The 144179-nt window shown below is 44.3% G+C and overlaps 1 long non-coding RNA gene across 1 annotated transcript; it reads left to right on the top strand.

Annotated features, from left to right (window-relative positions):
- The first annotated feature begins 45668 nt into the window (after nt 1-45668).
- Nucleotides 45669-109383, top strand: LOC141166251 (uncharacterized). The gene is made up of 5 exons (XR_012251268.1): nt 45669-45750; nt 55854-55950; nt 75503-75685; nt 91428-91730; nt 109210-109383. It is a non-coding gene; the product is annotated as an uncharacterized lncRNA (long non-coding RNA).
- The last annotated feature ends 34796 nt before the right edge of the window (nt 109384-144179 follow it).

Below are 144179 nucleotides of genomic sequence, written 5' to 3'. Positions count from 1 at the left end.
GCCCCCATAACCATTCACACATCTCCACCTTCCACCTCAGACCAGCAGAGGGAGCCCGTTAGGGATAGATAAATAGGGAAGGTGGAGGCAGGCAGCAGTTAGTCTAGTCAAGAGTCTAGTTGAGTCTGGTTTAGCAGTGAGTCCAGTACAGTCTGAGAAGAGTTACCTCAGAGGACAAAAGCCTGTTCCAGCTCCTGCAATTGCTATCCTGCAGTGGAGCTTATCCAGCCCAAGACTCAGTGTAGCTCAGAGAAGTGAGCTTTAGGTGTGGCGGCGCCATAAGATCGGTGAAGCGCGGCAAGCTTCCGTTAGTGTGTATAGCCTAGTGAGGGCCCGAGTAGGCCGAAGGCGAGTGGAGAGTTAGTACATAGGGGGCAGAGGAGTTTAACTAGCTCACGCCGAAGAATTTACCGGACACCGGGTCCGAAGCTTACCGGGATCTCTATGACCCAGTAAGGCATAACCGGAATCCCTGGAGAACTACAAGTCCCAGGATCGCTAAAGTGCTGATACGTAACAGAGCCGGGAGACACATAGGCCCCGCAAGCTGAGGAGCGTGTACTCCAAGAAAAGGCCCTACCACAAAGTCAGCCAGCGCAGGACAGAGACAAAGTTAGGCCTAGCTCCAGGCAGGTCAGAAACTTACTACGCAGAGGCAAGAAACAGGAGGCCCTAGACCCGCTCATTGGGGAGGATCCTGACATGCACCCTTCACCCTACAGTACTCCGGGATGTGCCTGAATTTCCATCAGTAAAAGGTACTGAAGTGACTATCGTGTCTGTCCCTGTTCTTGCTCTGACCCGGCTGGGTCTCGCCTGTCCTGCATTCCCCTTCCGTACACTGCCCTGAGGCCTAGCTCCACCTGTGGGGAGCTATACCATCGAGCTGCCCTATCATCGGCCTCAGTGGACTGCGCAGCGCTGGTGATTCTCACCAGAAGCCACAGGTGGCGTCACGAACTTTCATAAAAATTAAGAAATCTATTAGCCACCCTTTTAAAAAGAGACCCCAGGGTACAGGCCCGGGAGCCGACCACCGCGACATCCCCAAGGCAAAGGCCCGGGTACCCAGTCATCCCCATCCCCTGGGCTAGTCAGTCTAGTCATGTGCTACTCATTTCTTTGAGGTAAATAGAAACCTCTACATTTTATATATTTACAATAACTTCTGTGAAATCAAACTAGATGGGGTAGTTGTTGCTCTCCACGTGCATCAATATCCCTTGGGTTCTCTTGACCCTGTCTCCAGTTAATCATCTTTCCTTCCTTAAACAACTTTTGGTAGATAGTAACTGCTGCATGCTGCATAATGTGAACACCCCACAGTATTGTGAACCCTATCACATTGCCATAACAATTTAGTCTTTTGTTCAAGTAGCTCAAATCCTTCAAACTTATTCCTTCTTTCCACTCATATACTCTAAGATCTTATTGCCTAACATATCAAAGAGCGGCTGTTCCAGCCCCATTGTCCTCGAGCCGAGGTCTGATGGAGAGTGGCACTTCTGCAAAGACTACAGGAAATGAAATGAGGTGTCTGAATTTGATGTGTATCTGATGCCCCGCATCGATGAACTCATCTGAGGCTTGGGTCAGATAAATACATCACCACCCTGTACTTAACGAAATGATACTGGCAAATCCTTGTAACACGGGTACTTTAGATGCAGTGACACAGAAACACAGAGCAGCCTTAATAAACAGGGGGGGGTTATAAGAACAAGGACAATCTCCACGCAGGGAGCAACAAGGAAAATATGGGGGGTAAAACAAGGAAAATAGCAGGTGAAAGTCTATAACTAACAGTTCACAGTCTGACAAGATGTAGCAGAGCCGAACTAGTTGTAAACGTCAGTTTGTACACTTAGCTGACTCTGGCTCCTCACAAGGCAGTCGCCAGTAGATGCAGGTGATGATTTCTTCAGGCTTCCCCGCCCAAACAATGCTCCTTCTTCTGGCGGCAGCGGGCGGTCTCCGGTTTTACCCGCTGAGCCCCTAGTCCATAACACGGCACCTCACATGCCTCGGCTCCACGGACCCTGCGTCCCTTGTCTCTATAGTCGGGCTTGACTCCTCTGGTCCACTTCACCCGACTCCTGCTCCCAGTACATCAAGCCAGGAGCCTGGACTTTCTCACACTGTTCTCCTGCGCAGGACTCAGCTCTGCTTTCCCGCGCAAAATGTCCTCGTCTATTCCTCTCTCCAGTCACACCAGGAGTCCCTCGGTCACCTGACTTCCCAGCTCTGTCTCTGGACACACCCCCAACTTCCCAGTCACATGACTCCTGTGCTCACAGTCTGTCTCCCCCCTGCAACAGGAGGTACGGCCCCAGCAGTTCCGGATCCCTTGCTCTGAAAGCACTTACACCCTGGTCTTCCTCCTTACATTCTCCTCTCTCAAAGTGCCAAGGAGAACACGGCCTTTTCTACACCTGACGGTTGCTTCCAGTACACCAGAATGCATAGACCGGATCCTAGCCCCTCACAAAAAGTAAGCCGCAGCTTACTTGGATGATATTGTGATCTTCAGCCCAGATTGGGGAAGTCATCTGCAAAAGGTCCAAGCCATACTGGATGCAACTGAGGAAGGCAGGGTTTACCATAAACCCAAAGAAGTGTGCCATGGGGAAAGAGGAGGCAAAAAACTTGGGCTACATAATCAGAAGAGGCGAAATAAAGCCGCAAGTGAATAAGGTGGAGGCAACTCCAAGAAACAGGTTCAGTCGTTTCTGAGAATTGTGGGATACTACTGGAGATTTATCCAAAATTTCACCATGATAGCCGCACCCCTGACTGACCTTCTTAAGGGCACGAAGACGTCGATGGCCAAATGGTCTTCTGAAGCAGAGATGTCGTTCCAAGAGTTGAAACTCGCCCTATGTAAGCAGCAGCCCTGATCACACCTGATTTCAGTAATGCCTCAGGTCGGGCTGGGAGAAGTGTTGTCCCAGGAAGTAAATAGGGAGGAACATCCAATCCTCTATCTAAGTAGGAAATTTTCCTCTTGTCAGAAAAACTATGCCATTGTAGAAAAATAATGCTTGGCCATCAAATGGGCAATTGACACCCTGAGGTACTACCTGTTAGGCTGGAAGTTTAGGCTAGTGTCAGATCATGCGCCCCTGAGATGGATGAGGGAAAAGAAGGAGAAGTATGCCCGGGTAACTAGGTGGTTTCTAGTGCTCCAGGACTTCAGCTTTCATGTGGAACACTGTCCTGGGAAGCTGCATGGTAATGCACATGATCTGTCTAGACTTCTCTGTTTGGTGACTGAAGGTGACAAAAACCCCTGGCTTTAGGCAGAGGGGGAGGATATGTGACTAAGTCACTGGCAAAGTACTGGAGGGGAGATATGTATCACTGAAGCTGTTAGCTTCAGTTATATGGGCCTAGAAAAATGCTCCAGCACACTAACTGCTGAGAGGGGTTAATCGGCCATGTTTAGGGCTAAGTTGATTGAACAGCTGTAGAGCAGGTGGGAGGCTGTTCAACATATCTCCAACCCAGGGTGGAGTCTAGGGGATAAATACACAGGCTTCTAGCTGATTCATTGTGGGGTGTGTCTGGAGTTGGGAGCTCCAGAGCTGGATGTTTGTGTTAAGGAAAGCTGAACCTTTATATGTTGGTTCCTGAGCGGGCGGATCCCTGCAGCAACACGGACTGTGCCATATCTTATGTTCTTGTTTTCTCATTAGGCCAGAAAGGCTGTGTTTATTTTGCTAACCCTGCACTGGTTTATGCCGTATCTTTAATAAACCAGTGAAAGATTTAAAAAGACAGCATTCCTGTGTCTACCTGTCACTCAAGGTGTAGGAAAGACTAAGTGCAACACAAAGGGAATAGGAGAAGCGAGCCCAGACACTATGGAAATGGGTAGTGGAGACCTCCTAGGCTAATCTGATGTCACCCTATCTCCCCTAACGTTCCTATATTGGTTCCTCACCAATTGCCGCACAGGAACCTAAACCCTGTATTTCCCTAGCGCTTGTCTCTGGATAGGGAAGGGGGGGATGCACACTTGTTAGTCACCACTAACAACTAAAGACAACAAGGAAGACAAACACGGGGGAAAGTAACTTAGCTTGAGCCGACTTCAGAGAGATTACACCAAACGTCCTCCTAGGCAGCAGAGAGGAAGTAAGAAACTGCAATAGCTCCAAGCCTTCACAAGTGAGCATGTGAATATCACCAGCACCTCCCTGTAGCAAACAGAAAGTATTTAAACTCCCAGGCCTGGATGTCAATTAGCAGGAGGGAGGTAGCCACTGGGTCCTAGAGTGATACAGATCTAAGAAGGCGTCTGTAATGACAAACGAAGAGATCTTCTGCAACCAACTGCAAGGAGACTGTCATATCTGATACACCCGTGACACTACCTCTATGTGCAGCCGAGTGATTTGATCTACCACAGCGGTCACATATATAATTTTTACAATTTTTTTCTCTTTTTTAGTGTCTAATAGGATCACTAAGGGCGAGCTGACATCGAGCGGGCGTGCCATATCGTTTTCTATGGTACCAACCTCCGCAGCTAGGTAGGGATACTATTAGGCCATAAATTAGGGTCAGTATCCCAGGTGTCCGTTTCTGTGACCTATCATATCTGACAAACTAGACACTACTTTTTTCCTGTTCTTATTGAACAATTTCCTTGTTGCTCACTATTTATGTGATGTCATATATGTGAGCTCAGAGCCGGCTCCAGGTGTTTGTGGGCCCTGGGTGAAAGAGTCTCAGTGGGCCCCTTTAACACATACCACGATTCATGATGCACAGATACAGCAGAGAAATATATATATATAGTACAAGGCCAAAGATTTCACTTCTTACATTACGTGAGCGATATCTATTGTAAATTCCACAATAGATCAGAAACCGGCGAATCGCTCCATATAGAACACTGGCCCCCATATAACGCTCCGTAAAGGATACTGGCCCCCATATAATGCTTCATACAGGATACTGACCCCCATATAACTCTCCATACAGAATACTGGCCCCCATATAATGTTCCATGCAGGCTGTTCCCCCTACATAATACCCCACGCAGGCTGTTCCCCCCACATAATGTCCCATGCAGGCTGCTCCCCCCACATAATGCCCCATGCAGGCTGTTCCCCCCACATAATGCCCCATGCAGGCTGTTCCCCCCACATAATGCCCCATGGAGGCTGTTCCCCCATATAATGCCCCATGCAGGATGTCACCCCCCGTTATAATTCCCCATGCTGGATGTCACCCCTGCCCCCTTATAATGCCCTATGAAGGATGTCACCCCCATCCCCTTATAATGCCCCATGCAGAATATCACCCCCACCCCCTTATAATACCCCATGCAGGATGTCACTCCCAACCCCTTATAATGCCCCATGTAGGATGTCAACCCCACCCCTTTATAATGTCCCATGCAGGATGTCACCCCCACCCCCTTATAATGCCCCATGCAGGATGTCACTTCCCCCATATAATGCCCCATGCTGGATGTCACCCCCCCTTATAATGCTCCATGCAGGATGTCACACACCCCCTTATAATGCCCCATGCAGGATGTCACCCCCCCTTATAATGCCCCATGCAGGATGTCACCCCCAGCCCCTTATAATGCGCCATGCAGTATGTCACCCCCACCTCCTTATAATGCCCCATGCAGAATGTCATTTCCCCCCATATAATGCCCCATGCAGGATGTCACCCCCCCTTATAATGCCCCATGCAGGATGTCACACACTCACACACACTCTTATAATGCCCCATGCAGGATGTCATCCCCATTATAATGCCCCATGCAGGATATCACCCCCTTATAATGCTACATGCAGGATGTCACCCCCACCCCCTTATAATGCCCCATGCAGGATTTCACTCCCACCCCCATATAATGTCCCATGCAGGATGTCACCCCCACCCCCCTTATAATGCCCCATGCAGGATGTCACTTCCCCCATATAATGCCCCATGCAGGATGTCACCCCCCCTTATAATGCTCCATGCAGAATGTCACACACCCCCTTATAATGCCCCATGCAGGATGTCACAGCCCCCTTATAATGCCCCATGCAGGATGTTACCCCCCCTTCTAACGCCTCATGCAGGATGTCACTTCCCTCCTCCCCCCTTATAATGTCCCATGCAGGATGTCACCCCCCCCCCACCTCCCTTATAATGCATTATAAATTATTTTTTTTGCAGGAATTTGACCATAAAAGCCCTAATCATATCTCTTCTGAACAGTTGATATTGAGATGTATCTGCTACTTGATGTCTGTGCATTATTTAGAAGGCCCATTATTTGAGGTACTGGCAATTCACTTTTTTTGAGGCTGGTAACTCTGATGAACTTATTCTTTGCAGCAGAGGTAATTATTGGTCTTCCTTTTCTGGGATGGTCCTCAAAATAGCGAGTTTCATGATAGCAATTGATGGTTTTCCTGACTGTACTTGAGAATAATTGAAGTTTCTAGATTGACCTTGATGTCTTTGATGCAACGAAGAACTGTTGTTTCTCTTTACTAAGTTGAGTGGCTCTTGGCATATTCTGACTTAGCACGGTTGAAAAATAGTGCACGTCACTGTTTGAAACTGTGTACCAACACTGCCTGTGCAAAATATACTTGATGGTCCCAAACACTTTCTGAAGACCGGTGATTCCACAAATGAATTCTTGAGAAGGCATATCTGTTCATTAGAAGCCATTCCAGGTGGCTATCTGATGAAACTGCTTAACAAAAAGGTAAAGAGCATGTAAAACTGACATTGTACTAAAAAAAGGGGGTACTTTGAGGAATCTAAGGTTTAACACATATTCTGGTTTGTTTTACCTATGTTTCTTTACTCCTTTTTTCATATGCATGTAAGGAAGTAGAAGTTAGCATTGCCCACATTCTCCCTTGAAGATATGTACAATAAAATGATGTAATGCATTATGGTGTTTGAAATGTTTAATGATTCATATTGTTAGTGACAGAGTTGTGTTCTGCCCAGCTCTGGGTAGTTGACAGGAATAGTTAGAGTTAATAGAGGGACTAGCCCAGGGGGGAGGAGCTAAGTGAGAGCACAACAGAGAATTTTTGGGTAGAATGTTTGTGAAGTCACGGGGTCTTCGGTGGGCATGATACTATTCAGACAACACAGGGTGAGGGTAAAACAGTGTGGCAATATTTTATTGAACCACCAAACAGACAATAAACACATAAAACAGTCCCAGTAAATAGCCAAGATGGTGCAAAAATACAGTCTCATCCTTCCGCTGGGTTGCCGGGAATAGAGCAGCTGCAACTTCGGGACTTCCAAGGCCAACTACCTCAACCAGTGCCCCCCCCCCACACTTTTGGCAGGCCCCTACAGAGAGGAGGTAGCGGCAATCTTAGGAAGCTAACTGGCCTTTGAGGTACAAGGCCAGGAGACACGAGGGTCCCACCCTGGCTTCTCAAAGAGTTTCCATGGGGCCAGATGATCGGCTGGTCCCAATCTGGCTTCTCCGAATGTCTCCATGGTTTCCAGGCGACCGGCGGGTCCCACCTGGCAACCCCAAACAACATATCCATGGGACCAGGTGACCTCATTGTCCCAACCTGGTTTCCCCAAATATATCCATGGGTTCTCTGCTCTATCCTTCCAGCCAGGGCCATGTACCCTTAAGCTGGATCCTGGAGAATCCAAATCTGTGTCTCTCTGGATGGAGCCATGCTGCCAAACTAATGTCCTTAAGAGGCTCTCTGATTCTCTTTGCAGCAGGATAGAAAACTCTTTTTATATTTTCATATGTGGCTAAGGTCATCATTCACAGGTCAGAGGGAAAGATGCAGGGCTCAGATCTCATTGTTTGAGCATTTAATCAATTTGCATAGTAAGTATGCCCCTGTTCTTGTAAATCAACAACTAGCTGACTTAGTACAATATGTAATTAGCATATTAACAAACATTATTGTTTCCAGACCAATAGAAGTCAACATTCAAGTTTATACAAATACTAGTATGTCCTTCTTGACCAGCCAAAGAAAAACACATACATTCAAAAATCAATACAAACACAATAGTGTATTTCTCTTGGCCTAACAAATATTGACGTCTGGCTAATTACAATTAGAAGCTGTGTTGTCACAATGTTAGACAGGGATGAGCCTGCAGCAGTAGCAGACCTTAGGTCTGACTGAGATACAGAACCGCATGCAGTGGGTGTCCTGTGGCAAGAGAGAGACGATCGAGCCAATACCAAGATCCTACAGAGAAGTGAATCACAGTGCAGAGTTGGTCCAGAGTGAAAGAGAAGGGAGTAAGACGTATCAGGGCCTGGGGCGAAAAGCCTAGCGGGACAGACTTGCATGTCAGTTGGGTAACAGGATGAAGAAGAAAGGATAAGCGAGACAAAGAGAGGAAATGCCACATGTGGTGATCAAGATTTTTCAACAAACCGTAGAGGCCATATTGGCATAGAAAACTCCCCTAAGGGGAGAAGGATGCGGAACCGCGGGTGCAAGTATAGGACTCTTGCTTGCTGAATTTTAGTGCTGTTATTGGGGATGAGCAGGCTCCCTGGATAGTGTGCTGGGCTGTGTTGAGGCAGAAGAGCTAAGTAAAGTAGAAAGCGAGTGACTCCAGGAAAAGGAGGAAGAAGTGTGTGACAATGTTCCATGTAATAAGAGAAACATCCATGAAAATGAATGCCTACTATCTGCTGTACATAGTTCCTTAAACTTATTGTTCAGTAAAAATAAGTTTATTTATGAACTAAGGCGTCTCGCATTGAAGTCTGCAACGCCTGTTCCTGGCCAGCCAAAAACAATGGTACCATGAGGTCTGCAAGGGGGTATCACCATCACAGATAAAGTCTACACACCCAGCCAGGACCCCCATTTTTATGTAGGGTTCTTGGGCGTGAAGCACGAATACCTCGTCCTCGGCTACCGTCCTGCACCACGTTACATGCTCTCTTTTGTGGTTTTGCTGCCTTTAGTTTAAATCTACAATGTGATGTGCACATTCCAATAAGAACTCGCAAAGTCATTGCCTTTACGGGTATGTCCATAATTTTTACCGGTACTATAAACATGAGTAACATGTGGCAATCAAAAAGTTAACAGAACAAGGAGTGGTTTACAGGCTGGCAATAGGACCCCTCATATACAGTCTGCCCCTCCTCTCTGCTGTTCAGAGCTTTGCCCTGGGGGCTGGAAACAGCTGGAATGAGGTAATGTAAGGAATGTAACCAAGATAAACTCTTTCAATGCCAGCTTGATCCAGTCATCGCTACAGGCTAAAGAGCCTAGAGTCATTCAACAATTATATGTTTAACAGTGCTATTATTTCATAGTTAATCATATTAATCTTGTTATGCAACGATGGTTATAAAAAAAAGGGTAATTCTTTAAATCCAAGTTTTAACCAACATAAACCAACAAAAGTATTTCATGTTTATCCCAGCCAGCAAAATCACTCTTTAATTATCCTTGTTAAATTGTGCCTGGAAAGCAGTTCGTTAAGAGAACAGTGCGTGCAGCTCTTACAACCACCGCAACTGTTAAACTAGGAGATGTCCATTACACTGTTTAGGATTCCTTCCAGCTGTACAGAGGAATGATGGATGAAATAGAAAATGCACAAAATTCACATTACAGTAAACAGACTGAAACATACATTTTATGCATTGATTAAGAAATGTGAATATAAGAGCTGGTTGCCATCTTCAGGCATATGATGAAACTGGTGTAACACAGTTAATGATTAGTGTTGAGCGAACATGCTCGACACTGCTCGGTACTCGCCCGAGCATCACGCTACTCGGGATGTTCGGCAAGCACCGAGCATTTCCGGGTTACTCGGGCGGGAGCTCGGGTCTCCGCCCTGCATGTTTGGCACTCTTTACAGAGCCAATGAACATGCAGGGATTGCCAGCCAGTCACTGTAATGCCGCAGCCATGTTGTTTGTGGGCATTACAGTGATTGGCTGGCCGCACAGCTTCACCTCGAGTATTTAAAACCGGGCACCGCCATCTTGGACACAGTCGCTCCGGATCAGACAGTGTAGGGACAGCGCTGCTGATTTAGGGAGAGATATATCCTGCAAAATAGTTAGTGTAGGGTCTGTAAAGGCTGCCAGATCAAACAAAAAGTCCTTCTCAGGACTAATATCCATCCCAGGTATATCAGGCAGGCAGGCAGGCAGGCTGTATAGGAGACGCAGTGGTTATACCAGCAAACGCTGCATTACAGTCCTGTGTGCTGCTCCTGTTGCTGAAATTGCTGGACTTAGATCCAGGTCCTGGGGGCCAGGAAAAATCCTTTTTTTTAATCTAAATCCTCTTTTTTTTTTCCTCCTTCACAATGTACAAATACCCATCTTATTAACCTTTTGGTGTCCCCCCCCCCCCCAAAAAAAAAAAAAAGTGTGCCTCTGATTTTTCAGACACAAATATATCTGTTGAAAATAGTCTGGTGTAGGCCAGAGAAATAGAAGTGTGGTTTTGCAGTTCTATGGGCCATTTGTATCTAAAAAAAACAGTTTGAGTGTGTCGCTCACTGTTCAGCCGCAAATATATATATATTTTAAAAAGCCTGGTATACACCAGTAAATTATTACTGTGGTTTTGATGTTCCACGGTAAAACATCTCTATTATCCTGTTTTTGGCATTTTTTGCTGTATAAAAATAATAATAGTGTCTCCCTGATTTTTCAGACACAAATATATCTGTTGAAAATAGTCTGGTGTAGGCCAGAGAGACAGAAGTGTGCTTTTGCTGTTCCACAGTAAAAAATCTCTATTATCCTGCTTTTTGTATTTTTTGCTGTAAAAAAAAAAAAAATAGTGTCTCCCTGATTTTTCAGACACAAATATATCTGTTGAAAATAGTCTGATGTAGGCCCGAGAAATACAAGTGTGGTTTTGCAGTTCCACGGTACAAACCTCTGTATTATCCACTTTTGGGCCATTTGTATCTAAAAAAAACCGTTTGAGTGTGTCGCTCACTTTTCAGCCGCAAATATATATATATTTTAAAAAGCCTGGTATACACCAGTAAATTATTACTGTGGTTTTGATGTTCCACGGTAAAACATCTCTATTATCCTGTTTTTGGCATTTTTTGCTGTATAAAAATAATAATAGTGTCTCCCTGATTTTTCAGACACAAATATATCTGTTGAAAATAGTCTGGTGTAGGCCAGAGAGACAGAAGTGTGCTTTTGCTGTTCCACGGTAAAAAATCTCTATTATCCTGCTTTTTGCATTTTTTGCTGTAAAAAAAAAAAAAAATAGTGTCTCCCTGATTTTTCAGACACAAATATATCTGTTGAAAATAGTCTGGTGTAGGCCCGAGAAATACAAGTGTGGTTTTGCAGTTCCACGGTACAAACCTCTGTATTATCCACTTTTGGGCCATTTGTATCTAAAAAAAACAGTTTGAGTGTGTCGCTCACTGTTCAGCTGCAAATATATATATATTTTAAAAAGCCTGGTATACACCAGTAAATTATTACTGTGGTTTTGCTGTTCCACGGTAAAAAATCTCTATTATTCAGGTTTTGGTAGTTTTTTCCGTAAAGAAAAACAGTAGTGTCTCCTGACTGTTGTGACACAAAAATATATCTGTTGAAAATAGTCTTGTGTAGGCCCGACATCCCAGTGTGGTTTCGCAGTTCCACGGGTCAAATTGCTGTACTATCCAGTTTTGGGCCTTTGGTATCTAAAAAAAAAGCAGTTTGAGTGTGTCACTCACTGTTCAGCCGCAAATATCTCTATTTAAAAAGGTGTGGTATACCCCAGTAAACAATAACTGTGGTTTTCCTCTTCCACGGTTCTAATCTACTCTTTATTACCCTTTTTCCATTGATAGTGCAAGTGTAAGCTATTTTACTTCATTTACAATGGGCAAGGCGCGTGGCAAGGGACGTGGAAGTGGACGTTCTGGTGATGGTTCGTGCAGAGGACGGGGCCGTGGCCAAGGTGAAAATGTGCCACAACCAACAGCCACATCTTCTCGCTCCCACTTCTTGACCGAATTACTAGGGAAGCACAGAACAACACCAGTATTGAGAACTGATCAGTGTGAACAGGTTATTAATTGGATAGCAGACAATACTTCCAGTTACCTGGGCACCACCACCTCCGGTCTGTCTTCCACACGGTCAACTCTTAGTAGCCGTGAGTCTCGACCGCATACTCCTCCTCACCCTGATGCTCCTTCCTCCCACCATGCCGAGTGTCGTCAGACAGCAAGTGATCCCACACTTGGACACTCTGAAGAGCTGTTCACTGGTCCATTTCCATATTTGGGCCCCTCGCCTGATACGCTTGAAGTGGTGGAAGAGGAGATCCCATGTTGCGATGCCCAAATATTTGAACAGCCACGGCCACAGGAAGTCGACGTTGGCAATCTGTCACAAGAGGTGGACGATGACGAGACACAATTGCCAGGAAGTGAGGAGGAGGATCGTGGTGCACAAGTGGAAGAGGAGGAGGTGGTGGATGATCTAGTAACTGACCCAACGTGGAAGGAGGACATGCAGAGTGAGGCCAGCAGCACACAGGGGGAGGGAGGCAGAGTACCCCAACGGGCAGGAAGAAGCAGTGTGGTGGCCGCAGACAGAAGGCAGGCGACCGTTCCCCGTAACACCAACACGAGGGACGTTGCCAGTACAAGCGGTAGGTCTTCCAGAGTCTGGAATTTTTTTAAAGACTCTGCTGATAACCCCAAAAAGGCCATATGTTCCACCTGCCATGCCAGCATCAGCAGGGGTGACAAAACTACCAGCCTGACCACCACCAGCATGATCAGGCACATGGCAGCAAAGCACCCGACTTTGTGGGGCGAAACCCAGGGTCCACGACCAGTGTCAGTGGGTGTCATCACTGCTTCTTCCACTGTTGTGCGTGCAATAGAACCCCCTGTTGTGTGTGCAAGGCAATCCCCTGTCCATACTGCATGTAAAGATGCCCCCTCCTCTCAGTCTTCACTTGTTATGGCAGTTTCTCAAGAAACAGCATCAACGTCCACGTCCACGTCCCACCGCAGCGTTCAATTGTCCATATCCCAGACCTTTGATCGAAAGCGGAAATTCGCAGCTAACGCCCCACAGGCCACAGTCTTAAATTCGCACATTTCACGACTGCTTGCATTGGAAATGCTGCCTTTTAGGCTGGTGGAGACGGAATCCTTTCCGCAATCTTATGGCGGTGGCCGTCCCTCGGTACTCGGTCCCCAGCCGACACTATTTTGCCCGGTGTGCCATCCCCGCACTACACAAGCACGTGTCCCAAAGCATCTGCCGTGCCCTCAACAATGCAGTTACTGGGAGAGTCCACCTGACAACGGACACGTGGACAAGTGCTTGTGGCCAGGGACGGTACATCTCTCTGACGGCACACTGGGTAAACATAGTGGAAGCCGGGACCCAGTCGGACCTTGGGACGGAACACATCCTCCCCACACCGAGGATTGCGGGCCCTATGTCAGTCAGAGTTGCCCCCACAGTGTACAGCTCCTGCGCATCCTCCTCCTCCTCCTCATGTTCAGCCTCCATCTCAGATATCACCACATCAGTTACAAGCTGGAAGCATTGCAGTACTGCCTAAGCCAAGCAGCAACAGGCTGTGCTGAAACTCATAAGCTTAGGTGATAAACCTCACACTGCTTGTGAGTTGTGGACAGCTGTGAAAGAGCAGGCAGATCTGTGGCTGAGACCGCTGAACCTACATCCCGGCATGGTCGTGTGTGACAATGGCCGTAACCTGGTGGCGGCTCTGAGGCGAGGTGAGATCACACACGTACCATGCCTGGCTCATGTGCTTAACCTCGTGGTTCAGCGGTTTCTTAAATCGTACCCCGAGTTGCCAGATCTGCTCGTGAAAGTACGCCGCCTGTCAGCTCATTTTCGCAAGTCGGCTACAGCTTCCGCCGCCCTTGCTGTGTTGCAGCAGCGTTTGCAGCTTCCGGCACACCGACTGGTGTGTGATGTCCCCACACGTTGGAACTCTACCCTCCACATGTTGCAAAGGATTTGTGAGCGGAAGAGAGCAGTTGTGGAGTACCAGCTGCAACAAGGCCGTCGATATTCAGGTCAGACTCCACACATAAGACCTCAGGAGTGGACCTGGATGTCTGACATATGTACCATCCTGACAAACTTTGAGGAGGCCACCAAGATGGTGAGTGGCGATGACGCCATCATTAGTGTCAGAATCCCACTTGTCTGTCTTTTGCAATGCTCTCTGCAGAGAATTAAAGAGGAGGCATTGCAGCCAGAGTATGATGAGATGGATCAAGAAGCCGTAGCGGGCGATTACACACAGCCCAACCTCATCTCATCCCAAAGTGCATTGGGGGACAATGGGGGAGAGGAGGAAGAGGAGGAGGAAGAACAGGAGCTGCTATCATGCGTTGTAGACGGTAGTACCTGTACAAGTGTCATACCGTCGGTTCAGCGTGGGTGGCCTGAGGACAGGGGGGAGGAGGAAGAGGAGGAGGAGGAGGAGAGCATGGTCAGTCGTCATCTTGGTGAGGACACGGAAATCTTGCCCGTTACCAGTCTGGCACGCATGGCTGACTTTATGTTATGCTGCCTTAACCGTGACCCTCGCGTTGTCAAAATGTTGGGTGACAGTCATTACTGGTTGGTGACACTTGTAGACCCCCGCTACAAGGAGAACTTTCACTCTCTTATTCCTGAGGTGGAGAGGTCTACAAAAATGGGGCAATACCAGAAGGCCCTTGCTGCAGAACTGTTAAAAAAATTCCCATCTGAACACGCTAGCGGCAGAGGTCACAGTTCGTTGCCCAACCAAAGCGTACAGGCGAGAGAGATGCAACTCCAATCCAGCAGAGGCAGGGGAACACTGTCAACGTTCTGGGAAAGTTTTCTGACACCAGCCCAGCTTACAGGCCCTGAGGCGCGGGGTACTCTCACAAGGAGTGGAAAGTTTCAAAAGATGGTGAGGGAGTACCTTGCCGATCGTACGAGCGTACTCCGTGATTCCTCTGTGCCTTTTAATTATTGGGTATCCAAGCTGGACACTTGGAATGAACTCGCTCTGTATGCCTTGGAGGTCCTGGCCTGCCCTGCCGCTAGCGTGTTATCGGAGCGTGTTTTTAGTGCCGCTGGGGGAATTATAACTGATAAGCGCACTCGCCTGTCAACTGACAATGCTGACAAGCTGACCCTTATCAAAATGAACAAGGGCTGGATTGGGCCAGACTTCTCATCACCACCAAATGACAGCAGAGTAACATAAAGTCAAATCCACTGTGTTATTACGGGAGGTGTATTCACATGCACCGCTTCACACCCACACATGGGTATACGCTTCCTCGTTTCAGCTGTTTAATCTTCTTCTCCTTATCCTCAGCCTCCACCACCACTATACCACCAGGGTGCCAGCATTGCAAGTTCCTCCGTCCTAATTTTTGGCAGCTTTTGCTGGGAAAGCATAAGCAAATACCATGGTACACCCACTCCCCAATAATGGGACTTATGTTTGTAATATGCTGTACTGCATGGCTCTTGTAAGGGGCATTGCAAGTTGCTCCGTCCTAATTTTTGGCAGCTTTTGCTTGCAAGGCATAAGCAAATACTATGGGACACCCACTCCCCAATAATGGGACTTATGTTTGTAATATGCTGTACTGCATGTGACGCGCCCCCTGGGCCGTGTGTACACGTGTGTGGGATACCCGGTGCCGGGTCTCTGGGGTCTGTAGTCTCCGTGGCGGTGACCCGGTCCCGTGGCTCAGGCTGGTCAAACCAGTGGCAGTCTTTCTTAGGTTTTGAGGTTAATTGTCCAACTGCGCCACCCGTGGATTGCGGTCAGGGAGTACCACCGCTGCGAGGCAGACCGCTGAGGCTGGTGTTGTGTGCGCAGCATAGAATGGGATAACTCCCCTCGGGAGGAGTATAGCCTCAGGGAAGTGAGTGTGGATGATGGGGGTGATGGTGCACGAGCGCAGCAGGAACGACTCAGAGTCTTTGCAGTGCAGTTCAGGGTCTTTACTGATGATTATAAGGTAGACCCTCCCGGGAGTACTGGCTAGCATAAGAGGCCTGGTCAGTCTGTGAGCAAGCAGGAGTTCCCCTGGCCAGGTGGAGTTGTAGGCCTCCCCGTCTGTCTGCACTCTTCCTGGCTACCTTGCTGTAAGCGGGTAGAAGTAGCCCACGTCCCTGAGTGTACCGTGTAGTGCTCACCTGTATGGCTGGTGACTTGGGGCCTTCTGTTAGCCTCCGCTCCACGACGGCGGTGCTGGTCCCTTGCTTGTGACTGAGCCTCCGGGCTTCTATCGCCAGAGGACCTGAAATCCCCTGCCGGCTGGTTTCTGCTGCTGGATATATAAGTCCTCACAGCTTCGGACTCCTGTGTCCGGTTCCTATTGTCTTCTGCCAGGGCGATCTCTGCTCAGCTTCCAGCCCCTGGTCTTTAGCTCCTAGCTCCTACAGAGCTCCTTGCTGTTACTTTCCCTTGCTCTCACTCTGACTCTGACTGTTCTCTGACTCACTCAACCCCGCCCCAGATCCAGTTTATAAGGGCAGAATTCTCCCCTCCCAGGACTGGGGCAGGAGGATGTTGCATGTTTAAGGGATCCTGACCAGGAAACCTCCCACTTGCTCTCCGACGTAATATCTCTATTACTGTGGTGACCAGACCCCTGGGGTGCCACACATGGCTCTTGTAAGGGGCATTGCAGTTCCTCATAATTTTTGGAAAGCCTTCCATTCACTGCTTAGGCCAACAGTGCACGGGAGACCCAGTTGCTATAAATCGAAAAAAAGGTTTAGTTAACGCCCTCTGACCTCCATGTCATTTCCAAGGGGCATTGGAGTGGCTCAAAATTTTTGGTAGGCATTGCATTCACTGTATGCCTTATAACTGTGTAGCCGAACCGCTCCTTTTGGTACAGAAACATATCCTACAAGACATATCTGGTTGACTGGCCTGATATTGATGTGAATGGTCCCTGTTCCTCCTGCTCTTTCTCCTTTGCCATCACCTCATCCATCATTCATCACCTGAAGCTTTGTTTTAACGGGAGTCATAGAACTGGGATAGTAGCAGGAAAACATCCAGCAATCCTCGAAGGAGGTAGAATATGCGCCAAAACGCTGATCACCTCAGGCCTAGCTGCTACTACATACATGCGCTTGCATTCCAAGGAACAGAAAGCTAAGGAGGTGGATGGCCTCATGATCATGAATAATTTACTCGTTGTGTAGGAGGCCGACCACTGCTGCTGTCTACCTTCTGAACTTTGTGTTGAAGCCTGATTGACCCAGGACCCGCAATCCTCTATGTCTGGAGGACGTGTTGCATCCCAGTGTCCAACTGTGTCCCAGCTTCCACAATATTAACCCAGTGTGAAGGCGTCAGTGAGATGGACCATTCCTGGCCACATTCTCTTGTCCACGTGTTTGTGGTTAGGCTGTCCTTCCCACTAAATGCACTGGGGAGGGCACAGGTAATGTTTTGGTATGCGCGCTTGTGTATAAGGCGCACCGGGACAAATAGGGGCGGCTGGGGACCGTTTATGGACACCCGGCCACCCCCACGCGGCTGGGGACTGTGTGTGGGCACCCGGCCGCGGGGCGGCTGGTGACTGAGTATGGACACCCGGCCGCCCCCTGGTGTCTATGAACTCATAACGACCTGTTAAATAATGATGGCAGGTCAGTTTTAGTAATCTGTGAACGTGGTAAAAAAAGGACCCAAAAAACAACTGTGGAATTGCATTTTTTTTGCAGTTTCACTGCACTTGGAATTTTTTTCCCATTTTCCAGCACACGATATGGTAAAACCAGTGATGATGTTTAAAAGTACAACTCGTCCCGCAAAAAATAAGCCCTCACATGGCCATATTGAACGAAAATTAAAAAAGTTCTGGCTCTGGGAAGAAGGGGAGCAAAAAAGGAAAACACAAAAACAGAAAGACCCATGGTCGTTAAGGGGTTAACATATTTCACAGGAAAGCACTTTCACTTTCGTTTTTGAACGTTTTATTGTGAGCCTGTAAAAGTGGCTTAATACCTCTGACCACGTTGTTGACAGCAGTGACCTGGGGGTCAGAAATGCTTCCAGGGGCGATCCCCATGCTGTCCCCATGTCATTTGAGCACTGTCACTATCGTTTTGGGCACTTTTTAGGCTTTCTACAGACTGCCGGGGGAGCCGCCACAAAAATGTTCGGGTCTCCCATAGACTAACATTGGGCTCGTTGCTCGGGTCGAGCACCCGAGTATCACAGTGAGCTCGGCCCGAGCTTCGAGCACCCGAGCATTTTAGTGCTCGCTCAACACTATTAATGATGAATCAATGTAATATATATGACACAATTAGAAAGTTCTCAGAAAAAAGAGATCACAACTGATGTTACTGTAGAATATATCACAGCATCAACAATGTAGTGTGATTCATAACTGAGTATATATAGAGCGTACTAGCCCACTTTCCCAAAATATCCAAAATAAGAGACCTCTTATATTCGCTGTTAAGAGTTAGAGAGTCATACGCTGTTCTCACTGATTCATAGAAGTAACGTAACATACTATACGTGTGATTGCTTCAGCTAATACTCTATAAATGTATTTCTATGGAAAGTAAGGATAAAATACAAGCTTGAAGGTAAGGTTTAGATAGAGGCGTATTTGGGGGGGTAGACTAGGCATTTGCTCTGGGAAGGGAACAGCAAGCAGGGGGGCTGTTGGGCCGCCTAACACCGCGGTATGTCGTGATCCCAGGTGGTGGTGTGGCACCCTGCTATTACAGGTACCACAGGACCCAAAAGGGTGCATGGACGGACTTCTCCACAAGAGGCCCTCATTACATAACAGACACCTCCACCCTTCCACCTCATACCACCAGAGGGAGCCTGTTAGGGATATATATACTGGAGGGTGCAGTTAGGTAGTCGGAGAGTGTGCTGACACTTTAGTTCAGTGAAGGAGCAGCACGTCTGCTGCTGTGTTGAGGGCCCCGAGTGTGGCCGAGGCAAGGAGAGAGAAGAGAGGAGTTAAGGGGGCAGAGGAGCGTATGAAGCTCACCCCAGGACACAAGCCGGACACCTGGTCCGCGCCTACAGGGTCCTCTACACCCAGTAGGGACAACCGGCATATCAGGAGGATTCCAGATCCCTGGTCAACCTGAAGCTACCATCATTTTACAGAACTAGGAACCACGAAGGCCCCAGCGTCCAGGGATAGTGGTAGCCAAAGAAAAGTTCTACTACAAGCAGACAGGTGAGAGAGTGAAACAGCATAAAAGCTAGGCCTAGTTCCAGGCTGGCCAGAAGCTTTAGAGAAAGGAAGAAATGGACCAGGAGGCCTACAACCCGCTCACTGGGGAGAGTCCAGAAGTGCACCCTCCTAATAGGTACCCTGGACCATACCTGCCGTTACACCAGTAAAGGTACTGAAGCGAATCCCCTGTGTGCGTGTCCGTCATTCCCCCTGACCCGACCGGGGCCACCTCTCACCTGCATCCCTTCCATCAACTCTGACCCGGGGGCCCGTTATGCCTGTGGGGAGTAGAAACATCCCAGCTGCCATCCCATCACCCCCGGAGGTCTGCAGCAGCGTCGGTACTCATTACCGGGAACCACAGGTGGTGTCACGAGACAAAAACTGTTAACAAACCCACTTTAAAAGAGTGATCCCAGGGTACGGGCCCGGAAGCCGACTGCCGTGACATCCCACAGAAGGTCAAGGCCCGGGTACCGAGTTTCCCCCATATCCTCCTGGGCGTGTCAGTGGCATTTTGCTCCACCAGAAGTGGGATTCATCCATTCTCTACATTTGCTGTCAAACTAGCAAAGTGTCTTTTAGGCACGAGTAAAATTGAAGCTCTTACAATGCCTGCACTTCTGGGTCAGGTCAATGTTGGCATCAAGATCAGGTGCTGATCACGCTGCTAACGTTAATCCAGCAATGCAGAGGAGTTGGACGACGTAAGGTTAGCGCTCCAATGAAGCTTAAGAAACAAGAGTATGATGGGAAGTCTGAGACAGTATGGGTTGAAAAGTGTGAGAGGACAGTATGGGGGGCTTGTGAGGAGACAGTATGGGGAAGCAAAGTGCAAGGGAACAGTAAGGAGGGGAAGTGTGATGGGACAGTATGGGAGAGAAAAGTGTGATTAAACAGTATGGGGGAAAAAAAGTGTAAGGAAACAATACGGGGGAATAGTGTGAGGGGACAATATGGGGGAAATAGTGTGAGGGGACAGTATATGTGAAGTATGAAGGGACAGTGTGAGGGATTTAGTATTGTGAGGACAGTATTGAGGAGAAATATGTGAAGGGACTGTATGAAGGTAAGAGTATAAGGGTATAGTATGGGGGAATATAGTGAGGGGACAGAATGGAGGGGAGTGTGATGGGACATGTTGAGACACGAGGGTGAGTGCTCTCATCCGCTGGCCCGGCTATCTTTAGAAAGACTGCATGGACCAGGGCTCATCCGACTGAATGCCCCCGCTCTCCTTTCCCGTAGGCAGAATACTACTCAGACAACACAGGGTGAGGGTAAAATAGTGTAACAATACTTTATTGAAACTTCATCAGACAATAACACATAGTACAGTCCCAGAAAATACACAAGATGGTGCAAATTACAGAGTCGCACCCTTCCACTGGCTCACCGGGATTAGAGCAGCTGCGACTCCGGGGCTTCCAGGGCCAACTACCCCAACCAGTGGCACCCCGCTTTTGGCGGGTACCCACAGAGAGGAGCTAGTGGCAAGCTTAGGAAGCTGACAGTTAATTGAGGAACATGGCCAGGTGACCTGATTATCCCAACCTGGGTGCTCCAAACATCTCCATGGGCTCAGTGATGGGCAGTGGATGAAATCTGTATTCCTCTGGTTGGAGTCTTGGTGCCTTGCTGCCCTTCTGTAAAATCTCCTAGCAGAAGGATAGAGGTCCCTTTTGGCTGTTAGCAACAGATCCCAGTATTTCTTTACCATTGTTAAGGACATACTGGAAGTTATAGGTTCATGTGATACAGTTGTATATAGAGCTGACTTGATATTACAAATGATTGCTGTATTAAGCTTGGCGATGTATTCATGTACTGATAATGTTTCTGGTGATGTATTTCTGTAATTTTGGTTGTTTTGGTCATGTATTTATGTACTGCTAATGGTTCCCGTGATGAATTCATGTACTGATGAGGATTCTGGTGATATTGCCTTCCTGTACTGATTGTGCTTCTGGTGATGTATTCCTGTACTGTTGGTGGTTATGATGCTATATTTCTGTACTGTTGGTGATTCTGGTGATATTTTTATGCACTGTTAGTGCTAGTGATCCTGTACACACGTATACAAGCATAATTTGTCAGATATGGCATTGTGATATATGGCATCAATTATAAAATTAAGTAGTGTTGCATGCCACATCCTAACAGTGTGCAATATACTCATTGTTAGATTTGACTCTGCATGCCAATATGCATTTTTCTTACTTATGATCATGTGCCAACAAGCTTCCCTTCCTGTTTCTCTCAATGAACTACAAAATGGTCTACAAAAAAAATAAAAAAAGTTATGGAACCTGGAACATGACAATGAAAAAAATGCAAAATTAGACCTGGTCCTTAAAGGGCTTGATCAGTACTAAGATAACCCCACCTTAAATACTATATGCCCCCTTGTAATATAAAAACACCTTATACGCACCTCCCGCATTGAAGCCATTCCAACTTCACCATCGCTGAGCCTCCCGAGGCTCGCATTACATTATGTCACATAAGCCCTGCAGCTGATCAGTGACCACTCATGGGCTGCAATGCTTAAACCTCCCATGGCTGTCCAAGGTTCATCTGAAGGAAGTGGGAGTACAGCAGATCAACAGTGGCCGCTGATTGGCTGAACGGTTAAAGTGGCATAATAGTGTCATGCAAGCCTCAGGAGGCTGTCGACACTGGTACAGGAGGTGAGTATATGGTATTTTTATTTTATATTAGAGAATATAGTATTTAAAAGAGGGTTGTATGAGTAGTGGACAACCCATTTAAGGGTTAAACTAAAGGTACAATTAAATTGTGGGACATCTGAATGCTCAGTCAATACTGTATAAAGATAATACATCCCGGTGTAACAGGCCAGATTAACCGCCCGCCCAGAATATACCCAGGGTTAAAGTGGCCTAGGCCAGATTATACCCCGGGTATATTCTGGCCTAGGCCAAACTATACCCCGGGGTATAAATTGGCCTAGGCCAGATTATACCCCTCTGGGTCAGAATATACCCCAGCTGCTATAGATCAGATTTTTCAGGCTTTTGAGAACCATTGAGTGATATACTCAGTAACGGGACCCCAGGCAGAGCACGGGGCCCCAGGCAGCACACGGGGGGGGGGGCAGAGACAGCGCACGGGGCCCCTGACAGCCCACAGGGGGGCAGAGAGTGCGCAAGGGGGGGGAAGAGCCAGCGCGCAAAGGGGGGGGGGAGACAGCACGCAGAGCCCCTGTGCGGTCTCTTCCCCTCTGTACGCTGTCTCTGCCCCCCTGTGCACTGTCTGGGACCCCCTGTGCACTGTTTGGGACCCCCTTTGCGATGTCTGGGGCCCCGTTCTTGAGTATATCACTCAATCCTGTGTGATGTCTGGGGCCCCTGTGCGATGTCTGAGGCCCCTGTGTGATATCTGGGGCCCCTGTGTGCTGTTTGGGACACTCTGTGTGATGTCTGGGGCCCCGTTCATGAGTTTATCACTCAATCCTGTGCGATGTCTGGGGCCCCTGTGCGCTGTCTGGGGCCCCGTTCTTGAGTATATCACTCAATCCTGTGCGATGTCTGGGGCCCCTGTGCGATGTGTGATGTCTGGGGCACCTGTGTGATGTCTGTGGCCACGTTCTTTAGTATATTAAAGATTAAAGTATATTAACGTATATTAAAAATCAGATTTTTCATGTTTATGAGCACCATTGAGTGATATACTCAAGAATTACATAATTTTTCAACATTTTATTGTTTAAAACTCTAAACACACAGACTTTTTTTTACTTCAACCAGAAAACCTTCATAAAAAACTTGACTGTTCAGGATATAATAAAAGTCATAATATTCTGAAACTTCAACTTATAAAGGTACCTTTATATGGGGCGATTATTGGTTCATTATAAACATAACATTATAAACGTTCAAAGGTATACACTGATAACATTAAAATGATTACTAAACACTGATAACAACATTAAAATGATCACGCTTGTTTTCAAGATAAAGTGCATGTTCTGTTGTTGACTGCAGATTGAAGCTTGCGGGATAGGTCAACCAATCCATGGTGTCACCGACTTTTGTGTGGTTGACGATGTCACAACTCAACAGATTTGCTGTGGCCATGATTTCTGCATCAGTTGCCCAGACTCCATCACGAGAGATGCCAGAGGTGTTCACATATTCATTCACATCTTGATTAAAGTAGCCCTGTCGTTTTTTGGACAAGTCAGTTTTCATGTGGTGGATGACTTTAGCTCTGAAAAGGGAGTAGTTGTCCTCTGTTCCTGTCAGGATATAGCTGATGGCCCGAAAGTAGCAGTTCCCATCACCTTTGGTTTTATATGTACGCCGTGGTTGTCCAAGATCTCTTGTGCATCCAAAGTACACAACTCTATTAAACGTAAGGTCAAGAGTGGTGGTAAGATACTTCCTTCCTGAACTTGGTAGTGGGTTGAAAGTCTTGCTTTGCTTGTGTTTCTATGTGGCAGAATCACTGGGACAGTCATCAGGGAAATGGGGTGGTAGAGAAGTCTCTTCATCCTGGTAAATCTTAAGGTTGCTGGCATGGTAAGTGTTGCTTAGTATCTTGGCAGTCTTATTGTTCTTAAGTTTTACTCGTCCCTTGGTTAAGGATTCCACAACTAAGTAGGGTCCAACCCAGCGTGGTTCCATCTTTGAACCCATCCGATGAATACGACATTGATTCTTGATATAAACAATGGTGCCAGCAGTGATTTCTTTGTTGCTGTTGTGTCGGCGATCAAAGGCACACTTTTGGTGTACCTGAGCAGAATGGATGTTGGTACTTACAGTGGAGTGGATCCTGTTATGAATGGTTGTGAGTGTATTTAGCACATCAGGGTTGGCATTATCTGAAAGAGACATGACATTCACAGTGTCATTTGCTGATGGATTGAGGTCAATAGGAAGCTTAGCCTTTTGTCCATACATGACCTCAAATGGAGTGCACTTGGTTGAAGCATGCACAGATGTGTGACAGGCAAACAAAAACACCAGGGATGAACTGGTCCCAGTTGGTTCCTTTGTCATTGACAAGTTTGCTAAGAGATTCTTTGAGTGTTCGATTGTCACGTTCTCGCTGGCCATTTGTTTGTGGGTGGTAGGCAGATGAAATGCGGTGATCTGTTTGAAAATGATCCATCAGGTTGTAGATGATCGAGTTCACAAACTCTCTTCCCTGGTCGCTAATCAAAGTGTCCATACAGCCTAAGCGGCAAATAATGGTGTACAAAAATTTTGCTACTGACATGGTACTCTTGTCTGGAACAGTTGTTGCTTCAGTCCACTTGGAGAAATGATCAGTGACAGCAACTATATATTTGTTGCTGTTTGATGTTTCCTGAAGAGGACCGATCATATCAATCCCAACTAAGCACCATACTTTTCCAGGCACTGGTATACTGTTGAGTGGTGGAGCTTCTTTGCTGATTTTGGGACTTGTGACAAAACATTTTTGACAGTCTTTGACATGTTGGTGAACATTGTTCTTCATTCCCTTCCAGTAATGACGGTCAGAAATTTTGGCAAATGTTTTATGTCTGCCAAAATGGCCACCAGAAGTTGGGTTGTCGTGACAGGCCTTCAGGATATTTGGCAGTCGGCTTTTAGTGAGAACCTCCTTTTTTCCATAGCAAATAATCCCTTTCTCTGCTCGATATGGCTTAGATGTTTGTCTAAACTGGGATTGGCATTTGAACGTTTCTCTGGAGGTAGATCGTAGATCCACTAGGGGTGCTTTTGTTCTGTTGCAGTGTAGAATCTCAAAAGCTGATCATACAGTTGGTCTTCCATTGTTGTCAAAATTGGAAAACTTATTTTTTTGTTGGAGGTGTTCCAAGTTCACTTTATATACCTTATCAGGATAGAATAGGAACTTACACTGGAAAAGTTTAAGTGCATATCATAGAGAGCAGGGAGAAACACACATAACAAGTTACAACACATAACATTAACTATGCACTGATGGAACTGCACCATCTACTGTCAGTTCAATGTAATGCCTCCAACACATGCGGTAAGTCTAGTCCACCTCTTCCCATGCACTAGATTGGCAGCTGATTTTCCACAGGGAAAAAATCAGCAGCCAATCTGCATCAAAATCCGCATCCCAATGATGTGGATTTTTTGTGCAGAATCACAGCAGATTTCTCCATGTCACGTGGAAGAGGGAAATCTGCTGCAGACTGCATCAAAATCTGACAACAGCCGCATGAAATGGTATATGGTTTGTGTATGTGCATCTATATATATTGTAGCACTACAGCAGCAAAAACACGCTAATATTCTGCCCTAGAGGAGCATAGACCATGGGTATATTATAGCTTAGGCCAAACTATACCCCAGGGTATACATTGGCCTAGGCCAGATTATACTCCTCCGGGCCAGAATATACCCCTGCTGCTGTAGATCAGATTTTTCATGCTTATGAGAGCCATTGAGTGATATACTCAAGAACGGGGCCTCAGACGTTGCACAGGGGCCCTAGACATCGCACAGGATTGAGTGACATACTCAAGAACGGGGCCCCAGACATCGCACAGGGGGTCCCAGATAGCGCACAGGGGGGCAGAGAAAGCTCACAGGGGCACTGCGCACTGTCTCTCCCCCCCCCACTTGCGCACTGGCTCTCCCCCCCCTTGTGCACTGACTGGGGCCCCATTATTAAGTATATCACTCAATGGTTCTCAAAAGCGTGAAAAATCTGATCTACAGCAGCTGGGATATATTCTGACCCGGAGGGGTATAATCTGGCCTAGGTCAATTTATACCCCGAGGTATAGTTTGGCCTAGGCCATAATATACCCGGGGTATATTCTAGCCCAGAGGGGTATAATCTGGCCTAGGCCACTTTAACCCCGGGTATATTCTGGGCGAGGGAGTTAATCTGGCCTGTTACACCGGAAGTGAAAACTTTAAGTAATTAATCTAAGTATGATAGTTTAATGCACCACAAGCGTCTTTTAAAGGATCACAGTTTGTCTTTTCAGTCATGTTGTAGCAATCTGGGTAACCTTCAGTAATGTATCCATACAGTGAATAAAATTATATGCTACAAATTCCTAGAAAAATGATTTTAATGTGAGCAACATAAACATGAGATATGAAATATCATTTAAATATGTGCTGTAATCTCCATTCTGAAACAAGTAAGCAAAATTTTGCAGTTGAAGGGTACTCTTTCTTCCTATTTTTCTTTCTTATTATTTTTTTCAGGATTAGAAAAAAAATTACATTTAATAAAGGACACAAACGTTTGGGCATCCAGTGGCATCCTGATGCTATTGACTTTTAATATACAGTACTATGCATAATTTATAGACAGGTGTGGAAAGAATTATGCAAAGTAAGAATGTAAATATTTCATTTTATCAATTAGCAAAATGCAAAGTGAATGAAAAAAAAGAGAAATCTAAATCAAATCAATTTTGGTGTGACCACCCTTTGCCTTGAAAACAGCACCAAACCATAAATTCTTCTGGGTACATTTGCGGACAGTTTTTGAAGAAACTCGGTAGATAGGTGTGAAGACCCGGGGTCTACCATGGGCATGATACTACTCAGACAACACAGGGTGAAAGTAAAACTGTGTGGAAATACTTTATTGAACCACCAGACAATAAACATATAGAGCAGCCCAGTAAATAAATACCCAAGATGGTGCAAAATTACACAGTCTCACCCTTCCGTTGGCCAGCTGGGAATAGAGCTACTGCGACTTTGGGACTTCCAGGGTCAACTACCTCAACCAGTGGCACCCCGCTTTGGGTGAACACCCACAGAGAGGCGGTAGCGGCAAGCTTAGGAAGCTGACAGTCCATTTATGTACAAAGCCAGGAGACCCAAGGATCCCACCCTGCTTCTCCGAGTGTATCCATGGGACCAGGTGACAAGAGGCTTTCCCAAATGTCTCCATGGGACGAGGTGACCGGATGGTCCCAACCTAGCGTTTCAGAACATATCCATGGGACCAGGTGACCGGATGGTCCCAACCTAGCGTTTCAGAACATATCCATGGGACCAGGTGACCGGAGGGTCACAATCCTGGTTTCCCCAAATGTCTCCATAGGGTCAATGATGGTCAATGGAGCAGATCTGTATCCTTCCAGCCAGAGCCATGTTCCCTTAGGCTGGCATCCTGTAGAATCCAAATCTGTGTCCCTCTGGATGGAGCCATGCTGCCAAGCTGCTGTCCTGAAGGGTCTCTCTGATTCTCCTTGCAGCAGGATAGAAATCCCTTTTTATATTTAGAACTGTGGCTCAGGTCATCATTCACAGGTCAAGCGGAAAGGGGCAGGGGCTCATGTCTCATTGTTTGAGCATTTAATCAATTTGCATAGTTTGTATCCCCCTGCTCTGTAAATCAACAACTACAGTTGAAACCAGAAGTTTACATACACTATATAAAAAGACACATATGCATGTTTTTCTCAATATCTGACATTAAGTCAGAATAAACCTTTCCCGTTTTAGGTCAATTAGGATTACCATAATTTTTAATATTTGCCAAATGGCAGAATAATGAGAGAATGTTTTAAGGCATTTTTATTACTTACTGCAAAGTCAAAAATTGACATATATTTCATTTGTATTTGGTACCATTGCCCTTAAACTGAATGACTTAGGTCAAACATTTGGGATTTCCTTCCACAAGCTTCTCACAATAGTTGGTTGGAATTTGAGCCCATTCCTCCTGACAAAACTGGTGCAACTGATCCATGTTTGTAGGTCGCCTTGCTCGCACCTGCCTTTTCAGCTTTGCCCATAAATTTTCAATAGGATTGAGATCAGGGCTTTGTGATGGCCACTCCAAAACATTGACTTTGTTATCCTTAAGCCACTTTGTTATGATTTTGGCAGTATACTTCGGGTCATTGTCCATTTGGAAGACCCATTTTCGCCCAAGCTTTAACTTCCTGGCTGATGTCTACAGATGTTGCTTCAGTATTGCCACATAATCTTCTTTTCTCATGATGCCATCTATTTTGTGAAGTGCACCAGTCCCTCCTGCAGCAAAACAACCCCACAACATGATGCTGCCACCCCCGTGTTTCATAGTTGGGATGATGTTTTTAGGCTTCCAAGCTTCTCCCTTTTTCCTCCCAACAAATATTAAAAATTATGGTAATCCTAATTGACTTAAAACGGGAAGTTTTTTTCTGATTTCATGTCAGCTATTGAGAAAAACATGCATACTGTATATGTCTTTTTATATAGTGTATGTAAACTTCTGGTTTCAACTGTAAGAGAATTTTAGAGGTAGGCCTCATACACATCCTGGAAAAATTGAGAGTGAGGGCTGCCTGATGACCCTATAAATATTTTGAGTGAAGGCTGCCTGATGACCCTATAAATATTTTGAGTGCGGGCCATCTGATGATCCCATAAAGATTTTGAGTGAGAGACGCCTGATGACTAGAGATGAGCGTTGTTCTACTCGAACTGTTCGCCAATCTCAAATTCGAGCAGTTTTGGGCGGTGTTCGAGCCGTTCGGCGAACACGAACAATTTGAGAAAAATTCGGCTGTTCGAGGTTATGTTCGATAACTGTTCGTGCACCAAAATCATAAGTGGATTTTTTCTCAGTAATGATGAAAATTAATGTTAATACGCAGTTTGAGTGTACAGCGGGGTGGGGGGAGGGGCAGGGGATGGATCTCTGCAGGAACAATGAAGATCTCCATTTTTTTTCCTCTTTCCCGCATTTGCAGTGGGGAGGTGCAATCTGTCAGCCTATCAGCAGCGCACACACGGAGCGAAGTGCTTTTTTTCACACAAGCAAGGGCATGTGTCATTGGCAGTGTATGTCACATGTCCTTGCCCTATAAGACCAAGCCATTTTCCCCGTCGCCACCATTTTCTCACTGCTGCAGCTGCGTGTTAGACGGCACCGCTGTTGCTGTGTGCGCTATACCTTGTTAATTTCAAGCCAATTTTCGCACAAATATACAGATAGCTTGGGAGTAGGGAATAGTTGTGATTGCAGTCCTTTTAAGGACTAGGTTACAGCATTTCCTACGACTTTTATCAGGGAGGTCTGTGCTCTTAAATAGATAGATTGTGGGAGTAAAGACTAATTGTAATTGGAGTCCTTTTCAGGACTAGGTTACATCAGTTCCTATCAGTTTTTGCCAGGCAGGTCTGTGCCAGTGCTGTGCAAGTTTTTTTCACAGCATTTGGCTGAATCTAGCAAAGCTAATCCTTTTTGGCCTATTGCAGAGTGTGTTAGTCAGTGGAGTAGCCTGTGTTGCAAGATATACCACCTGTGTATAGAATACCAATTTATTTACTGCACCTAGTGAAGTAAAATCTTTTGGGCATAGCATCATTCTATTAGTCCATCTATACTGACCTCCATAAGGTTGCAAACTGAATATAATTTTTTTCTGCATCTAGCTCTGAAAAAATATTTGGCCTTCTAGCAGTGTGTCGGACTTTCTCTATTAGTCCATCTATACTGACCTCCATCAGGTTGCAAATTAAAAATAATTTTTATCTGCATCTACAGTACCTCTGAAAAAATATTTGGGCTTCTAGCTGTGTGTGGGACTTGTTGTATTAGTCCATCTATACTGACCTCCATCAGGTTGCAAACTGAATATATTTTTTTCTGCATCTACCTCTGAAAAAATATTGGGCTTCTAGCTGTGTGTGGGACTTGTTGTATTAGTCCATCTATACTGACCTCCATCAGGTTGCAAACTGAATATATTTTTTTCTGCATCTACCTCTGAAAAAATATTGGGCTTCTAGCTGTGTGTGGGACTTGTTGTATTAGTCCATCTATACTGACCTCCATCAGGTTGCAAACTGAATATATTTTTTTCTGCATCTACCTCTGAAAAAATATTGGGCTTCTAGCTGTGTGTGGGACTTGTTGTATTAGTCCATCTATACTGACCTCCATCAGGTTGCAAACTGAATATATTTTTTTCTGCATCTACCTCTGAAAAAATATTGGGCTTCTAGCTGTGTGTGGGACTTGTTGTATTAGTCCATCTATACTGACCTCCATCAGGTTGCAAACTGAATATTTTTTTTTCTGCATCTACCTCTGAAAAAATATTGGGCTTCTAGCTGTGTGTGGGACTTGTTGTATTAGTCCATCTATACTGACCTCCATCAGGTTGCAAACTGAATATATTTTTTTCTGCATCTACCTCTGAAAAAATATTGGGCTTCTAGCTGTGTATGGGTCTTGTTCTATTAATCCATCTATACAGACCTCCATCAGGTTGCAAACTGAATATAATTTTTTTCTGCATCTAGCTCTGAAAAAATATTTGGCCTTCTAGCAGTGTGTCGGACTTTCTCTATTAGTCCATCTATACTGACCTCCATCAGGTTACAAATTAAAAATAATTTTTATCTGCATCTACAGTACCTCTGAAAAAATATTTGGGCTTCTAGCTGTGTGTGGGACTTGTTGTATTAGTCCATCTATACTGACCTCCATCAGGTTGCAAACTGAATATATTTTTTTCTGCATCTACCTCTGAAAAAATATTGGGCTTCTAGCTGTGTGTGGGACTTGTTGTATTAGTCCATCTATACTGACCTCCATCAGGTTGCAAATTGAATATAATTTTTTTCTGCATCTAACCCAGCCAATAGTTTTGGCCTAATACCACAGTTTGGCCACTCAGCTCTGCTCGGTTACCATCCATTGTTTTTTTGTGCAAACAACTCCAGAGTTGTGAATTAGTTAACCACCAAAATGAGTGGAAAAAGGCCTGCTGCTGGTGGAAAGGGGAATAGGCGTGTTGGGAAGGGGAAAAAAGGTTGTGTCCGTGGGGTAGGTGTTAAAGCAACAGTAACATCTGCAGAAGAAAGACCATCTTCCAGCCAAACTAAAATGTCTACTTCTTTTAGCGGACAATGTGATAAGATCCCTTTCTTACGGCCACGCCAATCGCTACAAATTCCAGATGAGGCACAAAAACAGCCGGTGCTTCAACGGATATCAAGTGCTCCTTTAAGTGGGCTCTCCTCCACATCAACTTCAACATCACAAATACTCCAGTCCTCAAAGGTGTCACCCCAATCGCACTTGCTTCCTCACAGCTCCCAAATCTCCAGCTGCCCGTCTGAGTATGAGGTAGAACAGATGGTTGAGTCTGCAGAGCTGTTTACTCATACTATAGCCTGGGAATCAGAGGTCGACTCCAGCGCTTCTGTGAATCCAGACGAGGAAATGATCTGCACTGATGCCCAGACTCTTTATGAGTCGGATCCAGGACCAGACGCAGAAGGTTCTGACCATAATGTAGACCCTCATTCCCAAACTGTAACTCCTGTTGGTGGAGACAATGAGGAAGACGATGATAAGACTCAAATACCTGATTGGAGCGACAACTTTCGTTTTTTGTCAGGGCAGGAACAGGTTGGCTCTGAGGACGACGGGTGTGATAACGCACAGGGTGATGATGATGAGGTTGGAGATCCCACTTACTGTCAACCCACAGTCAGCCAAGAGATGAGGTCAGCAGAGGAGGTGGAGGAAGATGCTAGTGACGACGAAGTCAGGTTGCGCCTTCCTGGACAGAGACGTAGTACTGGAAGCACGTCAACAACTGCATCCTCAAACACAACTCTGCCTCTCACCACAAGTCGTGGTGGCTCTTCAGGTCGCATGGGTGCTAAGCCTTGCATAGCCTGGGCATTTTTTCAGATCGATAAAGATGACCCAACTCGTGTTATCTGTAACATTTGTCAGCAAAGTAGAGGCCAAAAAATACATAGTTTGAGTACTTCATGCATGAACCGGCACATGGACATGAAGCATAAGTTGCAGTGGGAAGCTCAGTGTGCTACAATGCGGCCTAGCCGGCCGGGCCAACCACCGTCTGCCATATCTTGTGCATCCGCGGCCTCTTCATCCTCTGTGACTGGGGGGACAGCAGTCACACCTGTTTTGGGGCGCAGACCTGCCACCTCTTTACCCGCAACAGCCAGCGTGATTGGCAGGTCATCATTTTCTTTGGAGGTGGGAACACCAGCTGGTGTTGAGCGCTGTCCGACATCGATAGCACCACCTTTGGATCAAGGCAACCTAACATGTCCGCCTGCATCTTCCTCACAGACCGTCAGTTTGCCGGGGACACCCTTATCAACCCCGTCTAAGCACAATAGCCAGCCCTCGGTCCCTCAGATGTGGACAAGTAAAAGACCATTTCCTCCTAGCCATGAGAAAGCTAAGAGGTTGAATTTCACCATCTGCAAGCTCTTGGCTACAGAAATGCTGCCTTTCCGCCTGGTGGACACAGAGGATTTTCGAGACCTTATGTCCGTCGCAGTGCCCCAGTACCAGATGCCCAGTCGGCACTACTTCTCAAAGAAAGGTGTGCCTGCGCTCCACCAGCATGTCGCACACAACATCACCGCTTCTTTGAGAAACTCTGTGTGTGACAGGGTGCATTTCACCACAGACACTTGGACGAGTAGGCATGGACAGGGGCGTTACATGTCGCTGACTGGGCACTGGGTAACTATGGTGACAGCAGGACAAGGGGCTGCTGTCCAAGTCTTGCCGTCCCCACGAGTTGTGCGTCAATCCTCTTTATGTCAAAGTTCCTCCACTGCTTCTGCCTCCTCAACCTCCTCTCGGTCTTCCACCTGCACCCAAAGCCTGTCTGGTCATGCCACAAGCTTTCTAACTGCGCAGAAGGGATCCTGCACACCTCCTTACTATGCTGGCAGTAGGGCTCAACGTCATCAGGCGGTTTTTACATTGAAATGTCTGGGAAATGTGAGTCACACAGCTGAGGAGTTGTGGTCAGCTCTGGAGAACCAATTTCATGAATGGTTGTCTCCACTGGACCTGAAACCAGGGAAGGCCGTGTGCGACAATGCTGCAAACCTGGGTGCGGCCCTTCGCCGGGGCAATGTCACACACGTGCCTTGTATGGCTCACGTGTTGAACCTGGTTGTCCAGCAATTTTTAGCCCACTATCCCAGACTAGATGGCCTTCTGCAGAGGGCACGGTCGCTGTGTGCTCACTTCCGCCGTTCGCATCCCGCAGCTCAGCGACTTACATCTCTACAGAAGTCGTTGGGCCTGCCACTTCACCGGCTAAAATGCGATGTGCCTACCCGGTGGAATTCAACTCTGCACATGTTGCAGCGACTGTGGCAGCACCGACAAGCCCTGGTGCAATACGTTCTGACGTATAGCCTGGGCCAACGAGATTCAGAGGTGGGGCAAATCACGCTGGAGGAGTGGTCTCAGATCAGGGACCTATGCACCCTTCTGCACAGTTTTGAAATGGCGACGAAGATGTTTAGTGCTGACGATGCCATTATCAGCATGACTATTCCGGTGATTTACATGCTGGAGCACATGTTAAACAGAATTCGGAGTCAGGTGGTGGCACAAGAGGAGGTGGAGGAAGTAGAGGAGGAGGAGTTGTATGCGGAAGGGCTAACATCTGCAAGGTCCAGACGGTCGGCAGCACCAAGGCGGCAGGCATGTGAGGGTGGGGGAGATGGTTTTACCAGGGCGCATGGTAGCAGCCAAACTAGTGAGGAAGGTGCAGGAGCCCAGGAAGAAGTGGAGGACGAACTGATGGAAGACTCATCAGATGAGGGAGACCTTGATCACATTTCTGTTGTGCGAGGTTGGGGGGAGAGGACAGAGGAAGGAAGCATGATTGTTACCTCGCCACCAACACAACAGGGACTTGGTGCTCCTGGATGCGCAACACTCATGAGTGCCTTCTTGCTGCACTACCTGTAACATGACCCTCGAATTGTGAGAATTAGAAATAATCCTGACTACTGGGTTGCCACACTGTTAGATCCCCGGTACAAAAGTAAATTTGCAGAAATTATTCCTGCCATAGAAAGGGATGCACGCATGCAGGAGTATCAGCAGAGACTGTTGCAGAATCTTACATGTGCTTTTCCACAAAATACCAGTGGTGCACGTAGTGAATCTCACAGTTCCAACTTGCCAACCGTGGGACCGTCAAGTGTTCAGCACTCAAACCGTAACAGAACCACAGTATCTGCTGGTAACATCAATTTTGCGGAATCATTTCACCACTTTTTTAGCCCATCCTTTGCAAGGCCACAGGAGACAAGAAGTCTGACACATAGTCAACGCCTAGAGACGATGGTACAGGAGTCTCTCCAAGTAAACATTGAAGCCACGACTGTGTCACTGGACCCTTGCTCTTTTTGGGCTTCCAATCTGGATAAATGGCCGGAGCTAGCCACTTACACCTTGGAGATCTTGTCATGCCCCGCAGCCAGCGTTCTGTCTGAACGTGTGTTCAGCGCTGCTGGTGGTGTGCTGACAGATAAGCGCACGCGGCTCTCCACTGATAATGTAGACAGACTCACGTTCATAAAGATGAACAAATCATGGATCCGAAACGACTTTTCTACCCCTGTGTCATCCTGGGGAGAGTAAAAGCTTGATGATTGGTTAAAATCACCCTACCAACCGTTTTAAGCTTTCAAATTACTAATCATGTTTATCTGTATCTTGACTGGAAAATAATTTGGGCTTTGTAGCAGTGTGCAGCACTGATCCTATTAGGCCATCTATAATAAGCTTCACCAGATTTAAAATTAAAAATAATTTTTAGCTGCATCTAGCCCGGAAAATAATTTTGGGGCTCCGAGATGCGCAAGACACATAAGTGCCTTCTTGCTGCACTACCTGCAGCATGACCCTCATATTGTCAGAATTCGAAGTAATCATGACTACTGGGTTGCCACACTCTTAGATCCCCCAAACTTTTCGATCAACCTTTTCATTTTAATAAAGACCAAAAAAATGGTCATTTTTGAAATTATAAGCATTAGCAGGTTGTTAGAAACTGAAATCAAACAGTTTTCAACTCAAAACTTTATTCTAGGTGATGTTACATTTTCACATAGGACCCCTTGTTCGAAAGGAGCTTCTGAACTCTCTCGTCCATTGAATTTGTCAGGTTTTGGATGGTTTCTGCTTCAATTGTTTTGCATGAGGACAGAATACCCTCCCAGAGCTGTTGCTTAGATGTGAACTGCCTCCCGCCATCATAGACACTCCTTTTAATGATGCTCCAAAGGTTCTGGATGGGGTAGAGGTCAGGGGAGCATGGGGGTCACACCATAAGTTTGTCCCCTTTTATGCCCATATCAGCCAGAGATGCAGATGTTTTATGTGCAGCATGAGATGGTGCATTATCATGCAGAAAAATGATCTTGCTGTGAAATACACAGTTCTTCTTCTTGAACCATGGCAGGAAGTGCTGTTTGAGAAAATCCACATACATTATGGAGTTCATCTTTAGCGCCTTCAGGGATCCTAAAGGGGCCGACAATCTCTCTCCCCATGATTCCAGCCCAAAACATTACTCCACCTCCTCCTTGTTGGCGCTGTAGCCGTGTTTGCGTGGGGTGTCCATCAACCAGCCATCCTCCACTCCATCCATCTGGACCATCGAGCGCTGCACGGCACTCATCCGTGAACAAAACTGTTTTGAAATCAGTCTTCATGTAATGTTTGGCCCACTGGAGCCGTTTCTGCTTGTGTGAAGTGGATAGAGGAGGTCGACAGGATGGCGTATGCACAGCTGCAAACCTCTGAAGGACCCTGCATCTTGTTGTTCGGGGGACGTTGGAGGCACAAGCAGCTTCAAAAACTTGTCTGCTGCTATGACAAGGCTTTTTTGCCGCTGCTCTTTCAACCTGACGTAATTGCCTGTAGGAAAGAGTCCTCAATTTGCCCTTATCAGCACGCACATGTGTGTACTGTGAATCAGCTACATACTTCTTGATTGCCAAGACACTTCATCCTGATCATCGCACAATGTTGATTGTAGTCATGCCTTGACCTAAACACTCCACAATTTGTTGCTTCTCAGCAGCCGACACATCCTTTTTCTTTCCCATTTTGGCAGAAAATGTAGGCTGCTTAATAATGTGAGACAACCTTCTTAAGTAGTCTTGCCTTTCATTGGACACACCTGCCAAACTAATTAGCACAGGTGTCTGCAATTGCTTACAGTGATATAAAGAGCCCTGACACACATCACCATCAATGAGTTTAACTGACAAACAAACAAATTCTTCCCTTATCACTCCTAAACACTTTTTGCATAATAATTTGGAACGCAGTGTACATGTGCTTTTCCACAAAACACCAGCGGTTCACGTAGTGAATCTTACAGTTCTAACTTGCCAACCGTGGTCTGTATGGAGTTGTTCAATAAAGGGCCCAAAATTAAGATAACATAGATGGGAGAGGTCTCTATGAATAGGAATTCCTAAGTATTTGATACCCTGTGAGGGCCAGGCAAAGGGAAAGTTGGACTGGATGGAATCCTATATGGATTTGGGGAGGGAGACATCGAGGGCCTCAGACTTCGCTGCATTGATTTTAAAATTTGACCATGTAACAAAGTGATCTATTTCAGCCATAACAGCATGGATGGATATATGTGATTGAGTGATATATACTAGGACATCATCAGCAAATAGAGAGCACTTGTACTCGGTGCCTCCCACCTCAATCCACCTAATATTGGGGTTATGGCGAATTGATGAGAGCAGGTGCTCCGTCACTAGGATGTATAAGAGAGGGGACAGAGGACATCCCTGCCTTGTCCCATTGGTGATTGTGAAAGGTGATGAAAATGTTCTGACGCACCCCCTGGGCCTTGGGACACCCGGAGCCGGACCCTTTTTGGTGGATGCTGGTGGTTGTAGTCTTCGTGGCGGCGACCCGGTTCCGTGGCTCAGGGCGGTCAAACCAGTGGCGGAACTATTTATGTGGTTTTGATGTTTAAATGTACGACTACGCCACCCGTGGATTGCGGTCAGAGTGAACCGCCGCTACAGGGCAGACCGCTGAGGCTGGTGTTGTGGGTGCAGCAGAGCGTAGCATAACTCCCCACGGGAGGAGTATAGCCTCAGGGCAGTGTATGCGGAGGATGGGGGTGATGGTGCAGGGCAGCAGCAGTAACGACACGGAGTCAGTGATGCAGTTCAGGGCCTTTACTCACAGTTCTTATTATCCAGACCACGTCTGCAGGTAACGGCTGCCCACGTCGTACTGTGCTCACCAGGTGAGGGGCTCAGACAACTCCCAGATAACTTTGGAGCACTTCACAGGACCCCCTTTGTGTGTCCTTTGTCTGGCCTTTCTTACCAACACTTCTGTCCGGCTGCCTCGGGCCTCCTCTTGGTAAACTTGGCGCCAGTTTCCCTGACCCTATGTGGTGCCTTCCTAGCGGGTGTAGCGAGGGGCTGCGCCACATAAAATGTCAGAGCCTCCGGTTTCTAGCTGAGGGTCGTTTCCTGCCTCCACTAGTTCGGGGACCGGTCTCCTCCTTTGGCCTGACCCCTACACGCAGGTGGATTCGGGCGTGCGGTGGCGACTCGCCCGTCCGCACCCCTGGAATCCCTTCATTCCTTGTTCCTGGAGCCTTCTCCGCTCTTCCTTCCTTCTCCCTCTTCCAGGCCTGGGCCTCTGTTACTAGGCCCGCCTCCGGAGCAGAGCTCATGCAGAGCCCCTGCTCCCTGCCACTTCTGCTCAGACTTCTCTGCACTGAACTAAGATGGTGCCCACCTTTTATACTCCCTTCTCAATGCACCCAGGAACTGCTTCCTCCCTGCTCCTGCACTACAGGGTTCCCCTTCCTCAGTGTTCCCTCCCCCCACTCCAGCTAGGGACAGGGACTGTCGTGCCCATCTCAGGGGCATATTGGTCGCCCTGCCCCACGGCAATGTGGTGTAATGCATGCAGGTGTCGGGTCCTGATCCACACTCCATCCTTACCCGAGAGTGAGATATCACACCTCTGGGTGAGGTGCAATACGTCTGTAGCAACCGAGCCCTCAGGGTGCTACAGTTCCATTTATCTTCAGCCTAGGTGACGTATTGTGATACAGGGCCGTGATTTTGGCTATAAAAGGGTCCCCTAGACCCCTACCCCAAGCTTTTTAAGAGAATCATATATGGCGTGCCAGGAGACTCTATGGAATGCTTTCTCAGCATCCAACGAGAGTATCTAATTACAAATTTTTAACTGCATCTAGCCCAGGAAATACTTTGTGCCTAGTAGCAGTGTCTGCTAGTCAGCGGATTATCCCGGCTGTTAAGCAAGCTACACCACCTGTAGTTTAGACACTTAATTTTTTCAAAGGAAATGCTTCGGGACCATGGGATACTTAGTGAAGAGAATCAGGAGGCACCCCAAGGCATAGGGGCTGGGACTGGCAGTAGGATGCCTTGCGGTGGACAGCCGAGCTCGATCCTTATAAAAGCTTTTTAACTGCAGCAGCTTTAGTGGACGCTACTGGAGCTGGAATTACGCGGCTGCTGGCATGAGACTTGCCCTCCAATAGATCCTTGTAAATGGATTTAAAGTGTATTCATTCAAATTAGAGAGACAATTTAAATTAAAAAGCTTAGAGCTGCCTCCACCACAGGGGGGCTCGCTCGACCCACCAGCGGACAGGCACCAGTATTGGGAGAGGGGGGCTGGCCATCAGGGTTCACCGCGGCTCTGGCACAAACCCGGCGACACGGAGGTGGCACGGGCAGGAGCGGACTGGCCGTGTCGGCTTCTCACTTTTTGGATTTTAGAAGGGCATGACATGCCTATATCTGTGTCTCCCCCTCCTTTTACTCCTCCACCTCTTTTATTTTCGCATGACTATATGTACTTGTCACTTTTCCATGTGTTAGTTATGTCTTCTGAGCAGTTTGTCAGCTTTTGGACACATTTGAAGGTGTTTTCTATGTGTTTCTATGTGTTTTTGTTTGCCTGCCATTGGTTTTAACGGTGTTCGAAGGTGTTCGACGAACAGTTCGGCGAACACACGGGTGTTCGACGAACCGAACTCGAACACTACGGGGGTGGCTCAACACTACTGATGACACTATATTTGAATTGGCTTTATGTTCTGCTGCTGCAATCCAGTGGGGTTGAGATGTCTAGGCCAATCCATTCCTTGTTCATTTTAATTCTGTCTGTCAACATTTTCAATTTCATGACGCGATGTGGCCGGCCAATCAGTAATGCCAGTATCCAACATGGCTTTGGCATTACCATGTATGTAAGGCAAGGCTTTGCTAAAGATCACATGGGCAAGTTAGAAGGCAATTGTAACAATATTTTTTAATGAATAAGACCAAAATAGAGTTTTTTGTTTAAATTAAATGCTTTATGTTTGGAATATTCCAAACATTGCATTACAGCATAAAAACCTCATACCATCTATAAGACATGATGGTGGTAATATCTTGGTTTGGGACTATTTTGCTGCATGTGGGCAAGGACGATTGCCATTACAATTAACTCTGACTTACGTATACCAGCAAATTCTACAGAAAAATGTCAGGATATTGGTTCAAGAGCTGAATCTTAAGAGAACGTGGATCATGCAGCAAGACAACTACCTAAAGCACACAAGTGGTTCCACAAAAAAGTGGTTTTGGAAGGGCCCAGTCAAAGTCCTGACTTTAATCCTATAGAAATGTTATGCAAGGACCTGAAGCGAGAAGTTCATTGGAGAAAACCAACCAACATAACAGAGTTGAAGCTGTTTTGTATGTAGTATAGGGTTTCAGATCTCTGATGACCCTTGGTTACGCACAGTCACAGGATTTTTATATCAAAACAGCATAAAGTTTATTGTCCATCATAAACTTTACAGCTCCAAAACTAAAAAAGCTTTTCTCCAGTACAAGTGAATAACATAAACAGTCCCATATTCAGGCACAATGAAACAAGGTCCATGTAGCAGCCTCACCAATCTCAATATTTCAGGCTGCAGCAGCTCCAGCAGTTTAAACGTGTTCACCAGACAAACACACAACTATTTATCCCCAACTCAACCTCCACACAGCTGAACAAACCCAGCTGCTGTAATTAGGCCTACAAGCCCCTGGCTGGATTATGGGAACAACCTTTTTCACCCACACTCTTTTGGTTGCTCCTAAACCCTGGACCTAAAATCCAGTCAAATTAAAACTATCTCAGTAACCTAGTGTTACTGGTACAGACTTTATATTACCAAGGCAATCCACCTCGGTGACACATATCTGCCATGCAGGACCTTACCTCCTGCTTACTTACAGTAGGAATGAGCTAAAATTCCACCAAGATGGTGTGTAGGACTAATCAACAATTACTGAAAACTTTTAGAGTCAGTTCTTGCTACAAAAGAGGGTCACACCAGATTCTGAAAGCAAAGGTTCGTATACTTTTGGCAATCAAAGAAATGTGATATTGGATAGTTTCCCCCACTTAAAAATTATGAAGTCTAATATTTCTGGTTCATTTATATGATTTTTATCTTTTTATCTACTTTTAGAAATTGTGTGAAAATCTGATTTAGTTTTAAATCAAATGTATGCAAAAATATGGAAAATTCTGAAAGGTTCACAAACTTTCAAGCATCACTGAATTTTATCAATGCATTTATAGTAATCTCTTAAGGGCAATTATAAAGTTGTTCAAAATCACATTACTGAACACAAAACCACAGCAGGACAGGTTGTGTGAGTAGCTAAAATGCTCCTATATTCTCTGACCATTAGCTGCATATGAGGGGAGACAGGAGGGAATGTGTGTATATCAAAGCTGAGAAAACATCTCAGCTGAAGCACAGGCAGCTAGGTCAGAAGCTGTGAGAAGGGATGGGACAACATTAGAAGCAGGCTGTGGGAGATGCTGTTTGGAAAGTGTATGCCCTTAGAAATATCTTAGAAGATATCGCCCATCTCATCCCATCCATCCTCCTCATTTCTCATAACTTCCAAGCTAGCTGACTGTGCTTCAGCAGAGATATTATTTTAGATTTGATATACACACATTCCATTTATTTATAAACATATATTATTTGATATATTTTTATTTATTTTCCAGAGAACCCCTTTAACATTACTCTGGATTCAGGAAAAGAATTGATTAAACAACATTGGACCACTGGTGAAACTAAGCTATAACTAAGTCCTAATTGGTTATGTGGAAATAGAAAAAAAATCAAAAAGCATTTTTATTATGTAAGACATAATTTGTGCAGCTTGAAATGCGTCGGCATGTATTGTTAGCTAGACTATCTTTTTATTCCTTCATTTCTACATGACTCATTATAGTTTAATGTAAATAATGAAAAGGGTACTTTACTGTTACTGCTTTTTCAAGATTAGAAAAAGAAGTACCTTTTTAAAAAGATGGAAAAATCAGTGTGAGCCTGGCCTAGTCATAGCCTTTACTCACCTTTACCCTGTCTGAAAGCTTTATGTAACCGGCTTGTAAAAACACTGCTGTGTTGCAATTGAAAATAGGCTTCAGTACCCTTGTGTGCCCACTAGGTGGCTCACGCTCAGATTCGGTGTCTGTTGCTGCAGCTGAATAATTCTGTATTACCACATTTCTCTAGCAGAACAATTCTAATATGTAAATATATTATCTCTGAGCACAAGTCCTATATATATATATTACTGGCAGCACAGAATATCCACATATAGCAAATAGGTGAGACAGCAAATCAGAGCAATGTGATTTATTAGGGGACTTCAACTATCCTGATATAAATTGAATTTCTGCATTTCTTGCAAAGGAAACACGTTTTTGAAATAATAAAGGAAAATTGCCTTTTACAACTGGTGCAGGTCCCAACAAGGTGGGCACTTTTAGGCCTAATTATAGCCAATAGGTCAGACAGAGTATTACATGTATGGATTGGGGGACACTTGAGTAATAGTGATCACAATATAATACGTTTTTTACTTATACTTTAATAAGATGTTTAGTATTGGGGTTACAAAAACTGTAAGCTTCAGAAAGACTAATTTCCCAAATATGTATGGAAAAAGTTAGAAATAGCCTCTCTGGCTAAATGGAGCTGTAACAGGTGCAATAAATGGCAAAAAAAAGTTTTTTGAGGACCTAAAGCAAGAAGGTTGTGACAAGGCATTAAATAATTGTACAAAAAAAATCAAGGCAGCAAAGATTCTAAGATTGAGACAGAGAGACTATTTACTGAAGAAAGTAAAAATACTCCAAAAATCTTCAACTACATGAACAAGAAGAGACTCAAAAATTTTAGTGTTGGCCCCCTAAAATATCTGGGTGAAATGGTAGAGGAGAATGAGGCATAGGCCAATCTACTGAACACCTTCTTCTCTACAGTATTTATACAAGAAAATCCCATGGCAGATAATTACATGATCAGTGATGCCATAAATTCTCCAACAAATGTTACCTGCTTAACCCAGTAGAAAAACACTAAATTAAACAAATCAATGGGTGGCATACCAAGTACTTTTTCAAAGGCATTCGATAAGGTGCCACATAAAGGGTTAGGAAAAGGGTGGGTAAGCTCACCAATTTCTATAAAAGGCTAAATCACTCCAGGAATCCACGCACCAACCGGTCAGAGCAACTCCAATAGCAATGGAAAAAAAGGTAAAAAAAAGTCCAGCAAAGAGAGATTCACTCAGAGCCATAAAACTTCACATTTATTGAAAACAATTTAAAAATGCCATTGTTAGAGTACTAAGCACACTAAAGAAATTAGCACACGCACGCGTGGATCATGGACCCATTGTGCCATGGGACCGGGCTTACCAAGAAGGGTTGTAGCTAAACGGCTACCTGGTGTTCGCTAGAGCTCCTGATGTCACGTTAAACTTGGGCTGCAGGTAGCCACCGGGTACCACTCCTAGGTTGGTTCCTGGTACTGCAGCTGCTGACCTCAGGGGTCAGGATAGCAGACATGGACTAACTGGCGGGACTTAAATTGGACACTGTTCAAACAACACAAGTTCTGGATTATCGGGCAGAACCAATACCTCCCAACTTTTGAAGAACAGAAAGAGGGACAAATTATGGCCACACCCCAATCCACGCCCATTTACCATTATCTTTCTACACTGGCAGAAGGAGTTGTCAGAGGAGTGCTGGTAGTGAGGGAAATTCAGCAGACAGCCGAGACTGCAGGTTGTAGACCCAAATACGGGACTGTCTGCTGTATCCGGGACAGTTGGGAGTAGAGATGAGTGGATGGATTCACAGGTCTCTGGCCCAGCGTCCAAGTCAGTGCTACCTGGCAGCTGGATGGGAGGCCAGGAATTTCTTATCTTTCAGGGCAGCGCGACGTCATCTGTGCGTCCTGCTCATCTCTTGTTGGGACATGTAGATTATTTTTTCTTCCTCATTCACAGTCGGAGCCACCAGAACTTTCTCATCACTATGTAGCTTCACTATACGACATCCGGCTTTTTTGTATCTGTAAGGCCGTGTTCAAACGTTGCAGAAATACTGTGTTCTTCGTTTTCTGAATAAAGAGAACATTTCATCTCACCCCTGAAAACTAATCCCAGTCTGGCATGGAGCACGGAGTCCTCGCTGCTGCACAGTGCCTGGGTCAATGAGGAAGTGAAGATGGATCCAGCTCAACACACCGGGCAATTAATTAAAATTCAACAATCTTTATTGGCAAATCCTTTTAAAAATTTGTAGAAAAGACAAAAAATGGACATCTCAGACGACAAAGCATATATTATGGGGTAGTGTGTATAAAAAATTCCATACGCGTTTCGAGTGAAAAACTCTTGAACACTGGCTGTGAAAAGAATATTCTGAACTGGACTTAAGTATACTAACAAATAATCATGGATACAAAAAACACATGAAAACAATCAAGAAAATACCAATCACAGAGAAGACTAGACTGAATATATGAAAAGAAAAAGATGGAAACAAAACAAAAAATGTACCCTGGAAAAACTGAATGAGAAATATGTAATGTAATACATGTGAACAACTATGTGTGTATACATGTATACATTTGAGAAAGTCCTAGAGAAAACTTGTACAAGTAAGAGTAAAAAATATCCTTTCTTTGTTTTCTGCAGATGTCAGCACCAAACTCCACAATAACAATCTATCCCCCTTATTTGATGCATTTCTGGTGCAGATGTGAAGCCGCATTTTTAAGGTGCTTTTTATGGTACAGAAAAGCTTTGATTTTGCACTTAATGAAGTATCTGCATTTTTTTTAGGCTCCACATAGAAGCATCTGAAGACGCTGCTGAACTCTGCAGTAATGATGAGCGAGCGTGTGTTGTTAACCCTTTCAGCAAGCACGCTCGGGTGCTCGCCGAGTATTTTCGGCGTGCTCAGCATGTGTGTTAGTGCCGCCACGGTTGCATGTGTCACGGCATCCTGCATGTGTCGCAGCTGTCTAACAGCCGCGACACATGCAGCCACGGTGGCTCAAACATAGATGCCGAGCACGCCGAAAATACTCTGCGAACACCCGAGCGCGCTTGTCCAAAGGGTTAACAATACACACTCGCTCATCACTACTGAGGTTTTGGAGCATTTCTCTCTATAGGCTTCTTCTGAAAAAAACGCATGGAGAAAAAAAAACGCTGCTGCATTTTTAAATGCAGAATCAAAGCTTTTCTGTACTGTTAAAAAGCGTTAAAAACTCTGCTTCATATTTTCCCAAAAATCTCATCAAATAAGCGGGAAAACGCTTAAAAGAAACGCAGAAAACACACAATAATCAGAGAATATTGTTACTACGTTGTCTGATGCGGACATCTGCAGAAAAAAAGCAGCAGAAAGAAAGCAGAATTTACGCTACGTGTGAACATGGCCTCAGCATTACAGTTTTATTACATTTTTTATGGGTTTAATAAAGAAAAAATATAAATTACACCATTTTTTTTTACGCCATTTACCGATTCCCATAAATAATCTGATCACTGTGTTCTGCGGGTCGTTGCGATTACAGGGACACCAAATATATCCATGTTATTGGCTGATTTGTGATGTTCATTATTTTTTACAAAACGCATTAAAAATGACAATATTTTTTTCATTATCAAATGTTTTTCTGTATTATTTTTTAGCAATTTTATAGGCTTAAAAATCTCTTATTCTCCATTTAGAATAAAAATACATAGAAATACACTGCTGTGTACTATGTATCAGTGTATTTCTAGCCTAGGCAGATCCTGCAGGGCAGATCCTGCAGGGCAGATCAAAGAATTTTAGCTATGATATCACTAGAGCTTGTGGTTCTGCAGGTTAAGTGTCTGTCAGTAATGTTTTAAGGTTGTTGGTTCAAGACCTGGAACTCACAAAAAAATAAAAAAATTGTAATTGCTCACAAACTTACTACTTTTATTTATAGATTCAAAAAAATATTTTTCTTCTGCTCAGTATACAGGCACCATAAAAATACATTGCTATACACAATGTATTTCTATGTAGATGTATACTCTGCTTCTTGATTCATTGACTGCATTTTAGAGTCAAGATAACTAAATCCTCCTACGTTTACCATGGGAGCTGTAGTTCAGTGGTTAGTTCAAAGCCCAGGGACATGCGATCACAGGAGAGAGAAGAGGTGAGTAATATATTTTAGTTTATTCACTGACCAGTGAGTGGCCCCCGCATCCCCCCCGAGGAGGAGGAGGAGGAGGAGGAGCAGCAGCAGCGACATCTGAGAGGAGAAGTGAGTATAAATAGAACCCGGGAGAACAGCTGAACCATGACGGGACGCGGGACTGAGTCCTGAAGCAGGTCAGTCCCACAGAATATGGGACGGTTGGGAGCTATGATACTGACACGGAGTCATAGGTAGGGCTGGGTTCGGACTCTGTTCAGAAAACACAGGTTCTAGGTCATTGGGCAGAACAGACACTGACATCGAGTCACAGGCAGGGATGGATTCCGATACTGGAACAGGCTTCGACAGTAGGGTGATCAATGAGTGATCAATGAGTGGAACAGGCTGCCACGAGAGGTGGTGAGTTCCCCTTCAATGGACGTCTTCAAACAGAGGCTGGACAGACATCTGTCTGAGATGATTTAGTGCATCCTGCTTTGAGCAGGGCGTTGGACCAGGTGACCCAGGAGGTCCCTTCCAACTCTACCATTCTATGATTCTATGATTCTAGTACAGACTCTGGAATGCTCACCAGAAGAGACACTGGTGGTGGTGCTGGTTCAGGTGCCGCAGGTGCGGCTTCAGGCATAGGTACTACCAGAGTGGTGTCAGGCGTCAGGTACCGCAGATGCAGCTTCAGGTACCACCAGGAGCTGTGTGTCATGGTTCAGGAACCACTGATGAGGCTTCGGGAACAGGGACCGCTGATGCAGTTTCAGGCTCAGGCCCTGGCCACACATGAACCAGGGGCAATCACTGTTCTCACAGAATAAGTTCAGGAACAGGTTACATAAATAGGTTCGAGGGACCTGACAACTAACTGGGCAAGGACAAACTCAAACTAAGACTAACAAGGGCGTTGGACAGACACCTCCTTACAGGAGAGTGTGCCTTAAATACTAGATGCTTCCCAGCTATTGTGGGGGGGCATATTCAGAGTGCACGCTTTGTCCCTTTAAGGCTGCTTGCCCACTATGCGGTTTTGCCACGAAATTTCCGCAGCAAAAACGCTTAAAAACGCTTGGTAATACGTACCCCATGGTCCCCAATGATAATCCGCATGTGCTGTGCACATGTGGATATTAAGCGATTCAATATGCGGATGGTACCCAGGTCTGGAGAAGAGTAGACTCTCATCCAGACCCGGGTACCATAGTACCTGTAAAAAAAAAAGAATTTTAAATTAAAAAAATACATTATACTCACCTTCTGATGGTCCCCAGTCTCCATAGTGATGCGTCCTGGCTCCCCGGCAGCTCGCGATGGTCTAAAAGTACCTTCCCTCACGTCATTTAGTCATGAGACGGGTCACGCGACTGCTGACTTCGGCGGTCGCGTGACCTGTCACATGACTAAATGACGTCATGGAAGGTCCTTTTAGACCATCGCGAGCCGCCGGGGAGACCGGAGAAGGAGACCGGGGGGCCATCAGAAGGTAAGTATAATATTTTTTTTTATTTTTTACCATTTTGATTCTTTTTTTTAACTAACTTGGTCACACTATATAAAATCCATGCCGGTTGCATGGATTTATATAGTGTGACCAAGTTGTCATGCACTTTTCCAAGTGATGCTAAAATCGCTTGAAAAGTGCTTGATAACCCTCATGCAGAAATGCATGCAAAAACGCTTGACAAACGCTTCTACCTGGCAGGAAAAACGCATGTAAAATCCCCATGCGTTTTTCCTGCCAGGGAGATGCGAAAAAAATCTGCAGCTTTTCTGCATCGTGGGCACTTAGCCTAAGAGACGTGGAGCGTGCACGGCGCTGGCAGATCTGCGCGCCATGCACAGGAGCAGGGACGCCAGCATAGCGTTACAGAATTAGTGGACTTACACTTTTCAACATATAGCCTTAGTCATGGAATTACCATGGTGCTACTATAACTAATACTATACATTGAAACATGTAGGTCCACTGCTTCTTTAGTGTGTTTAGTACTCTAATGATGGAGTTTTTTAATCGTTTTCAATAAATGTGAGGTTTTATGGCTCTGAAAAAATCTCTCTATGCTGGACTTCTTTACTTTTTGTCCCTCGTAAAAGGTTGGTACATGAGAGCAATAGGGCAAGGGGAAAATATGTGTAACTGAGTTAACAACTAGCTCAGTGATAGGAAGCAGAGGGTGGAACCTCTGATTAAAGGGGTTGTCCAGTCAAAAGTGATAAGTCTGCAGTCACTCTGTGTGACGGAGGGTATGTATGTGTTATACATACCTCTGGCCAGTGGCATCGCTCTCCATATACTTATATTGAGAGAGGCTTTCTAGTCGAAGACGTCCACTGGCTGTCTCCGTCACTAGACGGGGCGTGGCCTCGCTCTATACAAGTGTATGGAGCGAGGCAACGCCGACTGGCCGGTGGTATGTATAACTTATACATACCCTCCGTTACCGGGTCTGAAACCGTTGAATCCCCAAAGCGCACAGTGCATGAGCTGGAGGGAAGTCTGCAGTCACACACAGTTAAAGGGAAGGTGCCATAAAAAAATTTCAACAATTGAAAAAATTTAAAATATTAATGTTTTAATTAAAAAAAATTACCATTTGTTTTAAATGAAGTAAAATATGAAAAATAATTTAAAAATGTTTGCTATTTTCCACTTTTAAACACTAGAGGGAGCAGCTGCAGAAATTTGCCATGAAAACATAGTGTAGTGTTAGCTCACATTACGACTGCAGTAAATGTGGGCTGAATTTTCTTACATACAGTACAGACCAAAAGTTTGGACACGCCTTCTCATTTAAAGATTTTTCTGTATTTTCATGACTTTGAAAATTGTACATTCACCTATGAATTAACACATGTGGAATTATATACTTAACAAAAAAGTGTGAAACAACTGAAAATATGTCTTATATTCTAGGTTCTTCAAAGTAGCCACATTTTGCTTTGATGACTGCTTTGCACACTCTTGGCATTCTCTTGATGAGCTTCAAGAGGTAGTCACCGGAAATGGTTTTCACTTCACAGGTGTGCCCTGTCAGGTTTAATAAGTGGGATTTCTTGCCTTATAAATGGGGTTGGGACCATCAGTTGTGTTATGCAGAAGTTTGGTGGATACACAGCCGATAGTCCTACTGAATAGACTGTTAGAATTTGTATTATGGCAAGAAAAAAGCAGCTAAGTAAAGAAAAATGAGTGGCCATCATTACTTTAAGAAATGAAGGTCAGTCAGTGCGAAAAATTGGGCAAACTTTGAAAGTGTCCTCAAGTGCAGTTGCAAAAACCATCAAACGCTACAAAGAAACTGGCTCACATGAGTACCGCCCCAGGAAAGGAAGACTAAGAGTCACCTCTGCTTCTGAGGATAAGTTTATCCGAGTCACCAGCCTCAGAAATCGCAGGTTAACAGCAGCTCAGATTAGAGACCAGGTCAATGCCACACAGAGTTCTAGCAGCAGACACATCTCTTCAACAACTGTTAAGAGGAGACTTTGTGCAGCAGGCCTTCATGGTAAAATAGCTGCTAGGAAACCACTGCTAAGGACAGGCAACAAGCAGAAGAGACTTGTTTGGGCTAAAGAACACAAGGAATGGACATTAGACCTGTGGAAATCTGTGCTTTGGTCTGATGAGTCCAAATTTGAAATCTTTGGTTCCAACCACCGTGTCTTTGTGCGACGCAGAAAAGGTGAACGGATGGACTCTACATGCCTGGTTCCCACCGTGAAGCATGGAGGAGGAGGTGTGATGGTGTGGGGGTGCTTTGCTAGTGACACTGTTGGGGATTTATTCAAAATTGGAGGCATGCTGAACCAGCATGGCTACCACAGCATCTTGCAGCGGCATGCTATTCCATCCGGTTTGCGTTTAGTTGGACCATCATTTATTTTTCAACAGGACAATGACCCCAAACACACCTCCAGGCTGTGTAAGGGCTATTTGACCAAGAAGGAGAGTGATGGGGTGCTACGCCAGATGACCTGGCCTCCACAGTCACCAGACCTGAACCCAATCGAGATGGTTTGGGGTGAGCTGGACCGCAGAGTGAAGGCAAAGGGGCCAACAAGTGCTAAGCATCTCTGGGTACTCCTTCAAGATTGTTGGAAGACCATTTCCGGTGACTACCTCTTGAAGCTCATCAAGAGAATGCCAAGAGTGTGCAAAGCAGTCATCAAAGCAAAAGGTGGCTACTTTGAAGAACTTAGAATATAAGACATATTTTCAGTTGTTTCACACTTTTTTGTTAAGTATATAATTCCACATGTGTTAATTCATAGTTTTGATCCCTTCAGTGTGAATGTACAATTTTCATAGTCATGAAAATACAGAAAAATCTTTAAATGAGAAGGTGTGTCCAAACTTTTGGTCTGTACTGTATGTGCGATGTTACTCCTCCCCTACCCTTCTGAGCATTTGACAAAGGATAAGATAGGATTTAGTTTAGGATCACAAAGCGGAGCCGTTTTGTTGGTGACTGCAAAGTGATACTGAGAAGTACAGTGTCACCGAGGACGGCTAGCAGCACCGCTTCTATCAGTTCATGCTGCTCACTGTATCATAAGCTGGGGTTTGATAGTGGAGTGTATCATATGGTGCGATTATATATGCTTAGAGTTACATACGCTGGTATTAGGTACATGACTCAGTCTAGTGTATCACATGATGGGAATAGATATAGGGCTCAGTGGAGTGTATCACACAGGATGGGATTAGATACGCAGTATCTAATGTATATATTGTGTGACTCCGCTCCATCCACTTCTATGCAAGCAGTGGTGTAATGTGTGACCCTGCTCTGTCCACTTCTATGAGAACATTGGTGTAATGTGTGACCTCGCTATTTCTACGTCTATGGGAGCAGTAGAGTAATGTGTGACCCCCACTCCTTCCACTATATTGCTACTCCGTTAGAAGTAGACAGAGCAGGGTCACACGTTACATTACTGCTCCTATAGAAGTGGACAGAGCAGGGTCACACATTAGACCACTGCTCCCATAGAAGTGGACAGAGCAGGGTCACACATTACATCACTGCTCCCATAGAAGTGGACATAACACACATTGCACCATTTCTCCCATAGAAGTGGACAGAACAGTATCACACATTACACTACTCTTAGAAATGTGTGCCCCAGCTCTGTCTACTTCTATGGGAGAAGTGGTGTAATGTGTGACACTGCTCCGTCCAGTTCTATGGGAGCAGTGGTATAATGTGTGATACCACTCCATCCACTCATATGGGAGCAGTGGTGTAATGCGTGACACCACTTCATCCACTTCTATAAGAGCAGTGGTGTAATGTGTGACACTGCTCCATCCACTTCTATAAGAGCAGTGGTGTAATGTGTGACACCACTCCATCGACTTTTATGGGAGCAATGGTGTAATCTGTGACCCCACTCTGTCCATTACATTGCTACTCCCATAGAAGTGAACAGAGTACTACTTCCTGAGAAATGTGTGACCCCGCTCTGTCTACTTCTATGGGAGCAGTGGTGTAATTTAATGGGCATTAGATACACGGCTCTGGGGGAGTATTACAATGATGGGCATAAGATACACGGATCTGGGGCGTATTTTCATGATGGGCATTAGATACATGGCTCTGGGGGGATATCACCAGGGGCGTACTTAGAAATCATGGGGCCCCATAGCAAAAGTTCTTATTGCCCCCCACCCTAAAAAAATTAATATTCAGCGGGGTCACAGAGGAACATCTCTCATAAATTTGCAGCCCTTACAAAGTGGGCCACATATTGCCTTACATATAGTACAATGGGTCCCAAATAGTGCAGAATACAGTATAATGGCCCCATGTAGTGCACCATACAGTATAATGGCCCAACATAGTGCACCATACAGTATAATGGCCCCATATAGTGCTCAATACAGTATAATGACCCAACATAGTGCACCATACAATGTAATGTGCCCCACATAGTTGACCATACAAAATAATGTGCACTACATAGGACACAATGCAGTATAATGTGCCCCACATAGTACACCATACAGTATAATGGCCCCACATAGTACACCATACAGTATAATGGCCCCACATAGTACACCATACAGTATAATGGCCCCACATAGTACACCATACAGTAAAATGGGTCCCACATAGTACACCACACAGTATAATGGCCCCATATAGGGCTCAATACATTATAATGGTCCCCACATAGTGCTCAATACACTATAATAGCCCCACATAGTCACCATGATGGGCATTAGATACACGTCTCTGCTATGTCAATTCATAGCAGAGCTGAGTCAGTGTGTTCAGAGCACAGCAGTGTGATGATTTCTCTGCTGTGCCCTGAACACGGCAGTGAGCGGTGATCTGCAGCCTTGTATTGTACTACTGATGTCAGGCTGCGATCACTGCTCCCCGCTGCCGATACCCACCCCATGACTACCTTTCCCCACATCACGTCATCACTCCCAACCGGGCAGCTCCTGTTACCGCTCGGCTACTACTGAGCACTAAGTGGTGACAGACGGAAAGTGTAGCCCGCAGTATATGCTGTGGGCTTCACAAAAATGGTGCCGATCTCCTCCCACAGCTGTGACTTGGACAGCCCAACAGACATGCCCAGGTCACAGCAGGAGGCAGCCACAGTGTAGGAGATGCGTTCAGTCAGTGATTGCAGACTCCTATGTACAGGGGCTGCCGTTTTTGAGGTATTAAGTGTCGTTACACATCAGCAAATACAAATGGCAGCCCCCAGCAACTGCAGAAACAAAATATAAAAAAAAACTGTTAAAACAGTGAATTTAATTTTGTATTAAAAATAATTGATTATATAATCAATAATTATTAATACAAAAATAATTGTGGCACCTTCCCTTTAACAGTGAGGTACCACAGGGGTCAGTACGGGGCCCTCTCCTTTTTAATACATTTATTAATGACTTTGCATAGTACATACAAAGTAGAATATCAACATTTGCAGATGATACTAAGCTTTGAAAGAAAATCAACACAGAGGAGGATGATTTCATATTTACAGAGTAATTTATGGAAGCTAGAGGCTTGGGCGACAAAAAATCGAAAGCTTTGGGGCGACCTTATTACAATGTACAATATATATGAATAGACTATACAAAGATTTTTCTAATGGTCTCTTTACACTTAGATCTGCAGTGATGACAAAAGGGCCCCCTCCACACAAAGTAAATAAGGTTTAATCACGACTATAAATGGCAATTCTTTACTGTAAAAGCAGTGAGACTATGGAACTCTCTGCCACACCATGTTGTAATGATTCATTCACTAAAAAAATAATTTAGATCCTTGATGCCTTTCTTGAAAATATAAATTCATGGTATATGGGTAATGGATTCTGTTATGGGAGATTGATCCAGGAAAGTAGAAAAACGCAGAGCAGAAGGAGTTTAGGTTATAATAAAAATATAAATCTTTATTAAATACATACCATAAACTCAATTAGTACAGTAAGTAGACAATAGACATGTGCATTAGTATGAGGATGCAGGGGTAAATAGGGCATCTACAAAGCCGGGAGGACAGGTAAAGCAGAGAACAGGCCAAGTACGAATAGTACTGATGGATAGATAGTCCAGGGAACCCTGTAGTTCGCCAGACTCAGTTTTCAATAAACCAAAAGAGAACCTGAACATCAGGTCTCAGTAGTGTACAGGCCATAAGTACTGGACATAATCTATTGCTTACCTGGCTGAGGATAGGTGCCGCAAAAAGAGAGCGGTAATGAAATACCTAGCTTCCCAATGCGCGTTTTGCATGAACTGTAAGAAGCTTTCTCAAGGGAAGATCCAATTTTTCACCTAATACAGGGTAATTGTCATCTATCTCATGGGGTTTTTGCCTTCCTTTGGATCAACATCTTAGGTTATAGGGTGAACTCGATGAACTTGTCTATTCTTTCAACCTTAAAACTATATAAATTAAAAGCAAAGCCACAGAAAAAGGAATTAAAATTCTCCCAAAAAATCAAGAATTAACTTAACATAACCCTGCCATTCTGTAGACCGCTTTAAGTCTGTGGTCTATAGAATGGTAGGGTGATGCCTTGGCCAAGGCAGAGACAATACAGTGCAATCACGTCATTGTGCCGGGATTCTGACACCCTGTGCGTCCGCTGGCGCGATGACATCGTGTTGGTCCGCCCAAACTTTGCCGGTGGACTTATCAGTATCCCGGATTCAGTGAGTATATGATGTTTTCTGTTTTAAAACCTATGGTGTGACTGTGGGGGCATCATAAGGTATGGGAGACCAGCATACAGAGTGGGGGCTACTGTGGGAACCCTCGTGTCATGTGGATTTTACTGTAAGAGACACTGTTACAGTGTGGGAGCCCTCATACAGTGTGGGGGCTACTGTGTGGGGGCTCTTCATACAGTGTAGGGACTGCTGTGGGGGCCCCATAAAGTGTGGGGTCCATTATACAGCATGGGAGCTACTGTGGGGCCATTATACAGTTTGGGGCCATCATAAAGTGTGTAGACTACTGTGGGGTCCATTATGCAGCGTGGAAGCTAATGTGGGGGCCATCGTACAGTTTAAGGCCTACCGTGGGGGCCATCATATAGTGTGAAGACTACTGTGGTGGCCATCATATAGTGTTGGGGCCGTTATACAGTGTGGGGGCTACTGTGGGGGGGGCATCATAATGTGTGGGACTACTGTGGGGGCCATTATACAGTGTGGGAGCTAATGTGAGGGCCATTATATAATTTGGGGGCTACTGTGGGGGCAATCATAAAGTGTGTAGGCTACTGTGGGAGACCCTCATACAGTGTGGGAGCCTTGATAAAGTGTGGGGACTACTGTGGAGGGCCCTCATAAAGTGTGGGGACTGCTATGGGAGCTATTATACAATGTGGGAGCCATTATACAGTGTGGGGGCTACAGTGAGGGCCATTATACAGTGTGGGGAATACTGTGGGGACCAATATTCAGTGTGGATGCTACTGTGAAGACCATTAAATAGTATGGTGCTACTGTGGGGGCGATTATACAGTGTGGTGCCATTATACAGTATGGGTGCTACTGTGAGGGCCATTATTCAGTGTGGAGGCTATCATACAGTGTGGGGACTACTATGAGGGTCATTATACTGTTTTTTGGGGAGCAGTGAGGACATCATGCTATGTTACTATGTATAGGGGAGCAGTGGGGGTATCAATGTGTATAGGGGAGCTGTGGGCCCATCATACTGTGCATAGGACATCTATAGGAATATCGAGCTGTCTATAGGGAAGCTTTAGGATTGTTATACTGTGCATAGGGGAGCTGTGGGGGCATTAGACTGTGTACAGGGGAGCTGTTGGTCCATTATACTGTGTATAGAGGAGCTGTTGGCCCATTATACTGTGTATAGGGGAGCTGTGGACTCATTATACTGTGTATAGGGGAGCTGTGGCGCATCATACTGAATGTAGGGGAGCTGTACATGGGGACTTAGGGAACATTATTAAATATTAAGTTGAAACTTAAGCAGCATTATTGTTATAGGGAATCTCAGAGTATTGTGACCGTCAAAGGTGCACATGTGGCATTATTACTTTCAAGTGTAAAAATGTGGACACTGTTTTTTAGGGCACTTGCACAGGGTGTTAATGTATTCTAGGGGGCAATTTTACCATTTAGAGGGCACATTTTACTTAGCAATGAGCACAGAGGCGGGCATTATTATGTGGGTCAGTAAGAGAAGCACTGTTATTGTGCCAAACAGGAGGTGCAGTAACAGAGCCATATATGGCAGCAGCAGCTGAGCATTGGGATAACAGTAGGTGTTAGAACTCTCCTGTTAGGTTTTTTGTATTTTGCTGGTCACATGACCTTTTTTGCCTATTTAATCCTGCTCCGCCCTCCTGGCCTTGCTGGACTTCTTTGTAATTTCTACTCTTAAGTTAGCCTGGTGCTTAGTTACCTTTATCAGTCAGTTTAGCTAGGTCTTCGGACCTTTATGTTCTATGTTGTGTGTTTGTCTTTTACTGCTACAATTTCTGCTAGGAGGTGTCCAACTTTATCCCAGTCCCTAGTTCTTGTAGGGATCCCTCCCTTGCATCTATAGGTCTTCGTACAGACTAGCCGAGGACTTTAGCGGGTCTGATCGCAGGATCAGGTTCCCCGTTACATCGTAGGGATCTAGCTTAGTTCTACTGTAGGGACAGATCTCCTTTCTTTCCTTAGTGCTTGTAGCAGATCATAACAGTAGGATGAGGAGTTTGTGTAGGGTGGGAATAGGTGGGGACGGTGCTGAAAATGTGAGAAGTCAAATGTGTGTTGTAATTTTTGCAGATGAGTCCTGGCTGGAAGAAGTTGTCATGTCGGTCTGGGCCAGATGGAAAATATGTGTAAAGTGAACTACTGTACTTCATAAAAAAGAACGTCAGCTGTAAGTCATCGTCTGTAACTGTACTGTAATCTCTTACATGTTCTGCAGGACTGGTATCTGCCACTATATGGTCACTATATGGCGGTAACATCACTGTGCCACCATAGTTATAACCAGGGTTACTGGTTAGGGGCCCACTGAGATGTTTTGTCCCCCATCATCCCCGAGCTGAATCCTAAGCTACGCCTCTGATTGAAGCAATGTTTTTTTACAAATACAGAACAATATCTTTTTGTCTTTTAATGCAGCAGACTGACATTTTTGCTAAAACTGATTTTATTATCAACATATACTCTGAAATCGTTCTCTATTATAAGTTCATCCAAAATAGATCCATTCAGAGTATAAAGAGGATTAGAGGGTTTTTTTCCCTCAAAGAATAGAACCTTGAACCCTTGGCTATGCATCTGATGATATGTGTTTCATCTACTGTACCTTTTCCTGTCCTCAACATTTCCCATTTCCTGGTGTTACATCAAAAGAACTTGAGCAGCACATCTTGAAACCCCATTCTGCTTTGGTATCTTTGCCTGGGAGAGACCGTGCTGATGCAGTAAAAGTGCATTGTGTCTTGGCACTGTGCTCAGTCTTTCCATGGTTTATGACCTGTGAATTGAAACTGCCTTTAAGAACCTCACTTATATAGCAGAGTTTAACTGTTCCTCAGCCAATTTTAAGCCTCCCACACAGCTGTTTCTGTTGCAGTTAATGTGTTTAAACCTACATATGAAAATGATGATCATTATCACATATTTGGTATATTTGGCTACTAATACACCTGACTATAATTCTACAAATTCCCATACTTTCTATAAGTTTAACAAGAAGGATTGATGTAGTTTTGATAGTTAGAGGTGGGTGCACCGAATATTGATTAGATTTACATTTCTCTTGTTTATTTATTTAGCATTTTGTTAATTGATAAAAATAATCTGTTAATTGATAAAATAAATCTCTTCGGCCCCTGCTGCTTGCCGCCCTTGGTCCGGTCCTATTCTTTGCACCGCCCATGCACTGTATCTCTGGCCTCTTCACTATAGGCCAGGACATCTGGCTGTGACCAGGCCTTGGAGGTTACTTACCATGCATCGTAAGGTAGCGCCTGGAAGTCCTGGACAGTGAGCAGCAGGGCAGCCATAGGGGTACGTTTTGGTTAAAAATAAAACTAATACCTCTCCAGTCGCTCCCTGTCCTGTCTTCTTATTTCCCCCATTACATGTTGCATCTCTAGCCTCTTCACTTTAGACCAAGACTTCCAGCTATGCCCAGGTCCTGGAGGTCACTGCCTGTATTCACTCTATTTTTGAAAACATTCTTACTTTACTTTGTTGCAAGTAGGATTCTGTAACGATGGCGTCCCTGCATGCTTCCCCATCCTCCCCCCGGCAGGGACGTTGACATTCTTAATGCCATGGCCGCTCGGCGGCTTCTCCAGCTCCCGCCGCAGCTCCCAGGTCTCAGTTCCTGCACACGTCGTGCAAGTCTCTTGACGATGGGGTTAGGGTGCTCGCACTCCCCGCTTCTCAAAGGGGCAGTGCACGTTTTCAGGAAAAGTCCCCAGCCTATAGCTGGGAGGCATTAGGTATTTAAGGCACCCTCCCTTGTATGGACATGCCTGAGCAACTTTAGTATAGTGTGTATTAGCCCACTAGTCCATTGTTAGGTCCTTGTTACTGAACCCGTCCTGCTAACCAGTATCCAAACCCGTACAGTCTGTAAACGAACCTGCACCAATACCAGAACTTGCTCCATCAGAACAACACCACTGTTCATAGTGCCAGTAATCCAGATCCTGTCCTGCCTGCTACCCCAAGTCCGTACCTGTATTCCTGACCCTTGGGGGTCAACTGCTGCAGTAGTGGGGACTGCTCTTGAGTGGTACCTGGCGGCTACCTGCAGCTCAAGCCTAACCTCACAATCAGAGGCCGCTTAGTTAGCCCCTCCAGGGTAAGCCCGGCCCTTGGCATAGTGGGTCTATACCCACCAGTGTGACAGATTCTTATTTTTCATTATCCTAGAGATGGTACCTTAATTTGCTTTTCTTGAAGTGTGTGTTCTTTGCCAAGATTCAAATTCTAGCAAGGCAGACAGAAAATTTAGCAGTGAGCCACTGTAAACGCTGCACTGCTAAGTATAGGAGAATTTTCTATGACTAAAGATCTATCAGGTTCTGCTCAGGGACCCTTTTCACCTGGGAAATAGATTGAAATTAATCAACTTTCTATTTTACTACAGAAACTAGATTCTTATCCGTACAGTACAGACCAAAAGTTTGGACACACCTTCTCATTTAAAGATTTTTCTGTATTTTCATGATTTTGAAAATTGTACATTCACACTGAAGGCATCAAAACTATGAATTAACAGATGTGGAATTGTATACTTAACAAAAAAGTGTGAAACAACTGAAAATATGTCTTATATTCTAGGTTCTTCAAAGTAGCCACCTTTTGCTTTGATGACTTCTTTGCACACTCTTGGCATTCTCTTGATGAGCTTCAAGAGGTAGTCACCGGAAATGGTTTTCACTTCACAGGTGTGCCCTGTCAGGTTTAATAAGTGGGATTTCTTGCCTTATAAATGGGGTTGGGACCATCAGTTGTGTTGTGCAGAAGTCAGGTGGATACACACCTGATAGTCCTACTGAATAGACTGTTAGAATTTGTATTATGGCAAGAAAAAAGCAGCTAAGTAAAGAAAAACGAGTGGCCATCATTACTTTAAAAAACGAAGGTCAGTCAGTCCGAAAAATTGGGCAAACTTTGAATGTGTCCCCAAGTGCAGTTGCAAAAACCATCAAGCGCTATAAAGAAACTGGCTCACATGAGGACCGCTCCAGGAAAGGAAGACCAAGAGACACCTCTGCTTCTGAGGATAAGTTTATCCGAGTCACCAGCCTCAGAAATCGCAGGTTAACAGCAGCTCAGATTAGAGACCAGGTCAATGCCACACAGAGTTCTAGCAGCAGACACATCTCTACAACAACTGTTAAGAGGAGACTTTGTGCAGCAGGCCTTCATAGTAAAATAGCTGCTAGGAAACCACTGCTAAGGACAGGCAACAAGCAGAAGAGACTTATTTGGGCTAAAGAACACAAGGAATGGACACTAGACCAGTGGAAATCTGTGCTTTGGTCTGATGAGTCCAAATTTGAGATCTTTGGTTCCAACCACCGTGTCTTTGTGCGACGCAGAAAAGGTGAACGGATGGACTCTACATGTTTGGTTCCTACCGTGAAGCATGGAGGAGGAGGTGTGATGGTGTGGGGGTGCTTTGCTGGTGACACTGTTTTGGATTTATTGAAAATTGAAGGCATACTGAACCAGTATGGCTACCACACCATCTTGCATGCTATTCCATCCGGTTTGCGTTTAGTTGGACCATCATTTATTTTTCAACAGGACAATGACCCCAAACACACCTCCAGGCTGTGTAAGGGCTATTTGACCAAGAAGGAGAGTGATGGGGTGCTACGCCAGATGACCTGGCCTCCACAGTCACCAGACCTGAACCCAATCGAGATGGTTTGGGGTGAGCTGGACTGCAGAGTGAAGGCAAAAGGGCCAACAAGTGCTAAGCATCTCTGGGAGCTCCTTCAAGATTGTTGGAAGACCATTTCTGGTGACTACCTCTTGAAGCTCATCAAGAGAATGCCAAGAGTGTCTAAAGCAGTCATCAAAGCAAAAGGTGGCTACTTTGAAGAACCTAGAATATAAGACGTATTTTCAGTTGTTTCACACTTTATTGTTAAGTATATAATTCCACATGTGTTAATTCATAGTTTTGATGCCTTCAGTGTGACTGTACAATTTTCAAAGTCATGAAAATACAGAAAAAAATTTAAATGAGAAGGTGTGTCCAAACTTTTGGTCTGTACTGTATATCATATAAAGAATGCATATTATTTTTCCTTTTGATACAATTTGAAACTTTAAAATATCCATATTGAGATGATTTTTGTGATAATTACATTAGAAACTACTCAAGCATAAAGAACTGTGTGACAAAAGAGTTGGGAGATATGCATCACCACCAGTCTGTTAAACTCAGGGGTGGACATATTACAGGGGAAATTATTAAAAACTTGTGTTTCAGAATTGTGACAAAAAAGTTGAAACTTTCCCATAAAAACTGCTACTTTTTTTCCCAGTTTTTAAGGCTGTGTGCCCACGATGCAGAAATGAAGCAGAAAATTTCTGCAGCATTTCTGCATCTCCCTGGCAGAAAAAACGCATGCAGATTGTGCATGCGTTTTTCCTGCAGAATACATGCGGATTCACATGCGTATCCACATGCGTTAACGCATGTGTTTCCGCATGCGGACTGACAAGCACTTTCCAGGCGATAGCATCACTTGGAAAGTGCTTGACAACTAGGTCACACTGTATAAATCCATGCAAACAGCATGGATTTATACAGTGTGACTGTAAAAATAAAAAAAATAAAGCTATACTCACCCCCGATTCCCCGGCGTGTGCTGCAGCGCTCGTCCTGGCTTCTTCCGGGTTGCTGGCACATCGCGAGACAGCCTGCGGTCACATGACCGCGATGTCATCTCAGGTCCTGGAAGGAGAAGTGCTGCCGGCAAGCAGAGAGAAGCCGCCGGACAGGTGAATATAAACTTTATTTTTTATTTTATTCTTTTTTTACAGGTACAATGGTACCCAGGTCTGGATGAGAGTCTTCTCTCCTCCAGAACTGGGTACCATCCGCACATAGAGATGCAGAAAATCCGCTTGTACAAATGCGGATATTATGCGTCTCAATGCAAGTCAATGGCGGCGCTTCCGCTGTTCTTCCGCAAAATTAATGAACATGCTGCGGATTTATTTGCACTGCAGAAACACTGCGGAAAAATTTCAGCATGTGCAATGACATTGCGGAATGCCATTGGGGACCATGGGGTGCGGATTACCATGCATTTTTGATGCGTTTCCGCTGCGGAAATTCCGCAGCATAACCGCATGAAAAACGCATCGTGTGCATGCAGCCTAAGGAAGCAGTAATGACATAAATCCCTTCAGTGACCCAAAAAACTAATTACATTAAAGTGCAAATATACATTTGACTTTCTGCACCATTTGATTTTTTATGAAATGCTGGTTCCTTGTGTTTTTTTCAGTGTTTTTTTTCAAATCTGCAACATGTTAATTCTTTCAGCTGATTTTTGAGTGCTTTTTCACCCATTCCAATTAATAGTTTAGAAACGCAACTAAAAATGCAATGAAAACACTATTAAAAATGCATCAATAAAACATGAAAAACTCACATAATATATGCTGCATTTGAAACATACCTTTACTCTAAATACATGTTACCAGCAGATCCTTTTTTTATAATTAACTCTTACTTAGGCCAAGATCAGACAAGCGTATGTAAAATTTTCGTTTTTCATGCAAAAATGTTTGCTATTTTTCATCCTATGTCAATTTTTTACATCTGTATGACATCCTGACATTCGTTTTTACACATCAGCAATTAAAACATTTTGCAAGACCAAACAAATCCAGTTTATTATGTTAATAATTTCAATGGTCCAGTTAAAAATGAATGCCATATGGATGGTTTCCTTATAGAATCTGTGTTTTTTATGCACTCATTGAGTTTAGTGAGCGAGTCTGATCTGAAGAATAGATCAGAGTATTGCATGCTGAGATTCTTGTAGCGAACTGAGTCACTTGAACCACCATATTCACTTGCATTGTTCAGTATGCTGTCCATGTGCGGTCCACTTGGTATAAAGATAGCATATGGACGGAAAATAAGCTCACCTGTAACAGACCTTACTCTGAGCTGGAGCTGCTTACATGAGTATTCATGATAGTACCAGATATTCCCATTCTTACTACATGGGAAGACAGGTGTAAAGAAAAAGCGATTGGCTATGTTGCCTTTTGACATGTTGTTCAGTGGGGAGGGTTAAAACTTTTACCAGCCTCATGGTCCTCATTAGTGACGAAGACATGGTGCCCCATAAATTTACTTGCCAAAAAAGTCTTCAAACCAGTGGCTCTTACGATGCCATTCTACATATCCAATTAATGGCCTATTGCTGCTAGTCCGGCTTCTGTAGTTGGAGCTGATTTAGACAGGCTTAGCATCCGGAAGATAAAATTATCTGTAAGCTGTTTGGTAGCAGCTGACAGAGGAATATAAAGCAATTTTGTGAAATGTCAACTAAAATCTAGATTTGACTGGCAGTCGTTGGTCACCCTTTGGCCATCATGCCTTCATGCTCCCCTTATGGTTGAATTATTAGTCTGCACCAGCTACTTATTGTCACGTAATTTTATCCAGGGAATGAAAAATAGAAAACGTCAATTCAACCACCAAACATGCAATGAATACACTATTAAAAAAATAAAATGTTTCCATGTTTACTAATGAAGGTTTTAATTTATTAAACCAGAGTAGGAATAGCAATAATGTAAATGTAATATAAAAGAGAAGTAATGGCTGTAAAATCCCCTAGCGGTCTCTACTTCCTGTTGTAGCGATTATGTCACAGGTACATGTGACTGCTGCAGCCAATCACTAGCCACAGCAATGATTCGTTACACCTGCTGAAAAATGGGAACTGTATAAATCATCTTTGCATAAAACATTGGTACAAAAGAATATAAGAAACTTTGTAATATGAGAGAAATCCTCTTGTTTCCCCACTTATAAGACACTTCTTCCACTCACAGCTGCAATCCGAACTTATCATCCACTCTGAATAAACGCTCAATTTTGTTATGCTCAGACAAGACAGACTGCCAGCTCATTGTGATGTCATATGATACAGTCCATTATACTCTATGCATTGGCAGACACGAACGGAAGAGGGCCACTGTACAAGAACAAAAGAACGATATATGTACCCTTTGCAGCTCAAAATCTCATCAATTCCACCTGCTTTGGAGGAGGGATGAGTATTGAGGAGCAGAGTAGAGTGAGAAAACAGGCATAGGGAGATACAGAAAGATCCTGCTGAGCTTTCCAACAAGTCTTTTACCTCGCCCCAAAGCTAAATTCATATATACACAATTTCCTCCACCCTGCTGTTGCTTGTCTTGGTGTTCTATAAAAGGAATGAAGGGCAGGTGTCGATCCCTTTGTGCTACGTATGGGAGACATAATAGCAGCTAGTCACCTGCCACCAACTCAGCATAAATTTCAAATTGGAGATAGAGCCTGCCGAAGAAACGTCTGGTGACAATGCAGGATATAGGACATATAAGGGCTAGAAACAGTGTTCGTCATGTACAAAGCCAGGACAGTTTATTCAGAAAAGTTACCTAAAAGTACAGTTACTTTTTAATGTTGTGGTGTATGACCACCAAAAACATGAGATTCTCAACAGACCTTACCAAATTTATCTGTAACTATTAATGATCCATTGATAAATATGTCATAATTCTCAACACAGACTCATACTGTACAACATAATAGAGGATGCTAATTTCTGAGTGAGGTTCAATTTTACAGAATGAATTCAGTGTTTTAAAGAGAAAACTCATTCTGATATATGGCATGTGGTGGTGTAAGCTGCAATTTGTATTTTTAATGTGAAAAATGCACCATGGTGATATGCATGACACCAGTGAAATGCAGTGACATAAAAAAGACAAAAAAGTTTTATTATCTGGAAGGAAATGCACTTGACCTAAAGATTTTGCTGTGAATTGCACAGTATTGCAGTGGGATATTAAGTAAAATGTATGCATAAGCAATTTAAACCTTGTACATGCGGTGTTACTTTCAATAATCTGAATTAATAACAGCAGTGTTGCACATTTTATGAGAAAGCAAAACCTTAGCATGTGAAACATCTCCCTGCATCTATCTGTACAATAGTTCAGTAGATCACCTTCCTGCAAAGCGTTAAATGACAATTTGATTAATTAGTGCATACCAATGTACAGTTTTATCACATTATACATCTAGAATGATTCATTTCTCTGAGCAAGGTTATAGAACACAGAACCATCCTGAATATGTAGATATGTCGGAATCAAGCCGGCCAAGGACATCTTTCACGGGACAAATGCCAACAATGTAGAACGTACAGTACATTTAGGCAACTCTTGCATTCAAAGTGAATGTACATTAGTGACTGGAGCATGCATTTGCTAGTAAAACAGACAAAGTGGCAATTCATCAAAGCTTTTACACAAAAAATTGGCGTAAAATGCTTTTTAAAGCCACCAAATGTGTGTGAAGCGCGGATTTCCACAAAACTTTAACGACTTTTTGCATTTCCATTCCAGCTTGGCATAGCTGGGAAGGACAGTGCGTGGCAATGCCCACCTATCAAATTCTGCAAAAGTGCCAATGTTTTTTATGCCAGGAATGCTACTCCAGTCTCTGACTAGAATATAATTTCTGCCAAAGTGCAATAGAGGCACTCGCCACTGAGAAGATACTCCGAATTCATTAAGTGGCATATGCCTCTTCCTGAATTCCATGCATCATACTCCAGCGAGCCCTTCCTTAAGATTGCCAGTAAGTACGACCAAAAGTTTGGACACACCTTCTCATTTAAAGATTTTTCTGTATTTTCATGACTATGAAAATTGTACATTCACACTGAAGGCATCAAAACTAAGGATTAACACTTGTGGAATTATATACTTAACAAAAAAGTGTGAAACAACTGAAAATATGTCTTATATTCTAGGTTCTTCAAAGTAGCCACCTTTTGCTTTGATGACTGCTTTGCACACTCTTGGCATTCTCTTGATGAGATTCAAGTGTTAGTCACCAGAAATGGTCTTCCAGCAATCTTGAAGGAGTTCCCAGAGATGCTTAGCACTTGTTGGCCCTTTTGCCTTCACTCTGTGGTCCAGCTCACCCCAAACCATCTCGATTGGGTTCAGGTCTGGTGAATGTGGAGGCCAGGTCATCTGGCGTAGCACCCCATCACTCTCCTTCTTGGTCAAATAGCCCTTACACAGCCTGGAGGTGTGTTTGGGGTCATTGTCCTGTTGAAAAATAAATGATGGTCCAACTAAACGCAAACCGGATGGAATAGCATGCCGCTGCAAGATGCTGTGGTAGCCATGCTGGTTCAGTATGCCTTCAATTTTGAATAAATCCCCAACAGTGTCACCAGCAAAGCACCCCCACACCATCACACCTCCTCCTCCATGCTTCATGCTGAGAACCAGGCATGTAGAGTCCACCCGTTCACCTTTTCTGCGTCGCAAAAAGACACGGTGGTTGGAACCAAAGATCTCAAATTTGGACTCATCAGACCAAAGCACAGATTTACACTGGTCTAATGTTCATTCCTTGTGTTCTTTAGCCCAAACAAGTCTCTTCTGCTTGTTGCCTGTCCTTAGCAGTGGTTTCCTAGCAGCTATTTTACTATGAAGGCCTGCTGCACAAAGTCTCCTCTTAACAGTTGTTGAAGAGATGTGTCTGCTGCTAGAACTCTGTGTGGCATTGACCTGGTCTCTAATTTGAGCTGCTGTTAACCTGCAATTTCTGAGGCTGGTGACTCGGATAAACTTATCGTCAGAAGCAGAGGTGACTCTTGGTCTTCCTTTCCTGGGGCAGTCCTCATATGAGCCAGTTTCTTTGTAGCGCTTGATGGTTTTTGCAACTGCACTTGGGGACACTTTCAAAGTTTTCCCAATTTTTCGGACTGACTGATCTTCATTTCTTAAAGTAATGATGGCCACTTGTTTTTCTTTACTTAGCTGCTTTTTTCTTGCCATAATACAAATTCTAACAGTCTATTCAGTAGGACTATCAGCTGTGTATCCACCAGACTTCTGCACAACACAACTGATGGTCCCAACCCCATTTATAAGGCAAGAAATCCCACTTATTAAACCTGACAGGGCACACCTGTGAAGTGAAAACCATTTCCGGTGACTACCACTTGAAGCTCATCAAGAGAATGCCAAGAGTGTGCAAAGCAGTCATCAAAGCAGAAGGTGGCTACTTTGAAGAACCTAGAATATAAGACATATTTTCAGTTGTTTCACACTTTTTTGTTAAGTATATAATTCCACATGTGTTAATTCATAGTTTTGATGCCTTCAGTGTGAATGTACAATTTTCATAGTCATGAAAATACAGAAAAATCTTTAAATGAGAAGGTGTGTCCAAACTTTTGGTCTGTACTGTAATGCCAGTCCTAATGAATTGACCCCCCCAAAAATCTCTTTTTGTACTTGTTCATAACCCCTTCACGACTGGGCGATTTTTTGGTTTTGTACTTTTGTTTTTTCCCCTCTTCTTCAAAGAGCCATAACTTTTTTATTTTTCTGTTGACATATCTGTAAGTGCTTGTGTTTTGTCCTACAAGTTGTTTTTTTAAATGTTGCACTGGAAAATAGGAGAAAAATTCCAAGTGCGGTGATTTATATTTTGATAGATCGGTCATTTACTGACCCAGAGATACTAAATATAATTATTTTTTAATTTCTTTATTTTAAAAGGGTAAAACAAGGGGTGATTGTAATTTTTTTTCTTTTACTTTCTTTTTTAACTTAAAGTTTTAGTCTTTTTCGGGGACTTGAACTTACAGTGGTCTATTCTATAAATTGCAATATCATAGTATTGCATTATATAGATAAAATTACAGTCTCCTATGAAGCACAGCCTGAGCCTAAGTTCACAAAACTGCCAACATAGCAGTTTTGGGGACCTTCTGCAGGTTCCTGGCTGCCATGGTAACCCACTGGCACCCTACAATCGCATCATGGGAAGCTGATGGGCAGAAGGAATGGCACTACTCTCAGACAACCCACCTGAAATGCCACTGAGAGATCTTAATGATGGCATTAATGGGTGAACAACAGCAATCAGATCTTAGCTCCAATCGCTACTGTTACAGCAATATGCTGGCTGTGTAGTACTGCCAGGAACTGCTGGGTATGATGCGGTCTCAGCTCCAGAGCCAGCTCCATACACAGGCATCCAACATATAACAGACCAGTACCTCTTAGATCGGTAAGAGGTTATTGACACTAGAAGACACACATGACCAACGAACAAATATCTTATTATTATACAGGGTGATTCTCTTGCTACTTTACCCAAATAAATTGCAGTAACTTCTAAAAGAGACTGTTGACCGTGCTGAAATTTGGACTGTACTTTCTGCACTTTCGTTCATGAGAAGTGAGAGTGCAATGAACATAAGCGACAATGATGAGAAACATATTTGCACCGAGTGGTCCCGCTGACTTGTCGCCCAGCCGGTCGTCTACACTTCGAGATAGACATGCTGCACGCCTTTCTGCGCGTCGGTAGTTGTGGTGTGGTGCTTGTATTTCACTCCTGCCAAATTCCTTCTTCATTTATTAACAATGTACAGATACAGTATGGAGGAGTGTGTTTTCATTGTGAAAACTTATTGGAAAACTATGCCCTTAAAGAGGTGCCAAAGTGAGTTTCTAAAGTAGTTTTGGAGGTCGAAATCCACCTTCCAAACCGTGTATTCTATGTAAAAATGCAAGAGCGCGATGGGGTCTTATCCAATTAATAAATGTAACAGAAGTATTAAAAACTGCTCACCTAGTAGGGTTGTGTGGGACAACACCTATAAAGCCTGGACTCCAAATGCTGCAGCTTTCTATGGATATGTCAGAGATAGATGCTGGGAAAGGAAGTTGATTCTGCGCTTTCTGGAGTCACGACAAACCATTAGTATGGATAGAAATGTAGGTTTATTGTCTACGCGTTTCAGAGTCCACCGACTCCTTCCTCAGGACAACCATACAACCGGGGTGTAAGTACTTTCAGAGCAAGGGATCCGGAACTGCCGGGGCCGTGCCTCTGGTTGCAGGAGGAAGACAGACTGCAAGCACAGGAGTCAGGTGACTGGGAAGCTAGGGGCGTGTCCAGAGTGAGAGCTGGGAGGTCAGGTGACCCGGAGACTGGTGGCGTGGGTAGAGAGAGGAAGAGATGAGGACGTTTGCGTGGGAAAGCGGAGCTGGGTCCTGCTCAGCAGAGCAGTGAGAGAGGGTCCAGGCTCCTGGCTCCAGGACTGGGAGCAAGAGCCGAGTGCAGTGGACCGGAGGAGTCAAGCCGACTAGAGAAGAGAAGCAGGGTCGGTGGAGCCGGGCACGTGAGGTGCCATGTTATGGACTAGGGGCTCAGCGGGTAAAACCGGAGACCACCCACTGCCGCCAGAAGACGGAGCATTGTTTGGGCAGGGAAGCCTGAAGAAATCAACACTGGCCTCAGCTGGCAACTGCCTTGTGGAGGAAAAGAATCAGCTAAGTGTAAAAACTGTCGTTTACAACCGGTTCGACTCTGCTATATCTAGTTAAACTGTGAACTGTCAGTTAAAGACTTTTACCTGCCACTTTCCTTGTTTTCCCCCATATTTTCCCCTGTTACTCTCTGCGTGGAGATTGACCCTGTTATTATAAACTTCCCCTGTTTATTAACCCTGTATTGGCTGCTCTGTGTTTCTGTGTCGCTGCATCTAAAGTACCCGTGTTACATTTGGCGTAGTCGGCAGGATGCAGTTGTTAGACACAGACACCACAGAGAAGTCCATCCTGGGAGCCCCTAAATCTAGCTTGCCGCTGGGGGCCATGCTCAGCAATCTCCCAAAGTTCACCGGGGACAATATGATGCTGTGGGACTGGATTGAGAGAGTTAGGAGTATGTTACGTATGCATCCGATGACCCCAGCTATGCAAGCCGAAATAGCCTTACTGGCCATGGATGGCGAGGCTCGACAATCCGTGATGTACTGCCCTCCCCATGACCGGGATACTGTAGAAAAAGTGGTGCGGATACTGGAGGAGATGCATGGGGATCCCACCAATGTAGGAGAGCTGAGGATACGGCTGTTTCACCAAGTGCAGCAGGAAGGGGAGACTATGATGCAGTATGTTAATGCCTTACAGAGGGTGCATGCCTATATCACTAGAAAAGACGACATGGGGAATTTGGGAATGGGCCCCCCTGACGTGATCTTAAGGGACCAGTTTGTGGCAGGCCTCAGGGATGTGCAGCTGAAGCAGGCCTTGCGGGAGCGCCTGCGCGCCAACCCACGTATGACTTTTCTAGAAGTGGGGGTGGAGGCATGTGTGAGAGAGCAGAAGATGGGGGTGATGGCCCTGGCAGGGATGGTCCGGAGTAACGAGGTACGAACCCCGCCTGCAGCTGAACCGGAATGGGCTCGAGAGATGCAAAAGGAGATACAGGAGATGCGGGATGAATGGTCCAGTCTCAAGAAGACTCCTGCCCCGACACCAGAGATACCCAGATAGATTGCTCCAGTTATGGAAAGAATTGAATTCAGGACCCACCCTGCAGGAGAGTTCCGTAGGGGAGTGAGGCAGCCCTACACAGACAGAGACACGACCTGCTGGAAGTGTGAAGGCGCATGACATTACGCCAGGGGCTGTGCTAGCCGAGGGCGGCCCCTGTCGTGGCAGCCATTAAACTAGCGGGCTCTGTGTTTGGGGGACACAGCCCGAAGCCTGAGGAAGGGGAAAGAAAAAGAGGAAGTCCCAAGGACCTGGTTTCCACCAGCCCGACTGTCTGGGCCGAAATAAGCGGTCGGGCTGTTCACTGCCTGATTGACACGGCATCCCAGGTGACTACAATGACAGAATCCTACTTCCAACAGCGATTTCCAGAGATAGCGCGGCCTGAATGGGGACCAGTAATTAGACTGACGGCAGCTAATCAATTACCCATCCCAGTCGCAGGGGTGGTGTGGATGAAGATCTGAGTGTGTGGAAAAGATGTGGGAAAAAAAGGAGTCGGACTGGTCGCAGGGGGAACTGGAAGTGGACCCCCGGTGACCCTCGGAATGAATGTGCTGAAAGAGATCAGGCAAATCCTGATTAGTGAGCCGAAGGAGATTCCTCTAGACCAGTGGGACCCGCGAACCCCCCAAAGGAGGGTCTTTCAACAACTAATCCAAGCTGCCCAGGCTCAGGAGACGTCGAGTGAAGGGAAGATCCTGGGGAAAATAATAGTGCCAGCAGCTACGGTGATCACCTTACCACCCGGACAAACTGTACTCATGTTATCCTCACGGGCCTGCACACCTCTTGAGGGGGTCGAAGTTCAGATACAACCAACATCGATATACAAAGTACTCCCCGTACTCTTGGTGGCTCAGGCACTGGCCACCGTTCGGGGTGGCAATGTTATAGTGCGGTGTGTTAATCTGGGCGAGGATGATCTCACACTCCCTCCCAGGGCGGAAATAGCCCAGATTCTGGGAATGCCAGAGAAGTTGGTGCGACCTGATGTGGTACAGCTGTCCGCTGTACAGGAGACCCCTGGACTCTGGTGGTCACCGTGCCGCCGGAATCCCACCGGGCTAGTGCGAAGGGGGGATGAAGAATCCTAGATCGAATGCGGGCTGAATTGACGGGACTTATACCTCGACAGGTACAGCTGGTTGAAGAGGTGCTGGAGCAGTACCAGGAAGTTTTTGCTCGCCATGAGGATGATTTTGGTTGCACCGAAGCCATTACCCACGAGATTCCCATGGGGAGCGCTGCCCCAGTGCGGGACAGGTACCGGCAGATACCTCCCCAGATGTATAAAGAGGTTAAGGAGATGCTAGCTCATATGTTACAGAATGGTGTGATACGGGAGAGTCAGAGTCCATGGGCAGCCCCGATTGTCCTGGTCCAGAAGAAAGATGGGACCCTACGGTTCTGTGTGGACTATAGACGACTGAATGCCTGTACAGTACGGGACTCTTACCCACTACCCCGAATCGAAGAGTCCCTGTCGGCCTTAGGGAAGGCAAGATACTTCTCCTCCTTGGATCTGGCCAGTGGGTACTGGCAGGTGCCCGTGGCCGAACATGACCGTGCGAAGATGGCGTTCATATTACCCATGGGACTGTTCGAGTTCAATCGGATGCCCTTCGGCCTGACTAACGCCCCCGAGACATTCCAGTGTCTGATGGAGAGGTGCCTGGGCGATTTAAACTTCGAGGCGACACTGATTTACCTTGACGACATAATTGTCTATGCCGCCACCTTCGAGGAGTACCTCCAGCGACTGGAGCAAGTACTGAGTCGCCTACAGAGTCATGGCCTAAAGGTGAAGCCCCAGAAGTGCCACCTGTTCCGCAAGCAGATCGACTATCTCGGTCATACTGTGTCCGGTGAAGGAGTCAGGCCCACCCAGGAAAAGGTGGCCGCCGTACAGGAGTGGCCTACCCCGAAGACAGTGAAGGACATTCGGGCTTTCCTGGGACTTGCCGGGTACTACCGAAGATTCCTGAAGAACTTCACCCGCATAGCCAACCCATTGCTGGAGCTACTTAAGGGAGTGTCGGCGGGCTCCAAGAATCAGGCGATTCGGTGGGGAAGCGGCCAGGAAGAGGCCTTCTGTGCCCTAAAAATGGCCCTGACCGAGGCCCCAATACTTGCCTATGCGGATTTCTCCCAACCCTTCATACTCCACACTGATGGGAGCCTACATGGTCTGGGAGCCGTGTTACTTCCAAGTACAGGAGGGGAAAGAGCGTGTGATTGCGTACGCCAGCCGCTCACTTCACGACTGAGAGGAACCCGGATAATTATAGCTCTTTCAAATTAGAGTTGCTGGCTCTGGTTTGGGCAATGACCGAGAAGTTTGCAGAGTATTTGTCTGCGTTCGAAGTACTGGTGAGAACAGATAACAACCCGCTGGCCCACCTGGAGAATGCGAAATTGGGGGCCCTGAAGCAGCGGTGGGTGGCCCGCATGGCCAGGTACCGGTATAAGACCGAATACCGGCCTAAGGCAGAGAATACTCATGCCGACGCCCTCTCCAGAGTGACATATGAATGGCCTGATCATGACCGCGATGAAGATTTGGAGGCGGATGAGACCCCTAGATTCCGAAGTTTCGTGGGACCGCTGGCCGCGGCGCAGGGACAGATCGGAGAGACGTCGGAAGAACAAGTGCTAGGACGGCCAAGAGATGACTGGATCCGACTTCAACAGACTGACAGAGAAGTTGCTCAATTACATCAATGGGTGGCTTTGCGGCAAGTTCCCAGTCGAGAAGAGAGGAGTACCTTGTCCCCGGGAGCACTGAAGATGCTGGGACAATGGGAGAGACTGTGTTTGTGAGACGGGCTGCTGTACCGACAGGTGCAGCTACTGCGAGAGTTCGGGACCACCTGGCAAGTGGTGATCCCAGAGAAGTTGGTCGGAGTAGTGGCTAAAGTGGCTCATGAACGAGGGGCTCACTTTGGACCAGAGAAGACGTTCCAATGGTTGCAGAGGCTGGTGTATAATCCCCGACTGCGAGCAACAATAGAAGACACTTGTCGAAGATGTCAGAGCTGTGAGCTGGTTAAGCCCCCGGAGCAGCGCCATACAAACTATTGTGACTTCTGCCCCCTTGGAGGTGCTGATGATCGACTATTTGGCTGTTGGACCGGCGCATCTCGGGTATGAACATTGCCTGGTAATGACAGACCACTTCACAAAGTTTGCGGTAGTGACCCCGACCAGAGACCAGACCGCCGAGTCCGCTCCGCCGGCCATCTGCCGAGACTTCAATCGGGTGTACGGCTGCCCAAAGAGGATTCATTCCTATCAAGGCGCCTGCTTCCAAGGCTGGGTGATGGAAGAGCAGCACCGGTTGTACAAGATTGAGAAGTCACGGACTACTCCTTACCACCCTCAAGGAAATGGGGCCTGTGAACGCTTTAATCGGACACTGATCCAAATTCTCCTCATGTTGGAGGAAGATCGGAAGGTATGGTGGCCTGAGTTTGTGGCCCAAGCTGGTGTGGGTCTAAAACAACCGAGTGAACAGTTTGACGGGGTTCAGTCCTTATACCTTGCTGTTCGGGCGAAAGGGGCGGTAGATTACTGAGTTAGAGCTGGACCCCAAGGAGGACTACCCACGGACGGGGGTGTCTTCCTGGGTCCGGGAACATAGGCATCGACTGTAGACCCTCTGACGGTTGGAACAGCAAAAGTTTCAGGAGCTCAAACATCATGAGACATTGCCTCTTCGAGGGATAGCTCTGAGGCCCGGGGAGCAGGTGTTGGTTCGGGACAGGCGGCCCCGGAGCAAATTGAGTAGGTGATGGGAACTGACCCCACACCGAGTGAAGCGCAGGATTAGCGCTGAAGGACCTGTGTATGAAGTTCAACCCGAGGGGACTGAAGGAGCCCCTACCAGAGTGGTTCATCATAATATGCTGCGACCCTGTCTGTCTAAAGATGACGAGGATGGAGAATAATCACCTGCTTCTAGAGGGAGTCCTGTCACAGTTGCCCCAAGCCACGATGTGGACGAAGAAGAGTTGTTGATTTTACCTCCGAGCCCCAGCACTCGATTACGTGCAGTCCCCAGTGCAGGCGGCGAGGGAACAACATCGGTTGAAGCCACCAGGCAGGCGGAGATTGGAAATCCGAGTGACCCTGCACCCCCCATCGGTCAGACTGAGTTACGCCGGTCAGAACGGACAACAGCAGGAGTGCCTGCTCACTGTTACGAACAAGATCAATTCATATGGTACCGTATCGTCCAGGAAGTCCAAGAATGTGAACGTTTGATGAAGGAACTCTCGCCCGTGGAATGGCGAGTTAAAGGAGAGCGGGAGTGTAAGGGGGAAGACCGGGGTGTAAGTACTTTCAGAGCAAGGGATCCGGAACTGCCGGGGCCGTGCCTCTGATTGCAGGAGGAAGACAGACTGCGAGCACAGGAGTCAGGTGACTGGGAAGCTAGGGGCGTGTCCAGAGTGAGAGCTGGGAGGTCAGGTGAACGGGAGACTGGTGGCGTGGTTAGTGAGAGGAAGAGACAAGGACGTTTACGTGGGAAAGCGGAGCTGGGTCCTGCTCAGTAGAGCAGTGTGAGAGGGTCCAGGCTCCTGGTACCAGGACTGGGAGCAAGAGTCGAGTACAGTGGACCAGAGGAGTCAAGCCGACTAGAGAAGAGATGCAGAGTCGGTGGAGCCGGGCACGTGAGGTGCCGTGTTATGGACTAGGGGCTCAGTGGGTAAAACCGGAGACCGCCCGCTGCCGCCAGAAGACGGAGCATTGTTTGGGTGGGGAAGCCTGAAGAAATCAACACCGGCCTCAGCTGGCAACTGCCTTGTGGAGGAAAAGAATCAGCTAAGTGTAAAAACTGTCGTTTACAACCGGTTCGACTCTGCTATATCTAGTTAAACTGTGAACTGTCAGTTAAAGACTTTTACCTGCCACTTTCCTTGTTTTCCCCCATATTTTCCCCTGTTACTCTCTGCGTGGAGATTGACCCTGTTATTATAAACTACCCCTGTTTATTAACCCTGTATTGGCTGCTCTGTGTTTCTGTTTCGCTGCATCTAAAGTACCGTTGTTACGGTTGTCCTGAGGAAGGAGTCGGTGGACTCTGAAACGCGTAGACAATAAACCTACATTTTTATCCATACTAATGGTTTGTCGTGACTCCAGAGAGCGCAGAAACAACTTCCTTTCCCAGCATCTATCTCAAACCGTGTATTCTGTCATTGATGAATAAGCTGGAACATAAAGGAACATTACTGGATGGCATGATGGAGGACATCCAAAATTGTCTGAGGATATGAAATAGCGACTTCTAACATTTCCACGAAAATCGTTGCATAGGCTTTCCCAGAAGACAGGCATATCTTATTCTACATGGCAACAAGCGGCCAAGAAAGGTCTGTTTGCTCGTACAGAGTCACTGGCATTGAGGAATTTAAAAGGCCTGATCAAGAGAAAGGAATTTCGTTATTACCGTATTTTTTCTTTTGGGGTAATTTGAATGGTCGGGTGCACAGTAACAAGCCATGAACATTACAGGCACTCCGAGAGAATATAGCGAGAGAAATTCAGGCTGCGACCCCAGATGTCCTGCGGAATACATTCAACAATATGGAATGGCACATGCAGGCGTGCTTGGATGCGTAAGGTGGATATTTTCAACACCTGCTTTAAAACATCAGTTTCTTATCAACCAAGGTATGTACAGTTCAAATTTAAGTACGTTAGATCGTCTCTTTTAGATGTTACAGAAATTTTTCTGGGTAAAGTATCGAGTTAATCACCCTGTAGTATACTGCCATGGTCAAAACTTTTGAGGCTGAAACATGTATTGATTTCCACAAAGTTTGCTGCTTTGCAGTGTTTTTAGATCTTTAACTCAGATGTTCTATGGTTACTGAAGTACAACTCTAAGCATTTCATACACTGAACAAAAATATAAATGCAACACTTCTGTTTTGGCTCCTATTTTTCATGAGCTGAACTCAAAGGCTTTTTCTATGTACACAAAAAGGTCTTTTTCTCTCATATATTGTTCACAAATTTGTCTAAATCTGTGTTAGTGAGCACTTCTCCTTTGCCGAGATAACCCATGCACCTCACTGGTGTGGCATATCAAGATGCTGATTAGACAGCATGATCATTGCACAGACGTGCCATAAGCTTTCAACAATAAATGGCCAGTCTAAAATGTGCAGTTTCACATCGCACAGCACAGTGCCACAGATGTCACAGGTTTGGAGTGAGCGTGCAATTGTCATGCTGACTGCAGGAATGTCCACCAGGGCTGTTGCCCATGAATTGAATGTTCATTTCTCTACCATAATCCGTCTCCATTGGTGTTTCAGAATATTTGGCAGTACATCCAACCGACCTCATAACCGCAGACTATGTGTAACCACACCAGCCAAGAACTTCAATATACAGAATCTTCACCTCCAACATCGCCTGAGACCAGCCACCCGGACAGCTGCTGCAACAATCGGTTTGCATGAAAGAATTTCTGCGCAAACTGACAGAAACCATCTCAGGTAAGCTCATTTGCATGCTCGTCATCCTCATCGGGGTCTCCACCTGACTGCAATTCATCGCCGTAACCAACTTGAGTGGGCAAATGCTCACATTCAATGGCGTCTGGCACGTTGGAGAGGTGTTCTATTCAAGGATGAATCTCAGTTTTCACTGTACAGGGCACATGGAAGACTGCGTGTATGGCATTGTGTGGGTGAGCGGTTTACTGATGTAAATGTGTGAATCGAGTGGCCCATGGTGGCGGAGGGGTTATGGTATGGGCAGGCATATGTTATGGACAATGAACACAGTTGCATTTTATTGATGACATTTTGAATGCACAGAGATACCTTGACGAGATCCTGAGGCCCATTGTTACGCCATTCATCCACGACCATCACCTCATGTCGCACCATGATAATGCACGGCCCCATGTTGCAAGGATCTGTTCACAATTCCTGGAAGCTCAAAATATACTCACCGGACATGTCACCCACTGAACATGTTTGGGATGCTCCGGATTGGCGTATACGACAGCGTGTTCAAGTTCCTGCCATTATCCAGCAACTTCGCACAGCCATTGAAGAGGAGTGGACTGACATTCCATAGGCTATAATCAACACCCTGATCAGCTCTATGTGAAGAAGATGTGTTGCACTGTGTGAGGCAAATGATGGTCACCCCAGATACTGACTGGTTGTCTGCCCCCTCCCCCTCTCCAATCCGGATCTCCATAATACTGTACAACTGCACATTTTAGAGTGGCCTTTTATTGTGGCCAGCCTCAGGCATAACTGTGTAATAATCATGCTATCTAAACAGCATCTGGATAAATCACCCCTGTGAGGTGGTTGGATTATCTCGACAGGAGAAATGCTCACTAACACAGATTTAGACAAATTTGTGAAAAATATTTGAGAGAAAAAGACGTTTTGTGTACATAAAAATCTAAGACTTTTTCTGAGTTCAGTTCATGAAAAATGGGAGCAAAAACAAAAGTATTGCATTTATATTTTTCTTCGGGGTATGTTTTTAAGCTTTTAATTGACAAATATGTTAAATACTGCTAATACTTAACATTAATATCAATTATTGTGATGTTTTATTGAAAAAAATTGAAGAAGACTTTCAATAGCAAGCCTGAAGCTGGATTAGGAAGTGACAGTTCTGGGATCCTTGACCTGGCTGGAACACCTATGATGTCCTGGGAAGTGGAGCAAACAAAAAGAAGAGCGCAGCTGCTGCACAGATGGAGTCAGGAGCTCAGGAGGGTACAGCTGCGGGTTTGTCGGGACCTTGAGACAATGTCAAAGTGGGGTTGAGACATCGTCTATGCCGGACCTGGAAGGTTAGAGAACAAAGACAAGGCTTTCCAGCCCAGGGAATGGTTACTGCAAAAATGGGCTATGGTCAGTTAGAAGATAGTGTGGGCACAACGGGTCTACTAGAGTTGATGTGCAAGGCCGAAGTAGAGGTGTTGTGATGAACGAGCTTGGAGAATCTAGAGACAGCACATATGTAATAATGTTCAGCAAAAGATTTTGCTTTGGAATGCGTGTGGGGGTTATATACACCCCTGAACAGAGAAGGCTCTATGCCAAAAAGCAAACAACTCTTTTCTGGGATTTAGACATAGATATGTTTCGGTGGCTGGGTTTGTTCAGTTTCTTAGGCACATGGAATAAGTAGGGTGGGGAGGGTTCTGTGTAGACATGCTACATGATAGATTTAGAGCATAAAATGGGAACTGAGAAGACAAAATGGATCCTGATTTCCCTCAATAATGTGTTATGGAAGATCCAAGTCATCTTCATCTTTGCCATATATTTGAAATGTTTCTGGCAAGTAATGTGCTGCCACATGTAGCACACAAGTTGACATAACATGTTTACTTTTTGTAATGCCGAAGATGTGTTTGCATAGATGACTTGGATCCTTCATGATGTTCTCAATGAGTACAGACCATTGCTGCTGAGTACCCATGTCCAGGGTTGCCAACATCCTAAAAAAAAAATTCTGGACAACTGGACTCAAATTCATGGACGGCTTAAAATTTTTACCGACATTTGACACTCCCCCTAAACACCACGCCTCCTAAAGACCATTCCCCCTAAAGACCACACACCCTAAAAACCACGCCCTAAAATGATCAGAATAGGAGCCAGAGGAGATACTTAGAATTACATTACAGGACAAGAGAAGTGGTACTGTGCAGTGAAAAGATAATAATGGGAAAGACAATAATGGGACATAAAACACACTACGCTTGCGCCGTATTTGATCACATTTGGTGCGTTTTTTTTTAATTCCGTGTAATTCTTCCAAAAATGTAGAATGCTCTGTAAGTGAGAGGTCTGTTTTTTCAGATGTTTTCCCATAGCTTTCTCTTTAGGAAAAACGACTTCCCCCCAAAAAATGCAAGTTAAAAACTCCATTAAAAAATGCTTATAAAACAAAAAAAACTATATGTGAAGAAACCACAAACATTATAACTCACTATACTGGACTATTGTAGGGTATTATATGTACCATCACATAAATGGACAGATCTGCCAATCAGGAGTTTGAGAAGATGGGTGATAATTACTGTGTGAATGGTTTCAGCACTATTGATGGCTGCCCAGCGGACAGAAGGAACAGGGGACATTTTAAGGCTGATCACGATTAGTCTATGGTCTTACAACCGTTCGTGCTGGGCAAAGCCGGGCACAAGACATTGCAAATCTGACATGCGTTATTGTGTGCGAAGCAGGTGGCATAATGTAACTGCTATGGCATTTGGCGTAGAAGTCTTGCCCAGAGCAGACACTCTGATTGGCACACATCATAGGCTATGGTCAGACAAAAGTTGCCATGTACCATAGGGCATCAATGGTATGGATACTGTATTGGCATTAAAAAGTTGCAGGACCGAAAGAAACAAGATGAGACTGAACCACAGGCTGAGAATGACGGGCAGCTCCGAGAAAAAAGAGCAAACACTGCTGCAAGTCTGCCATCTCTGCCCACAAGCCAGGCATTGTATGCCCAGCATACCTCCTACCTGCCGGGCTGCATCCTGCATCAGTGGTGCCCTGCACGGGGATAACGACCATCCTTCCCTGGGCCCAGCGCCCTCTCTATGTGCTATCACTGAAGCAGGCAAAATGACGTGTCCTCTCCCCCTGGACGTTCATAAGAAGCGAGCCTCAAGTAGCGATGCCCAGGCGCACAACTCTGCCAGCTCTCCCCCTGCCTCTTTACTTACACGCTGCCCTCATTCTAGGCAAGACAATGCCAGGAATAAGGAGGATACGATACAATGAATGAGGAATGTGGTGGTTCAAAATCTGCACTGCCTGAGGTTCAAAAGTACGATCACACACAGAGGTGAAGCATGAATGCGGTTTATGGTTTCAGCGCGTTTCAAGGTTTTCAACCTCTTCATCAGAGCCAAACTACAATGATCATTGTGGTTTGGCCCGGATGAAAAGGTTTGGAAACCTTTAAACGCATTTAACACATGTGTTAATTCATAGTTTTGATGCCTTCAGTGTGAATGTACAATTTTCATAGTCATGAAAATACAGAAAAATCTTTAAATGAGGTGTGTCCAAACTTTTGGTCTGTACTGTACATCAAGTTTATGCAATGACTCATTATTCACAGTGTTGACCCTTATTTTTCAAAATCACTGCAGTTTGTCTTGGCATGCTAGATATCAGTTTCTGGGCCAAATTCTGACTGATATCTTATTCTACAGCATGGGAGGAGTACAGTGGCAGTGATTCAGCTAGTTTCAGTGTGGTGCGAGCAAGCTCTAAAGCAAAGAGCCTGCCAGTAACATGAGCTCCTTACCCAGGTAACAGACCATGTTGAGGTTGCAGAGTGACTGGTAACCTAGGCAAAGAGCTGTACACTATAAATGTAAAAATTCCTTTAATCTTGAGTATTAAGATGATTTTTAAGACAAAGTAAATTGCAAAGTTGATAGTTTTTACAAGCACTTTGCAATTTTAACTACACAAGACCTTGAAATAACCACTTTAAATGCTGCTGTCATAGATTGACAGTGGAACTTAAGCGGTTAATAGCAATGGTTTGAGCTCAGCTGTTAGAGGTAGATGTTGGCTGCGTAACTGCCCGGTTTGATGAGGGCTCAGCTCCTGAACTTGCATCATACATAGTGTACATGACATTGGACGTACCAGTACCAGGAAGGAGTTAAAAATATAAGATAGGACATTTGCCGTGACTCACCCATCCACATTTGGAATTCTCTTCACGAACCTGACCTCTGGCTGTGGTATTCACAATGAAAGGACAATATTTCATGGAAAATCTGGCATTGGGAATATTAACTTTCTTGCTTTATTGTGGTATATAACATAAAATCCATCATGCTACACACTTTAAATAATAATTAACAATAATTACAGCAGTTTTTATCCTCAATATCGGACATTTTGCAAAACAGTGATTAAAAAGAACCTATAAATTATAAGAAAAACATAAAAAGTGGCAATAAGTAACATTATAAGACTTTCTACATTTACAGAGCATGTCCGATGATTTCCCTCAGTATTAGAGAGATGCAGATTTCACCTTCATTTTACCACAGTGGAAGCAAAATGCGGTGAGATATACCAACTGAGACAGGGGAGCTCATTTTATACATGATCTACATGTCAAAGTGGAGCCTTGTGCTCAGATATGGTACAATTTGTCTTGTTTCTCCACTTTGTTGGGGAAGAATGAATAAATAGAAGAATAAATGGGCTAATTTATTAATCTATTTTAATCATAAATTCACCAAAAGAGAATCACAAACATGGGGAATGAATTAATCAATGTATCCCTAAGAGCAGCGAATCGGAAAACGCAAATCAGGCAAATATTTTCTTCACCTCCAATCAGAAGATTGAAATATCAGTATTGCAGTTTAATGCTCAGTATTGTTATTTATCAGCCATGTAACAAGATGGCCATCTGTATTATGCCACTCAGATGAAAGAGGATACAGCTGCATTTTAAAGGGTTAATCTGAAAAAAGGAGGACATAGCTGAATCTAAATGGTTAGCTTGCAAGAGGTGGACATAGTTGCTTTTAAGGCCATGACCCCACTATCAGTATTTGGTCAGTATTCGGTCAGTATTTTTTCTGAGGAGTGGGAGCCAAAACCAGGTGATGAACAATCAGAGAAAAGGTATAATAGAAACAAGTCACCAATTCTGCATTTATCCCCCACTCCTGGTTTTGGCGCCCACTCCTGAGAAAAAATACTGACCAAATACTGAAAGTGGGGCAGTGGCTTAAAGGGTTAATCTGCAAAAGAAGAAATCATCTGTCTCAAAGGGGTTTATCTGAATCATTTACTTTATACTGTACACAGGCCGGCATCCACACTCACAAAACACGGAGAAGAAACTGACAGGATTTACCTTAGTTGCTGTTTTGTAACTTCCCTCTCCTCCTCCATAAGACAAAGGCATCCATCTTACATCTGTTCTTACATAACTACATACAGAATGATATATCCAAAAAATACTTTGGCACAGAAAATTGCAATTCAAAAGGGTATATTAAATTTATTCAAAGATCCATAAAGTCACAGATAATAGAAAGACAATGTTTCGGCTGTGCAAAGCCTTTCTCTAGGTACAGTGGTGTGAAAAAGTGTTTGCCCCCTTCCTGATTTCATATTCTTTTGCATGTTTGTCACACTTAAATGTTTCAGATCACAAAACAAATTGAAATATTAGACAAAGATAACACAAGTAAACACAAAATGCAGTTTTTAAATGAAGGGCTTTATTATTAAAGGAAAAAGAAATCCAAACCTAAAGGACCCTCTGTGAAAAAATGTTTGCCCCCCTAAACCTAATAACTGGTTAGGCCACTATTAGCAGCAGCAACTGCAATCAAGCATTTGCGATAACTGGAAATGAGTCTTTTACAACGCTCTGGAGGAATTTTGGCCTACTCATCTTTGAAAAATTGTTGTAATTCAGCCACATTGGAGGGTTTCCAAGCATGACCCGCCTTTTTAGGGTCACGCCACAACATCTCAATCGGATTAAGGTCAGGGCTTTGACTAGGCCACTCCAAAGTCTTAATTTTTTTTTCTTAAGCCATTCAGAGATGGACTTGCTGGTGTGTTTTGCTTAATTGTCCTGCTGCATAACCCAAGTGCGCTTCAGCTTGAAGTCACAAACAGATGGCTGGACATTCTCCTTCAGGATTTTTTGGTAGACATTTACCACAGCAAGTCTTCCAGGTACTGAAACAACAAAACAGCCCCAGACCATCACACTACCACCACCATATTTTACTGTTGGTATGATGTTCCTTTTCTGAAATGCTGTGTTACATATGACGTGCCCCCTGGGCCATGGGGTACCCGGATCCGGGCCTGTAGACGCTGGGGGTTGTAGTCACCGTGGCGGCGACCCGGTCCGTGACCCAGGTCGATCAAACCAAGGGTAGTCTATGTGTAAAGGTGTTTAATGCCCGACTACGCCACCTGTGGAATGTGGTCAATAGGAACCTCCGCTTCAGAACAATCCTCTGAAGCTGGTGGTATAGCAGCTAAGGTAGTGTAACTCCCCACAGGAAGAGTGTAGCTCCAGGGCAGCGTGTATAGATGATGGTGGTTATGGTGCAGGTAGTCAGTAATAACACGGAGTCAGATAGTGCAGTCCCAGGGTCTTTACTCACGATTATAACAGTTACAGTTACCAGTGCAAGACCCACGGCGTCCTGTGTTCACGCAGTGAGGGGTTCAGCCGACCCTCAGGTAACTCCGGAGCATTTTACAGGACCCCCTTCTGTGTGTCCTCTCTCTGGCCTGCTCCCTGCACTTCACACCCAGTGGCACTTCTATCCGGTATTCTCGGGCCTTGGCGAGCGACGTGTGTTCCGTCCCCTGGGTCCTATGCAGCTACCTTCTTAGTGTACTGGTGTGGACTTGTGGCCTGCGGTACTTGAAGTGCTGCAGCTTCCGGTTTCCTAGTTGGGCCTTGTAGCTCCATGCTAGTTGAGGGACCGGTTCCCTTTTTCTGGCCTGACCCCTCTACTTTCTAGTAGGGGCGGGCGTACGGGTGGCTTGCTGCATGGCCCGTACCCCTGGGGTCCCTTCTGTTCCTGGAGCCTTCCTGCTCCCACTCCCCTCAGGCTCAGGCCTCCTGACTAGGCCCGCCTGTGGAGCAGAGCTCATACAGAGCCCCTGCTCCCAGTCTTCACCTCAGTCCGTCTGGACTGGAACTCTCTGTCGGGACTCCCTTGATCTAAGATGGCTCCCATACTTATACTCCTACTCCAGTGCTCCCAGGATCTACGTCCTCCACCCATCCACTACATAGTTCCCCCTTTCTAAGTGGTTCCTCCCCACTCCAGCCAGGGATCAGGGACTGTGCTCTCCCGTAGGAGCAATCTCGCCCTGTCCCTTGGAAATGTGGTGTAGTGGATATAAGTGTTAGGGTCCTGAGCCATACTTCTTCCTTACCTGAGAGTGAGGTACCACATGTCTGGATGAGATGCAATAACTCTGCGGCGACCGAACCCTCAGGGGCGCCACACATATACTCCAGATGTAACGGGACATACATCTTCCAAAATTTCAACCTTTGTCTCGTCAGTCCAAAGAGTGTTCTCCCAAAAGTCTTGGCGATCATCAAATTGTTTTCTGGCAAAACTGAGACAAGTCTTTATGCTCTTTTTGCTCAGGAGTGGTTTTCATTTTGGAACTCTGCCATGCATGCCATTTTTGCCCAGTCTCTTTCTTATGATGGAGTCAAGAACACTGACATTATCTGAGGCAAGTGAGGCCTACAGTTCGTTGGATGTTGCTGTGGCGTCTTTTGCGACCTCTTGGATGAGTCGTCACTGCTCTCTTGGGGTAATTTTGGTCATCAGGCCACTCCTGGGAAGGTTCACCACTGTTCCATGTTTTTACCATTTGTGGATAATGGTTCTCACTGTGGTTTGCTGTAGTCTCAAAGCTTTAGAAATGGCTTTATAACTTTTTCCAGACTGATAGATCTCAATTACTTTGTTTCTCATTTGTTCCTGAATATCTTTGGATCACAACATGATGTCTAGCTTTTGAGGATCTTTTGTTCTACTTCACTTTGTTAGGCACGTCCTATTTAAGTGACTTCTCGATCGAGAACCGGTGTGGCAGTAATCAGGCCTGTGTGTGGCTAGGGAAATTAAACTCAGCTTCCTAAAGATGTGATAAACCACATTTAATTTATAATTTAAGGAAGGGGGGGGGGGCAATCACTTTTTCACATTTCCTTTAATAATAAACACCTTCATTTAAAAAAACTGCATTTTGTGTTTTTATCTTTGTCTAATATTTAATTTTGTTTTGTGATCTGAAACATTTAAGTGTGACAAACTTGCAAAAGAATAAGAAATCAGAAACACTTTTTCACACCACTGTATATCTGTGTGATATAAAGAAAAAGTATGATGTCACATGTATATAAAAAAAGCAAAATTAAATAATTAGTGCCAATGATTTCTAAGAATCAGCAAAATAAGAAATCATCAATCGGGACATAAATCGATCCAGAAGATTATCCTTGTAGTGGAATCATGTGACAGGGTCATAGCTAATAGATATAGTGGGTATCAAGCTTATAATACATGATCCAAATTTAAGGTAAAGGAAGTAAAAATCAGCATAAAAATCAAAGCAATTAAGTTAGACAGAGACAGTCATATTACTAAGCAGGGTATATGGAGGAGGATAATGATTAATAACTGTTGTTAATATTGGGCATGTGGAACAGGATCAAACTTCAAGATATAGGAGGTAGGACGCAGTTAATATAAATAGAAGTAATTGTGTTAGGAATGGAGGTTGTATCCTCCTCACAATAGCACATCACATCAACCCAAGAGCAGGTAGAAGGTATGGCTTAAAAAATAAAAAGATAAAGGAATTGGAATTGTGGACATGTGCAACACTAAAAACATAGGCAATTTGCATTTTACTCACCAATTTAAACAACAAATGGATTTGGTCAACACTAGTGTTGAGCGAGTATGTTCTGTCCGAGTACGCTCGGGCCGAGCTCCGAGTATTTACAGCTGCTCGGTGATATGGTTAAATCGCTCCCGTGTTCATGATTTGCAACTGTTTGGCAGCTTTATTACATGTGAAGAATGTGTAAGAAATAGACATTCCTCCCATGTAATAAAACTGTCAAACAGTTGCAAATCATGCACAAGGGAGCGATTCAACCATATCACCGAGCAGCTATAAATACTCGGTGCTCGGCCCGAGCGTACTCGGCGAAAGGGTTAATAGAACATACTCGCTTAACACTAGTCAACACGTAACATTTATGAGCTCTTCAATGATGATATAATTATGGTAAAAACAAACACCATAATTGGGAGAAGGACCTTAAACTTACAACTACTATTGAACAATGGAAATACAGTCTTAGTCTTACCTATTCATCTAATCTTTGTTCGAACTTACATGAATGCCATTTTAAAATCATTACAAGATGGTATCTAACTCCCAATAGATTATCCAAAGCCTATAAAGATCAATCCCCTCTGTGTTGGCTCAGTTGCGGGCTTAAAGTGGGTGTGCGTCACATTTTTTGGAACTGTCCAATTCTAGATAATATGTGGAAAGATACTTCCTTATTGATTTATAGAATCACTCGCCAAAAAATTATAATCACCCCAAATCTCGCACTTCAATCTTTAGGCACAGAGTTCATTCCAAAAAATTTGAGACATCTAATCATACACATTTTTTAGTTGTCAAAAATGTAATCGCGTCTAATTGGAGAACTTCCACTATCCCTTCAATCTAAAGAAATTATAAAGTATCCCTACACAAGGTATACGAATATATTAATGCCAAAATAAACAACTCTTTACACAAATATTATAATAAATGGAACTTTTGGAATAAACAATTTCCCCTCCAATAGGAATTCTGACACAACTGTTATATATATTGTTTGACTATATTATCTTTGTTAATTATACTACTAGAACTGTTAATTTAAATATTTTTTTCTATATTTTGAATATACAATTATTTTAATGTTATTTTAATGGTTTATTATTCAGCTTTGTTTAAAAGTTACTATCGCAAGACGTTATCTAATTAAGCTACTGTACTAGATTACTTTGTTTTAAATGCATAAGCTAAATTTCTTCCTTTCCCATGTTCCTTTCTTTTATGTATCACTGTAGTAAATAGTAGTTATGTTTATGTTTTGTTCACTTTGAAAAATTCAATAAAGATATTAAAAAAAAAAAGATAAAAAGATTAGAATCAAACAGCACTATAAATATAAGAGAGAGAATGTTGAGAGAACATATACCTGTGGAAATGGAAAGTCAGGGATCCGTGATAATATTCCCGTGGTGCAATGGAGATTTTGTGGATCTGAGGGAAGCGGCCTTTATGGCATGTTGGTGGGACCGCCCACATAGGTGAAAACACCGAAGTCCCCAAAAAAATGAAGTGTGCATGCGCCGGTAAAGCAATCATGTGATCAGGATAACATGGGCAGAAGCGCCGAATTCATAGTATATAGCGCATGAATAGCGCATACGCCACCATGCAGTGACGGAAAAGACTGAAAATAGCGATGTGTCTCTATGTGGGGGATGGATAATGGATCTAGGTAAAAAGTTTGATGCGCAAACAAAAGGGAGAACAGTCAGTCTTAGCAAAGATGGAGGGGGAAATCTTTGGGGGAAACATAAGTCGGAAATAAAGGGAAAAGTAAAAAGAATAAAGAATGAGAAAAAATGAAAAAGAAAATAAAAATGTAAAAAAATAAGAGAAAATGAGCGAAAATAAGAAAAAAATTTGAAAAATAAGAAAAATATAGAAAAAATAAGGAATACCAGAAAAAAAAATAACCAAAGTAGTTAGGAAAATCATGCTACAATACCCAAAGCCAGCTATATCTACCTGATAATGGTTAGGACATCTGAAAAAAAGGAAAGACAATAATTAATCAATGCAGACAGAGACAATGAAACTCAGAACTCAACTTCGCATTCCCTAGTAAAACCACATGGGGCCAGAGTTTTGAGGGTATGAATCCAGAAGGCCTCCCATTCTTTTAATTTCTTAATGCGGTCACCACCCCATCGGGCTAGTGGTACTTGCTTTATAATCTGGAATCTTAACTATGAAATTAAGTGACCCATAGTGATGAAATGGGCCAGAATGGGTAGAAGGGTGCGACTGCATCGAATAGTCGACTTGTATTGGGAAATGTGGTCTTGGATATGTTGGGTGGTCTCACCAAGATATCCGAGACTTCAAGGACACTTAATGAGATACACTGCGAATGAGGACTTGCAGGTAAAAAATCCTTTTACACTGAACCGTTTACTTGACCTAGGGTGGGTAAAGGGAACGCCTTTGATTGTATGGGACCACTGAAGACAACTTAAACAGGGGAAAGTGCCATTTTGTTGTATGGCCAATGTCCCCTATGTCAGTCGAAAGAAAGGAGAGACTATATCAGCTCTAACCAGCTGATCTTTAATGTTTCTTGGTCTCTTATTACATAAAAGGGGTTTGGGCTGAAATTCAGAAATATCGGGGTAAGCCTTTTTCAGAATATTCCAATGTTTGACAATACACTGATTAATTTTACCTATGAAGGGGTGATAGGTACTAACGAAGGCTATTCTGTTGGTATTGTCAGATCGGTATTTTTTGGATAGTTCAGTCGTGTAATATGTGCTGGATAGCCACGCACTCAAAACTTTTTTTGTTTCCATTTCTTGATGTCTCTTAATGCAATTGGTTTTGTCAGATACAATGCGGTCAATGCGGCAATGCTGTGATATGGGAAGAGACTGTTTAATATGGCGCGGATGGCAACTCTTATAATGCAGTAGACTATTTTTATTGGTAGGTTTAACATATAAATCTATGTCTAATTGACTCCCTGTCTAAATAGACACTTGAGTGTCTAAAAAATGGATTGTCTGATGATGGTAGTTAAGGGTAAATGTTAGACCTGGTACACAGGAGTTAATACCATTGAAAAATTCCACTACAGTATCGCAAAAACCATGCCAGATGACAAAAATGTCATCTATGCAACGCTTTCAATAGATAAAATGAATATGATGGTACACAAATGACTCTTCTAAGTTTGCCATAAATATATTGGGATAAGGAGGTGCCACATTTGTACCCATTGATGTCTCTGGTTTTTGGAGAAAAAATTCATCTTCAAACATAAAAAATTTTCAGTCAGAATTAAGGTCAATAAGTCTATACAAAATTTAGATTGGTTTTGTGTCAATGAAGTATTTTGGCTCAAGAAACCGGAAACTGACTGAATACCTGTGGAATGTTCGATGCTGGCATAAAGACTATTCACATCTAATGTGACTAAAAGACAGTCGGGGAATATTGCCGAGAGATTTAAGAGACTGTAGAAAGTGTGTTGTATCTTTTAGGTAGGATGTGATTTTAGGGATTAGAGGAGTTAAGATCTTTTCCAAAGTCATAGCCAATAGGGAAAGTATGGAACTAGTGGAAGCTACAATGAGTTGTTCTGGTGGTTCCCTCAAATTTTTGTGAATTTTGGGCAAAGTAAAAAAACTGAAATAACGGGATTAGACTTAACCAGAAATTCTGCAAGTTTGGAATCAATTACGCCAGTGTCTTTGTAATGTTTATCCAGATCTTTGATAAGACGTGCTATCTCAAAAATTTGGTTATTGGTGATACATAGATAAGTGGTGTAATTGTTCAGTTGAGAATAAATTTCGGATGTACAGTATGTTTTATCCATCACCACGATGGCACCCCCTTTATCCGCTGGTTTAATAATTATATTTTTATACTCCCTGAAGTATATACAGTTGTGTTCAAAAGTTTACATACCGTGGCAGAATTTTTCCTTTCTTGGCCTTGTTTCAGAGAATATGAATGATAACAAAAAACTTTTTCTCCACTCATTGTAATTGGTTGGTTGAACCATTTATTGTCAAACTACTGTGTTTTCTCTTTTTAACTCTTAATGACAATCAAAAACATCCAAATGACCCTGATCAAAAGTTCACATACCCTGGTGATTAATGCCATTTATTGCCCCCTCTAACATCAATGACAGCTTCAAGTCTTTTGTGGTAGTTGTGGATGAGGTTCTTTATTTTCTCAGATGCTAAAGCTGCCCATTCTTCTTGGCAAAAAGCCTCCAGTTCCTGTAAATTCCTGGACTGTCTAGCATGAACTGCGCTCTTGAGATCTCCCCAGAGTGGCTCAATGATATTGAGGTGAGGAGACTGAGATGGCCACTCCAGAACCTTCACTTTGTTCTGCTGTAGCCAATGACAGGTTGACATGGCCTTGTGTTTTGGATCGTTGTCATGTTGGAACGTCCAAGTATGTCCCATGCTCAGCTTCTGGGCTGGTGAGTGCAAATTTGCCTCCAGTATTTGCTAATAACATGCTGCATTCATCTTTCCTTCAACTTTTACCAAGTTTCCTGTGCCTGTAGCTCACACATCCCCAAAACATCAGCGATCCAGCTCCATGCTTTACTGTGGGAATGGTGTTCCTTTCATCATAGGCCTTGTTGACCTCTTTCCAAATATAACGTTTATGGTTGTGGCCAAAAAGTAAAATTTTGGTCTCATCACTCCAAATTACCTTGTTCCAGAAGTTTTGAGGCTTCTCTCTGTGATGTTTGGCCTACTGTAGGCGAGAGAATTTGTGGCATTTGCGCAGTAATGGCTTTCTTCTGGCGACTCGACCATGCAGCCCATTTTTCTTCAAGTGCCTCCTTACTGTGCATCTTGAAACAGCCACACCGCTAGTTTTCAGAGAGTCCTGAATTTCAGCTGATGTTATTTGTGGGTTTTTCTTTGCATCCCAAACAATTCTCCTGGCAGTTGTGGCCAAAATTTTTATTGGTCTACCTGACCATGGTTTGGTTTTTACAGAGCCCCTGATTTTCCATTTGTTAATCACAGTTTGAACTCTGCTGACTGGCATTATCACTTCCTTGGATATTTTTTTTGCATCCCTTTCCTGTGTTATACAGTTCAACTACCTTTTCCTGTAGATCCGTTGACAATTCTTTTGCTTTTCCCATGACTCACAATCCAGAAACATCAGTGGCTGGATGAAAGATGCAAGATTCTGTCTGGATCACAGAAACTCACTCAGCTTTTATGCACACACACTTATTACATGCAAACAGGTCACAGATGAGGATGTTACCTTTAGCAGCCATTCAAACCCATTTGTGTCAAATTCTGTGCATGTTATCAGGCCAAAATCAGCAGGGTATGTGAACATTTGATCAGGGTCATTGGATGTTTTTGGTTGTCATTAAGATTTAAAAAGAGAAAACACAGTAATTTGACTTTGAGGTGGGTGATAGTTGCTAGGAATTCGTAGGTCAAGATTTTGCAAGATGAATGTCTCCATTATAAGAGGTCCGGTGTCTATGTCAGCATGATGTAAAATAACTGCACAGATTTCATCTATGTTTCCATTTTGCATACTTCCAGTGGCTTCCCACACAGTAGTAACTACAAGCTCAAAAGTCTGACACAGCTGTCAAAATATCAAGACAGTGGAGAGCTTGGCTTCAGCCAACTTCAGTCTCTGAGCTATGATTTTTTTTAGTATTTGTAATTATATGCTGTATATGTTAGATTTCAGAAAGGCAGATTTTAAGCGACTCTGAAAGAGAATAGGAGGGATCCAATGGCTGGATGTCCTTAAGGACAAAAATGTCCAGGAAGGATGGGAAATTTTTAAAAATGAGATTCTCAAAGCACAATTGTTAACAATCCCGAAAAGTAGGAAGAATGGGAAGCATTTAAGGAAACCAGGATGGATGAACACAGAACTTAAACACATGCTAAAAAGAAAGAAAGATATGTTTATCAAATGGAAAGAGGGAGGCATATCTAAAGAAGATTATAATGCAATTGAACAGGTAGGAGGCGCTATTAGGCTGGTCACTTAGCAGCGGCGAATTAAGGAACACAAACAACTATGTGTCAGTGGGTAGGGGTAGCAATACAGACAGTTATAATTCACACTTGTGTAGTGAAACTGACTCAAGGTTTTAGTTATAAAATTAGTCTTTATTAGGGTATTTATAAATAAAAGGTTAAAAGATTTATAACCTTTTTATACCTACTTTTTATATACTATCTTTTAACCTTTTATTTATAAATACCCTAATAAAGACTAATTTTAATACCTACTTTTTATATACTATCTTTTAACCTTTTATTTATAAACACCCTAATAAAGACTAATTTTAATACCTACTTTTTATATACTATCTTTTAACCTTTTATTTATAAATACCCTAATAAAGACTAATTTTAACTGAATCCCTACTCCTAAGAAAAAACATTTTATATATAAATTTTATATACCTACTTTTTATATACTATCTTTTAACCTTTTATTTATAAATACCCTAATAAAGACTAATTTTATAACTAAAACCTTGAGTCAGTTTCACTACACAAGTGCGAATTATAACTGTTTGTAAGATTATAATGTAGTCTGCAGATCCTGCAGGGCACGTATCAGGTTAGCTAAAGCTGACAATGAATTAAGGCTTGCAAGAGATGTCAAAAGCAATAAAAAAGGATTTTGGGGGTATGTCAAAAGTAAAAGAAAAGTCAAAGATGCTATAGGATTTTTACAGGATGAAAATGGTGAAATGGTAAGAAAGGATGTTGAGAAGGCCAAACTTTTTAATTCCTATTTTGCATCTGTTTTCTCTCAGAAAGAAAATGTAATATCAACTGATCTTCACTGTCCTATTAAAGGAATAGAAGAATCCAAGTTATCTGTAAACAGAGAGATTGTGAGGGAATATTTAGCTAACATAAATGAGTTCAAGTCTCCAGGTCCAGATGAATTACACCCCAGAGTACTGAAGGAGATCGTAGAAGAAATTTTAGAACCACTCTCCATAATCTTTGAAAATTCTTGGAGAACAGGAGAAGTCCCAGAAGACTGGAGAAGAGCAAATGTTGTTCCTATCTTCAAAAAGGGGAAGAAGGTGGACCCAGGGAACTATAGGCCGGTGAGTCTGACTTCTATACCAGGAAAGATCTTTGAACAAATTATTAAACAACATGTATGTAAGTACCTGGATAAGAATGAAGTGATTAACCAGAGTCAGCATGGTTTTGTAACTAACAAGTCATGTCAGACTAACTTAATTTCCTTCTATGACAGAATCACTGACTGGGTGGATCAGGGAAATGCTGTAGATATAGTATATCTTGACTTCAGCAAAGCATTTGACAAAGTATCTCACATCATCCTTATTGAAAAAATTACCAAGTATGAAATGGACAAGGCAACTTGGATTCATAACTGGCTTAGTGATCGGACTCAAAGAGTGGTCGTAAATGGCTTCACATCCAGTTGGATGAATGTCTCAAGTGGGGTACCACAGGGCTCTGTCCTGGTACCTGTATTGTTCAACATCGTTATCAATGATTTAGATGAAGGAATTGAGGGTAAACTGATTAAATTTGCTGATGACACAAAGCAAGGAGGGATAGCTAATACTAGAGAAGAGAGAGAGAGGATTCAAAAAGACCTAAATAAACTGGAGCAGTGGGCAGTAACTAACAGAATGTTTTTTAACAGGGAAAAATTCAAAGTACTACATCTGGGCAATAAAAATGAAAAAAGCATATACAAAATGGGAGGAATAGAGCTAAGCAACAGTACATGTGAAAAAGACTTAGGTATACTAAGGTATAGGTATACTAATAGATCATAGACTGAACATGAGTCAACAGTGTGATGCAGCAGCAAAAAAGGCAAATACAATTCTGGGATGTATTAACAGAAGCATACAGTCTAGATCACGTGAAGTCATTATTGGTCTTTACTCCTCTTTGGTCAGACCTCATCTGGAATACTGTGTACAGTTTTGGGCACCACATTTTAAAAAAGACATCGACAAACTGGAGCAAGGTCAGAGAAGAGCGACCAGAATGGTGACCGGTCTGCAAACCATGTCCTATGAGGAACGGTTACAGGATTTGGGAATGTTTAGCTTGCAAAAAAGAAGACTGAGAGGAGACTTAATAGCTGTCTACAAATATCTCAAGGGCTGTCACATTGTAGACGGATCATCTTTATTCTCACTTGCACAAGGAAAGACTAGAAGCAATGGGATGAAACTGAATGGGAGGAGGCACAGATTAGATATTAGAAAAAACTTTTTGACAGTGAGGGTGATCAATGAGTGGAACAGGCTGCCACGAGAGGTGGTGAGTTCCCCTTCAATGGACGTCTTCAAACAGAGGCTGGACAGATATCTGTCTGAGATGATCTAGTGAATCCTGCTTTGAGCAGGGGGTTGGACCAGATGACCCAGGAGATCCCCTCCAACTCTACCATTCTATGATTCTATGATTCTATGTGAGAAAAAAATATATTTTGATCTCCTTTAACCTCTTGAAGTGCTCCATAAGATAATAAGTTTCCTTTAAGTGCTGAGATATATTTTTGTTTATTTTCTATGTTTAGTGTTTCTTTAAAGCCTATGTTAGCTGCTATCACCTGTACAAATTGTACCCAACCGTACATGCAAATCTTCTCTATGTCATCAATGCATCTCTCCACTCTGGCTTAAAGAGTGCTTCACAAGAGGTGGACTTTGCTCTTCTCTGATGTCTCTGTGCTGTAATATTGAATATACAATGGGTTGTCATTATTTGACAACCCTTGTAATGACTTCCTGATTTTGATGATTATGAAGAATTTCACATAAGGACATCGAAATCACAATTGCTAACAGAATTACATTCACACATAGTGAATATGTTAGCATCCAATGGGCATATACAATAGTTCTGATAACAAATATTTTTCTTTGTGTCTGCAGATCCAGAGGTGATAATGAATATGCCACTTTTTTTTATCATTGTTGTTAACAATTTAATAAGAATGACGGCAGAATGTTGCGTAACTTAAATAAGAAGACATGTATATATCTTGGTAGCTTGCCTACTATTGTATTCTAGCATGAAAAAATATTTGTAACTTGTTTATCAGACTAAAGAAACACTAGAGCTCCAGGGAAATTCCATTATGATTTATATTTTGTTTCTTAGTACTTCTGGGAGAATGTTTTAAGGATGTTTTTGCCAACCTTTCAGAATAGGAGATGGAAAATCTGCAGCTTAAAGGGAATCTGTCACCACATTTGACCTATCTAAACTATTATTATGGGCATACAGGTTATAGACTACTGAAATAAGTCCTCCCTGTATGCCTCATATCAGATGCCTTGTTGAGAAATCATCTTTTGTCACTTTATATAAATGACCTCTTCCAGGCTCTGGGGAGGATGTGGTCTGTAAGATAACTCTGCCTCTAGAGCTTTTTTTACATGAAGGGGGAGTTACCAGTGTGATATGTAATGGTTACCAGGGTTACCAGTGTGATATGTAATGGTTACCAGTGATGTGTAATGGTTACCAGTGTTACCAGTATGATGGGTAATGGCTGCTCTCTGCTCTCCTGATCTCACTGCAGAGCTGTGTGTGATTATACCTGACACATCTGCAGGCTCCTCTCAGCTCCAGCTTTCAGCTCACAGGCAGTGTTGCAATATTGTTACAATACAGCAGAGCTAAGAGTGAAGCAAAAAAAGTGTTTGCAAGAAGACAAATTTCATTTCTCCTATCTGTGTTAGTTACTTGTCTCACACTGGTAACTCTCCCTTCATGTAACATAAGCGCTGGAGGCAGATTCTTATGCAGATCAGTGTCCTTCTGATAGACTGGAAGGGGTCATTTATATAAAAGTGATAAAAGATGATTTATCAGCAACAAAGCATCTGAAATGAGACATAAGGGTAGGACTTTTTCAGCTGTCTATAGCCTGTATGCACATATTAATAGTTTAGATAGGTCAAATGTGGTGACAAATTCCCTTTAAGCATTTTATCACCTCTGTGTTGAAGAATATAACCACACCATATTTCCTCAACTCATTTGAACAGAGATGTTGCTTAAACCCCCATGTATAAGGCACCATCTGACTCCTTTATGCCTATCTAAATCATACTACCTATAGGCGTTAACTTACCTACACTTCCTGCTGGGAATCTGATTTTGACGCCACTTTGTATGATACAGATTGGACTCAGATTTGGTCCTCAACCATGAGATAACAAAACCTGTGCAGTAAATGGCACAGGTCCAGTTTCTAACCCTTTAAAGCCAAGTACCTACTAGCATTAAAAACTGTGACAGAGGATAGTGAGATCCTAGTGGAAAGAAGCAGAGAAATGACCAAAAGATAGAGTGATTAATTGGAGACGGGTCCTGGGAGAGGTCGCCTAGCAGTACGCCCAAAGTTTATAACTTGGAGGGGTAACGGGCCAAGACAAAACAGAGTACGTGAGACGAAAAGAGTGCCCCAGGCTGGAATTCCAGAGTGTTAGTAGCAAACAAGTCAAGTACTGGCCATACTAGCAACATATTGTTACACGCATGCCGCTAGGTTCAGATAGGGGCAAGACAGGTTACATGAATTCTTTGGAGTCCTGGGGGAACCGTTACTCAGGGCGACCATAGACCATGTGCTGCAGCTTCTCTCAAGCACACAGGGGTATTAACCCTCAGGGACAGACACGTACAGTACAGACCAAAAGTTTGGACACACCTTCTCATTTAAAGATTTTTCTGTATTTTCATGACTATGAAAATTGTACATTCACACTGAAGGCATCAAAACTATGAATTAACACATGTGGAATTATATACTTAACAAAAAAGTGTGAAACAACTGAAAATATGTCATATTCTAGGTTCTTCAAAGTAGCCACCTTCTGCTTTGATGACTGCTTTGCACACTCTTGGCATTCTCTTGATGAGCTTCAAGAGGTAGTCACCGGAAATGTTTTTCACTTCACAGGTATGCCCTGTCAGGTTTAATAAGTGGGATTTCTTGCCTTATAAATGGGGTTGGGACCATGAGTTGTGTTGTGCAGAAGTCTGGTGGATACACAGCTGATAGTCCTACTGAATAGACTGTTAGAATTTGTATTATGGCCATACATACGAGTGGCCATCAATACTTTAAGAAATGAAGGTCAATCAGTGCGAAAAATTGGGAAAACTTTGAAAGTGTCCCCAAGTGCAGTTGCAAAAACCATCAAGCGCTACAAAGAAACTGGCTCACATGAGGACCTCCCCAGGAAAGGAAGACCAAGAGTCACCTCTGCTTCTGAGGATAAGTTTAGCAGCAGACACATCTCTTCAACAACTGTTAAGAGGAGACTTTGTGCAGCAGGCCTTCATGGTAAAATAGCTGCTAGGAAATCACTGCTAAGGACAGGCAACAAGCAGAAGAGACTTGTTTGGGCTAAAGAACGCAAGGAATGGACATTAGACCAGTGGAAATATGTGCTTTGGTCTGATGAGTCCAAATTTGAGATCTTTGGTTCCAACCACCATGTCTTTGTGCGACGCAGAAAAGGTGAACGGATGGACTCTACATGCCTGGTTCCCACCGTGAAGCATGGAGGAGGAGGTGTGATGGTGTGGGGGTGCTTTGCTGGTGACACTGTTGGGGATTTATTCAAAATGGAAGGCATAGTGAACCTGCATGGCTACCACAGCATCTTGCAGCAGCATGCTATTCCATCCGGTTTGCGTTTAGTTGGACCTTCATTTATTTTTCAACATGACAATGACCCCAAACACACCTCCAGGCTGTGTAAGGGCTATTTGACCAAGAAGGAGAGTGATGGGGTGCTACACCAGATGACCTGGCCTCCACAGTCACCAAACCTGAACCCAATCGAGATGGTTTGGGGTGAGCTGGACCGCAGAGTGAAGGCAAAAGGGCCAACAAGTGCTAAGCATCTCTGGGAACTCCTTCAAGATTGTTGGAAGACCATTTCCGGTGACTACCTCTTGAAGCTCATCAAGAGAATGCCAAGAGTGTGCAAAGCAGTCATCAAAGCAAGAGGTGGCTACTTTGAAGTACCTAGAATATAAGACATATTTTCAGTTGTTTCACACTTTTTTGTTAAGTATATAATTCCACATGTGTTAATTCATAGTTTTGATGCCTTCAGTGTGAATGTACAATTTTCATAGTCATGAAAATACAGAAAAATCTGTAAATGAGAAGGTGTGTCCAAGCTTTTGGTCTGTACTGTAGGTTGTTTCACTTGCTGACCAGACACACTTGACAAGAGTCCTCATAAACAGTAGAACAGTAGCATTTAAAAAGAAGCCGCACAGCCAGGGCAAGTTAAGTCTTATGAGCAACAGGCACCAGTGACAAACAGTACAGTTTCCTTAGCAGCACAGCAGTTCACAGTCTTCCCAGTAGTACAGGACAGCACAGTTCTAATGAAAGGCACATTAATGAACACAGCATTCTTTACAACACAGTGAGATGGAGGAGGGGGGAGGGTTTGCTGAGGGAGATGATTCCTGTGACACCATTTCTTAGAGTCCTTATCTTTCTGCTTGACAATACTCTGCACTGCTAGTTCAGGAACACTACCTGACCTGTGCTTAGCTTCACTCCTGACTTGAATCCTTTTTACTTGCAGGGGCACTTCTGTCAGATGCAGAACACACACACCACCTTTCCCTTCAGCTCCAGCCAGACAGTAAACAACTTCCCCACAATCCCCCTGGGGCTCTGCTAAAACACTCCCCTTCTCCTGTGAATGTGTTAATCCCTCTAGTTGCTGGATGCTTCTGGAGCACAACACTTCCTGTCTCATGAGCTTGTGTTACTTCTAATAGTTGCTGAATACTTTTAAAGCAACAGCACTACTTCTGCATGTCACACTCTGCAACAGCACTACTTCTGCATGTCACACTCTTCCCTCCTTTTTGAATGTCGTCCTCGACATTCATCTTAATTGGTCAATCTGACCAATTTTGAGACAGTGGTGAAAGTTGAGTAACTTTATATTGGCATTGTCAAATTGGTATAATGTTCATAAACATTGATAGCAACCTATTCTTACAACCTTTTTCTTGTAGGACGCCAGGAAGAAATCAACAATTAACACAATTAAAACAATCAGCATCTCTTCAGCTGGAGCTTTTCGTACGTCTTCAACCAGCTCTCTCTATCTATGCTTCAACAGTTCTTTGTTTCTACAAAGTCTTTTAAGAAAAGTCAAAGCATGAAAACAAGTCTTTCCAGTAGGTAACATCTTCCATACTGCCTCTCGGTGGTGAATACCACTCAAGTGGGCTTACCTGGTCCGCAGGCAGAGATACCCGTTTCCAGTCGACAGTTCTTGGCATTTGACTCGGTTCACCAAGTGTCTCATACGTCAGCATCACAGGCCTCCTCACTTCTCGAGTCGACATCCTCCTGGTGGGTTGTTCCTCAGATACCACGGATTCTTCGGTCACAGGAGTTTCTTCTGCCGCACTCATTTCCCGTGCTTCCTCAGATGCTCTTGAAGATGCCTCTGTAAGTTCCTGTACTTCTCCTGAGTCGCTTGTTTCCGCACTGTCTGGTAATTCCGCTCCTCCTGAGTATCGATCGGTCTCTTCAGGGGCCGGTGCTCGATCATCAGATTTGAATTGGACTTCATCTGTACTCCTTGGCACGAACTCTGGAGCCTCAGGACTTAGTTCACTCTCCTGAGGATGGTACATCCCTCTCCTTGCCGGTCCAAGAAATACAACATTGTGTTCTTCTCCATCGGAAATTTCAAGGTCACTATCCACCTCCGGAGCTTCAGTCTGTGATGGTCCCTTAGTCGATCTCAGACGATGTCGGTCTACTTCTGGGAAGTCTTGTTGTGGTGGGAGATAATCACAGGGTAGTAGTAAATTCCGATGGACTATTCTGGTTTTCTTGTCTCCCGTTTCAAATCGGATTTCATACACTGGGCTGTCATCAGCTTTCCTCCTTACGACCACATACACCTTGTCTTCCCAGTATGAACAAAGTTTTCCTGGACTGCCTTTCTCACGTACGTTCTTGACTAGCACCCTGCTTCCCGGTGCCAATTCTGCTTCACAACATTTTCATAACATTTTCGATAATAGTACTCCTTACTCTTGCTCTGTCCTTGCGTAACCACTTTGGACGCTATGTTGTATGCTTCTGACATTCCTTCCTTTCATTTCCAAAAGTACTCCGGATACGTTCTGTAAGTCTCTGACACCAGAGTATCGAACATGATGTCGATTGGTAGCCTTTGCGATTGTCCATACAATAGGAAAATGGGTGAGTAACCCATGGCATCGGTCTTTTACTGTTATAGGCATGTACCACTTTTGACAGAGAACTCTTCCAGTCTTTCTTCTCATCAGCTGTTAAAGTGCGCAACATCGACAGTAATGTCTTGTTAAAATGCTCCACTTGTCCATTACCCTCTGGGTGATAGGGCGTTGTGTGGGATCTCTGAATTCTACAGTACTTTCCTAGCTTGGCAAAGAGCTGGTTCTCAAATTCTCTTCCTTGGTCATGGTGTAACCTCGTAGGGAACCCAAACCTCAAAGCAAAATCATTGAAGATATTCTCTGCCGCTGTTCGACCTGATTTATTGGTGGTGGCATGTGCTTGAGCAAATCGTGTGAAATGGTCCATCACCACCAAGATGTATTCGAAACCACCCTTGCACGTCTCAAGATGTAGAAAGTCTATTGAGACCATCTCAAACGGACATGTAGTTTGGATGTTGCCCATAGGTGCCTGGGTTGATGTGTTCGGACGTTTATCTTTCAGACACCCACACTCCCTGGTCACGTACCTCTCAATATCTCTCTGCATGTACGGCTAGAAGAAACGTTCACGGATCAAGTTGGTTGTCCTTTCCACTCCCAGGTGTCCCATGTTTTCATGGAGTTCTTTGAAGACCAACCTACAGAATACTCTGGGTAGTACCAACTGCCAGTTTTGTCCTCCTTTACGATACCGGATACCATCTTCACTGAGGTAGAGCGTCGTCCATTCTTTAATTAAAACAGATACTGCTGGTGACTCATTGTCTCTCTCTCATTTACTTGGAAACCGATTTTGGTCCACATAAAGTAGTATTCTACCAATTATCTGATCTTCCCCTTGTGCTCTACAGATTTTCCCTTTTGGTAGTTGTTGAATAGACTGGAGGTGATCTTGTTCTCTCGCTTTTATGGTGGTTTCCACCGTGAACGGACACCACAATGGTGTGTCATCCTCCTGATAAGCTTGTACTGCTTGGGTAGTGCTCTCAATTGCATCCAGACTGACTTCCTCCGAGCATTCTTGCATGAACTCCTCAGGTTCTAGTGGCATTCTTGACAATACGTCAGCATCCGCATTGCATTTTCCTGGCCTGTACTTGATGCTGAAATTGAAGTCAGCTAGTTCAGCGACCCATCTCTGACCTGTTCAATTCAGCTTGGCTGTAGTAAGGACATAGGTCAAAGGGTTGTTGTCAGTGTATACCTCAAACTCTTTGCTGTAGTAGAGATAATCTCTAAATCTTTCACAGCCAATTTCAGTGCCAGGAACTCCAATTTTCTGGAATATAGATGGTAATTCTTCTCGGTATCTGTCAATGTTCTAGAACAGTAACTGATAACTCTCAATTTTCCATCTTGGTGCTGATACAGGGCAGCTCCCAGTCCAACTTGAGAAGTGTCACAATGAAGAACAAATGGTAAATTGAAATCAGGATATCCCAAGATGGGTGGTTTTACCAGGTAGTCTACTAGTTCTTCCAATACCTCCTGGTGGTCTTCTGTCTAGAGAATGGGCTGTTGGGACGAAACGGCGTTGTTTCTTTTAAGCCCGGTCCTACCCGTGCGTGTTCTTCTTTTTTTCTGTGGGTGTGGTCGTCTGTCACCCCCCCCAAGAGGATGTATAGTGGGGCGGTAATCCTAGAAAGTTCCAAATGTAAGTACGATAGTAGGAGAGGAATTCTAATATCAGCCTCAACTCCCCGACTGTAGAGGGCCGCTTGTCTTTTACGGCCAATACCGGAACGATTTCTGCTGGGTCCATGGTATATCCTTTTCCGGACACAATTTTCCCTAGAAATCGGACTTTCCTTTTGAACAGTTCACACTTCTTTGGGGTCAACTTAACTCCGTGTTGTTGATACCATTGTAATACGGTCCTCACGTGTTCAACATACTCCCGGAAGGTTTTGCTGTGTACCACATTGTCATCCAAGTACGGCTGGCAGATATCGTCCCTCAATCCTTCTAAACATGTCTCCATGCTCCTTTGGAATTCTGCTGGAGCTTAACTGAGCCCAAACGGTATGTGGATCCACTCATATAATCTCCACGGTGTGATGAATGTTGTCAAGGGTCTACTGGACTCTTCGACAAACCCTTGGTGGTATGCCTTACCCTGACTGAGGACAGAGAACCAAGTACTTCCTGATAGGCTATCCAGCATATCTTGGATCTTTGGTATTGGGAGCCGATCAGGTACTGACTTTCTTTTTAGTACCCGGTAATCACAGCAGAGTCTCAACTTACCGTCCTTCTTCCTAACACAAACAATAGGAGAGGAATAAGACTTCGACTTTTGAACCCAACCTCTGTTGATTAGGTCTTGTAAATACTCTTTCACTTCACCGTGTAATGGTTTCGGCACAGACATGTAACTTCTTGTTACTGGGGTCGTGTCTTTCAAATTGATTTTCAACTGCAACAATGGGATATAGCCTATATCAAAGTCATCTTTGGAGAATGCATGACACTCTTCTCTCAGCATCTGTTTTGCTACCGCTCGATCTTCAGCACACAAGTGTTCCAGGGGTACTGGGGGATCCCAGGACTCCGAGGTGGGTCGTGCAGTTTCTTCCACTGGGCAACTCCTGTTCCGTGGTGGGGAGACTGAATTCACTGTAGACCCCTGGGCAGGTCGCACACTGGCTGGATATACCGTTTTAACGGTTTCAATGTGACCTAACAGTGTCTTTGGATCTAGTCTAGTTTCGTGTTTCGTAGTATTCATCACCGGTACTGTCACTTGAACAAACCAACCAGTAGGAATCGTAAGCACAGTCTCACCTTGAACTAGGCCTTCCGGAAGTTCTAAGGAGACTTTTGACACGAACAGTCTTTTCTTCCCGGTTCTATCTGGACTTCACACCTCACCCCCACCATTTGGTTTGCAGGGATGATGGTTGGTCGCCAGCCTACCTTGACTTCTTTTAGGTCCATTGTATTCTGTGCTTTCTTTACTCCATGAATCACATTTTCCGCCACGGCGTTGGGTATGGCAAGTGATGTGGCAATTGCATCCCTCACCAGCGTCCCTGACTTGTGTTTCGTGATGACCTCACTAATTACATTATAACCCAGGATAGGATCCTCTGCCATGTTCTGATCACTGGTCACGAGAAAAGGTACCAAAAGCTCAATGGTGTTGCTGTTCTTCGTGGCCCTCAGTTGGAAAGTCACTTCTACCCAGCCTATGAAAGGGATTTCTGTCTGGTGGACAGCTTTGCCGTGGAGTTCCACTGGTCCTAAGAGTTCTTTTAGCGACCCAAGGCAGTTATGTGGCAGGTAGCGCCTTCTCCATTCTTCATTTAAAATGCTCGCTTGGGCTCCTGTGTCCCACAGTGCTTTTACCAGGAGTCCATCTAGTTGGCACTGTATAAAGCACCTTTCATCGATTTAGGCTGATGAGGCTATAATTTACTGACTGAGGAATCCTCCTCCCAGGAGTACATCATTTGACCTCTGCACTGGGCATTAAGTAACTGATGCCCCTATCTCTCTTGCAGCTGTTGTAGATGGGAACACACTTGGGGATAGTACTGATGCAGCCGTTTTACCTCATACGCTGTTCTGGGGTTTGGTGAGATTTGGATTTGCTTCTGGGGCCTCCTCCGTGTCGTAGTTACCAGTCGCCCCGCACTGGTAACCTCCTGTCTTTTAACCCAAATGACCGTGACCATTGGCATTCTTTGGCATAATGTCCTTCCTCACCAAATCTTAGACAGTGGACACACACCGTATTCTGATTTGATGAACGGCACGCTTCACAAGCCAGGTATCTTCTGTTTTGGAACCCACTCCTGGGTCTGAGGGATACAAGTTCTGGCCTGGAACGAATCAACTTTTTCACCTCAATCAACTCGGCTCGTAGAGCTCCTATTACTTCCTCCCAGTCAGCACTGGCGTTTCTCTCTTTTGTTGGTGATTTAAGGTTCCCTCTCAGAGGCGGCACTGGAGGGTCTCCATGATGATCTTTGGACTGGCCACTGGGGGTCTCCAACTTCAGCTGACTCATTTTGGTGATTTTAGGAGCAGAGCCTTTCTTTAACTTCTGTTTGCTCTCTGACTCCAAACTAGCTGCCTCATTCATTTTCTCAATTAGGACTTCGTCCAGAATGCCAGCATCTTCTAGGTATTGTTTCAGCTGCAACTTGATGTCTTTGCTGATTAACCCCGTTCCCAATGATCTCAAGAACTTCTTCCGGTCTAGTCCAGCATCAAACTTCTCTTCCGTTTCAACATCAATGGATGCAAACAACAGTCTATCCTTCAGTTCAATTGGTTTGAACAAGAAACTTTGGGGTGATTCATTATTTTTCTGTGAGAGGTTAATGAGTCGGTGAACAATTCTGAAGTACTCTCTTCTTTATAGTGCCCTTTTAAAATCATCTTTAGCTGTTGCAAGGTCAGTTGACTCTTCATTTCTAGCATACTACGGAGGTTCAGTCCTGGGCTGATCGCTTTCACCACCCCCTCAACGATCTCATCTGGCTGGTAGCCTTTCTGTAAGGCTGCATTGATCTGGTGCAACAAGTTCATATAAGACAGTCTCTCTTTCTGTTCACACTCTCCAGTCTGTCCCAGGATCTTGAATTCTTTTCTTATGGTGATTTGTGGTGTTAGAGAGGATTGTCTCCCTGATTTATCTAACCCGAGCAGGTTAAGGGTCCTGTCTGAGTCTGTCACCCGTTCAGAGGTTTTGTTCAATTCCTGCAGGGCTGTTGTTAGGGCTTTGAATTGTTCTTTCAATTCCAGTAGTTCAGTCTGTGGACGGAGATTCCCGCTTTTGAGAATTGGTGCTCCATCATCCACTTTCAACCTGGTTAGAAACTGTTAGTTCCTGGAGGAATGTCCCCATGATTTCTTCAGCTTCTTTCTCCCCCAGCTCATCCATTTTTGCATTAATGGCAGCTAACAGTTGCCTGCGGTTGTGTGCTTTAGAAATCTGTTCTTCTGACATCTTTATATGTTCTGCTACTGTTCTCAATTCTTCACACGTTAATTGAAGAAGCAGCTCACCAATTCTGTCCATTTGTATTTCCACATCCATTGCTGCTAGTGAGTTTTCTTTAGGGCTGGTCCCCTTTAACTGGTGTAGCAGAGTTGAGTTGAGATGCTGAGCTTCTCCCTCTACACGCTAATTCCCGCTAAGGACTCCCGGTATGGGCCACCAATGTTATACGCACTCCACTATGTTCAGATAAGGGCAAGACAGGTTACATGAATTCTTTGGAATCCTCGGGGAACCGTTTCTCAGGGCGACCATAGACCATGTGCTGCAGCTTCTCTCAGGCACAGACACGTAGGTTGTTTCACTTGCTGACCAGACACACTTGACAAAAGTCCTCCTAAAAGGTAGAACAGTAGCATTTAATAAGAAGCCACACAGCCAGGGCAAGTTAAGTCTTATGAGCAACAGGCTCCAGTGACAAACCGTAGTTTCCTTAGCAGCACTGCAGTTCACAGTCTTCCCAGTAGTACAGGACAGCACAGTTCTAATGCAAAGGCATATTAATGAACACAGCATTCTTTACAGCACAGTGAGATGGAGGAGGGTTTGCTGAGGGAGATCATCCCTGTGACACCATTTCTTACAGTTCTTATCTTTCTGCTTGACAATACTCTGCACTGCTAGTTCAGGAACACTACCTGACCTGTGCTTAGCTTCACTCCTGACTTGAATCCTTTTCACTTGCAGGGGCAATTCTGTCAGATGCAGAACACACACACCACCTTTCTCTTCGGCTCCAGCCAGACAGTATACAACTTCCCCACAATCCCCCTGGGGTTCTGCTAAAACACTCCCCTTCTCCCGTGACTGTGTTAACCCCTCTAGTTGCTGAATGCTTCTGGAGCACAACACTTCCTGTCTCATGTGCTTGTGTTACTTCTAATAGTTGCTGAATGCTTTTAAAGTAACAGCACTACTTCTGCATGTCACACTCTGCAACAGCACTACTTCTGCATGTCACAATAGTTCCCTAGAGAGGAAAGAAGATGCAGAACCATGGGTTGAGAATAGGACTCTTACTAACTGGACTGTAGTTCTGAGCTGGGTTGTTGTGAAGTAGAGTGAAACAGCAAAGATAATAAAACAAGTGAGTAAAGAGGAAGGAATAGAAATTGTGTGGGAAAAATGCTCCGTAGGGAAGGAAATGTCCATAAAGATGTGCGCCCACTACCTACTGTATATAACTCCCACAAAGTTATAGTTAAATAGTTTATTTTGGACTGGTGGTCTCCCTCATTGAAGTCCTAAACATCTGGTCCTGACCAACCAAAGTAATCGGTAATGCGGCCTGCAAGGTCGTATCACCCCCATAGCACAAGTCCACAATACTCATATAAAATACTGACCAAATACTGAACATGTGAACATGACCTAATACTGAGAAGAGCAGGCTTCCTGAGCCGGGCAGTCCTGAAGAGCTTTATTGCTTACTAGCAAGCTACATCAGTTATAGATTTTATTTTCATTACTTCTGCTATACCCCCTTAAGCAGCAGAATGTACCTGTTCAGGTACTGTATACAGTATGCGCCACATGTTAACCACTGCTCCAGAGAATGATATAGTCCTCAGCACACAAATGTAATTAGGATATATTCGGAAGTAAAATATTAGTAGAATGTCTTACATAACAGTCAAATTTTCTGGCCCAAATTGTACCCTCAGATAACTGAAATGTATAAATTATACAATAAACTTAGAAGACATAGGATAAAAGCACCAGAATTCTGGTTAATCTCTCTAAAAATGTGCACTTGACTTATACCACATTTATTATGTGTTTTAGATACTTTGTGTATTAATCAACAAGGGGATGTGGCTTAGTGAGGGGCATGGGCTAAAAGCAACAATGTGTGCCAAAATACAGGAGTTAAACCAAACAATAAAAGGATACTTGACATATAAATAAAAGATTATTAACTGATATATGCTGCTCATATTTATTGAACAGCATATACAGCACCAGTATGTTAATATGAATAATAGACTTAGATGAAGTGGGGTACTGCCAATAGCGGCAGGTCACGCAGCAGCTATGGGGCCCATGAACCGGGGAGGGCCCAGTGCCACAGCCTATCATCGCAAGTGCAATGATGAAAGAGGGAGCGTTAGCTGACGCTCCCTCCCCCATTATTCTTCCTTGGCGTCTGACATCTCAGACATCTCAGATGGCAGATTCTGAACTTGTGGGATCCATTTTATTTCCTGTTTGGGCCTACTTAATGCCGCATGGATCTCTCACTCATTGCTTGAGTATTATGTCTAGCTGTTAGCCTAGTTCCAGTCTCCAGCATCTGAACATTCTTACCCAGATTGTTCTCACCTATCTAAGGATTGTTTGCTACATCTCCTTTTGCTAACTCCAAGAACTTCTACTATCGCTTGCTTTTCCTGCTCGTGCTCCTTCGGCTACTGGTTTCCAGCATTACTATGCCAGTATCGTAATAGGATACTCAAGCCTTCATCATGGATGCCACCGAGGGAAATGTGGAGGTTTGTGTAAATAAGATGAACTGTTTACTTGCCAACATCTCTGCTGATATGCAAACAATAAAAATAAAATACACGGCATTTGACACTCATAACGTTGAAATTTTTGGACAAGCTGCACAGAATATTGTGCAAGATCTAAGGAATAAGATTGCACTGCAGTCTGAACAGATCCTTAAATTACAAAATCAACATGTTGCTCGGGCCCCTCCACTCACCCTTCCACTTCCACCTTTCAGGTTGGGTGGAGACCGTGACAAATTTTGTGGATTTATCAACCAGTGCAGATTGTACTTTGGTGTACACCCTGCTCACTTCCATACTGACAGATCAAAAGTATTGTGTATCATTATGCTATAGACGCATAAAGCTTTGGCTTGAGCCAGCCCCCTTATTGAAACTCATGATGATCAACTTAATGATCTGGAGGCTTTCCTAGCAGTCAAGAGCCAGCTGTTTGATGACCCTAATCGTTGTGCAACAGCTTCAGCTGCACTGATGGCGCTACGTCAGGGTAAACGCTCTGTTGCAGAGTACGCCACAGAATTTAGAGAGTGGGTGATTGATACCGAATGGAATAATGCTGCAAAATTATCTTTTTTTAAGATCGGACTCTCCAGAAAAGAACTAATCCGGGCCGATGCGCTTACAAATTTTGATGATTTTATTCACCATTGTATTCTCTTACCAGAGAGAAGATTGTAAAAGTGGAATTCAAACTGGTCCCGCAACTGTAATCATTATCGACCTGTTTGAACCACCAGTCCCAGAGACTGAGATAAAGAGTCCTCACATATCTGAAGTTGAATACATGCAGGTCGACAGCCTGTTAAAATGTGAAAGTGCTGAGAGAAAAGAATGGAGACTTCAGGAAAAATCTGTGTTTTTATTGTGGCAAGACTGACCACTTTCTCGTCAATTGTCCTTCTCGACTACGTAAAACAGTGGCAGTGGTAGCGGATCCCAACTTTTCTGACGAAGAATCAGTCTTGTCTGAACCAGCGCCTCCAGTTAATGCTGTCATCCATTCAATTTGTTCTATTGCACCCAACATTAAAAAAGAAAACAAGGACTCTCATTCCTTCATTTCTATCAAGTTTCAAGTTGATTCTCAATGGATTGCCACATTCAGGACCAAAGAGAAATTTTATGGACATCTCTTTCGCAAAGGAACATGGGGTAAAAATTCGAAACAGACTTTCATTTATTATCATGGAAACTGTTGACGGATCTCTACTAAATTCGGGACCAGTAAATCAAGACACTGAACCCCTAGAGATAGTTATGGAACCTAACCACCATGAGGTTTTATCCTTCCTACTAATCTCATCTCCACATTTTCCAATAATCCTGGGGTTGCCATGGCTACAGACTCAAAATCCCACAATCAATTAGAAAACCAAAGAAGTGTCCTTTCCATCTACTCTACACTTGCCACAGGCTTCACCAAATGAAGAGGTTGTAGAGGATCCTGAACAAGCTGCTAAACTACCATCTATGTAGAAGGAATTTGATGATGTATGTGACAACAAAAATGCCGACAAACTCCCTCCTCATTGGCCATATGATTGATCTATTGCCTGGAGCAGCAATACCCTTGGAAGCATTTACCCACTGGCAGAGCAAGAATTAATAACACTCAAGGAATACATCGATGAAAATTTAGCTAAAGGGTTTATTCGTCCATCTTCATCACCAGCAGGTGCACCTATATTTTTTGTTAAAAAGAAAGACTGTTTCTTAAGACATTATTACTCTGATTACAGAGAAATAAATACAATTACTGTAAAGAATCGTTACCCTCTGCTTTTGATCCCTGAATCCTGGACAGAGTTCGTCATGCAGAGTTGTTCACAAAACTGGATCTTCGAGGGGAATACAACTTGGTTCATGTTAGACCAGGTGATGAATGGAAAACGGCATTCAGATCACATTATGGACGCTATGAATACTTAGTCATGTCATTTGGACTGTGCAATGCTCCTGTAACGTTTCAGCATTTCATTAATGACATTTTCAGAGACTTGCTTGATCAATTTGTAGTCATTTATCTAGATGATATACTAATCTTTTCTAATTCTGCAGAAGAGCATCAGAATCATGTGAAAACTGTGCTAGAGCATCTAAGAACCCATCATCTTTATATTAAGCTGGAAAGATGTGAGTTCCATCAAACAGAGATCCAGTTCTTGGGCTATATAATTTCTACTCAAGGATTGCAAATGGACGCTATGATTCAAGCTATCACTGAGTGGCCAATGCCAAAAAATGAGAAAGAAGTCCAACGATTTGTAGGCTTTGCAAATTTTTACAGATGTTTCATTAAGAATTTTTCAGGTATAATTGCATCAATCACCGAATTAACAAAGAAAGGCATATGGTTTGTTTGGTCTCCTCAAGCACAAGATGCTTTTTGTTGCCTGAAGACGAAGTTCACCACATCTCCTATACTGATTCATCCCAATCCTGAACATGTCTTTATTGTAGAAGTGGATGCTCTACATGGTGCAGTTGGGGCCATTCTATCACAAAGAACAGAAACAAATGATTTGCTACCTCCTTGTGCTTATTTCTCCAGAAGTTTGACCGTGTCAGAGAAGAATTATGATGTGAGGAACAAAGAGCTTTTTGCTCTGAAAGAGCCATCATTGCTACTTTCAAGGAATGGAGACATCATCTAGAAAGAGCAGCTCAACAAATTGTTGTTCTAACTGACCAATGTAACCTTGAATTTATCAGGTCTGCCAAATGTTTGTCCCCCCGCCAAGCTCGATGGAGTCTCTTTCTTAACCGATTCAACTTTGTTATCTCTTACAGACCTGGCTCCCGTTACAGTAAGGCTGATGCTTTATCTAGGATCTTCTCCAAAGATCCTTCTACAGCAGCACCACCAACAACTATTCTGCCAACTTCCTCTGGGTGATCCATAACAAAGACTTGCTGGAAGATATAAGGGAAGCATACAAGACAGATCTAATTGTTCTGCATCCACCAGATGATATATCTCTTACCTTTCAAAATAAAGTATGGACTCATAATCATTGCATCTATGTTCTAGAAACTGAGAATAAAAGTATTAAAACTGAACCATGTCTCCAAGTTAGCAGGACACGAAGGAATTCAAAAAACACAAGAATTTCTGCTCATTTTTTTGGTGGTCCAATTGCCAAAAAGATGTTAAACAATATGTATCTTCCTAGAAATTGGGAGAACAGCTGAGAAGAATGGCATAGAAAAACTTTATTGTATAAATATTAAAAGACAGTACATCACTTTAGTAACAATGACATATAGATAGGACAAGCGGACATATAATCCCTCATATTGCATATAAATACACTGTGTTGCAAATTATTATGCAAATAATATTTTCTCAGATTTTCCCAAATTACCTATATGAATTGCAGTCATTGTAATTTTCCACTCAAATAACTATTAGAGTACAATTGAAAGGTTTTTGTACAAACTGCCTATGATTACAGTATATTTTTAAAAAAATTAAAAACTCAAACTGCATTCAAAATGCATGTTCCAAATTATTATGCACTGCAGAGTTTTCAACCTTTTCATTTTAATAAAGAACAAAAAAATGGTCATTTTTGAAATTATAAGCATTAGCAGGTTATTACAAACTGAAATCAAACAGTTTTCAACTCAAAACTTTATTCTAGGTGATGTTACATTTGCACATAGGACCCCTTGTTCGAAAGGAGCTTCTGAACTCTCTCGTCCATTGAATTTGTCAGGTTTTGGATGGTTTCTGCTTTAATTGTTTAGCATGAGGACAGAATACCCTCCCAGAGCTGTTGCTTAGATGTGAACTGCCTCCCGCCATCATAGACACTCCTTTTGATGATGCTCCAGAGGTTCTCAATGGGGTTGAGGTCAGGGGAGCATGGGTGCCACACCATAAGTTTGTCCCCTTTTATGCCCATAGCAGCCAGAGATGCCGATGTGTTATGTGCAGCATGAGACGGGGCATGATCATGCATGAAAATGATCTTGCTGCGGAATGCACGGTTCTTCTTCTTGAACCATGGAAGGAAGTGCTGTTTGAGAAACTCAACATACATTATGGAGTTCATCTTTACCCCTTCAGGGATCCTAAAAGGGCCGACAATCTCTCTCCCCATGATTCCAGCCCAAAACATTACTCCACCTCCTCCTTGTTAGCGCCGTAGCCGTGTTTGCATGGGGTGTCCATCAACCAGCCATCCTCCACTCCATCCATCTGGACCATCGAGATCATTTCATGCATGATAATGCCGCGTCTCATGCTGCACATAACACATCTGCATCTCTGGCTGCTATGGGCATAAAAGGGGACAAACTTATGGCGTGGCACCCATGCTCCCCTGACCTCAACCCCATTGAGAACCTCTGGAGCATCATCAAAAGGGAGTGTCTATGATGGCGGGAGGCAGTTCACATCTAAGCAACAGCTCTGGGAGGGTATTCTGTCCTCATGCAAAACAATTAAAGCAGAAACCATCCAAGACCTGACAAATTCAATGGACGAGAGAGTTCAGAAGCTCCTTTCGAACAAGGGGTCTATGTGCAAATGTTACATCACCTAGAATAAAGTTTTGAGTTGAAAACTGTTTGATTTCAGTTTGTAATAACCTGCTAATGCTTATAATTTCAAAAATGACCATTTTTTTGTTCTTTATTAAAATGAAAAGGTTGAAAACTCTGCTGTGCATAATAATTTGGAACATGCATTTTGAGTGCAGTTTGAGTTTTACATTTTTTTAAAAATATACTGTTATCATAGGCAGTTTGTACAAAAACCTTTCAATTGTACTCTAATAGTTATTTGACTGGAAAATTACAATGACTGCAATTCATATAGGTAATTTGGGAAAATCTGAGAAAATATTATTTGCATAATAATTTGGAACACAGTGTAGGTCTAAAGAGAAGGTTCACCCTGAGGGTCAGGACATGGTGCTAAAATTAAGACAGGGAGAGGGACATGTAGTTGAAATAATTAGGAATCATTCCCATGTGGGTTGTATACTCCCAAAAGTCCCAAAAATCATGTTGCATCAGACTCACCCGGATAGACAGGGACCCCAGACCTGCAAAAGGTGGTGCAGGGATAGGACGCTGGGTTAGAAAAAGCCTTGACGCGCGTTTCGCTGGTGTTAGGACCTGGCTTTCTCAAGAGGCATCCATTATAGTGCTTCCAGGACCTTTAAATACACCCCTTTGTGTGTCACATGACACATCATGTGACAATCCAATATGGCCGCCGAGTGATAGATGACGTGCGGCGCATGCGCAACGGCGTCACCCACACCGTGCACGCGCCCCATCCGTCATGATGTCGACTCGCGGCCGGAAAATCACATGAGCGCTATTCCCGGCAGTGTGCCGAAGGCATAGTGACAGCTGAGCGCGGCACGGGGCAGGGGAGACTGAGCGCATGCGCTCTGCATCTATAAAGAGGATAAATCAATAAGCAGGTATGCATATAGTAGGGAAGGCTCCAATAAATTCGGGGAAATTTTTTTTTTTCCCTCCCTCTCTTCCTCCCCCATGCCAATCTCACCCTAATACCCATGCAAATCAAACTGCATCATAGCAAAATTATTAGGTATAAAAAAATCCAATATCACAAATGCCTTATAGGAAATAAATTATAATACTGGCCATGTGAATGAAGCCCAATATCCAGGTACAAGGAAAGGGGTGACACCTTGCATCAAAGTCTCTATGATGTTAGATCCATCAGAGTAGATCACAGCCTTCACACTTAAGAGTAATAAATAATACAAAAATATATAAATATCATAACATATTTCAGATCAATCTTAATTCCCAATATTGGGAGGAAATCCACAGGAGAGGAAAATATATATCACTCGGCGAGTGGTGTAAAATGGGGAAAACTGATGACATCATAGGTACAGTAACAGCATATATATCAGGATCTTCATTGCTGTCAGAAGGTGGAAGAGATCCAAAGTAGAAGTCGTCCATGACAGACGCTCATCAGAAGATCCCAGAACACAGTCACTATGAAGAAAAGGATGAGTACTAGAGAATAAAAAATAAAATAAAAATATTAGAAGGATAAAATAAAAACATAACCCCGTAGTCCATGATGGACAAAGCATGGTCTGCAGGAGAGCAGACAAAATCAAACATGATCAAATATAATCGAATATTATGTCTCAAAGGAAGGACGAGAACCCCAAATTCTCATTAAGGCCCCGCGGAGCCATGGTATTGAGGGTTACAATCCATCTGGCCTCTTTTTGGGCCAGAAGTTGCTTGCCATTTCCACCCCGGAAGCCCAGATGTAAAACATCAATGTCCGCGGATCACAATGGTGGACTACCTTGAAGTGACGCGGCAATGTTTTGAGCTCCCTGGGGTCGACCACGGTCCGAGCCGCACCAATGTCCCGCACGTGCTCACGAATTCTGATCCTTAGCTCTCTTGTGGTGAGTCCTACATAAAATTAGTTGGCAGCCACATGTGGAGTAATATATCACATGGGTTGTGCCGTACGAAATGTAATTGCGGATTTTAAACTCACGAAAGCCATCAGAGGACGTGAACGAATTACTGCGCAGGACATTGGCGCAGGCCGCACAGTGGCCGCAAGGGAAGCAACCAACCGTGGGTCCACGGGACCAAAATGGATTTGTCAAGGGGGGACATAATGGCTAGACACAAGCAAGTCACCCAGGTTATTGGCCCGCCGAGGGGTCATTTGTGGACAGCTTCCTAATACCTCCCGTAAGGAGGGCTCCGCACTGAGAACACCCCAATGACGTGAAAGAATACGCCGCATACTCCCCCACTCATGATTGTATGTGGAGATGTAGCGGATTCTTTCCGCAGTCCCCTGTTTTGGTAAACTTAAGGGGTAAATTAAATGGTCACGGAGTGTATTCCGTGCTCTTGCATAGCCACGGCCAATGGAGAGGTTACTATAGCCCCGCTGCCTAAACCGTTCTGCCAGTTCTGAAGCCTGTCTTTCAAACTTGTGATCAGTAGAGCAGATCCGCCTCATCCTTAGGAACTGTCCAACTGGGACGGCACGAATTGTAGAAGGATCATGTGCAGAGGCTGCATGTACTAGGGAATTGACCGAAGTAGGTTTTCTAAAGACATCAGTCTGAATAGTGTGGTCCTCACTCACCTCCAGACTGATGTCCAAAAAGTCAATCCGTTTATGGTGATATGTATAAGTCAGCCTAATAGAGCAATTATTTAAATTAAGCTGCGTCATGAAATCATTAAGCTCCTCCACCGTCCCCCGCCAAAAGAATAAAACGTCATCAATGTATCTAAGCCATGACACGACGCGGTCGGCGCCCCGGACGCCCTCGTCGCCAAAAATATCTCCCAGGACCCTAAGAAGAGATTGGCGTACGAAGGCGCACCGGCCGCCCCCATCGCCGTGCCACGTCTCTGTAGATACACCGTATCTTTAAATAAAAAATAGTTATGGTGGAGGACGAAGTGGAGGAGCTCAAGGATAAAATCACGGGACGGGCCGCCCAGATCGGAAGCCCCAAGGAAGAGGCGGGCCGCAGACAGGCCCAGATCATGGATAATACATGTGTAAAGGCTCTCAACATCGGCCATGACCAGCAAGATGTCATCCATCACAAGGACGCCGTCGACGCGTCTCAGGACGTCCATCATGTCCTTGATGTATGATGGGAGTGTCTCCACAAGTGGGCGGAGGTGGCTGTCAATATATTGACAAATGGGACCACACAAATCGCCCAGCCCTGACACGATGGGACGTCCCGGCAGGTCGAGGGCGTCCCGGCGGGTCGAGGGCGTCCTTGTGAATTTTGGGAAGTAAATAAAAAGTGGCGGTTTTCGGGAATCGAACAGTTAAGGCTTCAACTGTTTGTTTATTAACAATTACCTGATCACAGGCCCTGCCCAGGATCCCCTGGAGCGCAGCAGAGAAGGAGGCAGTTGGATTATAAGACAACCTCAAATATGTCTCAGTATCTCCGAGTTGGCGTATCGCCTCTTTCTCGTATTTGGAACAGGGCCACAGTACAATGTTCCCTCCCTTGTCCGCCGGTTTGATAACTACATCATGAAGCGATTTCAGCTGTTGTATCGCGATACGCTGGGAATGAGTAAGATTATCGAAGCGTCTACGTGTGGGAAGATGTTTCATATCCTCCGTCACCAGACGCACAAATATGTCAACCGCTGGACTAAGGGACAAGGGAGGGAACCTTGTGGATTTAGGATATCTCAACTGTGGTAACCCACCTGTATTGGGGGGCTGTTCCTGCTCCATGAGGAGGTCCTCCAAGTTACTCAATGCCTCCTTCTCTGCCGCGGTCACAGGGCCATCCTCACCATGAGACCTGGAATGCAATTTTTTAAGAATGAGTTTCCGCGCAAACAGATGGAGGTCCTTCAAGGCCGTGAAGAAATTAAATGCATTGGTAGGTGCAAAAGATAGACCTAACCCCAGGACCTCCATCTGTGCCTTAGTCAAAACATGATTAGATAAGTTAACAATGCGGAGCCCTCCCCCAGAGGCACTAACCTGGTGAGGCGTAGCATGTGTTCTTTTATTGGTAGGCCTTGTTTGAATCTTTGAGGGCATCGAGCCATCCGCACCTGGGTGACCACTTAGGTTGCCAACTGGGTTTTCAGGCGGTATTGATTCATTGTTTCAAACAGTTGAAGCGACTGATGTCAATCTTGAGCGAGAGAAAGAATCGTTGTGGGATCTGGAACGTGATCTGACAGGTGGCAATCGCCATCTGTAAACACTTCGGGATTGTTTGTCTTTTATATCACGTTGAAATTTCTTGATTTTATTAGATTGTATTTTCTTCACCCATTTCTGACACTCAAGATCTATCTCATCGTTCAACTGTTTAAGTTTGTCTGTTGACATTTCTTTTTTGAATTGAGCTTGTAATAGCTCAATTTCGCTCTCCATCTCATTCAGAGATGTCTCGTTTAGTCCTTTTAGTAGTTTGAGAAAGCCCAGGGAGCCGGTGTCTGCCAGTTCCTCCCATTTGTTCTTAAAGGTCTCGTCCTCAATTGGAAACGAAGGAAATATTTGTACCCTCAATCCTCTGGGAATAAGTGATTTGTCAATATACTTTGTTAGAAAAGCGTGGTTCCACCAGATGCGGGTTCTACGTTTCAGCAATATTTTGAATTTGCTAATGCTCTCCTGCAAACCATGGAACGCACCAAGGGCAATGTCCGCATTGTCAACAGAAAGTTCATTTAACTGGGTGAGCCAGGTGTGATCCCGAGCTCAGAAATCCATATCGGGCCTATGGCACACTGTGAAAACACAGAAACAAATTAATAAACAGATTACGACCCGCATAATAAATCATGTGGGTAAGGGGTCTCCACAAAAGATTGGACCCCGTTACCACATAGCCTACTCAAAACAATACATAGAAATTGGGAGAACAGCTGAGTAGAATGGCATAGAAAAACTTTATTGTATAAATATTAAAAGACGTTCTGGTGATGGGGCGTGCAGAGGACAGGGCCGTGAAAATGTGCCACAACCAACAGCCACATCTTCTCGCTTCCACTTCTTGACCGAATTACTAGGGAAACACAGAACAACACCAGTATTGCAAACTGATCAGTGTGAACAGGTTATTAATTGGATAGCAGATAATACTTCCAGTTACCTGGGCACCACCACCTCCGGTCTGTCTTCCACACGGTCAACTCTTAGTAGCCGTGAGTCTCGACCGCATACTCCTCCTCACCATGATGCTCCTTCCTCCCACCATGCCGAGTGTTGTCAGACAGCAACTGATCCCACACTTGGACACTCTGAAGAGCTGTTCACTGGTCCATTTTCATTTTTGTGCCCCTCGCCTGCTCCGCTTGAAGTGGTGGAAGAGGAGATCCCATGTAGCGATGCCCAAATATTTTAACAGCCATGGCCACAGGAAGTCGACGCTGGCAATTTGTCACAAGAGGTGGACGATGACGAGACACAATTGCCAGGAAGTGAGGAGGAGGATCGTGGTGCGCAAGTGGAAGAGGAGGAGGTGGTGGATAATCTAGTAATTGACCCAACGTGGCAGGAGGACATGCAGAGCGAGGCCAGCAGCACACAGAGTGAGGGAGGCAGAGTACCCCAACAGGTAGGAAGAAGGAGTGTGGTGGCCGCAGACAGAAGGCGGGCAACAGTTCCCCGTAACACCAACACGAGGGACGTTGCCAGTACAACCTGTAGGTCTTCCAGAGGCTGGAATTTTTTTAAAGACTCTGCTGATAACCCCAAAAAGGCCATTTGTACCACCTGCCATGCCAGCATCAGCAGGGGTGACAAAACTACCAGCCTGACCACCACCAGCATGATCAGGCACATGGCAGCAAAGCACCCGACTTTGTGGGGCGAATCCCTGGGTCCACGACCAGTGTCAGCGGATGTCACCACTGCTTCTTCCGCTGTTGTGCGTGCAATAGAACCCCCTGTTGTGTGTGCAAGGCAATCCCCTGTCCATACTGCATGCAAAGATGCCCCCTCCTCTCAGTCTTCACTTGTTATGGCAGTTTCTCAAGAAACAGCATCAATGTCCACGTCCCACCGCAGCGTTCAATTGTCCATATCCCAGACCTTTGAACGAAAGTGGAAATTCGCAGCTAATGCCCCACAGGCCACAGTCCTAAATTCGCACATTTCACGACTGCTTGCGTTGGAAATGCTGCCTTTTAGGCTGGTGGAGACGGAATCCTTCCACAACCTTATGGCGGTGGCCGTCCCTCAGTACTCGGTCCCCAGCCGACACTATTTTGCCCGGTGTGCCATCCCCGCACTACACAAGCACGTGTCCCAAAACATCTGCCGTGCCCTCAACAACGCAGTTACTGGGAGAGTCCACCTGACAACGGACACGTGGACAAGTGCTTGTGGCCAGGACGGTACATCTCCCCGACGGCACACTGGGTAAACATAGTGGAAGCCGGGACCCAGTTGGACCTTGGGACGGAACACATCCTCCCCACACCGAGGATTGCGGGACCTATGTCAGTCAGAGTTGCCCCCACAGTGTACAGCTCCTGCGCATCATCCTCTTCCTCCTCCTCATGTTCAGCCTCCATCTCAGATATCACCACATCAGTTACAAGCTGGAAGCACTGCAGTACAGCCTCCGCCAAGCGGCAACAGGCTGTGCTGAAACTCATAAGCTTTGGTGAGAAACCTCACACTGCTTGTGAGTTGTGGACAGCTGTGAAAGAGCAGGCAGATCTGTGGCTGAGACCGCTGAACCTACATCCAGGCATGGTCATGTGTGACAATGGCCGTAACCTGGTGGCGGCTCGGAGGCGAGGCCAGATCACACACATACCATGCCTGGCTCATGTGCTTAACCTCGTGGTTCAGCAGTTTCTTAAATTGTACCCCGAGTTGCCAGATCTGCTTGTCAAAGTACGCCGCCTGTCAGCTCATTTTCGCAAGTCGGCTACAGCTTCTGCCGCCCTTGCTGTGTTGCAGCAGCGTTTGCAGCTTCCGTCACACCGACTGGTGTGTGATGTCCCCACATGTTGGAACTCTACCCTCCACATGTTGCAAAGGATTTGTGAGCAGAAGAGAGCAGTTGTGGAGTACCAGCTGCAACAAGGCCATCGATATTCAGGTCAGACTCCACACATAAGACCTCAGGAGTGGACCAGGATGTCTGACATATGTACCATCTTGACAAACTTTGAGGAGTCCACCAAGATGGTGAGTGGCGATGACGCCATCATTAGTGTCAGCATCCCACTTGTCTGTCTTTTGCAACTCTCTCTGCAGAGAATTAAAGAGGAGGCATTGCAGCCAGAGTATGATGAGATGGATCAAGAAGCCGTAGCGGTCGATTACACACAGCCCAGCCTCATCTCATCCCAACGTGCATTGGGGGACAATGAGGGAGAGGAGGAGGAGGAGGAGGAAGAACAGGAGCTTGTATCATGCGCTGTAGACGGTAGTACCTGTACAACTGTCATACCGTCGGTTCAGCGTGGGTGGCCTGAGGACAGGGGGGGGAGGAGGAGGAGGAGGAGGAGAGCATGGTCAGTTGTCATCTTGGTGAGGACACGGAAGTCTTGCCCGTTACCAGTGTGGCACGCATGGCTGACTTTATGTTACGCTGCCTTAACTGTGACCCTCGCGTTGTCAAAATGTTGGGTGACAGTCATTACTGGTTGGTGACACTTTTAGACCCCCGCTACAAGGAGAACTTTCACTCTCTTATTCCTGAGGTGGAGAGGTCTACAAAAATGGGGCAGTACCAGAAGGCCCTTGCTGCAGAACTGTTAAAAAAATTCCCATCTGAACATGCTAGCGGCAGAGGTCACAGTTCGTTGACCAAACAAGGCGTACAAGCGAGAGAGAGGCAACTCCAATCCAGGAGAGGCAGGGGATCACTGTCAACGTTCTGGGACAGCTTTCTGAGACCCGCCCAGCTTACAGGCCCTGAGGCGCGGGGTACTCTAACAAGGAGTGGAAGGTTTCAAAAGATGGTGAGGGAGTACCTTGCCGACCGTACCAGCGTCCTCCGTGATTCCTCTGTGCCTTTTAATTATTGGGTATCCAAGCTGGACAATTGGAATGAACTCGCTCTGTACGCCTTGGAGGTCCTGGCCTGCCCTGCCGCTAGCATGTTATCGGAGCGTGTTTTTAGTGCCGCTGGGGGAATTATAACTGATAAGCGCACTCAGCATTGTCAACTGACAATGCTGACAAGCTGACCCTTATCAAAATGAACAAGGGCTGGATTTGGGCCAGACTTCTCATCACCAGCAAATGACAGCAGAGTAACAAAGTCAAGTCCAATGTGTTATTTCGGGAGGTGTATTTACATGCACCGCTTCACACCCACACATGGGTATACGCTTCCTCATTTTGGCTGTTTTCTGTTCTTCTCCTTCTCCTCAGCCTCCACCACCACTATACCACCAGGGTGACCGTGGTCCGTGTTGCAATTATTGAAAGTTCCTCCTTCCTTATTTTTGTCAGCTTTTGCTTGGAAGGCATAAGCAAAGACAATATGCTGTACTGCATGGCTCTTGTAAGAGGCATTGCAAGTTCATCCATCCTAATTTTTGGTAGCTTTTGCTTGGAAGGCATAGGCAATGATTATGGGAGACACACTCCCCAATAATGGGAGTAATGTTTGGAATATGCTGTACTGCATGGCTCTTGTAAGGGGCATTGCAAGTTTCTCCGTCCTAATTTTTGGCAGCTTTTGCTTGGAAGGCATAAGCAAAGACTATGGGAGACACAGTCCCCAATAATGGGAATAATGTTTGGAATATGCTGTACTGCATGGCTCTTGTAAGGGGCATTGCAAGTTCCTCCGTCCTAATTTTTGGCAGCTTTTGCTTGGAAGGCATAAGCAAAGACTATGGGAGACCCACTCCCCAATAATGGGAATAATGATTGTAATATGCTGTACTGTATGGCTCTTGGAAGGGGCATTAAAAGCGTCTTCTTAAGCTACTGGGACCTCCATGTCTTTTCTGAGGGGCATTAAAACCGTCTTGTTAAGCTACTGTGACCTCCACGTTTCTTCAAAGGGGCATTAAAAGCATCTTCTTAAGCCACTCTGAACTCCACAGCTCTTCCAAGGGGCATTGAAATGTTGTTTTTAATTTCCTCTAACCTCCACGACTCTTCCAACGGGCATTGCATTTCCTCCTAATTTTAGTAAGCTTTTGCTTTTCAATGCAAAGGCGAAAACTAAGGGAGACCCACTCCCCAATAATGGGTAGAAGGTTTTTAGTACGCTGTAATCCACGTCTGTTTCAAGGGGCATTGCAGTTCCTCATAATTTTTGGAAAGCCTTCCATTCACTGCTTAGGCCAACAGTGTACAGGAGACCCAGTTGCTATAAATGGAAAAAACGGTATGAGGTTGACTGGCCTGATATTGATGTGAATGGTCCCTGTTCCTCCTGCTCTTTCTCCTTTGCCACTACCTCATCCATCATTTATCACCTGAAGCTTTGTTTTAACGGGAGTCATAGAACTGGGATAGTAGCAGGAAAACATCCAGCAATCCTCGGAGAAGGTAGGATATGCACCAAAACGCTGACCACCTCAGGCCTAGCCGCTACTACACACATGCGCTTGCATTCCAAGAAAACAAAGCAGATGCTAACTTCTATCATCATCATCATGCTCCTCACCTTGGCACTCTCAACTCCCCTGATGGAGAAGCCAGGGCCCACCGGAGGAGTCTGGTTCTCTGGTGGGCTCGTCCAATGCTGCCCTAAAGCAGGCCAGGCTAAGAAAAGTGTGTGGGGGGGATGTTCCAAGGAGAAATAGGGGCGGCTGGGGACCGTTAATGGACACCCGGCTGCCCCCTGGCGGCTGGGGACCGTGTGTGGACACCCGGCCGCCGGGCGGCTGGGGACTGAGTATGGATTCCAGGCCGCCAACGCAGCCATGACGTGGTGGCCAGATTCCTCCTCCACATGCCTAAAAGGCCCAATTTCAAGTGCAAGCAAGCAGTATGGTATTGCAGCCTGGGGGTGGGTGGGTGGTTGGCTGCATATTTGCGCTTGCATTGCAAGGAATGGGGGAGGTACAATTGAACACTGCCCTGGGACAAGAACTTGCACGGGGATAGTTGCAAGTCTGCATCTTCTGAAGCGGCAAGGATGACTTCTGATGGGCACACTTTTAGGCAGTGACCTGGGTATCAGAGAAGCTTCCAGGGGTCTTCCCCATGCTGTTCCCATGTCTTTTCAGCACTGTATGCATGTGTCACACAGCACATGGCCAGATAAGGTTGTAAAATGTTAAAATTACATTTCCCGGAGAATGCATTTGTCACGGTTGAAAGCAATACAAAAGTGCAAAAACGCATAAAAAATGCTACTTGTGAACATAGACCAAGGTGTGGAGGAGTATTTTTGTTTTTTTGTTATTTATTTTACCTTATACACAAGTCTTTACCCTGGAAAGGAACTTCCTTAACATATTTCACAGGAAAGCAGTTTCAGTTTTGTTTTTGAACGTTTTATTGTGAGCCCTTAAAAGTGGCTTAATACCTCTGACCACGTTGTTGACAGAAGTGACCTGGGGGTCATAAATGCTTCCTGGGGCGATCCCCATGCTGTCCCCATGTCATTTGATCACTGTCACTATCGTTTTGGGCACTTGTTAGGCTTTTAAAAGACTGCCGCAGGTGCCGCTGCAAAAATGCTCGGGTCTCCCATAGACTAACATTGGGCTCGTTGCTCGGGTCGAGCACCCGAGTATCACGGCGAGCTCGGCCCGAACTTCGAGCACCCGAGCATTTCAGTGCTCGCTCAACACTAGTCGACGGCGTCCTTGTGACGGATGACATCTTGCTGGTCATGGCCGATGTTGAGAGCCTTAACACGTGTATTAGCCATGATCTGGGCCTGTCTGCGGCCCGCCTCTTCCTTGGGGCTTCCGATCTGGGCGGCCCTTCCCGTGATTTTATCCTTGAGCTCCTCCACCACAACTATATTTTATTTAAAGATACGGTGTATCTACAGAGACGTGGCACGGCGATGGGGGCGGCCGGTGCACCTTCGTACGCCAATCTCTTCTTAGGGTGTTGGGAGAGAGATATTTTTGGCGACGAGGGCGTCCGGGGCGCCGACCGCGTTGTGTCATGGCTTAGATACATTGATGACGTTTTATTCTTTTGGCGGGGGACGGTGGAGGAGCTTAATGATTTCATGACGCAGCTTAATTTAAATAATCACTCTATTAGGCTGACTTATACATATCACCATAAACGGATTGACTTTTTGGACATCAGTCTGGAGGTGAGTGAGGACCACACTATTCAGACTGATGTCTTTAGAAAACCTACTTCGGTCAATTCCCTAGTACATGCAGCCTCTGCACATGATCCTTCTACAATTCGTGCCGTCCCAGTTGGACAGTTCTTAAGGATGAGGCGGATCTGCTCTACTGATCACAAGTTTGAAAGACAGGCTTCAGATCTGGCAGAACGGTTTAGGCAGCGGGGCTATAGTAACCTCTCCATCGGCTGTGGCTATGCAAGAACACGGAATACACTCCGTGACCATTTAATTTACCCCTTAAGTTTACCAAAACAGGGGACTACGGAAAGAATCCGCTACATCTCCACATACAATCATGAGTGGGGGAGTATGCGGTGGATTCTTTCATGTCATTGGGGTGTTCTCAGTGCGGAGCCCTCCTTACGGGAGGTATTAGGAAGCTGTCCACAAATGACCCCTCGGCGGGCCAATAACCTGGGTGACTTGCTTGTGTCTAGCCATTATGTCCCCCCCCTTGACAAATTCATTTGGATCCCGTGGACCCACGGTTGGTTGCTTCCCTTGTGGCCACTGTGCGGCCTGCGCCAATGTCCTGCGCAGTAATTCGTTCACGTCCTCTGATGGCTCTTGTGAGTTTAAAATCCGCAATTACATTTCGTGCGGCACAACCCATGTGATATATTACGCCACATGTGGCTGCCAACTAATTTATGTAGGACTCACCACAAGAGAGCTAAGGATCAGAATTCGTGAGCACGTGCGGGACATTGGCGCGGCTCGGACCGTGGTCGACCCCAGGGAGCTCAAAACATTGCCACGTCACTTCAAGGTAGTCCACAATTGTGATCCGCGGCATTGATGTTTTACATCTGGGCTCCCGGGGTGGAAATGGCAAGCAACTTCTGGCCCAAAAAGAGGCCAGATGGATTGTAACCCTCAATACTGTGGCTCCGCGGGGCCTTAATGAGAATTTGGGGTTCTCGTCCTTCCTTTGAGACATAATATTCGATTATATTTGATCAGGTTTGATTTTGTCTGCTCTCCTGCAGACCATGCTTTGTCCATCATGGACTACGGGGTTATGTTTTTATTTTATCCTTCTAATATTTTTATTTTATTTTTTATTCTCTAGTACTCATCCTTTTCTTCATAGTGACTGTGCTCTGGGATCTTCTGATGAGCGTCTGTCATGGACGACTTCTACTTTGGATCTCTTCCACCTTCTGACAGCAATGAAGATCCTGATATATATGCTGTTACTGTACCTATGATGTCATCAGTTTTCCCCATTTTACACCACTCGCCGAGTGATATATATTTTCCTCTCCTGTGGATTTCCTCCCAATATTGGGAATTAAGATTGATCTGAAATATGTTATGACATTTATATATTTTTGTATTATTTATTACTCTTAAGTGTGAAGGCTGTGTTCTACTCTGATGGATCTAACATCATAGAGACTTTGATGCAAGGTGTCACCCCTTCCCTTGTACCTGGATATTGGGCTTCATTCACATGGCCAGTATTATAATTTATTTCCTATAAGGCATTTGTGATATTGGATTTTTTTATACCTAATAATTTTGCTATGATGCAGTTTGATTTGCATGGGTATTAGGGTGAGATTGGCATGGGGGAGGAAGAGAGGGAGGAAAAAAAAATAAAAAATTCCCCCGCATTTATTGGAGCCTTCCCTATTATATGCATACCTGCTTCTTGATCCATCCTCTTTATAGATGCAGAGCGCATGCACTCGGTCTCCCCTGCCCCGTGCCGCGCTCAGCTGTCACTATGCCTTCGGCGCGCTGCCGGGAATAGCGCTCACGTGCTTTTCCGGCCGCACGCCGACGTCATGACGGATGGGGCGCGTGTGCAGTGTGGGTGAAGCCATTGCGCATGCTCCGCACGTCATCTATCACTCGGCGGCCATATTGGATTGTCACATGATGTGTCATGTGACACACAAAGGGGTGTATTTAAAGGTCCTGGAAGCACTGTAATGGATGCCTCTTGAGAAAGCCAGGTCCCAACACCGCGAAACGCGCGTCGAGGCTTTTTCTAACCCTGCGTCGTATCCCTGCACCACCTTTTGCAGGTCTGGGGTCCCTCTCTATCCGGGTGAGTCTGGTGCAACATTATTTTTGGGACTTTTTGGGAGTATACAACCCACATGGGAGTGATTCCTAATTATTTCAACTACATGTCCCTCTCCCTGTGTTAATTTTAGCACAATGTCCTGACCCTCAGGGTGAACCTTCTGTTTAGACCCATTTATATGCAATATGAGGGATTATATGTCCGCTTGTCCTATCTATATGTCATTGTTACTAAAGTGATGTACTGTCTTTTAATATTTATACAATAAAGTTTTTCTATGCCATTCTACTCAGCTGTTCTCCCAATTTCTATGTATTGTTTTGAGTAGGCTATGTGGTAACGGGGTCCAATCTTTTGTGGAGACCCCTTACCCACATGATTTATTATGCGGGTCGTAATCTGTTTATTAATATGTACTGTATCTTCCTGTAGCACCTGTGCCATGTATAAAACTCCCTGCACATCACCAATGGGATTATTGCAGCCTCTGAAAATTCCATTTTGTCCTTGGTACTCAATATCTGTGGACTTTATTGTGGAACTACCAAAGGAAAATAGTTCAATCCAAGTAGCGGTGGACCGACTCACCAAAGCAGCACATTTTGTCCCCTGCACTGGTTTACCTTCTGCTAAAGAGACTGCTGATCTTATTATTCAAAATGTGTTTTGTTTTCATGGGGTTCCAGATGAAGTCATCTCCAGTCATGGAACACAATTTACATAGAGATTCTGGCAAAAAATTTGTGCAGCATTGGACATTGATGTCAGTTTATCTTTTGCATTCCATCCACAATCTAATGGTCAGACTGAACGCACAAAACCATATCTCAGATGCTACATTTGTCATCTCCAGGATGACTGGGTTGATTTTCTTCCTATGGCAGAATTTTCATACAGCAATTTTTAAAATACTTCGACCAAACAAACTCAGTTCTTCGCAAATTCTGAGTACCATCCAAGTATCCTTCTTAATTTTCCAAGAGAAATGCCTATCCTTGCTATCACCGACAGAATACAATCTCTGCAGCAGAATCTGGAAATACTAAAAGACGCTTAAAGAATTGCCCAAGAGAAATAAGGAAGCAGCATATAAATCACACAGACCTTAACCAAGTTTCCAAATGGGTGATGAAGTATGGCTTTCCACCAAGAATTTAAAACTCCATATACCCTCACCAAAACTGGGTCAAAAATATATTGATCCTTTTAAAATAATTGGACAAGTTAGTTCAATAGCTTTTCGCCTTCAACTGACCAGAACAATGAAGATGCAGTGTTCCATGTCTCCTTACTAAAGCCATTTGTTCCAAAACCTTTTCCAGGGCGTCATCTACCTCCTCCTGATCCTATTGAAGTGGATGGACAAGAACATTACACAGCTGAAAAGGTCCTGGACTCCAGAATATTCATAAACAAGTTACAGTACTTAATAAAGTGGCAAGGGTATAGCCCTGAAGATAACTCCTGGGAACCCGTAGAAAACATCAATGCTCCTCAACTGCTTAAAGAGTTTCACCAAAAATACCCACATAAATCAAGCCAAGCATTGTCTGGAGGCCGCTGTTGAAAGGGAGAGTAATGTCAGAATTCATGTTGTTCTGCCAGGGGAGTTGAGGGGTGGGGTAATAGGAGGAAACTTATTTTGGAAAGGCTGTAAAGTTGTGAGATATGCCCTTCTGTGACCCCTTATTATTATTTTTTTCTTTGGGGGGGGGGCCCAATTAGAGCTTCTGCTTTGAGGCCCCATGATTTCTATGTACGCCCTTGCGTATGGTTCCCATCCAAATTTCATTCATGCAAGTAAAAGAAAAATTTTACCAGCCATTCAGAATTTATAGGCATCCCAACATCCAACACCAAGTATTGAGCAACAACATAGGGGTCTTTATTTGAATTGATGAAGATACTAGCAAACTTTTTCCATACTTCTAATTCAACCAATAGATGGTGTAATGTTAGAAAAAAAATGTCAAGAGATGCACCAAATTTTTCATCTAGCATAGTCTAAGGCAGGGATCACGTCATGTTTTACCCTATGTTCTTTGTATCCGTTGGGGCCCACGTCCAAACTGCTCAGAAGGGAATTTGGGCATATGCGCTGATGGAGTAATTAACAAAAAATGATGCAGACGGAGTCATGGAGTGCTGTTGTACATCATTATATGCCATTAGTTGAGGCGTGCAACAAGACATAGACGTAGTCTACTGCATAGTCTATTGTACGTTTCCCATATATTGTTCTTGTACAGAGGCCCTCTTCTGTCTGTGTCCACTCCTGCCACTGACAGATGATTGCTAGCATAGTTAAGGAACTGGCATGTCTGATTTCGGACTGCTAATCCTTTAGTACTCTAGAGAAAAGCCACCAGAGATGTTTGGCAGTGGCGTTCTCATAGAGCACACAGGCGCACTCAGCAGAGCAAGCACTCTAATATATGGGAGAGTTAGCTGATCTACCACTGACTCATCATTCTGCTGCTAGCTATCAAATGTGTATGAGGAGCTTACGTTTATGCTAAGTATTAAACAAGATTAGTAAATCTGTATCATGGTTCCCAGAAAATACCATGCAAAAATCATTCTGCAGGAATTTACAGGGGACATACTTCATCTGAATATGCTGTAAATCTGATTTGCTCTTGTGTCACCCTGGCCTGGATGCCACAAAATGTAATAAAGCTGTGTCTGAGAGCAAGGGGGAGGTTCTCTAGTCAGGGGAACATTAGCATGCAATGCCTCCTGTCTCAGGCCAGTAGGGGGAGCAGGCTGCCCCTATAAAAGCTGGTACTGGGGGCAGGGTTAGAGAGAACTTGAAGGCCTGTCTCAGGACTGAGACTTGTCCCAGAGCAGAGCAGGGACAGACAGTTGTATTGCACCTAAGAGGAAGTGTGGCAGGAGGAGAGCCACAAGCCAGAGACAAGAGGCGAAGCAAGCCTGTCTTGGCAGATAAAAGACTTACTTTACCAGACTTTGGTGTCTGAGGCTGGGAGGATTCCACATCCCCCAGCAGAAAACCAGTCCGCAAGGGACTGTATTTTCCTTGGCCTAAGAAGCCTGGAGGCCCTGCCACAACCGAAGGGACCAGTAAAGCCGTACAAGGCTGGGAGCAGAAAGGAACCCACGTCGCAGGCCATACAGGTGAGAATACACGGAAAGCTCGGAAACGTAGGCTGTTACCCTATAATGAGGAGATAGCCAGAAGGAGCGCAGAAAGCACGGTAGGCCTACACTCTCACCCTGACCAGGGCCAATTTCCCCGTTGCTCTCAGACATCCAGGTCCCCTCCTAGCTGGGACTGTTTGTGGGTCAATTTACCTGTTCTAGTAAAGACCCTGGACTGCAACCTGTTGTCTGCGTGCTCCTTGCTCCTCCAGCACTATCAGCACGGGGACTCCCACTACCATCACGCCCAACATCCACTACACTGCCCTGGGGCCGCACTCTTCCCGTGGGGAGTCACACCATCCCAGCTGCATACATCATCAGCCCCAGCGGTCTGCCTTGCAGCGGCGGTTCCTAATGACCGCAAATCCACGGGTGGCGTAGTCGGACATAATCATCAGCGCATAACGGACTACCACTGGCCTGACCACCCTGAGCCACGGAACCGGGTTGCCACTACTACTCCCATCGTTCCCCTACTGCCCGGATCCGAGTGCCCCACGGCCCAGGGGGCGAGTCACTCTCTCTTAATAGGTAGACATATTTTAATATACACTCACATACATTTCAGCTTTAAGATCACACCATGGCACCATGTGTGGCAAAACACAAACAAGTATACTGAATATTCACCTGAAGTCTGCTATACAGAAAACATAGGCCCCAATTCATCATTGATGTTTCTGTAGTTTTTTGGAGTAATTTGCTCCTTTTTAAGTGGCTTTAATATTTGTGCCAAATTCTTTGTACCTTTTGGCCCACTTTTTAAGTGGTCTTTCTTTTCTAAGTCTTTTTTTATTTTCCCGAACTTATCCAGATTTTATGAAATGCAACTTTTACCAAAGGTAGCATTTTTGGAGCATCTCACTCTAGTCCTCCTGGAATAAGGTTTCTCGATTTCAATTTGGCGCATTTTTGCAATTTTTTTAAAGAATTTGCGACTTTTGGCACTAAAAAGTCGAAGAAACTGGTTAAAGAGAAGAGAGCAATTTTTATTTTACGCCAAATTTTTGAATCACGCGAATCAATATCCAATCACATAAATTTTTGAATCATGCTGAATTTTGAATAATTTGTTGCAAAAATGTCCAAAAACACCACAAAAAAAAAAGAAGAAAAGTGGCCTTAATAAATTGCAAATAATGAATTGGGCCCTTAGAGTAGAATTCTGTAAGCTAATCATTGAGGCCATAGTATACAGTGGTGTTTAAAATTTAGTGATCCTTTCAGAATTTTCAATATTTCTGCATAAATTTGACCTAAGACTACATCAGATGTTCACAGAAGTCCTAAATACAGTGCATTGTGAAAGTATTTGACCCCCTTGAACTTTTCTACCTTTTGGCACATTTCTGGCTTCAAACATAAAGATATAAAATTCTAATTTTTTGGGGAAGAATCAACAACAAGTGGGACATAATCGTGAAGTGGAACGAACGAAATATATTGGATATTTTAAACTTTAACAAATTAAAAACTGAAAAGTGGGGCGTGCAATATTATTCGGCCCCTTTACTTTCAGTGAAGCAAACTCACTCCACAAGTTCAGTGAGGATCTCAGAATGATCCAATGTTGTCCTAAATGACTGGTAATGATAAATAGAATCCATCTAGTGTAATCAAGTCTCCGTATAAATGCACCTGCTCTGTGATAGTCTCAGGGTTCTGTTTCAAGTGCAGAGAGCATCATGAAGACCAAGGAACACACCAGGCAGGTTCGAGATACTGTTGTGGCGAAGTTTAAAGCCGGATTTGGATACAAAAAGATTTCCCAAGTTTTAAACATCTCAAGGAGCACTGTGCAAGCGATCATATTGAAATGGAAGGAGTATCAGACCACTGCAAATCTACCAAGACCCGGCCGTCCCTCTAAACTTTCATCTCGAACAAGGAGAAGACTGATCAGAGATGCAGCCAAAAGGCCCATGATCACTCTGGATGAACTGGAGAGATCTACAGCTGAGGTGGGAGAGTCTGTCCATAGGACAACAATCAGTCGTACACTGCACAAATCTGGCCTTTATGGAAGAGTGGCAAGAAGAAAGCCAATTTCTCAAAGATATCCATAAAAAGTCTTGTTTGAAGTTTGCCACAAGCCACCTGGGAGACACAACAAACATGTGGCATAAGGTGCTCTGGTCAGATGAAACCAAAAATCGAACTTTTTGGCCACAATGCAAAACGATATGTTTGGCGTAAAAGCAACACAGTTCATCACCCTCAAAACACCATCCCCACTGTCAAACATGGTGGTGGCAGCATCATGGTTTGGGCCTGCTTTTCTTCAGCAGGGACAGGGAAGATGGTTAAAATTGATGGGAAGATGGACGGAGGCAAATACAGGACTATTCTGGAAGAAAACCTGTTGGAGTCTGCAAAAGACTGGAGACTGGGATGCAGATTTATCTTCCAACAAGACAATGATCCCAAACATAAAGCAAAATCTACAATGGAATGGTTCAAAAATAAACGTATCCAGGTCTTAGAATGGCCAAGTCAAAGTCCAGACCTGAATCTAATCGAGAATCTGTGGAAAGAGCTGAAAACTGCTGTTCACAAACGCCCTCCATCCAACCTCAATGAGCTCGAGCTGTTTTGTGTTATGATCTGCAACATAAACTAAGGAAAGAATGGGAAAAGCTGTCTCTACAGTAAGACTAAGCTGAATCCCTACGATGTAGCGGGCAGCCTGTTCCTTGTGAACAGACCCGCCTTCGTCCTCGGCTAGACCTATAGAATAAAGGGAGGGGTCCCTAAAAGAACTAAGGACTGGGGCAAAAATGGGACACCTCCTAACAGAAGTTGTTGCAGAGCAAAAAGACAAACTGACAAAAAGTACTAGAGGTCCCAGAGGACCAAGCAAACTAGACAGAGATAGGCACCGAAGCACCTGGCTAGAGAGACAGGCAAAAATCACTGAAGTCCAGCAAAGCCAGAAGGGCGGAGCTGGAATATATAGGCAGCTGGTCACGTGACCGCAAAACACAAGATAGCAAAACTAACAGGAGAGTTCTAACATTTTGCAAGGAAGAATGGGCAAGAATTTCAGCCTCTTGATGTGCAAAACTGATAGAGACATATCCCAAGCGATTTGCAGCTGTAATCGCAGCAAAAGGTGGCGCTACAAAGTATTAACTCAAGGGGGCTGAATAATATTGCACGCCCCACTTTTCAGTTTTTAATTTGTTAAAAAAGTTTAAAATATCCAATAAATTTCGTTCCACTTCACGATTGTGTCCCACTTGTTGTTGATTCTTCCCCCAAAAATTAGAATTTTATATCTTTATGTTTGCAACCTGAAATGTGGCAAAAGGTAGAAAAGTTCAAGGGGGCCAAATACTTTCACAATGCACTGTAGATAGATAAAGAGAACCAAACCAAACAAATAAGTCAAAAATATTAGACTTTTCCATTTTTGTATTGAGGAAAATGATCCACTATCACATCTGTCAGTGGAAAAAGTATGTGAACCTTTAGGAACAGGAGAGCTCATTAAGACTTCAGTTTTTCACGTACAAGTGTTATATGTGTTTTTCGCAAATAGAACTCGTACGTAGGACAGTCTATGGGCTTTTTCAAAAGTTCGTGATTTTTTGCATCCTGAGTAGTCCATGCATACCAAGTTTAAGAACATCATGTTTGAAACGCGTCTGGGAATATAACAGCAAGTACTATACCCCCTGTACCCTCTCTACTTTTGCATGGATTGTGAATTTCATTATGTTTTATCTAAGTAAGAAATAAAAAAATATTTTAGATTTTATACGTCGATTTCTGGTGAGCTGAGTCATCTTGATCTTTCAATCTACATTGCCAAGCACCGGCAGAGCGCTGACTGCATGCTCCTGGATTTATCTACTTCACAGAGGGTGAGCTGTTTTTTTCTCTTTTTTCATGCAAAATCGCAGACACATGTCCGATATTAATCCAAGTGTCGTATCTAACTTGACAATAAAAGTCTATGGGTCTGAAAAAATCAGACCACTCAGATGCCATCCATGTGTTCTGTCCGTTTTTCACTGACTGATAGAAGAAAGTGGAGAAACTTTTTTTTTTCATCAAAAACTGATAAAACTGATGAAACTCTGACTAAACTCTGATGACACTCTCAAATGAAACTTGGTCCATTTTTCTCATATGTAAAATGAAAACCTGATGTCTGAATTAGGCCTTAATTTGAAGGTGAATTTGAAGTCTGATGTTTTAAATCAGTGGGATGACCATCAGATGTGAGTGGATGATCTGTTTTACTTAGCCCCTTCCTGGCATAAGATGTAATGGTACGTCTTATGTTGGCTCCCTGAGTATGAAGAAGGCTCAGATGAAAAAAAAAATGACAAAATCGAATCTTTTTTGACTCATTTGCTTGATTTGGATCTTTTTATCTACTTGTAGGATTTGTGTGAAAATCTAAAGTAGCTTTTGGTCAAATATATGCAGAAATATGGAAAATTCTGAAGGGTTCACAAACTTTCAAGCGTCACTGTATCTGTTCCTTCAACTTCTAGTTGATTTCAAAATAGTTACAGCAAATAAATGCTTCAGTATTTTGTTCCTATGGTAACAAAGATGCTTAGGTGACACTGATTAGATGCATGATTTTAAGGATCAAGAAAAAAAGTAAGCAAGGCAGGAATAAAGTACATATGTTAAATATGCTAATACGAGGTGAAAAATCACTTTGAAAAATTTAATACTTGTCTAATTTTAATCATCGTAATACAGTCTGCTCTAATGCCAAAAAACCCTGCTAGCATCCTCTCTGCACAAGACAGACAGTACAACAAAAATAATTAAGATTCTCAGGCAGACACATGCCATCGACTGTCACCGTCATTCTCCCAAATACATTATATGGGCAGAATTATAGGGACACATCTCAGAAACATTTTATTAACCCCTTCAGGACCCAGCCTATTTTGACCCTAAAGACCTTGGCATTTTTGTCAATTCTGACCAGTGTCCCTTTACGAAGTAAAAACTCTGGAACACTTCAACGGATCCTAGCGATTCTGAGATTGTTTTTTCGTGACATATTGGGCTTCATGTTAGTATTAAATTTAGGTCGATAATATTTGCGTTTATTTGTGAAAAAATCAAAAATATGGGAAAAAATTTGAAAATTTAGCAATTTTCAAATTTTGATTTTTTTTTCTACTAAACCAGAGAGTGATGTGACACAAAATAGTTAATAAATAACATTTCCCACATGTCTACTTTACATCAGCACAATTTTGGAAAAAAAAAAAAATGTTGGTAGGAAGTTTGAAGGGTTCAAAGTTCATCAGCAATTTATCTTTTTTCCAGCAAAATTTACAAAACCATTTTTTTAGTTACCACATCACATTTGAAGTCCCTTTGAGGGGTCTTTATGACAGAAAACACCCAAAAGTGACACCATTCCAAAAACTGCACCCCTCAAGCTACTCAAAACTACATTCAAGAAGATTATTAACCCTTCAGGTGCATCACAGGAACTAAAGCCACATGGAAGAAAAAAATGAACATTTTTATTTTTCTAACAAAAATTTTCTTTTAGCCTAAATTTTTTAATTTTCACATGGGTAACAGGATAAAATGCATCCTAAAATTTGTTGGTCAATTTCTCCTGAGTACACTGATACCTCATATGTGGTCATAAACCACTGTTTGGGCACACGGCAGGGCTCAGAAGGGAAGGAGCGCCATTTTACTTTTTGAATGGAAAATTAGCTCCAAAAGTCAAATTGCGCTCCTTCTCTTCTGAGCCCTGCCATGCGCCCAAAGAGTGGTTTATGACCACATATGAGGTATCAGTGTACTCAGGAGAAATTGACCAACACATTTTAGGATGCATTTTATCCTGTTACCCATGTGAAAATTAAAAAATTTAGGCTAAAAGAAAATTTTTGTGAAAAAAAAAGTACTTTTTTGTTTTCACAGATCATTTTGTGAAGCACCTGGGGGTTCCAAGTGCTCACTATGCATCTAGATAGGTGCCTTGGGGGGTCTAGTTTCCAAAATGGGGTCACTTGTGGGGGAGCTCCACTTTTTAGGCACATTAGGGGCTCTCCAAACGCAACATGGTGTCCGCTAACAATTTGAGCCGATTTTCCATTCAATTTGTTTGCGGACACCATGTCCCGTTTGGAGAGCCGCTGTGTGCCCAATCATTGGAGCTCACCTACAAGTGACCCCATTTTGGAAACTATACCCCCCAAGGCACCTATCTAGATGCATAGTGAGCACTTGGAACCCCCAGATCCTTCACAAATTAATCCGTAAAAATCAAAAAAGTGTTTTTTTTCCACTTTTTCATTTTTATGAATCAATTTGTGAAGCACCTGGGGGTTCCAAGTGCTCACTATGCATCTAGATAGGTGCCTTGGGGGGTCTAGTTTCCAAAATGGGGTCACTTGTTGGGGAGCTCCAATGTTTGGGCACACAGCGGCTCTCCAAAAGCAACATGGTGTCCGCTAACAAATTGTCGACTCAAATTGTTAGAAGACACCATGTTGCGTTTGGAGAGCCGCTGTGTGCCCAAACATTGGAGCTCCCCCACAAGTGACCCCATTTTGGAAACTAGACCCCCCAAGGCACCTACCTAGATGCATAGTGAGCACTTGAAACCCCCAGGTCCTTCACAAATTAATCCGTAAAAATCAAAAAAGTGTTTTTTTTCCACTTTTTCATTTTTATGAATCAATTTGTGAAGCACCTGGGGGTTCCAAGTGCTCACTATGCATCTAGATAGGTGCCTTGGGGGGTCTAGTTTCCAAAATGGGGTCACTTGTTGGGGAGCTCCAATGTTTGGGCACACAGCGGCTCTCCAAAAGCAACATGGTGTCCGCTAACAAATTGTCGACTCAAATTGTTAGAAGACACCATGTTGCGTTTGGAGAGCCGCTGTGTGCCCAAACATTGGAGCTCCCCCACAAGTGACCCCATTTTGGAAACTAGACCCCCCAAGGCACCTACCTAGATGCATAGTGAGCACTTGAAACCCCCAGGTCCTTCACAAATTAATCCGTAAAAATAAAAAAAGTGTTTTTTTGTCCACTTTTTCATTTTTATCAATCAATTTGTGAAGCACCTGGGGGTTCCAAGTGCTCACTATGCATCTATATAGGTGCCTTGGGGGGTCTAGTTTCCAAAATGGGGTCACTTGTTGGTGAGCTCCAATGTTTGGGCACACAGGGACTCTCCAAACGCAAAGGGTTCCAATTTGTTAGCGGACACCATTGTGTAGTGCATGTCAGGTTGGTGTGCGGTGTGGTATATTGTAGTGCATACACCACACACACACACACACAATCTCATACACTACAACACACACACACCAACCTGACATAGCCTCCTCAGCTGAGTACGCCCTAGACTGGGATGAGCGGGACGGGCGGGACATTTTGTGTGCTTTGTGCGTGTGTAAAAAAAAAAAAAAAAAAAAAAAAAATCTAAACTTTATTATAGTGTGAGTGTACGTGTGTGTGCTTGGTGTAACCTTCTGCAGTCACGTGTGGGGGCGGTCAGGCGTAGGGGCCGGTCAGGCGTAGGGGGCGGTCAGGACTAAGGGGCGGTCAGGCGTAGGGGGGGGTCAGGCGTAGGGGGCGGTCAGGCGTAGGGGGTGGTCAGACGTAGGGGGCGGTCAGACGTATGGGGCGGTCAGACGTATGGGGCGGTCAGACGTAGGAGGGGGCTGAGGAGATGGAGGAGCCAGAAGCAGCAGCAAGGGGGGTGATCACTGGGGCAGGAGCCGGCAGCAGCAAGGGGGGGTAGGAGGCCGGCAGCATCGGGGGGTGATTACTGGGGCAGAAAGGGGAGCAGGAGCTGGGGGCTGATTACTGGGTTTTCGGGGGGGGTGATCACTGGGAACAGGGGGGGTGAACACTGGGAACAGGGGGGGGGTGAACACTGGGAACAGGGGGGGTGAACACTGGGGGAGGGGGTGATTATTGGGAGGTGGGGGGTGATATCACTGGGACTGGGGGATGGTGGGTTTGATCACAGGAGCAGGGCATTTACACTGAGCCTGCTGCTGCTGTGATCACAGTCCACCGGCTGTCAGAAAGAGAGCAGCAGCCGGTGGATGAAGACGTGGGAGAGGGAGCAAAGGGAGCGGAGGTCGGGGTGCAGGTATGAAAGTGGAGGGGGGGGTGGAGGGGGGGGGTCGGGGGGAGTGGCGGCAATACTTACCGCTGATCAGCGGTGGCGGCGGCAGACGCGATCCACAGGGTCCACAGCAGGGGGTCCGCAGCAGGGGGTCCACAGCAGACGATCTAGGGTTGGGAAGGTGCTGGGAGGTTTCAGCCATCCCTCCATATCTGATTGGGGCTAGTATCTATGTGACGCTAGCCCCCCAATCAGATCTGGGGGGAGGGGGGGAACAGAGGTGACACTCCCCCCAGCCAATGGCTGATGCTGTAAGCATCAGGCAATGCCCAGATTTAAATATTACACCAATTTTCATTGGTGAAATATTTAATTCATACCGATTGGCAGTTTCACTAAAAGTGAAAATGAAACAGCCAATCGGAGGGGTCCCAGGCACGGGGGGTTAATCCACCCCTGCGAGCGGGGTGACACCTGAGCGACCCCGCTCGCAGGCGCTGCAGGGGCTCTTTCCCTCCATGTCACAGACGCTGTGACATGGGTCGGGAACGAACTGTTTTCCATGTCACAAACGGTGTGACACGAGTCGGGAAGGGGTTAATATTTTTCATTAATTTCATACCCATTATCCCAATGTGTATAATACCCAGCCCCTCACAATGCAGTCTGCCTTTATAGACATCTATAGAGCTCCTTGATACCAGCTTGGTCCTGTAATAAGATTCCACTGAAGTAATAAGTCAGTTCAAGGAATTTCTTCTCTACCAAATATTCACCATCACCTGTGAGTGATATTATTGAAAACAAAAGTGGAAACGTTTTGGAACCATATGCAGACAGGAAAAGGCAGACCACATAAAGTTACAGACTGGTGTCACGGGGACTGAGGGGCTTGGCACATAAGTCACCAATGCTCTGCTGAATCAATACCTGAAGAACTCCAAACCTCTTCTGACATTAACATCAGCACAAAAGTTGGGAGCTTTATGGCATGGGTTCCCATTGTAGCTGCATCACCAAGCACAATGCCAAGCGTTGGATGAAGTGGCATAAAGTACCCTATTACTGGACTCTGGAGTAGTGTTCTGTGGAATCACAAATCATGTTCTGTGGAGCGATAAATCATGTTTTGCTATCTGAAAGTGCATGCAGAATTAAAGGGCTTTCATCTACAACCCCTGGCAAAAATTATGGAATCACCGGGCTCAGAGGATGTTCATTCAGTTGTTTAATGTTGTTGAAAAAAAGCAGATCACAGACATGGCACAAAACTAAAGTCATTTCAAATGGCAACTTTATGGCTTTAAGAAACACTAAAAGAAATAAAGATTAAAAATGTAGAAAGACAAAAAGAGACAGGAGCGTAATGTGAGGACACCTGAGATTAAATGAAAAGTAATTGGGGGCCAAAAGGCCACTCACCCCGAAGGTTGTGCACCCTTGCACAACTGCGGTAAAAGCCTGAATGCCGTGTTGTCTGGCTGGAGATGCAAAGGAGCCCAACCGATTGTTGTGCTGCTTCCCAAACACTTCCTGGTTTGTCACGTGAGTTGTCATGTGATGCAGGTCCTGGACGATGTGCAGGCAGGTCTTTGCAACAGCGGTGAATGGAAATGTCACTTAGCTCCTCCAAAATAGCAAGTGATATTAAACAAAACCCAAAACGGCTTCACCAGCGGTCCCAAAGGGACAAACAGTAGAAAGTAATGCGAGTATGCCAGTGATCTTAAGCGCTAGGGTGATGGATGGGGATAAAAAAACGCTGAATAAGACAGGAGTAAATGGTCAATTGAGACCTTTTATTGAAAAACCTTGTATAATCCACAACGCGTTTCGACGGCACGCAGGCCGTCTTGATCGGGTGATACAAGGGGGTAGGCTTGGAAAGTTTAAAAAGGGTCCAAGAGATGCGGACTGGACCATCAATTGATGACATAACAACAGGACAATTAACCCCTTATATTAAGATTAGAAACAGATAAAAACTTCAACATTTAAACAACATAATCAAATTTATAATTAAACAAACAATAAACCCCAAAGAATATATATAACAATGCTAAATACTAATAAATAATAAAATTATTATCATAATCATGGATTCCCAGCCAGTCTCCCATGCCAGTACTAGCCCAGCCACAAGCTGTATAGCAGCTGCAATCTGATGAGGGCAGGCTCCCGACCCTACAGTTTCTGTTTCCAGTAACACCTTAGTATCTGGTAATACCAAGATAACTCAGTTTTTTCAAGTTGTCCAAGGTCGCCAGCCAAAGCGAAAAAGAGGAAGCGAGGCTGTAGAGGGGGTAAAAAACTTAAAAGATCACCCTATTCCATTGCCAAAACTTGCTCAGAAGAGACCAAAAGCCATTTAGGACAGGAATCCAGTACTTTAGATATTGAGTTGAGTTCTAATAATAATAATAATAATAATAATAATAATAATAAAAATCAGGTATTTTTAATTTATCAAGTCATGTGCTTAGTGTGGATAAAATATCACTCTTGGAACGTGGGCTATCATTTTGTCCAACGGCCCCTTTAGATCTCTTTTCACTTTATTTGGACCTCAATGAGATGTTTAGAAAAATTACAGTACAGCGACATTTCATTTTGGAAAAAAGAAGTAAACCCCCTATGGATGCATGTTTAGTTGTAGATCCATCTAATTCCCCTCCCCCTGAGGCAACTTTCATTCATCCAGAGTTTAAGGGTCATTCTAGTAAATTCTACCCTTTACACCACAAGGGATCACATGTTGAAACTTTTCAACAACTGATACTTAAAGAAGTTCGGTCCCTCACGGCTTCTAAGTCAAATGATAATCTCACACAAGGTGAGAGGAGGGTGATTACCTCCCTTAAGAGGAACGAGAATTTGATTATTAAGAAAGCTGATAAAGGGGGAGGTATTGTTCATATGAATAGGGATTGGTATGTGGGGGAGGGTAAGAGGATCTTGGGCAACCAAGGTTATTATGAGTCACTTACACATGATCCATCAATTGCCATATTTTTAGAATATAATAAATTCATTAAGGAAGCTTACACTGTAGGTCTTTTAAATAAGAAAGAAAAAAATTATTTAGACATACCCCAATATAGAGTACCATATTTTTATTTTCTCCCCAAACTTCATAAGGACCCATTAAATCCCCCCGGCCATCCCATTATTTCTGGGGTGGGTTCTATCACTTGCAATTTGTCTCATTTTGTGCATCTATTTTTACAGAAGTATGTAATTAGTTTACCGTCGTATCTTAGGGATTCAACCCAACTTATTAATGAATTTAAAACTATACCCCCCCAAGCCAGGTAGACTTCTTCTAACACTTGACGTGTCAGCCTTATATAGTAATATTCCTCATGATTTGGGCCTGAGAGCAGTAGAGTTAGTTTTATCATCTGATGACACCTTGCCCCTACCACAGAAGAATTTTTTATTGGCTGCTATAGTTTTCATTTTAGAGAATAATGTTTTCACTTTTGAGGGATCCTTTTACTGCCAATTGAGGGGGCTGCGCAATGGGGACGAGATTTGCACCCAGTTATGCTGATCTCTTTATGGGTGCATTTGAATCTGTTTTCATTGCGCAGTCCCTCTTGGGTGGATCCCGCATTATTTTATATAGGCGTTACATAGACGACTTAATCTTTTTATGGGATGGCACTGAGGATGAAGCACTCCCCTTTGTGGAAGAGCTCAATAAGAATCCTTGGGGTTTATCGTTCACGGCCACCCTGTCTTTTTCAGCTATCCAATTTTTGGACCTGTTGGTGCGGTTCGATGACACGGGGGGACTGTTCACGTCAGCCTTTTTTAAGTCTGTTGATGTGAACAGCTATTCGAGGTTTGACAGTGGACACCTCCCCGGTTGGATTCGAAATGTGCCATATGGCCAATATTGGAGAATACGCAAAAATTGCACGCGAGATTCTGAATTTTAAAGAATCTCACATTTAAAAAAAAACGTTTTCTGGAAAAAGGTTAGCCTAAGCGGCTTCTACAAGGTGCATTTAATAAAACAAAAAGCCTCACACAAGAATTGTGTGTTGATAAGTTGCTGAATTCTAGATCATCCGTAGGTACATCTAATGATATTTCACGGTGGAGTTTGGTGACAACTTTTTGCCAATCCCGCAATACTGTATATAAACTATTACAGAAATATTGGTATATTTTAAGAGCTGATCCAATACTATCCAACACTCTCCCTGAGAAGCCAATGGTCATTTATAGGAAGAATAGGAGTCTACAAAATCTTGTGGCACCTAGTAACACGACTATTAAAACAGCTGCTGCACACGAATCTAATATTGGTAATATGGGCTGTTACCAATGTCGCAGCCCCAGATGTCTGTGTTGTCACACTATCGTTGATGGAGCACTAAATTTTACATCTAGTACGACTGGGGAAAGTCTTTTGATCAAACATAGATTAACAAGTCAATCCACTTATGTGGTATATCTTTTAGAATGCACATGTGGTCTACAGTATGAGGGCCGCACTGTGCAAACTATGCATGCCCATTTGAATAAGCACAGGCAAAATATTCGGAACAGGTATCTAATGCATAGTCTTTCTAAACATTTTAATGCTGTACATCATAGAGATCCCAATAAGATGACCCTTAAAATTATTTACCAAATAGACAAAAAGGAATTACATTGCTTATCGAATCTTATCAAAAAAGAACGTTTTTAGATTTTCAAATTGGGACACTAGCACCCGAAGGCCACAATCTCACTATTGAGAATGTGGCAAAATAAACTGCTCCACTTGTTTACCGCACCTGCGGTTCCGCTCTGCTATGGTTGGTTACCGCACCTGCAGTTCCGCTCTGCTCCGTTTGTTTACCGCACCTGCGGTTCCGCTCTGCTCTGCTTGTTTACCGCACCTGCGGTTCCGCTCTGCTCTGCTTGTTCACCGCTCTGGCGGTTCCGCACTGCTCCGCTTGTTTACCGCACCTGCGGTTTTGCTCCGCTCTGCTTGTTCACCGCACCTGCGGTTCTGCTCCGCTCTGCTTGTTCACCGCTCCTGCGGTTTTGCTCTGCTAGTCCACTGAACCTGCGGTTTTGTTCCTGTATCCCAGTCTGTACTGATCCCTATCCAGCCTGTGTTCATACCTGCCAGTATCTGCCTGTCTGCATTCCAGCTGTGCCTGTCAGCACCTGCCTGTCTTCATACCAGCCGTGCCTGTTAGTACCCACCTGCCTTCATATCAGCCGTGCCAGCCAGTGTCCACCTGTCTGCATACCAGCTAACCTGCCTGTTCCTGCATTCCCCGGTGTGGGTCAACAGCTGTGACCGGGGTCTGACCTGGAGTAGCACCTGGTCCCTCTGCTCGGTTCCTCCCTGGTTCACGGAGTCGACTGAGCCGCCGTGTGACCTTGGTCGGATTGGGTTGATACTTAGTTACGCCCCTCCAGGCACTCCTCGGTTCATGGTACAGTGGGATCACTAATCACGCTCACGCCAGTCAGTCCGGGCGCGAGCGTAATAGTTTGCTCAGGCTATGGTTCCCGTTGAGCCCCACGGCCTTTCGCTCTCAGAGACATTTTGAATCCTTGTCTGGCGAATACGTGCACCAAGAAAAAAAAATTTCTCAAGCTGTGGCCTGGGCGATTTACGCACCAGCCCAAATGGATCTATCAGCACTCGTTCCTGCGGATCCACCACGATACTATGGGGATCCAAAATGAAGCTGTGCATTTGTGGAGCAATGCATGCTGCATTTCAAGTTCTATGCTCACTATTTTCCTACTGATCGGGTTAAAGTAGCATTCATGATGTCCTACCTAGCGGGTGATGCCTTGAAATGGATCACCCCCCTATGGGAAGCATGGGATCCTATCATCTCTGACTTGCAGGCCATCCTGGTGGCCTTTCTAATGGTCTTCGATGACCCTAATCCTGAAGCTTCTGCTAAAGCTTCCCTTCCCAATATCCTGGAGCAGCCCCGATGGGTGATGTGTGTAGGTAGCCTACCAGTTCTCCAGCCTGAAGAGACTGCTACCCACACAGAATCCACACAGGATGACAATGCTCCACAGAATACTTCCCTTCCCAACCTCAAGAGGCAGTCCAGACGTGCAAGGCGTAGAGGTAAACCGTCACGCCAGGTTCTGTCCTCCCAAAGACCTCCTGTTCCCCAGCCTGTAGAGGCAGCTCTCCGCACAGAATACATGAAGGATGACTATGTTCGTCAAGCAAAGCAGAGGCAGGAACTCAATCACAAAATCGAATTGCGGTCCCACTGCGGTTGTTTGGGACCCCCTGACGGTCTTTGTCCAGCGAAGGTTGGAGAATCCCAAGACATTAGGCCTGTAGGAGAGGCTGCCCTTGGCGTTAGTGTTTCTGTTGCAGAGTACATCTTCTTACAGTCACCGCTGTACACAGTATTTACTTCATACTGGATAAACATGAGATACAATTCAGTGTCACACAGTCCGTGTGCTGCTGACATAACACATACAAGAAAAAAAAAACACAGGAAGTAAAAACAACCAACAATTGAGAGATTCCCTCCCCACATTACAGCAAGCATATAACTTTACACACTATCGCCATCTGCTGTCTGGCTAGTATAAAGTCCTCCTTTCACTTATAATCCTATATAGTCCTAATCTGTTGCATATGCCAACACCCTTTCTCAACAGTAAGGACTTATTCAATCAAACCCAACTTTTTTTATTAGTCTCTGGTGTTTATCAGCATTCAACGCCTTCGTGAAGATGTCTGCTGTCATTTCTTCAGTAGGACAATACTCTAACTTCAAGACTCCTTGTTCCTGATGATCTCTCAAGAAATGATATTTCACATCAATATGCTTGGTTCTTGGATTGACTCTTTCTGTCTGAGCAAGAACAAGACATCCTTGATTGTCCTCTTTCAGTTTTGTTGGTTCCAACTGTGGTTGTCCTAATTCTGTCAACAATTGTCTTAACCACAGTACTTCTTGACTCGCATGTGCTGCGGCAACATATTCTGCTTCTGTTGAAGACAGTGTCACAATTGACTGTTTCTTACTTGTCCAACTTATTGGTCCACCTGAGAGAAAAAAAATATGTCCACTGGTAGATCTTCTGTCAGTTGGATCTCCAGCCCAATCTGCATCAACATATCCTGTTAAAATGCAATTATCACTTGTGAGTAATTTCCGCTTAACATTGCTAGTTACTTTCAAATAACGCATTACTCTCTTCATGGCATTCCAATCAGCTTTATTTGGTTTTGATACCTTTCTACTCAGGATTCCTACTGCTGCTGCGTTGTCTGGTCTTGCAACGGTCGCTAGATACAGTAGTTTTCCTATTGCCGTTCTATATTCTTCATTATTTGGTAGCATATTTTTTCACTGTTCATCTCTTTGAGATAATTAGTTTCCATTGGAGACTTTACTGTTTTTGCATCCTTCAATCCAAATTTTTCTGTTATGTCTTGAATCATGTGATTTTTATTCAGTAGGAAACTTCCGTCTTCTTCTCTTTCTACCTGTATTCCTAGGTACTGTTTCACATTTCCCAAGTCTTTGATTTTGAAATGTTGCTTCAGGATTTTTAGAATGTTTTCTTTATCTGTTTCTTGTTTAAAACAAATCAAAATGTCGTCATTTGTAAGTACTTCCGTGATTTTGTCATTCCACGCTTTAGCTGCTTGCTTTAAACCATATATGCTTTTCTGTAGTTTGCAAACTTTGTTTGGATTTCTTTCATCTTTGAATCCTGGAGGTTGTTCCTTGTAAATGTCTTCTGTTAAATCTCCATTCAAAAAAGCTGTCTTTACATCCAGATGTCTCAGTTCCATCTGTTTCATTGCTGCAACTGTAAGTAAAGTTCTTATTGTAGTGTGTTTGACAACTGGAGCAAATGTCTCATCATAGTCTTCTCCATATTTTTGAGAATACCCTTTAGCTACGAGTCTTGCTCGGTATCTTTCAGCTGTGCCATCTGTTTGGTATTTTACTTTAAAAATCCATTTACATCCTATGGCTTTTCTTCCTTCTGGCAAATCTGTTAGTGTCCATGTATTTGAATCATGCATGGATTTAATTTCTGTTTCTGTTGCTTCTATCCATTTATTAGCTTCTTCTTCAGAAAGTTTAGATATGTCTTCCCAAGAGGTAGGCTCATAGATTTTTCTTATGCTTGTCTTGTATGAGAGACGTTTTGGTGGTTTTCCTTTGTTCTCTCTCATTGAACGTCTTGGTTCTGTGTCTGTTTGTAGTTGTGATTCTTCACTTTCAGTATTTTGTTCTTCATTAATTTCTTCTTTCTCATCAGATATTTCTTCAGTTATGTCACTATTGTTTTTCTCATTTTTTGTTTCAACTGAAATCATTATGTCTTTATTTAAATCTTCAATGAATGTCACACTGTTACTCACCGTAACTCTGTCTGTTTTGGGATCTAGGATTCTATATCCTTTACAATTTTCACTATATCCAACGAATATTCCTTCCATGGATCTGTTTTGAAGTTTGGAACGTTTTTCTGTTGGAATGAATATAAAAACTTTACATCCAAAAACTTTTAAATGATTGACACTTGGTTTCATACCTTGCCACAGTTCATATGGAGTTTTCGTCAGTTTTCTGGAAAAAAGTCGGTTCTGTAGATATGTAGCTTTCATTGCTGCCTCACCCCAATATTTCTCTGGTAGTTTGGAATCCGTCAGCATA

The sequence above is a fragment of the Phyllobates terribilis genome, unplaced genomic scaffold (assembly GCF_046119375.1).
Source record: "Phyllobates terribilis strain yellow unplaced genomic scaffold, ASM4611937v1 Scaffold_11__3_contigs__length_659146591, whole genome shotgun sequence".
Taxonomy (NCBI): domain Eukaryota; kingdom Metazoa; phylum Chordata; class Amphibia; order Anura; family Dendrobatidae; genus Phyllobates; species Phyllobates terribilis.
Note: the sequence above shows the minus strand (reverse complement) of the source record. Positions and strands in the feature narration are given on the sequence as shown.